Source organism: Chelon labrosus, assembly GCF_963514085.1.
Source record: "Chelon labrosus genome assembly, chromosome: 21".
Lineage (NCBI taxonomy): Eukaryota > Metazoa > Chordata > Actinopteri > Mugiliformes > Mugilidae > Chelon > Chelon labrosus.
In genome coordinates, this window is record NC_140354.1 from 18,119,543 (window position 1) to 18,240,972 (window position 121,430).

A 121,430-nucleotide genomic window follows, 5' to 3' on the forward strand; every position below is an offset into this window, starting at 1 on the left:
GCCCGTGTGCATGTGTCCATGCGCCAACAAAGCTGCATTCAAAGCATCTCTTATTCATGGCTGCATTACAGCATTCAAGCCCGGCTCTTTCTCTCTTGTCTATTTACAGCTCCCTCACTCTCCCTCTCAGTGCATGTGGGCATCTATTCACTTGACTGCCGCGTGAATCTGTCACGTCACGTCTCCTTCTTATGAAAACCGGCTAATTTTTATGCTCTGGCATTTCTGACACGGTAAATATGGAAAGTTGCCACAGAGTTTACACTCAAGCACTGCATCGAGTACTCCTAACATCACCGCAGAGCGCTCACATTACAGATTCATTCATCTTTAAGTGAAATCATTCAGGTGACATCAGTTATTTTCCTTTGTGACATATGTTTGCATATAATGTATGTATAAATGCAGTGAGAGCCAATGCAGTGTTCATTTTTAGGCCCACTAAGGTCTTGCCCAATGTTTTGATGACACCTAGATGAGTGGCTCCCTCTTCTGGTGAAGATTGGGGTACTGCAAGTACTTTTTATATACAAAATTAAGACAAAACGGTTCATAAAACAAGTCTGTTATCTTGCTTTTCCGTCAAATATGAAGTATTCCATGATCACATGAAATATTAATGGATAAATAAACACTCAAGAAGAATAACATCCCACAGTAACAGATTTATGGCCATCTGGAGGCAGGTTGTGGACCCGATATTTAAATAATGTGCCACGTTTTGAGCTTATATGACTAACTTGTTCACAGACGATGACAGTATCTAAATCATGCGACTCTTACAGGTGGTCCAGCGTCTAAATGCTTTGTTGCGTTCACAGCTAGCAGCTAATTGTGTCTTTTAGCTATGACGCTAGGCAGGTATTTCTAAACAGGTTTTTTTTATAGCCATTTATAGCCAAAAATTACACCATGAGAGCAGTGATAGTGAAGCAAATCCGTCATGTCGTTGGCCTAAAAACCAAAACAATGAGCTGAAAGATGCTAAAATGCTCCGTTTGGGCATAAGTGAAGTAAAGCTAGCCGATAGCTGACCAGACCCAACCAGAGGGCTCTTACGCATGTTCAAATCCCGACTTTGATAACACTGAAAATCGTGATTCTTCAAAAAACAAACCAAACAAACAGTCTATAAGAGTCGGTACAGTGAAATAAATGGCCATATGTAAACTCTGTAAACTAGTAACTACTCAAAAGTCTGCCAGCGTTAGCACAGTTGCTAGCATTAGCTGTCGCGCCTCCACAATGTCAATGTTTTTCCTCGTTCTAGTGTTTGTCTGGCCTAGAAACGGTAACACAGGACGTCATTTGACAAAGGTTATGAGCACAAGTGGTTCCTATCAGGCGTGGTCCATTATAACTTAATTTACAGTTCAGTTTTTATAACACAAGATGCAGTCTTAAAGTGGTTTACAAGAGAATCACATTCAGAGAGATAAATATATAAGATAAACCACCACACAGAGACACGTCAGCAGTTCCATTCAAGGCCGTAAAGGTACGTTCGCAACCCTTTACTGAAATTATGAAGTATTTCTTGTCTAATACGTGGTGGGTGTAAGTTTTACATCCTCAGTGTATGGAAGAAAAAAAAGTTGCCTCACCGTAAGAGAATAAAATACAGTCATCTGCCACTTTTCTGGAAAGATTTCATCACAAACTCGATTTTCCAGTAAGAGATGAATCACTTGATGGTTCAGAAATTTTTATTAAACTTTTTCTTTTATAAATTCATACAATAGATGATGCGATTTATTGCCACGTATGCTCACTCACACAAAGAATCTGTCTCGGCGTTTGCTGCAATAAACATAGTAAGAAACAAGAAATGATATACAATCTACAATGAATATGAGAAAAAAATGATTTTAAATCATAAAGAAAGTGCAGATGTGCTAAAGACGAGTCTGTGATTGTAGAAATGTTCAGTCTTAAAGGGGAACTACTGTTTTTTTTTTACAACCTGGTCCTTATTTCTGACATAAAATACGATCGTTTACTCACCCATATAACTTTTGTGTAATTTGTAGTCGTGCAGGAGATATTTAGATCTCCGTATATCCATATAGTGGGAGTGAATGGGGCACCGAAACTCAGCCTCTAAATAACGCATTATCTGCCGCGAAACTCGTTTGATAACAATATTTTGTTATCGTGCGCTAGTGCTATTCCCCGTTGAGTCCGGAGTTACCTGTTATCATCATCCGTTGTCTGTAGATTGACCTACAGACCCCGGATGATGTCATCTCTGACCTGGATGATGTCATCTCTGAGCGCCGCCCACACCTGCGACGTTCGGGTTGCTTACCTGTAATTTGCTACTGCTAGTTTTTTGCAACATGGCTGAATACTCTGAGGTTGTGGACGAACCATAGCAGTAGCAAATTACAGGTAAACAAGCCGACTGTCGTGGGTGCGTGCGGCGCTCACAGATGACATCATTCAGGTCAGAAGACATCATTCGGGGTCTGCAGGTCAATCTACAGACCCCATATGATGATAACAGGTAACTCCGGACTCAACGGGGAATAGCAGTAGTGTATCAAAACAAAAAATTGGTGAAATGAATGAGTTTCGCAGCAGATAATGTGTTATTTAGAGGCTATGTTTCGGTGCCCCAGTCACTCTCAGTATATGGATATACGCAGATCTAAATGTCTCCCGAAGGACTACAAATTACAAATTACAAAGAGTGTGTTTGTGTAACACATAGACAGACTTAAAGGTGGATAAGAGTCTAATTATGTCACATTTTTTGTTGTGTTTTTAATGAGATTTGTTGGTTAAATTTTACTTAAATTCCATCAGTGTGCAGTAATTAATTGGGGTTAAAACCAGAATCTATATTGACATTAAATGACAGTAAAAGTATTTATTTCTGCAAGTGTGCAACCTGAATCAAATCTTTTTTGAATATTGCATAAATTGTATTTAAACATGTCCACAGGGCCTTTCTTTTTGACAAAATGCCAAATAGCACGCAGGGCAGTGGGTTCATTTCCTGACTGCATCACCTGCATAAATACATCCCATTTCTACAGTTTCTCCTCAACATCACACCACCTTACACGTGTCTCCGCCGTAAAACGTGCCGGCGTCCGTCTGTCGCATGATGGCTCGGTTTCGCCGAGAACCAATAACGGCACAGAACCGCCGGGCCCGCGGACGCGCTCGGCGTGCTCCGCTTTACAGTTGGCTTGCTGCGTTTTACTGACAACGGCGAGCCCAATGGCAGCCGCGCGAGGTGCATTGTGGGCGAGTGTAGTCCGAGGGCGAGCGACGGCGAATTCCTGGCGATCGGCGGCGCGTCACTGACTTCACGACAACTCCCAGGATGCATTGCGGCGGTGGCGCTTGTGTGTATGCGCGAGAGAGAGAGAGCGAGAGAGAGAGAGAGAGGGGAAGATTTAGGAATTCGTCTGTAGACTTGAAGCTGCGCTGTTGTTAAAAAATAATGGTAAGTCTATAAAAAAAAATGCTTTTTCAAATTAATTATCTTCCAAACTACGAGTTAGCGAATATTACAAGATGGCGGTTGGCGGTTGGACGAAAACCGTTAGTAGCAGTGATTGCTAAGAAGAAGAAGAAGAAGAAGAAAAAAAAAAAAGGAACATTAGCTAACTTAAGCTAGCAAACAAGTTAGCTTGCTAATTATGGCAGTTTTAATTGACAAGACGACGGTTGGTTGTGAAACTGTGTCGCGGGCTGTGTTTTATAGGAGCCAGAGCACTTGTGCGCGAATATATTTGACGTTTGAGCGTTTAGCTAGCTAGCCCGTGTTCAACTTTGCTCCGTGGTGGTGGTGGTGGTGTGTATCCATGTATGCGTGTGTTCCGCCCCCCTTTTTTTTTGAGAGGAGGAGGAGGAGGAGGAAGAGGCTCCCCCCTTTACGGGAATCTCCAGTCTTGTGAGAGAGGAGGCAGCAGACTACAGGTCCTGGATAGTTTCACTGGCGGATCCTGCTCCTGCAGCCTGTTACCATATGAGCTGACAGTCCCGCATGCCTTTCTGTTTACATCAGTAGCTAGCTGTCCTGGTCACTGTTGTCGCTTCACCCCTACCTCCCCCCCTCTTCCTTTTCTCCTTTTTCTCTTTGTGCATGTGTGGATCCCTCCCTCTCAGCCCTCCCTTAAGGTTTTTGCAGATGTTGGTCACGGATTTAACAAGTGTTTGATAAGAGCTGAACTTGACGTGGCCTTTAGTTTGTTTATGTGTCTCCGGAGAAACATTTACTCAGACGAGGGACTAAAAAGGCATCGTAGCACAGATGTGTGAAATACATAACATGTGCATGACCTTAAACTAGTTAAAAAAAAACATTCTTAGCTTTATATTTAACATTTGCTTAAAATAACCGTGAGAGCTGTCGACTCAGCTGTGCTTTCACTTCAGAGGTATTGCGGTATTCTGTTGTGTTCCTGTTTTGGTTTTATTTTTTTTTCTTCAACATCCCCTTTTTTTTTTTCAACCCGGTTTTAGCAGCACTGCAAACTACGTCCAGTTACAACGTAAACTGAGCGTTAAAACGGTCACGGATGGGGATTTAGTGCAGCAGGACGAGAGCCAGTATCGATTTACAGTAACATACAACAAATAATAAACAAAGGTGGTGGAGGTGGTTAGCACTGATGCCTCACAGCGAGAAGGTCACCGGTTCGAATCCATGGGCCGGCTGGTCCTTCCTGTGTCTGCGTGGGTTCTCTCCAGGTACTCCAGCTTCCTCCCACCGTCCAAAGACATGCTCCTTAGGTTCATTGGTGATTCTAAACTGGCCGTAGGTGCGAGTGTGAGTGTGAATGGTTGTCTGTCTCTGTGTGTTATTCCTGGATTATGCTTCCGCGTAGTGATCACGCAATGGCCACGCAGTTGCTTGGACTGCGTGATGGTTCTGCGTGGGGTTTACGTGTCGAAATGCAATTCAATGCCACACCGGTAGAGGGCGCTATGTTTTTTTTGTGACCGACCGACCGAGACTCTTGTGACGTATCTCGCCTCGTACAGTTATTTACCTTCCGGCTTTTGTCGTAGTCACAGTGAACGATGGACACCGAGACAGAGAGACTGTTGTCCATTCTCAAAGACCAACCAAACTGAAGACTTTTTTAAAAATGGCGGCGTTTATGAGTGGAAACCGGAAAAGCGGTCTCCAGCGGATGTAGTTAGCGGACCAATCACAGCCAATGCCGCTGCGTTGCCGCTGCGTTACTGTTGCGTCGCTGCGTTACTGGGAGGTGCACGTCTGGCCCTTGCGTAGGACGTACGGGGGTCCGCAAGGACGTAATAGGTCCGTGCGCCCCCTCGCGCTGTGTCAACGCGGAAGCATAACTTGGGCTTTAGCCCTGCGATGGACTGGCTACCCCTGGACAGCTGGGATAGGCTCCAGCAGAACCCCCCGCGACCCTTAACAGGACTAACCGGGTATAGAAGATGAATGAATGAATAAACAAACCAGTCACGTCTTAGTTTCGAGCTTTTTATCTGACGTAGCTGTTGTTTTACTGCGACTGAGCCTTGACCTTTCCTGGCATCCGCTTCCAGTTAAGACGAGCGATTCAGGACTAGCAAGTATTTCCACTGGGCATTAATCTGATAATTGAATTCCTTCGGTCGGCAAAACGTCGTGAAAAAAAATCTCAAACGAACGTCTCGGGACACAATCGGGACACTAAAGTAATATTATTAACAGTTTTATCAACTCCACTTCCTGTACTTGTTTAGATATTAGACTTCTGCAAAGTCAGATCTGGTTGCAGCGCTACCTCTAAACTAAAAACCAAACCTTTACAGTTTTATAAGCTCTAATAAAACCCTCGTAATCATCACGTTCATGGATTAGTTTAATATTATCACCCACACACCACGCGACGTCTCCTGGATGAGACGGCACAGATTCACGTCTTGAGGATCGGATCAAGTGTTTGTGTAAGAAAAATGACGCCGTAACAAAACTTTACGGCTTTATTTTCTGGTTAGTTACTCAGAAAACTGACCGAGTGAACTTCCTGTTGTTGCTGAGTCTGTGCTTAGAAACTGTCCTTCCTTTACGAGGGTCTCCTCTGGTTGAGGGGGAAATCATATGTTCCTGAGGCTACTAAAGTAGGTCAAACATCTCAACAACTTTTCCATGATTCACTTCTTTTTTTCCTCACTGCGTAGCCCTCTTCGTCTTTTAGCGGCCGCACTGTAGCCGCTGGCAGTCGCCAACGTTTCTCGAGCCAAGCGTGGGCGTGTGTGTGTGTGTTTTCTTTCTTTCTCTCTCTCTCTGTCCCTGTGCAAACATAAATCCAACTTATGGCTAACGTTATGCGCTTATTCTGTTTCCAGTAAGACCCCTCTTCTTCTTGTCTCCTTTGTTTTTTTTTCTCCTCCTCCTCCTCCTCCAGGCCTAGCGGTGCGGCTAGCTGCTGGTGTTTTCTTGTGCGTACACGTGTGTGTTCTGGGTTATGAGCAGCGCTAAGACACCTCGCTACAGCACATACTCTGAAGGAGCAGCAGCAGCAGCAGCAGTAGCAGTAGCAGCACCCACCACCACCGCAGCGGCCATCCCGAGCAGCCCCTCCACCCCACCAGCGGACTCTGGCAGCGGGGTAAGAAGGGACGCTTTTCTACACGCTCTGTTATCTGTTGTTTATTCCCGCCGTGATAACTCGCTCTCTGTTTCCTTTCTCCGCCGAGCAGAGCAGCATGGAGGCGTCGTTTGCCCCGACTTTCTCGGCCGTGGCGGCTGGAGCTAAAGGTAACACGCAGTTGACTTATTTGTCGTGAGTTTTTTGCCCCTGAAACCTTTTCCCTCTGGGGCGTCCGTCTAAGTCGCATCTTATCTCATCTTCAGATTGTGTGTTTTCAGCCGAAGGAGCCAGCAACTACAAGCAGCACAGAAGAACTCCTTCCTCGTCAAGCACTCTAACCTACTCCCCCCGCGATGACGACGACGGCATGGTAAACACTCGCACGCGCTCAACTAACCTAATCATTCACGGGGTTAAATACACCTGGGGTGTGTTAACGTTCTGCCCACATCTGGACTGTACTTGTAACTTCTCTCTCCCTCCCGCTGCTTCCCGTCTTTTCTTTCAGCCTCCCATCGGCACCCCTCGGAGGTCTGACTCGGCCATCTCGGTCCGCTCCCTCCACTCCGAGTCCAACATGTCCCTGCGCTCCACTTTCTCCCTGCACGAAGAGGAGGAGGACACGGTACGGCCCCCACCCCCACCCCCACCCCCGACACTCGCACTGTGCCACATATAACAACGGAAGATGACGCATCATAAACACATTTACAGTATGATTTTTTGGTTAAAGCCGCAATCTAAATAAATTCACGACTGTGTCTGTGGGCAGGAGCCTCAAGTGTTTGCCGAGCAGCCTTCGGTGAAACTGTGCTGCCAGCTGTGTTGTAACGTTTTCAAGGACCCTGTCATCACCACATGTGGGGTGAGTTCAAAATACTTAAAATAACTGATGCAGATGTTTTCTGCTCATTTGTATATTTACGGGGGGCCAGGCTTTAGCAAATGTTTAATTCTGTTTAAAATAGTTTACTTGTTCTTCCTTCTTCCGCAGCACACCTTCTGCAGACGATGCGCCGTAACTTCAGGTGAGTTTTTACAAAGTTTGCAGATTCACGTGGTAAAGTTTTATCGTTTTAAACCTTCCCCCTGATGTTTGTGCTCCTTGCCAGACAAGTGCCCGGTGGATGCCGCCAAGCTAACGGTCGTGGTGAACAACATCGCGGTCGCCGAGCAGATCGGGGAGCTCTTCATCCACTGCAAATACGGCTGCAGGGCCACGGCCGGCAACGCGGGCGGCGCCGCGGCCGCCACGTCCACGGTGGCCGGCAAACCCGGGCCGTACGAGGTGGACCCCCTGGGCTGCCCGTTCACCATCAAGCTGTCCATGCGCAAGTAAGGGACGGAGGATTGTTAAAAAGACGACGTCGGGTTTATTTACGTCTTCCGCAAATCTTCACTCCGCTCTCTTCGTCCAAAACTCTCTGCAGAGAACACGAGGCCAGTTGTGACTACAGGCCGGTGCGGTGTCCCAACAACCCGTCCTGCCCCCCTCTGCTCACCATGAACCTGGAGGCTCACCTCAAAGAATGCGAGCACATCAAATGTCCACACTCCAAATATGGGTGAGTCTTCGTCCTCTTCTACCCAGCGTATAGTTCATTTTTGCCATCATCATTTATGTTTTCCGACTACTCCTCTTCCTCCCAACAGCTGTACATTCATAGGTAACCAGGACACGTATGAAACACACCTGGAGTTTTGTAAATTCGAGGGCCTCAAGGAGTTTCTGCAGCAGACTGACGACAGGTGAGCAAACTGACCTGAAGACTTTTTTTTTTTAGACCGAGATAATTCTTCCATTCTACGTGTACGTGACCTCTGACCTCTTGGGTCGCGTTTAGGTTCCACGAGATGCAGCTGACTCTGGCCCAGAAGGACCAAGACATCGCTTTCCTGCGCTCCATGTTGGGGAAACTCTCTGAGAAGTTGGATCAGCTGGAGAAAAACCTGGAGCTTAAATTCGGTAACAAAAAAAAGTTCTTAAATCAGTAGATGTTCTTTATTTATGAGTCATGTTTTTATGCATCATAATGTCTCTTTTTTTATGTTTTACAGTGTTTACTTTAGTTCACATTGCCCAGATATCAACAGAAAGTTCGACAAATCGCTGTTTCAGCTTCCTTACCGATGCTGAGCTGTGCATTTAGTGGTTAGTTGCCTGCAGGGACTCATTGGGTTCATTTACATTAAGCTTTATGCTTTGCTGTGAACCCAGAAGTGTATTTTTTAAAAAAAAACATGTTTACTGGATGTTAAATAAGAGGAAACGAGGAGTTGAGCAAAGAATGAATTAAAAACATGCGGACTGGAATGATGTTCAGCTGGTTGGCCGTGCAATCTTTTCAGTCTCCGGAGATCCAGAGTGATAAATCTCACTCGTTGAGTCCTTGTCAGTGGAGCCGTGATTAAAAATGAAAGAAACCAGTCGGCGTAGAGCTAGAAAGTAGGGATGCACCGGAAATCTTCAGCCGAAAGTGCATTTTCGGCCGAAAATTGCTGCGGTTGTTGTGGTGCATTCTATTTGTCTTGTAAGCGCGACTTGCAACTCGGGAGTGGCGTCACATCCGTGTCGGAAAACAAGTTACAGCGGGTTTTTGCGTTCTGTTTACGAGAGGTCGGAGAAAAGATGGACGCCTCCAGGAAAGTCGCTGTTGCGCTAGCTCTGAAAGAGTACAGCTACAATCAAAGTTTGTGGTTCATCAATGTGGTTCAATGTGCTTGGTTGCACTAGGCAGTTTGGACGGTTCGTAACGTTTATAGTGTTTATCTCGTTTACAGTGCAACCACGGCGGATTTCACATGTTCACTACATGTTACACAAACATATTTCACAGTTTGATATCTGAATATTCCGTTTTGGTTAACGTTAACGATGCCCCGCTTTCTGCTCAAGACTCGGCATTGTTGTCATAGCAACATGGAGCGTCTCTAGCCAATTTAAACTGCACAAGCTACAAAATAACTTATTAAGCGGTATTTAGCTGTAGCGACATGCCTATTAGGTAACCGTATACACTGCTATGTGTACGACTTCTACATTTGGTTACAACAAAGACAAAAGTGCTTAAAATAGTAGAAAACCACAATGTTTACTACGTGTGATGCTCGTGGTAGCCATCTTGGAAACTGAACTCGGGGTCCTCTGAGCCTCGACGAGTTGACGACCTGTATACACGACCTCGGGGGCGTTCTATTTGCAACTTCCGGTTCGTAACTCGGGAAAACGACTCGGAAAACGAGTTCGGTGGACAAATAGAACGCCCCATTGCTTGCACATGTTGTTTCGCCGATAAAAGTCCGAACACTTACGGCCGAAAACCGAAAATGCACTTTCGGCCGAACATTTATCGCCGAAACAGAGTGACCCGAAAGTGCATTTTTCGGGTTTCGGCCGTAAATTTTTGGTGCATCCCTACTAGAAAGAAAACCTTGTGAAGCCTTGTTGCGCCGTGTTGCATTGTGGGTAGAGAAGAATGCTCTGGAGCTTTTTCCGAATATTCTTTTGTCGCCGTCGTCGTCTCAAAGTCGTTTACTCGTGTGTTTTCAGACGTGTTGGACGAGAACCAGAGCAAACTCAGCGAAGACCTGATGGAGTTTCGCCGAGATGCCTCCATGCTCAACGTAAGTGTATGTGTGTGTGCACAGAAATTAAAACGCCAGAGTGAAATATTTAATGAATGAATGTGTTGATAAGCTCTGGCCGTGTCTCTCCAGGACGAACTGTCTCACATCAACGCCCGGCTCAACATGGGAATCCTGGGCTGTGAGTATCCGTCTTCCTGTCCGTCAGCTTTGATCCGCACACATTTCACAGCGGCGGAAAATGTTTGCAGAGAACTGGCACCTGTGAGGCTGCGAACGATTCAGCCATTGACTGTTCTCCTCATTTGAAATGCAAATCGCGTGTCTCGTCGCCTTCTCCTTTTTGTCCTCTCCCTAACTCGTCCTCCTCCACTGTCGCTCCATTTCCTTTATTAAGGAGAAATATTAATCTGTTTTTTTTTCTTTGCCTGTGCGTAGCGTACGACCCCCAGCAGATCTTCAAGTGTAAGGGCACGTTCGTGGGACACCAGGGTCCCGTCTGGTGTCTCTGCGTCTACTCCACGGGAGACCTGCTCTTCTCTGGGTCTTCTGATAAGACGATTAAGGTAAAAAAAACTACAAATACGCTCAAAGGAAATGACTTTATTAGGAGTTTTAGAAGGAGATGCAGGAAAGCATCAAATAAAATACAGAAAATTAAAAAAATGAAACATAAACCATCGACGTTTTTAACTTTTTGGAGGATTAATCACGCGTCTCCTTACGTTTCCTAAGGTGTGGGACACCTGCACCACCTACAAGTGTCAGAAAACCCTCGAGGGTCACGATGGCATCGTCCTGGCTCTCTGTATCCAGGGGTAAGAAACACATAGCTCATAACATTTTACGTCCCCCGGGGTACGACCAGCCTCCTCCCCCCCTAAAGCATCATGTGTATATATATATATATATATATATATGTTTTGTGTCTCCATAGAAACCGGCTATACAGCGGCTCGGCTGACTGCACCATCATCGTAAGTGACGTCTTCTACTCCTCCACGCTTCCCCTTTTGAGCGGCGCACTTGCACAATTTCCAGTCAACGTATTTTGCATATACTGTAGGAGGTGTGTGTGTGTGTGTCTTGTCTTGGGTGTGTGTGTGTGTTTGTTGCGTAGGTGTGGGACATCCAGACCCTGCAGAAAGTCAACACCATACGAGCCCACGACAACCCCGTGTGCACCCTGGTCTCCTCCCACAACATGCTGTTCAGCGGCTCCCTCAAGGCCATTAAGGTACGGTAGCGTCAGCCAGAACATTATGACCACTGACAGGAGAAAGTAAGCAACATTGAGCATCTTGTGACAAATCATTGTTCTTGGGAAACTTTTGGACCTGGCATTCATTCATGTGGACGTTACTTAGACATGTAGCACCCACCTAGACCGGACCAGACACCCCCACCCCATAGCAATGACACTCCTTGACGGTTTACCAGTTTAGAGACACCTAAAAAACACAAAGAACAGCACAAGGTGTTGACCTGGCCTTCAAATTCACTAGATCCCAAACTGATCAAGTATCTCCAGGATGCACACACACTTTCATCCTCTATCTAGTATGAAAATATATCGATGCATCTATCGTAAAGGTGTAATCACGGCCCGGTCTTTGTTTCAATGGTTTAAGTGAGTGAGAGACGGGAGGAGGAGGAGGAGGAGGAGGATGATTTAGTTGCTGCATGTGTGTGTGGATGATGTAAGGCCTCTTACTCAGGGACTTTCCTTTCTTACAGAACTCCACTCCCTACCTCCTCCTCCTCCTCCCCGTCTCCCAGCTTCGTCGTTATCAGGCAGCTTGCTGTTTTTACCACTTTATCTCCGTACAGTGGGTTTTACAATAGTTAATAAGTAGCTTCTTCTTATTGCAGATTGTCGTGTTGTAATTGTGACGACGTCTTGTAAAAGCGCCCAGTGTGTTAAAGGGCAGCGAAGAGCAAGTCGTTAGTGTTGCTTAAGTAAGAAATGTTGGTTTAATCCCCCCCCCCCCCCCCCCCCCCCACCACCAACAAAGTCAACAGTTGTTAAGTTTCCTTTTAATTAAACTCTTCTGTGTGTGTGTGTGTTTGTGTCTGTGCGTAGGTGTGGGACATTGTGGGTACGGAGCTGAAGCTGAAGAAGGAGCTGACTGGTCTGAATCACTGGGTCAGAGCTCTGGTGGCGTCGCAGAACTACCTGTACAGCGGCTCGTATCAGACCATCAAGGTACGTGTGGGGAGGGCGGGGGTTAGTACTGTTGAACGACTTCAGACTAGTCGACTATTCAGTACAACCTCTAGTAGGCTCCAAAACTAAGGTTAGATTAAACCAGGGGTTCAGATACAGCATTAGCTTCTGGCCGAGGACTCCCTTAGCGAACCCACAGACAACGCTACAAAAACATGTAAAGAAACATCAACTTTTATAATGTTTTTTCTTACTTTTATTCACTATTCAATAACATTTGTTTAGTATAATTGCCGCCTCATATTTTCTGGTTTCACGCTAGCTCGATGAGCAAAGCAGGTCTACAGGGAATCAGAAAGATGAGCATGGCAAATAACACATAGATATGATATATTATTAATGATTATATTTTATGCCAATGATTTAAAAATATTTAGATTACAAAATATAAAAAAAAAAATCTTATCTTCCCTCCAATTGTCTGAGGCCCCCCTAGTGGCCCCTAGTGCCCCCTGGTGGCCCCCCCACTTTGAAAACCACTGGATTAAACTATTTAATCGTCGTTTATCACATGATTTTAACGTAAATTATCTGTTTTACATAATATTTTTCAAGTTTATTTTACTCTAAACGTCTGAACTGCTCATAACTAAACTCACATTGACAGTAAATGCCAGTAACTTGACTTTAAAGCTTAGCTTGCCGTTCAAAAGACCATTTTTTAAATCTATTTCTTATTTGTTTCTTGTTCTTTTGTGATTTTTTTGTCAGTTAAGGGCAAATTTTTTACTGCACTTTAGGATCTGCTTGCTTTCCACAGGGTTACTATCGAGCAGAACGCTTCCTAAACCTCCATAACTACTTTTATTGACATGTTGACTCAGACTGTCCTATGTTAAACCATTCAGTAACATCATAATGAAACTTGTAAACATAACACTTAGGGGTTTAAATCCAAAAAACGCTAAAGAAAGACAGCTTGACTTGTAGAGTTTCTTGAAGACGTTTCATTCAAGTAGCTTCTTCAGTTCTAAAGGACTGGTGTTAGTTAGCCTCTGATGTTCCCCCCAGATGTTCCCACCAGTCCCGTTAGAACTGAAGAAGCTCCTCGTGTTAGTTCTGTAAAAGTCCAGTCCATTACATCCGAACATTTTCAGGCTCTAGTTTCGTCCCGAGGTGGCTCTGAACCGAAGACGCTCGTGTTTGGCCGGTGCTGCAGATCTATCTGCCAGCGACAGATTTGAGTGGGATTTGAAAGAGTGGTTAATTTCAGAGTCATAAGCCGGAGGATGATTTAAAACGTGTGTGTGTAGCTGCCCGTGCAAACCAAAAATACAGCTCAGGACAAAATGCTTCTCTTGAGTCGTCCTTCTTGGACAACGTGGAGCTAGATGAGGATCTGGTCTCAGATGTAATCTCCACGTGGGAGTGAGCGTTAGTTGGAGTACAGAAACCTCGGCGCTGCGTCGTGTGGAGTTAAAGCTGTTTGGGATTCATTGTGTCCAGTAATTAGATTCTGTCCTCTCTATATAAATAGGACGTTATGTCTCCTCTCGTTCACCGTTGAAGGTAGTCAGTGTGCAGCCCGCCTCTGTGTTTGTGTCCTGCTGTCCTGCTGCAGTACTCGGTCACTAATGACTACCTCAGGGAGCGGAGATAAAGAGAGGGGAGGACTGGTTTAGGGACCGGGGGGGGGACGTCTGTGGAAGGATGAAGAAGGAGAAACGGAGGACGAAAGCACAGATAAAGTAGACGCGGCTGCTTCTTCTTCTTTTTTTTTCTTTTTTTGTTTTTGAAGCAGAGCAGTTGGTCTCTAGCCGGAGCTCAACTGTTTGGAAAGTGTTTGCTGCAGAAATCGCTCTGACAAATGTGAGGATTATCCTTTTAAATATTCTGGCAGCTGCACAAGTTGGAGACGGAGTAGAAGCAAAGTCCCTGATTCAGTTTATTCATGCAAAACATTTACTTTTGTTTTGTTTTTCACTTTGGTACTAGCAGGTCTGCAACGACTCATAGATGTACCACTAGTACTCCACTAATAAAATAAACAGCTTCCTTTGATCACCTCAGTCAGAACAGATAACCTTTAACCTTTGATAATCAGTTCAGGAGGGAATTATTAGCTCCTAACAACCTTGTAAATACCTGATCTGATGGTTTATCTCCGGGTTGACATAAATCTTTCTGCGTGTGTTTACGGACAGAAACCAGGAAGTAGCGTCACGACCAGCAGTTCAGTTGAGGAATAAACGGACCGAACCGCTCTTTTGTTTTATTTGTTGTCCATGTAAAATGTAAACGTGGCCAGTTGTGAAGTCATTCACTAACCAGCCTCTCTTGTCTCTCCTCGTCCAGATCTGGGACATCCGCTCTCTGGAGTGCGTGCACGTCCTGCAGACCAGCGGCGGCAGCGTCTACTCCATCGCCGTCACCAACCACCACATTGTCTGTGGCACCTATGAAAACCTCATCCACGTAAGGAAGACACACACACAGGCTCTCTTGTGAAACTTATTGTCTTTAAGCTGTCTCCGTTCCTGCCTTGTGAGTAAAACTATGAGGACAATGATGATGACGGTGCGTGTGCTTCCTCTCTAGGTTTGGGACATCGAGACTAAAGAGCAGGTGCGGACCCTGACGGGTCACGTGGGGACGGTTTACGCTCTGGCCGTCATCTCCACTCCCGACCAGACCAAAGTGTTCAGCGCCTCCTACGACCGCTCCCTCAGGGTGAGAGGACGGACGCCGTGTCCTTTTCTGTATTCTGTGTGTGTGTTTGAACATCGTTGTGAGGACGCTTTCGGCCGACGGTCACGTTTCTTTACCGTTGAAGGGCTGATCGAAGGCTGAGACGCTGTAGCATCCAAACGATTGGATCAACGATTGATTATTTTAGGTCTGACATGAACCAAAACCACGTCCCTGTATCGTCAAATGTCTTCTTCCTCTTCAGTTTTAACGGTCGGCTAGCGTCCAGGCTGCCAAAAACTGAAGAAGACGACGAGGACTTTTGTTTATATAAGACTGGATTGGACTCGGATTGAGCGATACTTAAGATAAAATGATCAGCATCGGAATGAGGCTTAAAAACAAACTTGACTGGGACATCACAAAGATTAGAAACAGCTGCAAACATCTGTCTTAATGTAATAAAACCTGCCTAATTAACACGTTAGCTCCTTCTAGACAGAAGGCCAAAATAATTCCCCATAGATGTGTTGATCAGTTCCTGCTAATACGCTGATTAAGCTAATATATGTGTGTTTTGTGTGTTTTGTGTAGGTGTGGAGCATGGACAACATGATCTGTACTCAGACGCTGCTGAGACACCAGGGCAGCGTAACAGCACTCGCCGTCTCCAGGGGACGCCTCTTCTCCGGAGCTGTGGACAGCACCGTCAAGGTACGACAGATACGTAGATGTGTTCAATGCTGCTCTTTACATTTTATCTTTGTCGAGACGCCTTAACGTATTGTTTGAGTCCTCGTAGAGTAAGGCTCGGTTTGAGCAGCGAGCGGCAACATCGGCAGGATTTTTTGTCAACTTTTAATTTAGTCAAACTGCAACTAACAACATTGAGTTTTAGCAGATATTATAGAAAAAAAAATAGAAAATGTACTTTCTGAAACTGCAATAAACACGTTCAGAATCAGTATGAAGGATGAAAACATATTTTTGAGTGAGGTCAGCTCATTAACAGACTCTTAAAGCAAAATAACATTTAAAATCTTAAACGGTAAATTTAATTCTCAGGACTTGGAACAGTTTCCTCTATAACTTTATATTTGGACTCGTACACAAGGAGGATTCATTCCAGGAACGACATTCACGTACAGTTTTAGTTAAATGCTAATGTATTACACGCTCTGCTGTTCTCTGTTCAAGTATGTGTCAGTAAAAAAAAGTCAGAAGGAAATAACTTTACATAGCGCAAAACAGGAAGTGACCACAGCTCGTCGGAAAGCAGAACCTGACACCAGAGCAGCTAAACTACCAGGTGTGATTGTGTATCCAGAGCAGAGTTAATCTCCTCTAGACCTTCCTTATATGGTCGTATGATATCACACTGTTATATTTTCTTCCCCGTCTCCAGGTAGCTCTCAGTTTTTTCCACCACACGTGTGTTTGCACCCTTTCAAAGTAAAAGCACTTGTCGATCTTCCTTGTCCTGATCTCTGTGGTAACTTCCTCTCTCTCTCTCTCTCTCTCTCTCTCTCTCAGGTGTGGACCTGCTAAACAAACACTCCGACGTCACATCATCCCGTTAGCGTTTCCTCCTCCGCCCCCGTTCCTCTGATTGTGACTTACACACTCCTCAGTGGCCTCGTCACCGGTGCGTCACCAGGGGGCACGACTAGCCCACGCCGCCTCACGGTTGCACAACACTGGACTGACTGGACACTGCGCCCGTGTGACCGGAGCAGGAAGCAGGGAGGACAGGGAGGACCTGGTGGTTGCTGTTTAAGTTTTTTCTTCAGACTGTAGACGCTCCTGCCTGCTTCCTGCCGACACACCTGCCATTAAAGAACCGCACAGATGTTGCCTGACTAGGGCCGGGGGCCGACGGGACGGTGACGGGTGACGGTCACCGCCTCCGCCTCCACACCCTCGATGAAATCACCCGACACGACGTTCCACCGCGTTCAATGAACCTCGCCCTACCTTACTGCTCATATACGTCTAAAGGCTGGTTTCACAATCACGGGGGGGGGCGCCGCGACTTCAGCTAATGTCTCGATGCTAACGCTAGCGGCTAAAAAAACTTGCTGAACTTGTGAGCACGCGGTTACGACAGGAAGTCCTGTGTGCGCAAAATGCTCGGCATGAGCTGTAAGAACACCGTTGCTAGGCGACTGCTGCTGCCTAGAGGCTAACGGCTAACAGCTAATCAAGCTAGCAGCAGAGTTAACTGAAAGTGGGAATTTTTAAGGGATAATTTAAATGAATGAGACAGAAATTTTTGGATTTGATTTGGGTTTTAATTGATGTAGAGGAAAAAATGCCTCTGCATGCAACTGGATAGTCCCACAACCAATCAGAGCGAAGACTCACGCTTCTTGACAAATGCCTTAATTGCTTGTTCGGCGTCCGCTACAAACGCAGTAGCCGCAGTTGTCCGACGGCAGCCATTTTGTTTCAAACAAAATCAACTCCAGGGCGCTCAGGCGACGCGTATGACTTAGTCTCGGTTGCTCTTCTGTCTATTGGCGCGTTAAGCCCCGCCCACACATCCTGATTGGCTCAGCAGCGTCCGAAACAAAGCGGCGCCCCGCTAAGATTCCCCCGCGGAAAGTCAGCGAGCGAGGGAACTTCAAGCTAGCCATTTTCGAAAGCGTTGGCAGACCACTTCCACTCACATGGATGTTTCTTGTGAACACGGCGAACAGGAACCCGTGTACACAAGAACGCAGCGGTAAATGCTAGCACTAGCTAAAAAGTGGCTAATCCCGCTAGCTAGGCGGTCTAGACTCGTCTTGTGAAGCCAGCCTTTACAGAACTAACTTTTAATCAAGAGAATGACGGATCTATAGAGTTTTATATCAGTGCCATGATGGATTCTGTGCTCAGAGCCACTCAACGGTTGTATAATTGTGTAAAATAACAGACAGTGCCGAGACTGGACACATGTTCACGAGACGACTCACACTGGCCAGCACGGGGAAGAGGAAGAAGAAGAGGAGGAAGAGGAAGGCGGTGTGCGTGCATGCATGTGCCTGTTATCTTGTTTATGTGCGTTTCAACGAGTGCCATATGTGTGGATGAAAAGTAAGGAGCGGCCGTAATGATGTGTCTTTGTCTCCCCTCCTTCCTCGTCTCTGGCCGCCATGAACATAACCCCCAGATTAACACGAGGCCAAACAGCTGACTGTAATTAACCTTTTAAAACTCCCAGAGGGCAAACGCAGCGAAAGAGCCGCCGAGCAAACGTCCTGCTTTCCCTAAATCATGTTTCAGGACCCATATTGGGTTGAAAATATATATATATAAAATAAAAACACATATAGGCCTTTAGACTGATTAGATTTTTACGGGGAGTTTTTCTTTTCAGCACGGATCTGGCCGCTTACTTACTGTACAGCCTTGTTAAGAAAGGAAAGAGAGAACGGTGTCTTCACAGGTCACAGTTTCTTGAATACTTGTAATCATGTAAACTCGCGTTGATCATTGATCAATAAAAACTGTTGTACACTTTGAGAACGTTTGGACTGATGTGTTTGATCAAAGCTGAGACTGTTCTCGATGGAGGCTCCCTTATACATCCTCATATCATTGGGTCAAAGTTCCATAAGTCCTTTTGAGTCCCTGTAAGTTAAGAAGCTCGATACTGATCTCATGTTTATTTGATGAAAGTGTACTAGCTTAGCTTAGCTTAGCTTAGCTTAGCTTAGCACATTGGCTTAATAGTTAGCCCGTCGTTTCTATATAGTGGGAAGTATTGGTGGGACTCAAAGGTACAGGTTAATATTTTGGCTAATTTCAAAGTAAGATGGCACCACTCGCAAAGCTACTTCCACAAGCTAATTAGCTTAGACTTAGCATGAAAACTAAAAACGGTTAGCACACTGGTTTAATAGTTAGCCTGTCATTTCTCAAAAGCGGAAAGTATGGGTGTGACTCAAACGTACAGTTTAATATTTTGGCTAATTTCAAAGTAAGATTGCACCACTCGCAAAGCTACTTACACAAGCTAATTAGCTTAGCCTTAGCATGAAAACTAACTGGTTTAATAGTTAGCCTGTCATTTCTATATAATGGGAAGTATGGGTGTGACTCAAAGGTACAGGTTAATGTTTTGGCTAATTTCCAAGTAAGATGGCACCACTCGCAAAATTACTTCCACAAGCTAATTAGCTTAGCCTTAGCGTGAAACTAACAATGCTTAGCACACTGGCTTAATAGCCCGTCATTTCCCTGAAATGGGAATTTTGGCTAATTTCAAAGTAAGCTGGCACCACTCGCAAAGCTACTTCCACAAGCTAATTAGTCTGAGCAAAGAAACTAACAATGGTTCAACAGTTAGCCTGTCATGAGCTATCGTGTCTCCAAGAATCATAATTTCTTTTCACCGTTTGGCTTCATTTCAGTCGGACGAATGAGTGTGACTCAAAGCTCAAAGGCACAAGTAAACATTTTGGCTAATTCCAGAGGAAGATGACACCACGAGCAATGCTATTTCCAGGCGCTAATTACTTAGCTTAGCATGGATTTGTAAAGTCGGACGAATAGGTGTGACTCAAAGCCTAATTCCAGAGTAATATAACACTTGCAAAGATACTTCCAGGAGCTAATTAGCTTAGCATAAAAACAAAATCGGTAAAACTTAGCATTTTGTGAGGTATAAAATGTATCTAAAGACTAGTGTATTTTTTTCTTTTGACCTTATCACTAGGGGTGGGACTCGATAAAAAATAATTAGAAGCTTTGTAATTAATTAATCGCGATTAATCACATTTTAATCGCATAACAATGTTTGCCCCAAAAACCAACATTTTCTAATTTAAATGGATTTTTGTGGACGACTGAATCAAATAATAGACACAGACATGAATATTGTAAATTCAAGCTCTTTAAAAGTCTGGCAAAATGCGTTTAATTGCATTTAATTTAAAAACAGTGGAAAAAGAAAGAAAATATCCCCGGCCAAAACTGAACAGACCTAAAGTTAAAGTGCCATTTTAAGTACTGTAAGTACTTTTTCAGGACAGTATTGACTTTAAATGGTACGGAAAAAAATAAAAAGTTTGGGCTGCAGACATGTCTTGTCCGTCCTCGGACCAGGACTGCTAGTGCTAACAGCTCCGGCGGTTTCTGTGCTCACTGCAACGTGCTTTGCATTTAGATGGCACCGTAGGATCGAAGTGCTTAGGTGGTATGCAAACTCCTTTTTGTTTTTGTTTTTTTCTTTTTGCACAATTTCCACAAAACCCCGCTTTTATCAAGGCTTCCATCGGGTAGTTTTTTTTTTTTACATAAAATTTGCCTTCCATCAGTCCCATCAACATGCTTTCATCCGATTCCTCCATTTTGGTAGCCGTTAGCTGAGCTCTGATGTGTGCATCAGTGTAATCGGTGTACCAGGAAATCGTGCACTGACAAAAGTTCTACGTTATTTGGAATGCAACTGTGATTAAATGTGTTAATTTTTTTAACGCATTCATTTTTTTGTAATTAATTAATCATAATTAAGGCGTTCAAGCCCCACCCCTAGTTATAACTCAATTTTTGTATAATCAGAAGAAGGCACAGATAAACATTTTGGCTAATTAGCTTAGCCTTAGCATAACACTGAACCTGTGCCGAGGTTTTAATATCCAACTATCTAGTGGTTCCCCAAGAATCATAAGATCCATTGGAATAGAGTAGAATCAAAATACTGCAAAATGTTAAGTAGTGTTGTGTTTTTTTTTTCAAAGCAAGCAAAGCTAATTAGCATAGCTTAGCATAAAAACTGTAAATGGGTTAGTCTGTCATGTGGTATCAGTATCCAACTATTATATCTTGTGGGTTTAATCAGAAGAAAAAAATCAAGTGTAAAAACAATAGTTTGACTCTGAATGCTAAGCTAGCTGATACTAGCCTTACATTTAGCATAGAGACATGAGTGGTTCTCATATTCTTAAAACTGTTTTAGTGAAAAATATGGACTTGAAAGTGATTTAAAGGCCGACTACTTAAATGAATAATGCAGTTGTGTGCTGCCACCTGGGGGACGGCTGTGAAAGTGCATCTCTGACAACAACAAAACCAGGTTGAGGTGGTTAAATTTGTATAGAACATTTATTTATTCAGAGCAGATGGCCATAAGATGCAAACACACCACTGTCCAGTCACTACAACGCACGCGCACACACACTCGCACAGATTTTTTTTTTCATACAGTCAGTAGCATAGCGACACATAACACACACTTGGCCTCTCTCAAGCACTCGCATACCGTCACTGCAGAGCAGAGGAGACACCGGTCGGGCGTCTGTTCAGATAAGCACAGGCGGAAAATCAAATAAAAACAGCTTGGCTTCATCTTTTGTTAAGAAAGAAGAAATGAACAGTACTTTTGCTCCACAACATGTTTGATCACCTGTGTGTTTTTCTTTTTTTTCTTTTTTTCTTTTTTAAAACCATCTACCTTTTATCTTTATAGCCTGAACCCAAACACACTTGGAAATAATGACATGAGAGATGACCAAAATGAGACCCGAGGAAGGAGAAGGAAAAAAAGTTTAAATGTTGGAAAGTAACACCCAGTCAGGAGACATTACCAAACTTAATTTCTGCTTGAAGATTTCACAGAAATACCGACATTTTTTTCGTGCCAAATTTAACGAAATTAAAGTTTGTGGATGTACGGTTTAAGAAAAGAATTAAAATGTACACCTACACATTTATTACGCTTGTCGTAACAGCTGACACTGATTGGTGTGACGGCCATGTGTTTTGCGCACATTCTTCAGGATCCATAGACTTTCATTTATTACAGTAGTCCAGATATTTGAGTAACACTGAGGACATGTCACTTACTAATAGACAGAAGACTCTTACCACTCTCATGGCGGTTCACCAAACATAATCCAGGTCATATTCAAAGAAGATGAAACAAGGGACTTGTTGGGTTTTCTTGAAAACGATGTGCCGCTCATCCAAGTAGCTTCTGTGCTTGACGAAGCGTCTTCAAAAAAGCCCAACAAGTTTTGAACATAACATGATCTGGATGACTGAGAACCTTCACGGACATCAAACATGAAGCTACCTCCATTAGCTGGTTAGCATTAGCACGCCATATAGCTTGTTGCAAAATCTCCAAAAAAAAAAAACGAGAAACAAATAATCCTAGCTTTCTATCTTAGCTTAGCTAAGCATAAAAACTGAAAAGAGGAAACCACTAGTCTGTTTTTTTGCACGAATTAAACTAACAAGTCGTTAATTAGCTAGCTAGCCCTTCTTTACGCCAAGCTAAGGTAAAAGTCAAGCACGTAGGATTTATTCTATTCTCATTATATTGTCAGAAATGGAATATAACTTTCGCAATCATGTTTTCTGTAGTATATACTCACTTGGAAATGAGAGTTTTTGTTGTTTTTTTGACCGTAGAATAACTCGTTTACACCTACAGAAGGAAAGGATCCTCATTAATAATAGTGTGCATTGCTGCGTTGCCGCGTTTCCATGGAAACGACAAACCAAACATTGCCTCCGGAGTTTTTGCAGTTTTTATAGCTACCTATTGTGTGTAAGTTCTCCAACAAACCAGAAAGGAAAGGGTGCGGTGAGAGGTATTTAATCGGTTGCAATCTGCCGTCTCACCACTAGTGGTCACTAAATCCTACACTCAGGTCCTTTAAACTATTACCAGCTATGAGATATAGCTTCATATTTAGCGAACGAACATGGGAAGAATGCCATTGAGTGTTTTTTTTTTTGTTTTTTTTTAACCCAAAACTATTTCTCAAACCCTCGGACAAAACTGCGGAACCATGTGAAAGCATCGTGTGAACACATCAAGTAAGAAACCAATCCCCTTTATATTGTACATACCCATCTACTTGTATTGACGTTAGACCAAAACCACAAAGCAAGGCACATGTTTCAAAAATAAGAATAATAATAATAATAAAAAACAAAAATAAGTCAAATCAATACAAAAACAACAAGAATTGCTTGTATTATACACATCGCCACACTTGGACACATGTAGGCAGAGAAAACAATAAAAATAACAAAAATAAAAACACAACACTTCCTGGAAATATCCCAACATGGTATCCTACAATGATTCTTCAGCTTGGACCACTTAAGCATGATTCAACACTAGATCTTTGAAAAATAATTTCAGGATGACAAACACATCATAAATACACGTCTTCTTTTATTTTTTGCAAATATCCATATCTATATATATATATGTATATTTATATATATATATATAATCTTCATGTGATAATAATTTAAATACCACAACTATTCTCTGAATTTATTCATGTGAAAGGATTTGGCTGCTTTTGGGGAACGTGTGAAACCTTTGATTTGCATCATGGGTTGAGGCGCAAATTGTGAATATTGCACCAAATTTCTGGTCGGTTCAAACCTTCAGGCGCCGCAGATCTCTGCCGCCGCCGCTCGCTCGCTCCCTCCGTCCTAACCCCTTCCTTTTTTTTTTCTTTCTTTTTTTTCCATTACCACGTGGCACGGTGTCATAGCATCACACTGTAGTTACCATGGTGACGCCCATGAGGATGGTGATGATGATGTAGATTGTCATGGCAACAAGGGGTGGGTGGTTGGGAGAATGTGGGATGAGAGAGAGAGAGAGAGAGAGAGAAGGGGGGGGGTTATCTGTTCAAGCATCAGCTAGCGTCCTGTAATTCCCATTTTTATTGTAATTCTACAGGGTCGTGAATGTAGAGAAGCAGTTTCTAACGAATTGATGGGACAATCACTGCTGTTATCAAAGACACTGTTTCCTGTATTTACATCTGTTGTCTGGAGGCGGACTGCAGATTCACTTTTAGCACAGTAGCAACGTCAAGCCTTTTATTATGTTAACACAAAAATTGCAGCGACCTCCTTAGATTTATTTTAGTCCAACGCCTTGAATCAAAGTAGTTTGATCAACAGAAAAAAGAGCCTTGATATTGTGCAGGTCTCTGTTGTGCCTCCAGAACAGCTGTGACTCATCACAGATCGCTAAGGCCTTGATAGCTTAATCCTTAATTTATGCCAAATTTGATCGTCTTACATCGAGTCGATACAAACCGACATTAGCATTCATTTAAAGTCGCGATCTGGCCACCGGCTGAAAGGAATGCCAATATTATCCGACCTTTTAGCTCCGTTTTTGGCCTCCTCCTCGTCTTTAGCTGCTACATGCTACACTGTGGTACTAGCTAGCTAATGCTATTTGTGCACTGTTTGGTGTTAGAGAAGTAGTTGAGTAGTTGCAAATACAACTCACTATTTTTCTTACGTTAGCCTTCTTACACACCGATCAGGCATAAAATTATGACCACCTGCCTAATATTGTGTAGGTCTCCCTTGTGCCTCCCAAACTGACTCATCAGAGAATGGACATGGTCCTTCTGAGGGTGTCCTGTGGTGTCTGGCAACAGAATGTTTGTAATGGGGGGGTCTTTGAGGGGAGGGGCCTCTGTGGATCATCCCACAGATACTTGATCAGTTTGGGATCGAGTGAATTTGGAGGCCAGGTCAACCTTGTGCTGTTCTTCATGTTTTTTTTTAGTTGTTCCTAAACCGTTTTTGTGTGTGTTCCTGTGTCAGGCTGTCTGGTCTGGTCTAGGTGGGTGCTACATGCCTAAGTAACATCCACACGAATGAATGCCAGGTCCAAAAGTTTTCCAGCAGAACACTGAATTGTCACAAGATTGTCAACATTAACACCTTAACACCTAAGCCTCAAAATATCCACCTAGACTTATTTATTTTTAGACTTTTTTGCTTATTTTGACTGTTAAAAGATCAGAAAATGTCCTGTGAGTAAGCTATTTTGCCCCGATTATCCTAGAATACCAGGAACTTTAAATATCTGGCAGTTATTCACAATTTACTGCGTGTGATAAGAGTGTACTAACCTTCCAGGAGAGGCGTTAAGTGAAATTACCGTAACGACACCATACTGGGTTTCAGAAACCGTGCAAACCATGGCGTAGTTACGGTCATTAATCTAGAGTGCGCTTGCCCAAACGTGGCACATTCGGTTGTAAGGGGTTAAGCATGGCGGTGGCAGCATCATGCCTGGTTAGAGCAGAACGAATGCAGCTAAATATGGAGGAATATTTGGGTATTTTTTTTAAAGCAGCAGCCATCTTTTCTCTGTTGATCAGTGTAAAAAAAGACTTTGACTCAACGTTGAAAGACAGAAATGGATGTTATAGATTTCGGTGCTGCGTATTGGCAGATACCAAATGTTAAAGTACGGGAAAGGTGTTTGAAAATGAAACACGCTGGCTAAGTTGTTTTTGCAACACGCTTTGGGACTCCTTTCTCAAACTTTACCTTTGTCCACCGTCAACCTGCAGAAATGTCTCCCTCTGGTTTTAGTTCATATTGTGCAGGAGCCAATGCATGTGCATGTGTGTGTGCAAGTCGGCTGCAATGGGTCATTGTGCTTCTCCTGTGTGTGTGTGTTTGTTGTACAGCGTGATCATGGGACAGAGGTGCAGCCGGGACAGGGAACTGAACACATCTGTCACCGTCGCTTTCTTACTTTCTTACTTTCTTATTTTCTTTCTCGTTCTCACACACACCACAGGAGCTGAATAGTCTCGTTTTGGTCACAGATTAAAAAAAAAACAAAAACAAAAAAAGAATAAAAAATTAAAAATAATAAAAAAAAAGAATAAATTCCACCAAGTCATTTACATCGTCACAACACCAGAGGTCACCATTCCACACAGAACCAGGACGTCAAATCAAAAGAGCTAGAGATTCATATTCATCGGTATATTATATTTATATATATATTAGTGTGCTAATGCAGGACTTCTTCAATAGATATAAACTCTCCATGCGTAGAATGTACACATACCATACTATGATTCATTACACAGTTGGTGTTTTTCAATTGGTATTAGTTTTGTTTATCCCGTTCGCCTCCGGACTCCACGCGGAGCCCTTGGTTTGCAGTCTCCTCCGTTTTGTTGCTTTTCTTAATCTCTCATTTCAGTTTTTCTTTTTTATTCTTCTCTAATTTCTGTCGTTTTTGTTCCTTTTTTTTCTCCTCATCTCTCTTTATCCATTCTTCATTCTTGTTCTCAATCTCTCTCTCTCTCTCTCTCTCTCTCTCTCGGGCACATGTCTGTCCAGGCCTGCTGTGCTGCTCCATCATCAGTTTCATTATCGGCGACAGGAGATGAGAGGAGGAGGAAGAGGAGGAGGAGGAGAATAGAGTTCTTGTTTGTTTTTTTTTGCGACGGGAGCGACGGACGGATGGAGGAGAGTGAGGAAGGGATGAGCTCGGCAGACGGGTTGGGTAAAGGAGGAGGAGAAAGAGAGAGAGAGAGAGAGCTAGAGGTGTTTCTGGAGGCGTTGTTGCCGCCTGAGTCACTCTTGATGCAGCGTTGCCGCGGAGACCCGTTTCCGCGGCTTACTCCAACATGGCGTCCAGCTGGTCGGCCAGGTCATCGAACATGCTGCCGATGTCGTCGAGGATGCTAACCGTGGTCTTCTGCTCGGCCACAGAGCTGGAGGCGCAACAAACAGAAACACGAGCGTCAACACATTTTACGACATTTTTGTTTACGAAAAGTTAACTCGAAACACTAAAAACTAAATCGGCACCCGCGCTAGCTTTGTTAGCTTGCTAGCTCATAGCTAACGAAACCCACTCCTAACGTATGCCATCAAGGTCTCGCAATTTCCGCGAATTACTGCGGAAATCTGAAGAAAAATTTAAAACGTAAAGCTTTAGCCTTAGCAACAGTAACTAAGGGGGCAGGGCTTAGAAAAAGAAAGTAAATTAAGGCCACCTTTTATAGCAGTTTTATAACAATTTGACCTCAAGCGGGCCGGATCAGTAAAACAATAGCAGAATGAAATATAAATTCTAATAATATCGTATAAATATATATTTAAATATATTTAAAATATATATACAAAAAAAATGGAAACATTTTTGTTGGTCTACATAGACCAACAAAAATTTTTCCTTTTTTTTTTTTTTTTAGTGCAAAGAAAAACAAAATAAAAATTTATGTTTCAGCGCATTGTCATCATCTGCTGTTTAGTTCTTGTTGTTGTTATGTCCGCAAATTTTACTAAAACAGTGCGACCTCTAGTGGACAAAATAGGAATTGGTGTCAGAATGACACCTATTGTTCATGAAAATGTTTCCTGAATAAACAAATACCAGTGGATAAAATTTTTGTTTTATTTGTTTGATTGGGTTCTCTTTGTCTGCTGTTAGAACTCGTGTGAAAATCTTCCGATGTTTTGGGTTATTTTTACACAAAAAAATTTGGATTCAAATTCAAGTAAGTTTAGCTCCTGCTGAGGTCAGGACTGTGAGAGTTGTTGGTTCGGGAGCAGGTAGTTTTCGTATCAAGTGACAAAGTGTTTTAATAAGTCTCTTTTTTTCCGTTTTTAACCTAAAAGTTCTTGTGAAGTGGCTGGGGAGAGGGCTGTCTGGGTTTCCCTGCTGAAGCTGCTGCCCCCGCGACCCGGACCCGGATAAGCGGGAGAAGACGAGAAGAAGTTCTTGTCATTTGTGTCAGAAAATACACGAACTGACTTCCAACAATACGATAATTTAGTATTTGTAGCCGAATAAACTCGACAGTGAGTCGAATCTACAACACCTAACTCTGTAAAGTTTAGTGTTGTGTTTATTTACGGTTTGTGTGTTTGGTTCTTACTCTTCCTGTCTCAGTATCTTATCCTCCACGGCCTGCAGAGCAGCCGCCAGCGACGCGCTCGTCTCCTCCAGCTTCTGATGCACCAAAGAATCCACGCCAAAGTCCGGCGTCGTCGGTGCCGGCGCCGTGACGGCGCCCCCCGTCATCCCACTGTCCACTGACACCCCCCCAATGGAGGAGCGGGGGGGCTTGATTGGAGGTGGGGTCGGGCTGGGGGTGGCGGGCGTCTGCGGCGTGGTGGGCGTCTGCGGCGTGTGGGGGCTCTGCGGGGAAGGGCTCGTCGGCTTGGCGTTGGGCGGGCTGGGAGTGTTCGAGGGTGGGAACGAGGGGGGCGAGCTGGTCTGTCGGGCCACCGCGGGGTGCTGCTTGACCGGGGCGGGGGCCGGAGTCGGGGAGGGGGGGCTGGTCATAGAGTGGATGAGCTTAGACGGTTTGGGCGCCGTGGGCGGTGGCGCCGGTTTGGGTGACACCGGTGGAGGGATCTTCTTTCCTTCGACTATGGAGAGAAAACAGCAAAACATGGATTACTGACCGGTGTATAAAACAGAAACCACAACAAAGGTGCAGACTGCAGTACGTCTGACACTTTGAGGAGTTTGTTTCAGGGCTGAAATGTCCTGAAAATACAACTTATGATTTATTTTACTCACAGTAGAACAGAGGAGCAAAGTGCCTCATTATCTTTCTTTTTGAGAAGCACACCTTTAGAGACTCATTATGCTTTAAACGGTCACATTCATTCATTCACTTTCTGTAACCGCTTGTCCTCTGGAGGGTTGTAGGGGGTCTGGAGCCTATCCCAACTGTCATTGGGCGAGAGGCGGGGTACACCCTGGACAGGTCGCCAGTTTATCTCAGGTCTAACACACAGAGACAAACAACAATTCACACTCACACCTACGGCCAATTTAGAATCACCAATGAACCTAACCAGCATGTCTTTGGACGGTGGGAGGAAGCTGGAGTACCTGGAGAGAACCCAACGCGAGCTCCACACAGAAAGGCCCAGTTGGCCCACGGATTCAAACCCAGAACCTTCTTGCTGAGAGGCATCAGTGCTAACCACCACACCACTGTTAAAAGGTCACAACTCCCGTCAAACTGCGCTCCCTACAACCTCTCTCACTTTGAGTCGCCAGTGGCCAAAGCTCCGTGACAGAAACGTTGATCAAATTTGTTGGATCAGCTAGAATCATATGCCGTCAGTACCTGGACTTCCAGGTGTCCCGGGGCCTGGCAGAGGGACTCTCTTTTGGGAGACAGCTTGCGGTGGCGTCGGGGGGCCTCCTTGTCTCTTAATCTGTGCCACGATAGGTTTCGGGGAGACGGGAGGCTTCGGTTTCCTCACCGGACCGCCTTCATTTACCAAAGGAGCAGCTTGGTCCACGCTGCTCCTCCGAGGAGCGGCAGACATTTGCGATTGAGGTTGATGTTGGGGTTGAGGTTGAGGCTGAGGTTGTGGTTGCGGTTGTTCCGTTACTCCGGCCTCCGACACCGGGCGACGTTTCATGGTGGCCGTGCCATTCTGGTAGGGGACCGGCTGCGTGATGTTTGGCTGGCCGCCGCCGCCGCCGCCGCCGCCGCCGCCGCCGCCGCCGCCCACGGGCTCCCCGTTAGCGTTGGCCATATCCGCGAAGCCCTCGGGCTCTTTGTCGCGGCTCTTGGGCCGCCGCTTGACAGTGGACGACTCCTGGAGGGTGAAGTCCGAGCCGTTGGGGTGGGGCTTGGAGCTGCGGGGACGTCGCTTTAGGGTCCCCGTGGCTTCGGCCCTGGAGGCGTCCTCCTGGGCGTAGCCGGCGTCTCCCTGGGGGCCCTCGGCGTCGCCCTGCAGACAAACACAAAATACACACTAACGGAAAAATTCATACATTCGTGATAAGAGGTCACAGTCAAACATTGACAAAGCAAAATGGAGAACACAGATAAAGCAGAACACAGAAGCTTGACTATGGATCTGGAAGGCCACATTTAACTTTAGCACGGTACGATACATATATAATACATAGATAGACAGATAGATAGATAGACAGATATGTATAAAGATAGCTACCTGTCCTTCTCCTTCTCCTCGACCCTGGCGGCGGATGGTCATGCTTCCCTCCTCTGCAAACGGCAGGTTCTCTGTCGAGCTCCCGCTGCCCCCCGAGCTGGGGTGAGGAGAGGACGGAGGGTGCGGCGAGGAGGAGTTAACGGGGGGCGGGGAGGATGCGGGCTGGACGGAGGCGCAGGGGAAAGCCAAGGGAGTCGGCTGTTCCCGCATGGCGGCGGCCACCAGCTCTGTGACGGGGCCGCTGATGGTCCGCCGCCGGTTCACCACCTCGCCGTCCAGACCGATGGCGTCGCGCGTTTTCCCCACCTGGTGAACAAATGGTTGACGGCGTTTAGCTTAACTACCGCATGAGTAAAAGTATAAAAGTATAGAGAATCAGATGTACGTACCTGCAGGAAATTCTTTTGCAACGCCATGCCTTTGGGTCCGCCCCCTATAGAAGACATCTCTAACATGGCGGCGATGCTCCGCACGCTACCCACACTGTTCGTCTCCACGGTGGTCGCCTCCACGGACACCCCGAGGTCGCTGGCCCGGCGCTGCTGGTGGTAAGGCACGTCCAGCATCCCCCCCGTGGTGGTGTGTGTCTGCTGCTGCGCGCTGGCGTCCGTCAGGTTGGAGTTGGAGGTGGAGATGGCCGAGCTGGAGCGCTTGGGCGGCGGCGGCGGCGGGCCTTTCTTCTTCTGGCGCAGAGCAAAGGACAGCGTATGGTTGCGGTTCTTCTCCTGGTTGCGGACGGAATGGCTGCGGCTGACGCGGTGGGTCACCGTGGCGTATTTACCCCCTTCGCTGCGCGTGACGGCCGAGCCCTGACCTCCCGCTACCTCCGCTTCTCCTTCTCCTCCGCCCCCTCCTCCTCCGCCGCCGCCGCCACCTCCTCCTCCTCTTGCCCTCTCGTCACACTCACCATCTGAGACGGCGTATCGGTTGAGGCTGTGGGCTCGTTTCTTCTGGAGAGCGGAGGCATCGGTTCCTTCGTTCTCCGCCGGCTCAGCCTCCGGCGGGAGGCAGAGGAGTGGGACTTGAGGTTGTTGGTTCTCCCTAACCTCCACCGCCTGCATCTGTGGGGGTTGCTGAGGGTGAGCCTGGTGCTGGGGCGGGACTTGAGGCTGCTGCTGCTGCTGCTGCTGCTGCTGCTGCTGCTGCTGCTGGAGCGGACATGGAGCCCCCCGGTGGGTCGGCGACGGAGGCGGGTGTGATCTCGGCGACTGAGGCCGCTCCCCCTGGACGAACTGGGGCTTGGACTTGGACTGTGGCGAAGCGGAGCTCTGGACGGAGGAGGTGGAGGAGGACGATGAGGTCCTGGTCTTGGTGGGGGTGTGAGGGGGCGTGTAGGGCGGCGCAGGCTGGGAGTGGGAATGGGAGTGCCGGTGCTTTCCTTGTGAGGACACGCTTCCTCTGTGGGAGGACGTGCTTCCCTGGCTGCTCTGCTGCCTCATAGTCCGCGCCTCCTTCTTAGGCGGCCCGCCTCCACCACCTCCTCCTCCTCCACCTCCTCCTCCTGTCATGGCCTCATCATGGTCTTTGCTGAGGGTCCTTGTTCTCTGAGCTTTGACCTCCTGAACTGGCTGGGTCATGGCACTCTGCAGCTCGGTGCTCAACTCGCTGTCCTGAAAGGTCGTCATCTTTGGAGACATGACCTCTGAAAAGAGTCATCAAGAGAAATTATTAAAAGAATAACTACAACACTTGGTTCGCAGCAGATTAGTTTAACACGATCTCACCATCTGGGGGCGGGCTGTCCATGGACATGACTTCCTGCTGCTGTGTGATCGGCGGGGGCTTCTTTCTGAGGGAGCCCCGTCCGTCGGAGCCCCGCTGCATTTCAGCCAGCCGCTTCACCGCCAGCATCAGCTTCTTTTGGTGTCCTGCAACATGAACGGACAGACATCAGAAGTTTATTTTCTATTATTTATGTCAAAGATCTTCATAGAACGGCTGACGAAGAAATCTAGACGTGTGGCTACAGAAGCTAGCTAACCTGGAAACACTAGAGCTACACGAACAGACCCACTCCAGCTAACATGCTAGCATTTAGCATACATCATGACCACCTTCTCAATATTGTGTAGGACTCCCTTGTGCCTCCAAAACGGACTCATCTGAGAATGGACATGGGCCTTCTGAGGGTGTCCTGTGGTGTCTGGCAACACAATGTTGTTAGTAGGGGGCCTTTGGGTCCTATGGGTTGAGGGGAGGGTCCTCTGTGGATCATCCCACAGATACTTGATCAGTTTGGGATCTAGTGAATTTGGAGGCCAGGTCAACACCTTGTGATGTTCTTCATGTTTTTTTGAGTTGTTCCTAAAGTGTTTTTGTGGTTGCATCCTGCCATCAAGGAGTGTCATTGCTATGGGGTGGGGGTGCCTGGTCTGGTCTAGGTGGGTGCTACATGTCTAAGTAACATCCACATGAATGAATGCCAGGTTCAAATGTTTCCCAGCAGAACACTGAATGTGCACTTCTTACCCAGCTTGGTGATGCCAATTTCCTGCAGGTCCTCCCAGGTGATGTCTGTGATGAAGTCGATGTTCTCGTAGCCGTTCTGCACCAACACCTGGTGGTACTGGCTTAGACCAATAGCAGAGAGCCACTCTCCAAGATTGGCCTGCAGGAACATTAGAAACACAAGAAGCACCGGTCAGGGTAGATCACAGAGGCCAAAACTGAGGCTTGTAGTTTGTCTTAGCAGGTTCAGAATAGTCTCACCTGGCATGAAAAATCTAGCTTTAAACATGATGGCTATAAACCTGAAGCTGGACACAAAACTTTCACTCACAGGTTTCTGATCGGGCAGCCACTCCGTGACACTGAGTTTATTAATCTCCGACGTCATCTTCTTCCTGTGGCCTGGTTTTGTTATTCCAATAGCCGTCAGGTCCTACACACAAGCAAACGCACAAGTGAGATGTTCTGCAGTGGCATGTTTGGACATTTTCCTCCACAGAGTGCAATGAAATCTCCCCACGAGCCCGGCAGTGTCTGTGCGTGTGTGTGTTCCTCTCTGTCGCTCAGTCGCTCACACACACAAACACACACACATACATAGAAAGGAAATTTTGCAACCCAAGAGACAGCGTGACATCTGATGGAAAGATTCTGCCAAAAAAAGAAAGAAGCAGCTGAGGTGTCTCAAAATCATGAGAAAAGCAAGGGAAGCGAAAAAGGAAATGTCTGCGGTGAAAGGAAGCGCCTGCTCGAGTCATCCGCCGTAATCCAGCTCCTACTTTCATCATTTCTTATTTGTGACGGCGAAACGTGGTCCGTACTTTAACTGATAAACAAAAACAGTTTGTAATTGTGTTGGACAATTAGAAGAAGAACACTTCTACTGGACATACATGAACATTTACATCTCCCACACACACACGCACGCACTCTCTTAGTTTCATAACTCATTACTTTAAAGACAAATTCAGCTCAACAAACAGAAGAGGAGGCTTTTATTCGATATAATGAAATCCTTGTTGAGCCAACGCGGCTCTGATCGCTTCAGCATGCACACAGTGTCATTATATATGCAGAAATAATAATAATGCTATAAATTATTTGTAGGGTGCTGAGCGTGGAAGCGTCAGAACAGGCCACCGCATCAGGAGCAGGGGTGTAGTAGGTGAAGGGAGGGTCAAGGGATGGAGTGAATCTATTTATACGTCTACTCTAAGTCCGCTTTTGAATGTGCAGCTCAAAGTGGAATCTTATTTTTCATTCGTATTTTCAGCAAAATGATTGCACACAATTTCTATCTTTTGACTTTCTGTTTCAATGTAAAAAATACAGCACAGGATTTGGACATAACGATTCAACAATGTTCCCAAAATATTTAGTTTAAATAGTTAAAGAGTTCTGGGATGAATTAAAGTATGAATGGTTTAAATCAAATCATCAGCAGCTGAGATATCTGACTTTTAATCTGTAATCTGGCTCAATCTATTAAAAAAAAAGCTTGATGCAACTACATTTCCCATAATGCAACACAATAGCCTTCTTCCTTGCACCCTACCTGTCTGGCAAATGACAAGTTCTCCCAAAAATCTACAATACAAGGTTCCTGTGCTGTAGATTTCAGATTAAGTTTTAAATATAACGCTGATGATGTCTATTAAAGCTGCATTATATAACTTCTGCCCACTAGGGGGCGCTAAGGTCCACAGTGACACAACTACAGTCTGGTGAAGCCATATGATTCATTTCTCCTTATGATCAAAGCCACATGACTAATGTAACTCAGACATGTTCTGGCCTTGTGGCTCAGCACAGATTTACTGACAGATTGGCAAAAGTGGTTAAAGTGCAGCAATGGGCGTTCTTTGAAAATGTATAAGACTTATTATTAAATGAGTAACAAGTAATATGCTGGATATGTGTCTATACAGCGCCATTTGAAAGTATTTGCATCCCTCAGTCCTGAAAGTTGAACCCAATCAAACACATGAAACAGAAGTATTATACTTTTGTTATACATTCAGGAAATTGAGCCAATATTACTTATCAGTGAGGTCCAAAAAAAGAAGAGCACCTCCTTGCTTTGAAGTTAATGTTAAAACCAAATTAGAGTCAATCTCTAGAGTCAGTGTTTCCAATAAATGTATGAGACTCAGGTGTTGTTCAGTGCCTCGTATCGTTTAAAAAAAAAAATCAAGGATTTTTCTTCACGACACATGTCTGGAAGTATAAGATGATAGAAATGTAGAAATGTCTGACGGGTGCAATTACTTTGAAGCGGCACTGTCTATAAGATTTCAGATTTGAATTTCCAGAGAGTGGATATTTGAGTTTATTAGAGAACATTATGGGAATAACACTTGTTACTCCTAATGGTATTAGCTTGTTAGCATGGCTCAGACTAGAAAAGAGGGAGTAGCTAGTCACGGGAGTGTTTGCTTTTTAGTATTTACAGAAAAGCAAGTAATTTCCCAAAATATAACCAATTACTTCAAGAATATATTTATATATTATTTTGAAGCAAAACTGAAATTGTCCAAGTAAAATCATACAAATTGGAGTTAGGAAGGAATGCTTTGTTAACCTTGTGCGCTATAATAACTCTTTTCTTAAATTTTATTATTCATATTTTAGACAACGTCAAGGTGTGACAGTGCGTTGTGACATTTACTTTTCATTTTTTCTGGGGTCTGAGAGACAGGCAGGACAACACCAGGTCAAAGGTGTGAGGAGAAACAGGACAGGTGAGGAAGGGACGGGTTTAAGTGTGCTCGCTTGTGATCAGTTTTTTTTTTTTTTGACATACATGCATCTCGAAAACATCAAGGACAGCACAAAATAAAAGTCGTGCAGACTCGTTTCCATTGTGGTCCTTGGTGGTGAGCTGTCTGCAGTCGTGAGGAGGTCGGGGTTCAGTTGCCTTACCTCTGGGGTCATTCGGCTAATGGTGGGCAAGTCATACCCAGCGCCCAGGAAGTTTGGAGCGTAGACCTGCAGCTGAAAGTCGCTCAGCCATTGGACAACGGCCTCTGAGCTCTACGGGGAGAGAAGACAGGGGGCATGCGGTCACTGGCTCCGTGTCGGCTTCTTCAACGGCCACTTTTCCTCAGCAGGGCCAAGGAGGGCCAAACACGGGCCACAGTTAGCGTCTATAGTCTCTGTTATCAATGCATCTTTACAAATGTCAAAAACTAATTCTTATACATTAATGGATGTTTTTTTTAATAATATCTGATTGAAATAATCAATAATCAGCCCTGGTAAGCCCTCCATGGTCCTGCAGTGAAAACCAGGCTAAGATTAGGAAGGAGAGAGTCCCAGCTTGTAGTATCTCAAAGTAAGAGCTAAAGATTAGCAACAACGGTCTAATCTGCATTTGATACTTCACAGCTGTAGACAACATGAATCTACCTTGTTTATTTTTTATTTTATTTTTTTGCACTCTCTTCTTGAAGAGGAGAGGCCAGAAACTGCCGTAGGGGTGGAAGTGTGACTTTCACCACGGTTGATTCAAAAAGTTGAGTTTTCTAAGATAGCGCATTGCTAACTGTTCTTAACAGATTTTAGTTTGATTTAAATCTCTGAAGATGTGGATTAGTTTCCAAGAACATTGGTGAGTGTCACACTTGTGTCTCAGAGCTAGCGTGAGGATTGAATACATTTAAAACAAATCTGGGACTGGTGGCGGACATCAACTATACACATCCGTGGATTAATGGTAAAGTTAGCACAGGCGTCTGGAGCCAGTTCAACACCTGTTCTTACTTTTAAACGCATTCTGTATATAAATATACCATAGTATTACTAGATTAAAATAGGTTGCGCAAAATATAGTTGGTTTAGTTGTCATCAAACAAGCTTTTTACTTCTTACTAACAAAGCTAGCGTTAGCCTTCTAGAATATTCCCTGATTAGAGTGAGATAACGATCTATTGTTTAAAGAAATTATCTGACTCTCTACTTAAAATACCATTTAATAACTGTGTAAACTTTACATAGTTATACCTAAAGGCGCGACGCTAGAAAGCGACAAAAGAAAATGCAAATACAGATTTTTTTTTTTCTAAACAGACATTGGGACTTGCGTCGCAAATTTGTCAGTGAGAGTCAGATTTCACAAATATTATACAATAAGCCATTTTTAAATTTTTTTTTTTTACTATGCTAACATTAGCTTGACAAGCTAAATTGTTGCTGTGTTTACATGGACACTAGTACTCCACAACTTATATGCATAGTAGCCTAATTTGACCACATTAATAAGAAGAGACTGGTCCTATCAGGCGTATAAAGGTGTAAACCCTTTATAACCAGTTCAATGGAAAGATATTTGCTCCAAATATTTATGTAAAAGACTGATGCAGCTGTTTCTCTCTAGCTGGAATAAATCCTTTCTTTCTGAGCATGTTTGCCCAACGTTGAAAACGAGGGTCCATCTTGGTCATCATCATCTACTGAATCAATTCAATGTTGTCAATAAAGTTGTGGCAGATTTGATGCTCCATAGCAGGAAGAACACACTTTGCTAACGCCCAAAAAAAAGTTCTCCTCTGTTTGATATTTTGCAGTCGACAGTTAAGCTGGAATCTCTGATCAGAATGATTTAAATCAAGCTGAAGAATTATCGTCCGTTGTAAATATTTGCTACGGCTTGGAACTTACTTAACATATTCCCTCTTTAATGTTGTTTTAGCAATGAACAGCCAGTACGGCACAATCCAGCTCTGCTATAATTTGCTGCAATGTACAATACACTAAATTAAAATGCAGCAATATGCACCAGGACTGGAGATAACTGTGAAACCTCTGCATGACTTCTTCCCACACACTGCTTCTTTTTAAAACTCCCCACATCCCTTCTGTCCTCCTTGTCTCCTTTCTCAAGCCCTCCTCCTCTTCCACACTGTCCCTCACAGATGATCCCCTCTTTATTTCTTTCTTTCTCGTTATCCTGTCGCCGAGGGGGTAAAGTGTCAGGAGGCTGGAGGAATTCGGGGACTCTAGCCTCTAACAGATGGTCACTAGAACATGGCGGCACGCTCGTACAGTAACAGAGCAGACAAGTGATGCGCACGACCACCTGCTATTTAAAATATGCTACCTGCTTTATCAACTTTATCGCACAGCGAGACTTGAGCTTAAATGTATGCAAACACAGACACTCTACTGTAAGTGACAGCTTTTTAAACGAGCTCAGATTTCACACTTCTTTTTTTTTGTTTGTTTTTTTTTGGTGCTAAGCTAGTCCACCCACGCCGTGCACACTGCTGGGCATCTACCACCACCACCAGCAGCAGCAGCAGCAGGAGCACACACACTCCTCACATCTCAACTAAAATTATGCGTGCCTGAGGTGCTCTAGAAATATTTATTCCAGCAAAAAAACAGATAAAAAGAAAAAAGGAAAATACTGCAATGGAAGAAGAGAAGCAGCAACTAAAAGAGGTGAATAACGATGGATAGCAGGTAGAAGGACAGGATTTTCTCTCTTGCTCTCACACACACATGCACAAGATTCCTCCTCGGATTCGTACACACTCACCGTGTCGTGGCTGCATCCGAACACTCGCAGCACGGACGAGGCCAGCTGTGACAGAAACCGCTGGGACATCCTGGCGTTTTGTGTTTGTGTGACTGAGGCGACTGAGGAGCTACGTACTCATCATGTTGGATGCCGTGTGTGTGTGTATGTGTGTTTGGATGAATAATACTGGAGGGTTTGGGACTGTCCTACCTTCCCCTCAACTGGCCCCTCCCCCTTCCTGGTTGCCGTGGCGTCATAAGGCGGCGCTTCGTGGAGCGGGCAACCCGATTGGCTCGAAGTCCGAGAGGAGCTGGCAGAGCCTGTTGAGGGAAGTGTTGTTTGGTTTCGTTACAAGCTGTCGCCCCGTCTCTATGCACTTGCAGCGATCAACAGATGAGTTCGCTCAGCTCGCTATCTGACCTCCGTCCTCCTCCTCCTCCTCCTCCTCCTCCTTTCGACTCATTTCTGGTCCTTCACTGATTTAACCGGCAACCAATTGAATCCTTGCTTTCCGAAACCTTCCTATCCAATCACACCCTTCTACACTTCCTCCTACATCCCCTGCCTTGGCCATCTGTCTCTTCTGAACAAGCCAAGATCTGTTTGTGTGTAAAAGTGATTTCATGACATTTTTATTTTTTTTTTAAAAAGACCATCATGCTTTTCTAACTTCATAGCTCACTCATTTACAAAACCTGTTTGCTCTTCTTGTTCTCACTCATCACGACACGTACTGTTACCTGGAGGCTGGTCCACGGACTTTGACTGCTCCAGTAGATGCTCCTTGGCTTTGGCAGACTGGGACAAGACTGTGGCTAGAAGCTGCAAACACACACAGAGACACACACGTATTTATTTACAAGAATATGCATGAATTAAACGGATTAGCAGCAGCTTTCATTTTTCTGCATGAAATCAACATTAATTTGTTTCTCGGGACCACTTTGGGGGCAGTGGCGCAAGCTGAAAATACAACTTATTATCACATGTTGTGATGCTAATAGCATGTAAGGATAACTTAAACTGTTGAAGAGTGAATCAAAACAGTAACATTTTGCACTGGGAAACCAAAACAATGAGCTCAAAGATGCTAAAATGTTGCACAGAGCTGAGAGGAGATGCAGAATCACTGCAAATAACTGCTTTTACACTGTTCTTCACCGGATAATGATCGTTTAAAAATGTTGACTAGTGAATCATTAACTATTTCCTAGGTCCTTTAAAGCAGAGGATGTCTCATTAGGCTTGTGAGGTGCAACTCTAGTGACACCCATTTACTGTATGTAAAGTGGTGGCTCTGACTGCCGCCATCTTGGCTAATTCAAAAATTACAGCTAGCAACCTGGGAGAGCACCCACCTGTCACTCAAAGCAGCCATATGCATGCTATTTTAAGCATGATGCATGATTCAGTTGTGATAAATGAACCAGGCTGCAAACACGTTTAATCCTACTGTGGTATGGGCTCAATTTTTGAGACAGCCTCAAGTGGTCATTTGAGGAACTGCAGTTTTGGACACGTGTGCCCAGGTTTCTCGGATGTTGCCCTTTTCAGTAAAGGTATGAAAACTCCAAACTTTTGTGCTGCTTTAATTACAAATTAAGCAACAGGAAACAAATAAGTAATATTTAAGTTTTGCCAAATGAAATTATAGCATACCGGGATATTTTATGAAATGCTTGAAGCTGCTGAGACAACAAACTCAAATTCCTGGTCATCTATTCACAATAAATGAAATACAGTGGCCCTCGGGGAACAGTGACAACTCGGTAGTAGGTGCTTTTCTTGCCATCTACAAATCTGCAGCTTCATCATCTCACATAAGATTGATCGGGAGGGAAACAGTGTGATGTATGCAGACTGTTGCCGCATTAATCACATTTAAACCTCTATTCTGAATCTTCCATTGCAGCAATAAATATCTGACTGGCACCACTGAGGAGCTGAATGGCGAGGGATGCAGACAGAGCGGGGGCTTTTTAAGTCAGTCAGTCTGGGCTGCATAATTCTGCTGAGCGGATGTTTTGTTTAAAAGTGTCTCACTTGCAGTTTCCTAACAGGACACCTGCTGAAAATATGTGACACCGGAGAGAAGAATACATACCGCACAGAAAATTATGGAATAATTCTTATTGTGCGTGACGTGATGGGGTTTTATCTGGGATTTCTTTATTTTTTGATGCCACAATCAGAAGTTTTAGGTTGGGCTGTCAAAGTTAATAACGTGCTAACACAAATTCCTTTTAACCCTTTTCATTTTTTGTAATGCATGATTAACACCTACGGCTTAACTATAGTTTAATTGAGTCTATCGATGTAGCGTTGGACTAATCTCAAAAATCCAAACTGTGCAAAGTTAATACCAAAACATATTATAAAAAATATATAAATAATGTATAAAATATATAAAGAATGTATACAAAAGATAAGATTTTTCCCTACTCCCACGGTACTACGGTACCGCTTCACAGAGCGGTTGTCAGTGGCAACTCTCAATCATCATGACATCACATCCTGTTTTTATAGTGTCAAATAAATAACTTCAGAAAAATTGACACTTGAACATACACCAACATTATATTAAGAACCTAAAATGACAGAAACCATCCTTTAACAAATGTATTTTATGTATGTAGTGTTGCTGTGCCCGGATGCAGTATGACCTATACTGCATCCGGCCACAAGGGGGAAGCTCTACATACTTTGGCTTCACTTTTGAGTATCTGTCATGGCATCCACATGACGTCTGTGCCTCATACACGTGTTTCAGTGTTATTGCTTCAATCCGAAATATGCACAGGAGTTACATGTCAACAGGTCTTCAGAGGTCTGGGTAAGTTTCTAGTCCCGAAAAGTAACTTAAGTGTGAGTGTGTGTGTGTGTGTGTTTGTACCTTAACCCCCTCAGCCTGTGCATGGAGGATGTGTGCGGCACTGCCGGCGCTCTGTCCGCTGCCGGACGACCTCACGCTGGTCACGCTGCCAGAACTACCCAAGCTGCTGTGGTCTCCACCTGCAACACACACACCCACACACACGAGCATTCACACAGACACACAACAACCCAAACAGTATGTATAGAGTTTTTCCATACAAATGCACACATGCAACAAACAGATGGATGCATACAATCACCCACATCCACCCACACACACACACACACACACACACATTGAGTGGTTTAGCTGATATCCAAAGCAACGTGGTAAGAGGTGTGACTCTCCATTGAAATGCACTGGGCAGCGTGTGGTTGGATGGACAGGACGGACAGACAGGGTGACAGACGACTGGGTGACAAACAACAAAAGTGGAATAGACACGCTTTCTTGCTTTCACACACATCACACACCATCTTTTCACCCTCTTATTCTGTTTCACACACACACACAGACTGTAGACCGATGCAGATGGCTGCAGTCCTACACATAAGGCCTCTGAGTTCGGCTAAGCTTCAGATGGAGGGATAAGCAGGAAGGAGGGGGACTGTCAGGAGCAGATCAAAGAGTATCTGAGAGCCTTAGCTCAAACAAACGGAACGAGTGGATCCTTGCAAAACCATCGACACTTGCAAGAGGCAGTGTGGAGAAGACTTTTATCGAAAGGACGTCAGATACTATTTGAACCCTGGTCAGACTTGAAGGAGTCGAGGGGGGTGGGGTGTTGAGGGCTCAGCGCAGCGCGGCTTAGTTACCTGCCACGGGCTTGCGCAGTACCCAGATCTCTTCGTTGGAGCCTCCATGGGGCCCGCTGGACGGGTTGGGAGAACTGTGAGGACTTGCCTCTGAGCCGCGACAACCTTCAACACAGAACACCACCGTTAGCCGCTAACCGACCCTAAAGTGGCCTAGGGAGCTGCTGCTGATTCTCTAATCATTACATTTAAAACAATGTTTTTTTAGGGCCACGTGGGGGCAACAGAACAAAGCTAGAGTACGCATTTATTTGGATACACGTGCAACGTTAGCGTTATCTTTGGACGTCCAAAAGCTGCTCTTAATTTAGCGCTGCGAGAAAGATATTTGGCTCTTTAGCGGCTAAATGTTCCACCATGTTTCTCGCACTAGCAACCAAAACGATTAGCTAAAAAAGGCTAAAAAGCTGGTGATAACTGTAGGTTTACTATTAATCAACCGTTAAACATAATTATTTGAGATGTTGTTGATGTAAAATAAAAAGTGCAGCTTTAATGTCCAGCTAAAGACAAACTTGACTTTGAAGCCATGTTTTTTTTACAGTGCATTTAAAGTATTTAGAATGAGTCAATTGAAAACACTCCAACTAATAGATTTAAATTTATGTTAATGAGGCGTTTAAAAGAGGTTTGCATTAGTTTTACACTCAACTTGATTTAAAACAGTCTCAGCTGAACTACTGCAGTACTCTACGTGGTATTTGTTGCTTACAAATACACTAAACAAAGTAAAAATACTGACTGATGGTCTGCATTAACATTTCAGCCAGGGACTAAATAAAACTTGCGTATTAATGTTGATTTTTTTACACATTTAAGTTGAAAAATCATCGCTGTAACGGCTCTGAGTGGTCTCCCGTTTACGTGGTGGGTGGGAAATTTAAAAACGAAAATACTACAAAGTACAGGAAGCTAACGTTGGTCACTGAAAACCAGTTGCACTGTAATCTGTCTAATTTTCAATTTGATAGGTGGAAATAAAAGTAGAGGTGCAGATCGGGCTAATAGGAGAGAAGGGTTTAGGGTTTAGGCGCATTAAGGTGGTTTAAAAAGGAAATATAATTTTCAAACTTGAACTCTTTCATTCTCGCACACAGACACACACACACACACACACACACGCACAGAAAAAAAAATACAGCATAGATATATGAAAACATTTATATACCCATAGTACATAAATAAATCCATAACATGAATATCTGTGTATATACACATATATGCCATAATGTACATACACATACATATATAATGCATAAGCATAAGCACGTGATTATATATGTCGGGAGTGTTCGGAAAATGGGGGCTGCTGTAGTGCATTTGGAGAGTGTCATAAACCATTATAACCGTCCCGGTGAGGGTTTATCAATGGTTTATCCGTGTGACCAACAGTGCTCCAGAGAAACACACAACAGTACAATTAGCAGTATCAATTAGCTTTCACGTGAAGTCACAGCTCCTTCTTGTGGCCATTTTGCATCCCTCCAAAAGACTGAATGGTGTCGAATAATCTCTGAAATTTACCTTTTTTTTTAACCAATGTGACCAGGGCTCAGGGAAAATGCGCTGAGCTGACGTATTAATCTTGAAAAAGAGGCTTCATTCACAATTTTTTGGACTTAATGTGTCACGTAAAATTCATCTAAAGTGATTTTTTTTTCTAGTGGAGGTAACAAAATGGTTCCCAGTAGTGCCCAGAGGGTAGAGTTCACAGTCAGTGAATATATCTTACCTTGAAAACAACGTGGGTGACATTTTCCAACAATGCATCTGGGTCTCTTATGCAACGCCTGACATTTTACACTTTGCAATTTGCAAGTTTTTGCATGCGACGCATAATTTCAGAGTGTTTTTCCAAAATATGTTGAGAATCCAAGAGGATGAAACAAATACATTAACAGAACAGGCAGAAAATGTCACCCATTCATTAACGAGAAAGAAGCAACATCTCCCGACGACTGCCGTTAAAACAACAACTCAGATCTTTACAAAAAACAAATTCATGTTTTTTTCCCCCCAATATGATCATGGAAATTCCTCACCAGGCTCACTAGTGTCATTTCAAACTGTGTTTCAACCTTTACAAAGACGCTAAACACTCTCAGGTTTTACTTAACTATTCCCACGCATTACCATCACACACACACACATAGTAACATTTTTAAGAGATGGGTAAAAGTGGCGTTAAAATGATCAGACGTGACAATAAGACGAGGACAGAACGGAAAAACATGCGGTCTGGTCAGGAGAGAGTTGTGTGCGGGGTGTGTGTGTCGGTATGAGACACTAGCAGGGGTTGTTCTGGTGGGGCAGTTATGATATAGGGGGAAGTAGGAGAGAACGAAGGGGAAGGGACGAGAAGAGAACTGCAAAGGAAAAAAAAAGAAAAAACAAAGAACTGAACTGAAGCACAACTCAAATCAGGTGAACGGAGGTCTGTGGTAAAATGGTGAACTTCCTTTCCCTCTTTCTTCAAAAGATCAATTATTTCTGAAAAATGTGCATTAACTGTTTCGCTAAAATGCTAAAGCAATGGATGGTTTTGAGGTTGACTCTGGCTACACGGGACCTCAACTGAAAGGACCCCGGATGATGATAACAGGTAACTCCGGACTCAACGGGGAATAGCACTAGCGTACGAAAACGAAATATTGGTGAAATGAACGAGTTTCGCGGCAGATAATGCGTTATTTAGAGGCTGCGTTTCGGTGCCCCATTCACTCCCACTATATGGATATACGCAGATCTAAATATCTCCCGAAGGACTACAAATTACACATAAGTTATATGGGTGAGTAAACAATTGTATTTTATGCCAGAAATAAGGTCCAGGTGTAAAAAACATTAGTTCCACTTTAAACTACAAATTGCCATTAGCTGATTGCTTAAGCATATTGGAGTATTTTAAAGCAATCAGAATTTGGGCTGCTGCAATGACACACCAACGAAACCAATTACAACGATTGCGTTAATGCTGGGGATGGGTTCAAAACATTGATTGTCCAATTTGAATTGATCATTATTTAAAGGATCACAACAATTTTTAAACATATTCCATTTCCTTTATCCTTGTTGTCAGAATGGGGACTGAACTCACTATGCAATCTCGCAAACTCAGGCCCTGTTCAGACCGTGCATTAACGTCCAACCCGGGCAGTCCTATCGCGAGTGGCCAGCTTGGCATTAACAAATCTCAGTTTTGTGCTCTGTGCTGCAAATAAACACCATCACATAATTTGGCGCTGCATAATATTTTAACAGCTGCTGTGGATCACTACCTGTTGCTGTTTCAGAACCAAGAACAGGACTGTTTTATATATTGAACCCTGTCTTGATGTTAGTTAGACCTGCACAAAACCTCAAAGCTTCCATATGCACTATAATCTCTGGTATTAAAAGGAAAATAATGACATATCTGATATGATATACTGTTCACCTGTAGCTATTTTAGGGTGCAGTGACCTGGAAATATTTCTCTGCAATAAAGTTTGATCTCGCTTCATCTCTGTTCACATACGCCTACAGAGCGAGAAATATAAAGTAGCCAAAACACTTTGGACCTCTCTCCAAAAGAGCTGGCTCCCTCAATAATGAAGATGACAACAGCAACAACAGAAAAACAAAAGTTAGACAGCATGAGCAACACATAAAATTACATAAATAATGATTAAAAACTGAAAACTTCAATGGATGCTTTCTTTAAATAAAAAAAAAAGCAAATTTGAATATTACATGACCAATTAGAAATATTTTTTTAGAAACATTCTATAAAAACATATGTGGAAAGCATCCATTGAAGCTTTGATAATAAAGATAATAATAATAATAATTAATAAAGTAAAAGTGGGCGTGTACCTGGGGCAGTGGGTGTGTCTCCCTGTGGGGTTGTCACGGGCGACCTGTTATAGCCAAAGGAAGTGAAAAGTGGAAGCAGTGGCTGATGGGAATGTGGTGGAGGAGGAGGCGGTGGAGGCAGGATATGGATCTGATGGAACGTGGTGTCGTTGCCGTTGACTACCGCGTTGGCAGGCGCAACCGTCGCCGGGGCAACCAGCGGTATCTTTTGAAACTGTTGAGTGCAAATGACTGTGCTGGCCAAACCTAGATAACACCCACCGTGACACACACACAACACCAGCCAACAGTGAGACCACCGCCACGTAACAAACAAACGACAAAAAACAGAGAATTACATGTAAGAAAGAGGGGGAGGAAGGAAAAAAAAAAAAGAAAATTACAACAAAAACAAAGACTGAAGATACAAATCAAACCAAAGAAGAAGAAGAAGGACAGCCGATATACAAGATTAATGATGATGATGATGGAGAGAGGAAGATGACAAACAATGAAATGAAATGTGACTCGTGTGGAAAATGGGAAGTGGATGATTAACACCTTCATGCTCTTGACTTGCTTTAAATGAGTCTTGTCCTGTGTTGTGTTGCATGTCGTTAGCTATTAGCATACAACACAGGCAACAGTGATCTTCCTGCAGTATGTGGTTTTGTTGGTGCATATCAACTTTTATACAACATCCAGACTTTGGCCCATGAGCAGCTAGTGGAGACCATACACTGTAGAAACTGACATCGCGGCGCCATCTTGTGAGTTTGGAGTACTGTCCGAGAGTGGAGCCACGTTATCAGTGACCCACCCTTCCCTCTGCTGGAAATGGTGGATTAGAAACCGCACTTAAATATTTATTTTATTATTTTTTTTTAATGTCCCTCACATTCCTAGGGGTCTGCTTCATGGAGCGGTCATCAGCGGCAACTGTCAGTCATCACGATGTCACATCCTGTTTTTATACCGTCAAATAACCACCTCCAGACACATACACCAGCATTATATTAACTACCTAAAATGTCAGAAACCATCCTTTAGTGTTTTAGTTTTAGTCCCACCCACTAACAAGAAGTGGGTGGAGCTTATGACCTATACGGCAGCCAGCCACCAGGGGGAGCTCCACATGCTTTGGCTTTGAGGAGCTGTCATGGTGTCCGCTTTTTATACAGTCTAAGGTTGAGACGTATGCACACATGTTCATGTTCAATATTGTTTGCTAACGAATTAATTGTTTTTTTGTTTTGTCGCTCCATTGAGAACTGATTATTCACCGGCAAACTAAATCGTTTGGGTTCGCTTACTGTTGCGATGGACAGAAGAGTAAAAGCGATGTAGCCATACACACCTTCTGAGCATCGTAGAGTTGAATTAGTTTACAACAAAACAGCTCTGATTGGCTGTAGGTCTGTACAGGTCGATACACAACCCATAATGAAATCCAAATGGCTACGCCAAATTTAGCATTTAGTGGAAAAGGGAGCATATGAGGGGTAGATGGAGAAGGGACTCGCTGGGGAGGAAGGTTGGAAGAAAAGAATAATTAAAAATTAAGGAAGAACAGCTGAGTAAATGAAACTGCTTGCTAGAACAGCTGCTGTAGAACCCAAGTGTGTGTGCCAATGTGACCTAGCAGTGATTAGTGAGGCTGTCTAAGCCAAGTGGGAGTGCTCCAGCTGTTTTTTTTCACCTTTTACATCTGTTATATTCAGTACAACGTTGCTTACACCTGATACAAATATATATATAGATGCAGCCAGGATGGTATTGAACAATGGAGCAGGTTATGCGGTAAACGCACATAGTATGAACGAGAGTTGAACATTATGGCAATGGTGACCGAATGAAAGAGGTTTAGATAAATGGTTAGAAGACGAAAATGTGCGATGACAAACAATCACGGAGAGACGGTCGTACAGACGGAGACTAGTGGACATGCACTACACAGATGGACAAACAAAACTACGTGACCAATGGACGGACACTAATAGACAGTTAAAAACATCTGAGCCTCCTTGTGGGTGTGCAGTCACGCTTGGATGACAGGATGGATCTGAATGTGACCTAGGAGATGAACTCTCGTGTTGATAAAAGATGGAGGGAGGAGATTAAAGTAATTCAAGTTTACCTATTAAAGGAACGGTATGATATTTGGAAAATAAGAGGGTTAGATGGCGACCAGTACCGCTGTTATGTGTGCCCATCAAATATGGAAACAGTTAGCGTGGCTCCACAAGGTGATGATTCACACTTGCACTTTTTTACAGTTAAATAAACTAGATAACATGTTTTCTTTACTGAGCTTTAGAGGTATTACTAGGCAGATTTTAATGTGTTTTAACTAGGGGTGTAACAAATTACCGATATGAATCGGAAATCGGTTTTGATTTAAAAGATGTGAGTGCATCGATACACAAGCCCCTGGACCGATCTAAATGTACCACGAACCGGTCGATGGCCCGATTACAAAGTTATGAATCGGGTTATTACCGTAATTTCCAGACTATAAGCCGCACCAGCTAAATTTTGGAGAAAACTACAGATTGTTCCATATATAAGCCGCACCCGACTAAGCCGCACCCAAGCCGCTGGTGTTTTAATGTTTAATTACCGTAAGAGTTTCTTCTACCACGGAGGGGATCGTCGGGACAGAAATGACTGTTTGGAAACGCAAAGCGTCCCATTTATTTACATTTGAGAAACACAATAAATCTTTCAATCAATCGATCGATCGATCAAACTTTCACATCTTTGACATTACAAACAGCATTCGTGCAGTGCACAAATAATACAACGGTGCGCTCCTAGCGCACTTCCTGCAGTCATAGTACCGTAGTAGTGCAGTATAACAAAAAACAAAGCTTACAACGCTTGATGAGGCAATAACGTTAAATGGCTAAATTTAATTCGTTTTTAAAAGTGCTTGCCTGTAACACGGCAGCAAAAGTGCAGTAACCCGGCTGCTCAACTAAATAACAGCATCTTTTTCTAAAACAGCCAACACAGCAGTAAAGGTGCAGTAACACGGCCGTTTACTGTATCAAAATAACCAGCCTACTATACCAGAAAAGTCAGCCAGATCGATCGCCTTTAACTTAAAAGCAGCTCTCGTACTGCATTTGGACTCACTTGGTTTGTTTTGCTCTCGTTACCTGGCGCAAACTGTCTGTCTCGCTCCTGCGCTTCCATGATAGTGCGCCCCTGGTGACTGTTAGCTGTAAGAATCCATAATAAACCGCAGGGTCCAAAGCAAGTGACAAAAGTAGCGGCTTATAGTCCGGAATTTACGGTATATCAGCAATACAGCTGGAAGCCCCGCTTACTTATTCTCTTTCTCTCTCTCTTTCCCGCAAAAATCTCGCGAGACTCTATTAAACTTATCACTATGAAGGTAAACAATATCACATTTTTAGGATTGATTTAGGAACATTCATAATGTAAAATGTCTACTTTAAACAAGGAACTATATCGGATTACTCTCTAGGCAATTGAATCAGGTCAACTGGACTTGGTTTTTGTCTGTGTCTGCGGGCTAGTCAGACTTGCCTGCTAGTCTCGCGAACTGATGCCACTTGGATAAGGAGCGAAACGTCTTCACAGACAAAAACCAAGTCCAGTTGACCTGATTCAATTGCCTAGAGATGCCTTTGACCTGGACAAATGAGAATTTGCACAGACTCATCGGATTACATCATATTGCACTGAATCGTACCGAATCGTACCGAATCGGATCGGATCGGATCAAATCCTACCGAATCGAATCGAATCGGTTGTTTTTAAAATGTATCCTTCCTGAATCGTTTCGTACCCCATGTATCTAGATACGTATCGAATCGTCTTATATTGGAGAGATGCACACCCCTAGTTTTAACTGTTTCTTCCTTATTCCAGTCCTTGCGCTAGGTTAAGCTTACTGGCTAATGGCTGTAGCTTCATCTTTAGCGTTCAGAATTTAATTTAAGAATTTCCCAAAATTAACCTTACCTTAAATTTACCTTTATTTATGGTATGTGTGTCTTACAATGCTAAGAGGCTGCAATGAGAACAGCCTGTATTTAAACCAACGGAACTGAAGAACATGGATGTCAGGTTAATGCATTTTAAATTTACTTGTAAACAGTTTCCTTGTACGTATATATTACAATATGCCTGAAGGAAAATTTTTAAGTACTGGACTAAGTTATGCCATCGTTAGCTTGCTAAACTGTTAGCCTCTGCCTCTTGACAACAACAGTCACCTAAACAATGGCTGACGTTGCAACTTAAACGCCGGGTATTTTGAGTACCCGACCACAAGCTCAAAAGTTTCGTTTGAAGGCACCATAATATTCATTGTGCTAAGCTAAGCTAACCAGATGCTAATGGCACCATTCTACTGGCGGTGATAATCTCAACTAAATCTCGGCAATTAATGAATTCCAACCTTTTTTATCTAGCCGAATATTCATATAGCTTCAACAGCTAATGCTAAGCAGCAACAATGAGAACTTGAATGGCGTGAAATGGATGGTTCTGCTGTGTGTTCCCATTACGTAACAGTACTTTTTGTAAATCTGGAGGCAGTTTGTGTTACAACTAACTTGTTTTTATCCGACTTTCAGCCCTTTTGTTTCAGACCATACTCTAACAGTTTCAGACGTGTGTGCCTTTTAACCAGTTCTTGGACATCTACTTCTTCTTCTTCTTCTTCTTCCTCTGGTTCTTCTATATTTCCTCAAGTTCTTCTTCTGTGTTCGGCCCAAATATGTGTAATATATTCCCAAACATGCTTTCACGTACACACATACAGACATAGGAGGAGGCAAACATACCTGTGCGCTTGCTGATGACCTCCACCAGGGTGGACGGAAAGTAGCCCACCCGGTCATTCCCTGTTCGGTTGTCATGGATACAGCCTTTCCAGCGTCCATCAGGGTGTTGCTCCAGAACCTGTCAGGTAGAAATTCATACAATGATATTAGGGTTGGCAAACTTAAAAATAAAGAGTTATTATTAGCTTTTATTAGATAGATACAAGAGCATAAATAGAATAAGTGTATAGAGACAGTATGTTGTGCAAGTAGTGCAACAGTGTGTAGTGCTAATCATGCAAAATGGTAATATGATGAGTATGAAGTGGTATTAGTTTTATTTATTAGCAATTATTAGCTTTACAAAGTGAAAAATAATTTTCTGTCAAACTAATGAAATGCGAAAAAACTGCACTTGGCGTCGTCTCTAATCCCCGAGTCATTCAGTCAGCGGCCAAATTGTTCATTCAGGCCCAGAGGAAGAGAGCTGAGGCACAGTAATAAGTGCCCAAAGGCTGCATAAAACGCTCATAAATATTAATGAATGGTGGGCAGACTGCAGTGTGTCAAGTGAATACATGTTTCTGTCAAGCATTAATTTTCGTAGTAAACAAGGAATGCTGAAATCACTCGCATATTCATAAACTACCGGCTACAACAAACAGGACGTTTTTGGGGGGGTTGTGTTAAATAAACCCAGTAGATTTTATGTGAATAATTCTTCTAAATACTTAAAGACGACAACAACCTGCTACCTGGGATATTGGGGGATGACAATGTACAATGTACTGGGCAAAACAAAATTCATACGGAAGCTCCCCCTAGGGGCTGGAGGAAGGACTTGCAGGAAGATGGGCTTCTTGAAGGGCTGCAGTTATTACTATGAATTAATTATTTCGATATTTTTTTTCTTTAAAATGACTCAAGCGATTAAGCAGTTGCTAAAATTGCTCCTGATTCATCAGCTCATTACTAGAAAGCAGGCAATTCCTCTCTGAAGTTATTTCTGGTTGCCTGAAGACGTGAAACAATTTGGTATTGCACAAGAAAAGAGACACTTATAACTTAGAAATGAAGTCTGAGTCCGTCTGTAATGACGTGTTATGTGTTACGTAACATAAAGAGTGGCCATTGTGTGTGTGTTACCGTAATGACATCTCCTGCTTTGATGTTGAGGCTGGTCAGATCGTAGTTGTTGCAGTAATCCTTCAAAGCCCGAACCTGGAGAGCTGCTGACGCATCTGAGAGGTAGAAACAAACTGTTTTTATTCACGTCATATTATGAAAAATAGTTCCTGTTCCTGTTTCCATGGCTTTACATGAAAGGATTAATCTTAGCTTAGCACAATAACTACAATGCCATCACCACTGGACGTAACCAGACTTGCTGGTTTTCCTCCCAAATCAAGTCTTTGTGCTAAGCTAACGCTAACAAAACACTAACTGTAGCTGCACATTTGCTTTGAAGACACACGAGTGGTCTCAGTCTTCTAAAGTCTCTGTTGCTGTCCTTTTGTTTCGTTTTGCAGCATTTTGTCAAACTGAAGAATCCATCCATCCATCCATCCATCCATCCATCCATCCATCGGTTCGTCCATCCACCCATCTATTCATGTTTCCGTCCGTCCATGCATACTGTACATAAATACATCCGTCCACCCATCCCACTATCCATCCATCAGTCCATCTGTCGATCCATCCATCCATCAGTCTGTCTATCCATCCATCCATCTGTCCCCACGTTTGTGCATCCATCCATCCGTCTGTCTGTCCATCTATCATCCATCAATCTGTCCATCCATCCATCCACCTATTCATCAATCTGTCCATCCATCAATCTGTCCATCCATCCATCCACCAGTCCATCCCATTCTCCATCCATCTATCCATCCGTCCCATCCATCCATCCATCCATCCATCCATCTACCTATTCATCCATCCACCCATCCATCAATCTGTCCATCCATCCGTCCACCACTCCATCCCATTATCCATCCATCTATCCATTCGTTCATCCCAATATCCATCATCAATCCATCCATCCATCCATCCATCCATCCATCGGTTCATCCATCGGTTCATCCATCATCCATCCACCCGTCCGTCCATCCGTCCGTCTATCCATCCATCCATTCATCCATTCATCCATCCATCCATCCATCGGTTCATCCATCGGTTCATCCATCCATCCATCCATCCATCCATCCATCCATCCTACCCCTCAACAGTTGTTTGATTTCTCTGCTGGCTTGCGTTGCTGTGAACTGGTAGACGATGTCCAGAGCAGTCTGACTGTAGGTGTTTCTCACGGCGGCATTGATTCCACTCTATAAAACAGAAAGGAAGATGGTTTAGACTTTTAATTAGTTTATTTTGTTAATTATTTTATTGCAGACATGAGGAGAGACATCAGAACATGTCAACAGATTATACACTGTTGGTACCATTTATCAGTTTAGAATAAAAAGAAAATTATGCTGCTTATGGTTCAGTTTACAGTATGTAAAACAATCCAGTCACTCATCAGTGAAAGTGTCTGAATGCTGTTAAAACACTTCAGGGATGCGATCATTTACCATCTTGACGTCAACAGAAAATAAACCTCATTCCCCGCGGCTCTGCTGCTAATTACAAGCGCTTCTTTTTTATCAGCCGAGACAGTGCTGAGCAATATCACGTTTAAATCAAATGTAGGCCAAGTGAACAAAGACGAATTCAGTCCAAAGATGCTTCAGGGTCGAAGTCTTCCGCCGGAGGGGGATCTAAAAGAGCAAGAGTCGTTTTTTTCTGGTGCTGGGACAGTCATTAAAACATATTGCCTCTTTTGTTTTCATGAACCTTATGGCATTTTGATGTCACCAGCACAAAGGGGTCATTTTGCATCATCTGTCTCCTGCTGTTTAGCACTGCTTTTCATAACTGTGTTTCCATTTTATCACATGGGGATGAAGGGATTTTCCAGATTTGGGATACATAAACAGACAAAAGGCCTCAGAAAACACCCCCTCCTGCCCCGCTACATGTAGTGCTTCCCAGAAAGGCATCCTAAGAATATTTTCATAGTGGGGAAATTTGTGCCAAACAAATAAGCTGCAACTCTGGGCTTCACACGTCACACCTCACCACATCCATGTTTACACACTGTTTAGTTTTCGTGCCTCTTCGTCCAAAATGTTTAAAAACATCTGCGTATTCTCACACAAGTCTTGTTGCGTTGACTGGAAACACTTCTGAACAGATGGACTCTAATTCGGCCTCGACATTAACTTGTAATCCTAGATGAGCGCTTTCTTTTACGCCTCACAGATATGTCATATTGGCTCATTTTCCTGACACAAACAAATACACAAGTATAATATTTCTGTTCATTTTTGCAGAAAGGAAAGTAAACTATGCTTCTGCTAATTGAGCTTCAAAAAAATGCTGCATTTTTTTTTTTTTTTTTTTTAACTCAGCTACACTATCCTAGCTGTGGTGTACTATTAAATGCTATGGTGCTGAGTTGCCGCCTGTTTTTGTACAGTCTATACATATCTGCAGCTCACAGTATGTAGCACATGAGGTGTCTGTTCTCAGCATATGTATTCAGGTCAAGAGTATAGATTTCATTACTTTCTACTGTGTTCTTATTAGTGACGTCAACAGAGACTAGTCAGGTATCGACTTGACTTTCATCACACAAGAGTCGACTTTGAAAAACGTGAACTCGTTCACCTCTGTACTTAAAGCTGGCCACTCTCAAGCCGGTCACTCGGGACACATGGTCTGAACAGGGTCTTATTGACCTGGCTTCCAAAGTAATTTTGATGCCACAATATCGTGCTACTACGTACGCCACTGAAGTCAAGATTTAAGGTGAGCACGGAGTGTCTGTGAAGGTTCTCAGTCATCCAGGTCATGGCATATCCAAAAAAGGTTCAAAAAAGGCAACTGGACTTGTAGAGTTTGTTGAGAAGACGTTTCACTTCCCACTGGTGGGAAGTTTGAGGTTTAAATAGGAGTTCCTACTTAAACCTCAAACTTCCCACCAGTCCTCGAGAACTGAAGGAGCTACTCGGATGAGTGGTGAAACGTCTTCTCAAAAAACTCAACAAGTCCAGTTGCCTTTTTTTAACCTTTTTTGGTGAGCACAGAGAGTATTTCCTCCTCAGCATGGATGTGAGAGGGACTTTAAATAAGATTTGTCCTACCTTTACCTATGATGGATCAAAATAGTGATTAATCTCTCCATATTTTGTTTTCTACACTGCTCCCCAGATTTGGTTTAGACCAGGGGTGTCAAACATAAGGGTCACAGGCCAAAACCGGCCCACCAGAGGATCTAATCTGGCCTAATCTTGCAAAGTGCAAAATACGGAAATTACAAAGAAGATTACTGGTATTTAGGAAGGTTCATGAAGTATATGGAATGTCCTATGTTCAACATGGTTCCTGAACGCACCAACGGTATGGACAGGTGTCAGTCTATTTGATTAGCCAGTTAGTGATGTTCAAGTTAACTTACCGGGTAACCAGGTGGGAGGGACCGAGAGGAAAGAGACAGAGCGAGAAAGAAAGTCACCGCTAAAACTTAGTTTAATAAGCTATATTTATTTAAGTTTAAGATTTGGTTACATGTCTGCCTTAGTGTACTTGTTTGCTGGAGAGACTGGACGCTCAGTGGGAGCCTTTTTCCGTCGGGTTGTATGTGGTCCCTGAACTAAAATGAGTTTGACAACCCGGTGGGATCCTCTCAAGGCTCCTGTCCTCTTAAAGTGAATTTCCGTGGGTTAAGGTGATTTAAACGGAGGAAAGACATATTATCATGGTTAACTTGTCAGATCCAAACATACTAACACGACACATATCCACATGTGAGTTTTTTAAGCCTGGGTTTTTAGGTTTTATTTATTTTTGGGGCATCTTTTAGAAGTAAATTGCCTTAGCTGTAAGAACTTTGTGTTTCCAGTGGATTCCCTGGATGTAAAGGGGTAACACTCAAATAATCTGATGCCGAATAAAACGCCTGCTATTGTGTTTTCATAATAGCGAGGACAACAACATGAGCTCAGTCATGCAGGACGGTTTTCATCAAACTTCCACTTACGTCCAGCAGGAGTCTCACTGCCTCGGTTTTTCCACAGAGGGCAGCTTCGTGCAGGGCAGTGCCGGCTTTGGTCTGCCTGTTGATGTCGATGCCGGCCTGGATCAACAGCCTGACGGGAGACCGGGGCAAATAGAGAGAGAGAGAGAGAGAGAAAGAGAGATGGAAAATGAGCAAAGGAAGGAAGTGGGAAGTGAGATCAAAACGGCAAGGAGTGAGTGAGTGAGTGAGAGAGAGAAAAGAAAATATTGAGAGTGTGAAGAAATGGAAGTACGAACAGGGGGAGAGGATGAGGACGTTGAGAGAGGTGTCAAGAGAAACACAGATGCAGCCACATAGTGACACAGGAAAAAGAGAGATGTAGAAATGAACGGAATAAAAGAAAACACAAAGCAATCGAGTATATTTACTTGATTTAATGCAGCGGTTTAACACTTTGATTTAAAGGGATTCGGCTCAATCTATTAGAGAGTTGCTGGTTTATACATTTCACACGCAGCTCATAAAATATGATCCATCATCGCACATTAAAGTATCCACTTACGTTTTATTTATAACACACATGTAAGCACTGCTCCGTCACTGTCAGAGAGCTGCTGGCATGGCCGAAGAAGGATTTGTCACCGGTTAAAGAGGCCCACACTTATTCGACGCATTAATCTGTTGATGGCGAAGCATTTCTTACCGGGATTTGTTGGCGATAAAGTAGAAAATATCACCAGTTTTACCCGTAAACCGACAGGGTTGGAGGAAAAATTCATTTAATTTTCCTTTTACTTTGTGTTTGTGTGTTTCTTCAGCAGACGGCTGGCCGTGGCTAATGAGCCTCATTTATCAGTGCCCCTTCAAGAGAGCTCAGCTCTATCAACTATGACAAGCTTTATTCTCCCGCTTTGTTTTGATCTCCGCTATCTCTTTGCATTTTTTATTTTTATTTTTTTTATCCCTTTCTCTCCTCTTATCTGTCCTCAGTCGCCGTCCTCTCTCATCTCTCACTGCTGCATCCACCGGCCGGGCAAACATCTGCACCAACACATCCGCGCACATCCCCACTGAGTTACTGAGTTACTTCAAAACTGGTTGAGAACCAGAATAAAAAACAGATTCTGTGTGGTGGGTGTTTATTTGTCGTGGCGCACCGCTCTGCCGGGATGAAAGCTAACACCACCACGGCAATGGCGTGCCGGGGTTTTGCAAAAAAATACAAACAGAAATCAGACGTAGCTCCCCGCTGAGATAACCTCGTAATGACTTGACATTTAGTGTGACAGAGTGGAGCGCCACGCGGAGCTCCAGTCGCATCAGCAGTTTACAAAATGTATTTAGGATTACGAGGCCGACGCGCACGTTCGTTATGATACTCTGCTTCCAGTGTATTTGGATCATATTGGTTCCCCATTGTGTTGCACATCTGTTTTATCAGCAGTCTCAGGAGGACGTTTAAACCCAGAGATTCATTAGACACAGTGTATGTGTGTGAGACGAACGCCTGGTACCTGATGATGTCTATGTGTCCGTTCTTGGCAGCCAGGTGGAGCGGAGACGTCCCATTAGGGTCGGTCGTGTCTCCTTTTTTGGGCTCCAGCAGAGCAGCGCACATGTTGCTAGACAGCAATAACTGGACCACCTGCGCACGTGTGCACAAAGCAACACATTTTAGTACTGATGTGGATTCGTCTCTGGCTCCGGCTGTTGTTGAAGGATGAGTAAAATCACAGGTTCTTACCCCGACTCTGCCGAACTCACAGGCCAGGTCCAGAGGCGTTTTCCCAGCGTTATCCACGATGCACGGGTTGGACTGGTGCTGCAGCAGCATCTCAGACTAGGAAAAATAAAAATAAAAACACACACACGTCTATATTTTGGTAGGTACAAGACTATTAAATATAGATATTTTTATAGGAAACAGAAAGTTGAAGTGAAACTGCCGCTTGATGATTTAAAGTGAATAACTAAAAATACAGCAACAGATGCTTTGTAAGCTCCAGTTTGTGTCCTTTGTTGCAGATGACTACAATGGTTTTTGAAAAACAATTTAATTTGATGCTTTATGTGATATTTACCTTTGTTTTTACTGGCATTCAACAAACACCATTTCCCATAAGCCCTAGATGCTGGAGTTCACCAGGGGTTGTGGCTATAGCTAGCTGTCTGTTTCTTAAATCAAATGCCGTAGTGTTTGGTGGTTTGAGCTTTGACATAAATCACAAGAGGATATGCTTCGGTTTGTCACAGAGGAAAAAAATGCTAAAGCAGCTTAGCATTTTTGATTGAGCTACTGAAGTTGGAGAAACCGGAAAAATGTAGTTGTGTTGGCACACTATTTATGTAGCCTATGTAGCCCAATATTAGAAAGTCAGCCAGGTCATATGCTGGCTTTAAATTAAACTTGTCAGTTTGTGGTTAAAGCATAGAAAGTTGTGGACACAAAACGTTTTACACTTTTGGCAACCTTTGGCATGTAGAAGCCACCAAGCTAACAGTTCACTGACCTAACGCGTTCAGCACAGCTAAATAAAACCTATATTAATTCACCATCCACCTCCATCATTCATAGAAACAGCAATACTCATGAACTTGGACCTCACCAAGTTTGTGAATAGCACGGCAGCTAGCTTGTTTAGCTTGTTGTTAGCAAATTCACTTCACCTGTAGCTAACAGTTTAGCGAGCTAACAACTCTCCTCAAACCATCCACCTCAGTCATTTATAGAAACGTCAACAAAAACATGAAAAAACTCATGAACTTGAGCCTTCCCAAAACTGTCCACTTTTAAGCTAGTTTAGCTTGTGAGCTGTTAGCAAATTCTCTTCGTCTGTAGCTGGATTGAACATTGTGGATGATAAGTTTGTAACTTTTACAAAATAAAAGAGGTAAAGTGATTTTTCAATTGTAGAAACAGAAGCTCATCCTTTTAGGAAAAAGAGAGATTTGATTGAGTTACTTAAGCTAGCGGAACAGAGGCTAGTAGTTAGAAAGCTAGCTTTTTCTCCTAAGACATAGTCCTTTGCTGGCTTCAAGTAAAACTCATGAGGCTGTGGTTATAAAATGTTAACTCGTGTACACAATATGTTTGGATTTCAAGGCAACATCAGCTGAAAGTTGTGAGCACACCTTCGCTAGGTGACTTCTGGCGTCAGGAAGCCACAAAGCTAACAGTTTAGCGGGCGAACAACTCTCCTCAAACCATCCACCTCAGTCATTTATGGAAACGTCAACAAAAACGTGAAAAATTCATGAACTTGAGCCTCACCAAAACTGTCCACTTTTAAGGTTGTTAATACCACAAGAGCTAGCTTAGCCTGAGAGCGCTTCATCTGTAGCTAGATTGAACACAGTGGATGATAAGTTTATAATTTATAGTTTCAATGTAGAAACAGAAATTCATCCCTGCAGACTGACCTCAGATGAGTGCTGTGGCTCAAGTAGAACTAAAAGAAGAGATTTGATTGAGCTACTGAAGCTAGCAAAACGGAGGCTAGTAGGAGCCATTTTTTTTCCCTAAGACATAGTCGTACGCTTGCTTCAAATGAAGCTTCTCCTGTCGGCTGATGTAAGACAAGCACTGTGGCATCAAGTGAAAGAAGAAGTGCTGTTAAAAGTCAAAAGACCTGTCAGGATTAATTTTCTTCACCCTAGGAACGAGTTCATTGTGCTTTCATCGCCGTGATGCACCTTAAAAATGGAACGAATTAGGAGAATACACCAAATTAGTTTCCCTTTAGAGTCCCATGCCTCAAATGAAAATACCATCTCACCATCCTTGTCTTTAAGGAAAACGTCTTTCAAAATATTCTTAGTTGCGCCCCTTCTTCCCAACAGCAGATGTTAAATGATTCAGTTTTTAATATGCCGTCAGTTTTTGTAATTTTTTATTTATTTGTCCACGCACACCAGGAGCAGCTGCAGATTAAAGCTCCAGCCCCGATTTGTTACCCTGTATAAATCATGGATATTTAATCAAGCCGAAGCCGTGGGTTTTTCAGCTGCGGAGCCTGTGAATGCTCCACTCTGTTGTCCTCTAGGGTATGTACGCTGCCGTACTGTGTCTGCTATATTTCATTGTTGCTTCTCTGGCAAGCCTGCAGCAGCACTGCAGTGTATCCCACTGATTTTTATTCCTAATTGGAAGAGAAAAATGGAAAAATGGATTTTTTTTTTTTAGCTCACATCTTTCCTAAACATCTTTTTCTTTGTTTACAGTTGTGCAGTAGGCAGTGGCCGCAGTTATGTAGAACTAGCTAACTACGTTGTCATGTTAAACAGCAACAGAGGAATGCGACAAATTTAGATTTTGTCCATGTAAATAAATAAAAGCCTGGACACACCAAACCAAAATCAAAGAACTTGTTTAACGCACCACAAAGACTAGATTCAATGGCTAGCTAGCTAGCACATACAATCTGTGCATGGTTGAAAGGAAGTACCTCTTCATACCAGCAGGTGGCAGTAGTCTGAATTTGTCATTCAAAGGGGGAAACTGGAAAATACACTATTAGCTGGAAGGGTAGGAAGCTAAGAGGAGCTATAAACCATTAGCCTGGAAGCCAGACAGACTTCTCCTCCTACATATGTTGTTGTGGGGGAAAGTTGGTTTGAAAACACTCCATTTGGAGTTGATTATACTAAAGCAAAGATCAATCAAAAACAGGCCAAATGGCCGCCCGCCAGGTCGGTGTGTCACGCTTGTAACACCTCTGAAAGTTCAGCGACTGTGTTAAAGCTGCAATACCTGGTGTTTTGACCACTAGGGGGCGGTGGAAACACGCTACAAACTGACATGTATTGACATGAATCTGCTTGGCATGTCGTTTGTCCTAGGGATGTCTTCTTCTTTATTGTTTTTTGGCGGCTTTGACACTAGTCAACGAAGAGGAACGAGACGCTACAGGAACGTGGTTTCAGTTCATGGCAGACCTAAAATAAATAACTACAAAACTTTGTATAGTTTAGTTTTGTTTTAACACTTAGAGTAGGGCGAGTGTAAGGATTAAAGCTGCAGACCAGAAAAACCAAAATCAAGGCTGTTAAAATGATTTATAGAGCTGAGAACTGCAGAGTGACTAATGTTTGTGGGTTTGTCACTATGACTGACACTTGTCCTTTGACTGCTATAATAGTAAAGCCTTAACGCTGCACGGTTATAAACTCTTTCAGTTTCTGCTGTTACAGAGCTTTTGCCATGACTAACATACATTACAGGGTGTTCAGCTTCATGTATATTATTTGAGGACTTGTCGTCACCCACCACGTCATAGTGTCCGTGCTGTGCCGACAGGTGGAGAGGAATTTGTCCTTCGTCTGACTGGCCGTTGACGGACGAACCCGACTTCAGCAGCATCTTCATCGGCTCGGCCTTCCCCTGCCAGGCTGCGTAGTGCAGCGGCCGCATACCTGCACATGCACGCATCCATCACGTCAAACACTGAGATGTGTCATGGGTATTTTCTTTCTATTTAAAACAAAAACAATAACTCACCCTTCTGGTCTCTGATGTCGACGGCGGCCTGAGACTCCAGCAGCAGAGTGATGAGCTCCAGGTTCCCGTTAAGGGCCGCATGATGGAGCGGAGAAAACCTGTAATACAACACACACACACGCACATATCAGGGTTTTTATGCTTTATGAAATGTAGCTTTGCTGTTTCTGGGATTTCATTTTATTTTTTTAAGCCACCGGACCACACACTGTGCTAAACACACACATAAACACTCACACAGGTCAGCGATAATGGTAAAGCATAGCATGACAAATAGATTTAATAGCAGAGGATTAGGGACCAAACATCTGATGTGTATCTAATGCAGAGCTGCTGAGTGGAGAGGAAAAAGAGAGATGAGACGGTTGGAGATAAATGCACAAGAGGAAAGGTATTATATTATGTAAAGGATCATCATCATCATCTATCTGCCCTGACATGATGTGAGTCCATGCTCCTCTGTTTGATTGGTTGAAACAGACTCACCGTTACTAAAATAAATCATGAACGTCTTATAGGAAAAGTACACCAATCTGGGAATACATTATGACCACCTTCCAAATATTGTGCAGGTCTCCCTTGTGCCTCCAAAACAGTTCATCCCTGGTCTCTGTGGATCATCTCACAAATACTTGATCAGTTTGGGATCTAGTGAATTTGGAGGCCAGGTCAACACCTTGTGCTGTTCTTAATGTTTTTTTTAGTTGTTCCTAAAGCGTTTTTGTGTTTGCATTCTGCTGGGGATAGCTGCTGCCATCAAGGAAGTGTCATTGCTATGGGGTGGGGGTGCCTGGTCTGGTCTAGGTGGGTGCTACATGTCTAAGTAACATCCACACCAATGAATGCCAGGTCCAAAAGTTTCCCAGCAGAACATTAAATTGTCACAAGATGGTCAATGTTATTCACTTCTCCTGTCAGTGGTTTTAATTTTATGGCTGATTGGTGTAGACTGCTTGATGACAGAAAACACCCTGTTATTTATTTATTTATTTTCCCCTTCCTGATACGTGCAGCTAATTTGGCTCCTTGGGGGATGTAAACTAGAAAATACGATATTGATTTCACAGGTGCACTTTGCGGCCTTGTGCGGAGCATAACTCAACCTTTCTAATGATGATGTATTGCAGCTTGTCCCGAGCTGGGATCAAGGAAACTCCAGGTGCAAGGGGGAGTCGAAAAAGAAATGAGGATGCGTATAATGTGAAGGTTGCTGCCAGAGAGAATTATGACGCGGGTTTGCATTTTATCTTATTACGATGCAGAATAGAGAATAAGGTAAAACAAAAGCTGTAGTCGAAGTCGCAGCCCGGCGATCTCCATTTGGGTTTTTATTCTGTTTTAACCGAAACAGAGAAGAAAAAATCAGCTCTGCGCCCAATTTGACAGCCCCACAACCACTCAGAGCAACGATGCTTCTCAACAAATGTTGTCCGACGCTCCAAAATGATGTGATTGGCCCAAAAAGAAATTGTTCCACCAACGAAGTGACTAGAGAACAACTTTCCATCATAAAAGATTTGATTTGTGGTTGCAGGAGGTTCGTCTGGGGTCCAAGCTATGAACTACTGCCTTTAAGACAGAAGTCAGGGAACGAAATTCTCTAATACTAAGAAAGAAAAAACGTATTAAAGTTGCATTAAATGAACTTTTGGCGTCACGGCTGAACGTCACCACTGAACCTTCCAGCAGCCTGACTGAACAAAAACAATCTTGTCAAAATCTCAGCATTGACTCCATCTTCTTCTTCGCCTCTCTTCTCCTCTCGGGGTTAAACCAGGATACAGTTACACAACGCTGCAATCGGCTGAGTAAAAGCGTTGTGTGTGTGTGTGTGCAGGACCGTGCAGTGTGCCAGTGAGATGCATGTATTGGGGGAAGGGGAGGGGAAACCCTTGCTTTTGCCAAGTAGTAAAACCTGACATACAATATTTATACGCTCCCTCTCCTTCTTCTTCTTCTCCTCTCGCACTAATCCATCTCTCTCTCTCTCTCTCGCTCTCTTCTTCGCCTCCTCAGCGAGCTGACAATCACACCACCTCCCTCCACAGCTCCATCCTCCTCCTCGCCTCTCATCTATTCTTCTATTCTCCTCTATAAATCTGTCGCTGCGTTCCAATTTTGTGCATCCTGTTCTTGAAACGGATCCACACAGCAGCTCTGGAGGTAGCGAAGCCTTCACAGATCTCATAGAGGTGATAATAACACTTGGCATAACACCATATTATTTTATTCAGGAATAAATCTGAATCTGAATAAATTTCAATAGACGCTGAATCACTGAACAAAAGAAAATCGATTGTCTTAACTGGCACTTAGCCTTTCTCGATAAATCGATAAATATTACTGCACTCTCGCGAGACTGGCTTCGCACAACAAAGCTTGTGAGACCAAGGAGACTAGTCCACATGTGAGGGAGATCAAAAATAAGACGGCGGCTACAACTCTGGAAGCACTGTCAGACTTAGGTATGGTATGACGACAGAGAAAACCAAACACAAACAATAGTTTTGAAACTGAAATATCTCTAAATTAACATATATCAAATCAAATCGTACCATGTTATGTTGTGTTCTGTCACATCACACTGCATGTTGTCGTGTTGTACTGTATTGTGTCGTGTCACATCGTATCGGATTATATCGTTTCGTGTAGTGTTATGCCGTACCCTCCTGAGTTGTTTGATGTGCCATTTTATCGTGTCCTTTTGCATTGTGTTGTTTGTTATTGTATCTTGTTGTGATGCGTTTGTGTTGTGTCCAGTCATATAGTGTTGTGTTGTATCATGTTGTATCGTGTTGTATCATGTTGTATCGTGTTGTATCATGTTTGTCGTATTGTATCGTGTCGTGTAGTCGTATCGTATCCTATCCTATCGTACCGTATCATCCCGTGTTGTTTCGTATCATATCGTATCTTGTCGTGACGCGTTACTGTATGTTGTGTCCGTTCATATAGTGGTGCGTGGTATCATGTCATATTGCATCGTGTTGTATCATGTTGTATCATATTGTATCGCATCATGGATCATGCTGTATTGTGTTGTATCAACCATGTCGTATCCTCCCGTTCTGTATCGTATCGTATCGTATCGTATCGAGTGGTATTGTATCAAACCGTGTCATATCCTCCTGTGATGTATCGTATCGTATCGTATCGTATGGAACCATGTCATATCCTCCTGTGCTGTATTGTATTGTATCGTATCGTATCGTATCGTGTGGTATTGTATCGAACCGTGTCATATCCTCCTGTGCTGTATCGTATCGTATCGTATTGTTTTGTATCGTATCGTCTCGTGTCGTGTTGTATGTAACCATGTCGTATCCTCCTGTGTTGTATCGTATCATATCGTATCATAGCGTATCTTCTTTCAAACTCGTCATTTTCTGGTTACCAGCTTGGATGTTGTTTCCCACTGCAAGATAAATTCTGGAAATGGTAAAATGGTAATATCTACCTAATACCTTTGCTTTATCCCTACTGCTTACCTCTAATGAGTTAGACTATTGGCTGACTAATAAAATAAAACACGGCCCAAGCCACGTGAAAACCCACTCACCAATGGATCCTGGATCAGGCTTGCTCGACCTCTCCAGTATTTTTATTTATTTATTTATTTTTTGAGCACATAAGCTAATCTCAAGCTTCCCGCTGGTCTTTTTCACCTGAGTCAAACACACACACAGAGACTGCGCACACACACAAACACACACGGTTTGACCTATTTTCAGTAAAGAGAGACTTCATATGCCTCAAGGCTTTTCCAAAAAGCACACCGCTCCACCGACAATCGCACGCTGGACCGAGAGGGGAAGGATGAAAGGAAGGACGACAGCGTGTCTTATCACTCCTCTCTGCCATCTGCTGCTGTGCAGTTTAGACAAGACAAGACAATACACATGTAAACCCTGTGTGCTCTTGACACATTCGTATGCATGAGAGTGTGTGATTGCCGGCTCCTGGCTCGTATATCACGCTGTCTTGTTGTCGTCCCTGTTGTTTGCTAATCAGCGTCGATCTGAAAACGGGTGTGTCGTCCAGTTTGTTGTTCGCACATGTCGACAATAGTCCCCGATCATCCGAGAGTCTGTCGTGTTAGCGGTTGTTAAATTATCTATTATCTATTTTGGAACACTATTCTTTCACGCCAACCTTGTGGTTATCGTGTCACATTTTTAAGCAATGTGTTAAGATGATTCATATCTCGACAGTTAAATCCAAAACCAGCCGTAGGTGGTTGAGATTCTGTAGAAGTTCTTCTGCTTTCTGAGTGGAAACAGTAGCTGAGTTATAATTAAAAGAAAAAGTCCCAGTGGGCTGGTGCCATTTATTATTGAGCACTGAGGCAGACTTAGCTGACAGGTGAGCATTTTTTAGACGAGCATCCCCTCCTGAAAGTGGTACAGTCCAACACTGTCCTGACTTGGAAACAGAATACACCGATCAACCACATCAATAAAACCACTGACAGCAGCAGTGACTAACATTGACCATCTTATGACAAGTCAACGTTCTGCCGGGAAACTTTTGGACCTGGCATTCATTGGTGTGGATGTTACTTAGACATGTAGCACCCACCTAGACCAGACCAGGCACCCCCACCCCATAGCAATGACACTCCTTGATGGCAGCAGCCATCCCCAGCAGGATGAAGCCTGACACAGACACACACAAAAACACTTTAGGAACAACTAAAAAAAAACATGAAGAACAGCACAAGGTGTTGACCTGGCCTCCAAATTCACGAGATCCCAAACTGATCAAGTATCTGTGGGATGATCCACAGAGACCCCTCCCCTTTAAAGGCCCCCCCACTAACAACATCCTGTTACCAGACACCATAGGACACCCTCAGAAGGCCCATGTCCATTCTCTGATGAACTGTTTTGGAGGCACAAGGGAGACCTAAACAATATTAGGAAGGTGGTCATAATGTTATGCCAGATTGGTGTACTTTTCCTATAAGACGTTCATGATTCATTTTTAGTAACGGTGAGTCTGTTTCAACCAATCAAACGACCCTCCAGATGACAAGTGGTAACAGAAAACAAATGAGTGAGTCCACGCTTGACCTTTAACCTGCCGATATTAAAATAAATATCACTTTTTCGCTTCAAGCTTCTCTCAAATATTCTGCTTGTCACCTTCCTCTGAGCATATTTTACCTCCATGCCTGCACAAACGCACTCGCACATACGCTACAGTGCATACTATATTATATAATTGCTATGTACTCAATAGGGATCTCCTCATCGAGGCTTATAAATAGGAACGTTCATGCTCTAAGTGCCTTGTTGTTGTCACACTGCCGGTCTCCTGTGAAATACACTGCTGTGTATCATAACGTCTATATGTGACAAGCCTTCTATCTTTGGGTTCATTTCTCTCTCTACACTTTGCTGCTTTCTAATTATCTTAATGACAGAATACTACTGACCGCCATTTGCTGGATCCCCTGCTGTTTTTAATCACGGCGCAACACCGGCGGATTGACACCAGTTAGGAAATGCTATTTTGTACAAACACATGAGAAAACTCCAGACGACGAAGAGTGAGTTCATTAAGAGTCTGAGAGCGGCTGCCAAGAAGAGTAAATGAATCTGTAGACTCATTAAATGCATGTAAAACAGAAACGATATTCAGGACTAGACAAACATACCGGCCACGTTAGCGGGCTACGCTAGGCGGAGGAATTAGGGAGCAGAGAGGCAATAACAGTAAACACGCTAATTGGATTACACTGTTCAGTTTCACTTTAGAGTGGAAACGCCGCGCTACGAGGATTACGTTTGATCTTCATCTTTGCCGAGGCCACTTTATTCGGCTCAGTTTGCTCAGTCTTTTAGCTCGGTCTGAATTATCCTCACCAGGGCTGGAGCTGGCGTGACTCACACTTGGAGGAATTTGCATTTCTTTCTAATCTGCGCTTGTTTTCCTGCTGTGCTGTGCAAACAATCATGCATCATGGATGAACTGATGGACCAAGAGCATATGGAGCAGATTCAGAAGTCCTTGGTGTGTGGATGTGGCGTCCATCTGAACCGAAGCTGCTTGGTTTTTACTGAAAATCACGTGTGAATGCAGTGCAGCTGGATGTTCATATTGAGGAATACACCTGCTTTGATGGCTTGGATCAAGGCAGTATTACGTTCCCACCATGAAACCAACGGCTCCAGAGTTTGTTGGACTGGACTGAAGTTTGTTACATACTCTGCGACATAAGTGTGAGAAATGTGTTCTTGCTCTTGGGGCGGCGAGAACAAGAAAAAAGTTCGTTTTGGCCAGGTTATTTATACTTCACGAGAAACTCAAGTGCCGAACTCCGGGGAAGTCCTCATAGGGCCCGCCCACTGCAGTACACGTCACACCCGCTAAGCATTATGGGAGATGCGGGGAGACGGACGACGACAGGCCCTTTTCTAATTATTTTCAGCATGCACCCATACGCAGTATGCCGTATCTCTACCCAGGAGAGATTAGCGGTCACACTGTGAATATTAGCATCTGGTAGCTCACAGATTGGCCACTAGCATTTCCTCTTTTCCACATTAACCACGCCCACTTCCAATTTTTGACCAGTCACAGAATAGTTGCTGGACTTGACACAAGAAAAAAGTTCTGCCTGGTTGATGTGTCAAGAACAAGCTGCGAGAACTCCTAAACGAGGGCTGCGAGAACAAAATGACGCCATTTTGTTCTCGCAGCCCGAGGAGCAAGAACAAACTTCTTGGTTCTCGCAGGGTATGTAGCAGCCTTTAGACCACGTCGTCCTAAAAGCCCAGATGCAGTTGATGTGGTGTTGAAGTGTTCACACCTGCCTCAACAAACCAAACCAAATCTAACTCAATACCGTCCAATTGCTGCAGGTGTGAAAGTTCCCTTAGGTTCTTTAAAGATCCCAACATTTATTGTGTTAAAACCTCAAAAGTATCAAACCCCACGAGTCCACAGGTTGACTGCTTTGGTCTGGAATCAGTAGATGAGTTTGCAAACTATCTATGGAGACAGAAGTAAAGGTACCACGATAACATGGCTCTAATGTGGGGCTAGGAGAAGGGTGGTACTGGGAGAAAATGTTAAAAAGGGAGAAGAGAGAGAATGGCTGGGTGAGGGTGGAGAGACTGGAGGTGGGAAAAAGAGGAGGAGGAAACTGGGAGAGAGGTGAAGTGCATGGGAGGAGAACTCACCCGTCTGTATCCTGGAAGTTGACGTTCACTTTCTTCGCGGAGCCGAGGAGCTCTGAAACACAGACAACACACAGCTGTTTAGGTTCACAACGTTATTTATTCCAAATGTCATTTCATTCCTCGTGCGCTTCCTCTGAAATGTCATTCATCGTGAGTCACGCTACGTCGTCACATTTCCTCGGCCGCTATTTAAACGAAAGAATGTCGCTTTACTCGAGCCCAGGCCCCCGTGGTGATAATATGAGTCTGACACACCGAAGATTTACGTCATCTGGAGAATGCTTGGTGCTAAGCGAGGTCGCACAGGGAGTGAAGTAATATTGAAGGCACTCATATTCAAAAACTATCAAATTACAGAGAGATTTGTCGAGCAAACACACAAAAATAACAGAGACTCTGCAACAATCAGCAACACAGACTAGAATCTACTATGTTTTGTAGTTATTTATTGTACCTCTACCATGTCCCTGTAGCCTCAAAACTTCTTCTTCTTCTTCTGTTTTCATGGTTTTAAGAGGAAGAAGAAGAAGGGTAGCACAGTGGTGTGGTGGTTAGCATTGATGCCTTGAACCATTTGGAGTACAGGCATGGCTTTAGCCTCTTTTAAAAGACGAATTTGTCTCTCCAACAATCAGAATCTGTCAAAAGGAGTTTGAATACGCTGCAAAAGAAGGATTTTAAATGCGCCTAATCTTTTTTTTCAATAATATTTGCCGTCAAAATAACCGTGGCTTGGTGGTGTGGACTGGAAAGCAAAATGGAGACCACAGCTTGAAGTCCCATTTCAAATTTGACAATAGCGCTACAGAAAATAAGCATTTCACACAGGATAGCAGGATGCGTGCCGAGAATGTGCCAAAGACGTGGTGAACAGGCGTCTACTGGGTCAAGTGAGGTGTCAAGATAACTGAAGTTAAGATTGAGAATATGTGGAAAATATGCGCTTCTAACGGAAATTCTGAGCGCTCGCTGCAGCGGACATCTTTATAGATGAAATGCTTGGCGTGGATATTTATTTTACTGGAGGACATTTACTGGACTCATAGCAACATAACACGACCATTTATCTGCTCTTAGAATACCGTGAAGCTCAATGGATGAGTCGTACACATTTTGTTTACTGCATCCGGAAACGGTGTGCATCATTCTCAGGAAGCCAAGCTTTTCAACGATGTATAACACGCTATGGCACATAGACAGAAGGCCACGGCATTGGGTCAGAAGAAGAGAAAAGCTTCCCGGAGACAGCGGTAAGGTGAAAAATATTCCAGAGAGGGTTAGGGAGTTTATAGCGTTGGATGACCAGAACATATCTGGAGTAGAGAACACAGGTTTACGCTGTCTGTCAGAGCTTCTGGAGCCAAGGTACGAGGCACCTTCTCAACACTACATTAACTCTGACAGAACTATTTATTGGAATTTATGCAAGTAAGATAAGGAAAAAGATTTTATGAATCTCCAGGAGGAGGACATTTAGTTTATTTGAGATTGGATCGGGACTCGGATCGGCTGATACCAAATATTGAAGAGATCAAAACAACTCGATCGGGACTTCCCCAAGTAACCACAAAAATGTTTCTGTTATTCGTCCTATGGCCTATTTATTTACGGACTCAAATTAATATGAGCATGCGTCTCTATGACAAAGCACGGCCTCCAAAAATGAAAACACAGCTCAATCAACAGCTCTCTCAGTTATTTTAAACAAATGCTGAACACCAGAACAAAGATCAGATTTAGTGCAGGACTGCTATATTTCCACTAGTGTACCTAATGAACTGGCAAGTGAGTGCATATTTGACACGCAGACATTTGAAATAAAGGCTACACAACTGCACACGAGTGTGTACCGGCACGCTAAATCTACTAGCCTAGCATTGTGCTACTTTCGCCCTCATTATTTTTCATTTTCTGCCCTTTGTTTTTCTCCTGTTAGCTGATGGTGCAGAACTGAGCCTCTGCACAGATGAGCCGACACTTTCCCTTTTTTGCCGTTTGCCGTTTCCCTGTCTCACACACACACAGAAACGCACACACACAGACGCACACATTGCCCCTCTAGGGTGCAGGAAACAGGACAGTCCCTCTATTGTCGAGGCGACAGCTCCCAGCGCCACTGGGAGAGGAACATTGATTTCCTAAGAGGCTATTTCTGGCGGCTAAATGCAGGGATCTCACTCAAACACTCTCACACACACAACATGAACACACATATAGGATTTATGTTTCTAAGTGTGCAACGGAAGCTGATGTACGTCCTCTGATATGCGAAGATGATGGTGAAATCAAAGGGGGAAAGGTTCAAAGACCTTTTCTTTCCCCTGATAAGCTCCACACAACGACCGGCTTCTTCTCCTTCCAAAAAAGAACAAAACACATGCCTACACTCCGGTCTTTGTTTACAGTCTCCTCCATCTGTTCACCAGCCACCAGCCATGATCCTTTGACCCCATAACATCATGGCTACCAGCCATCAACCGTGACCCCTGTCGCAATGAAGCACTGTTATGTGACGGGAAAATGGACACACCCGACGAAACAGGGCGGAAAAAAAAAATCCTGTTTATGTCATAATGTCTCTGAGACAGACCTTTGTGACCTTGCATACGGTTTTCTTGGTGTTCGGCGGATGCCCTTTGCCTAAAGCTGCCTCTTCTGTCATTTCTGATATCCTAAATATCCCAAACTGGGCAACTTTTAAGGCAACCTTTCTGCAATGTAACATGTTGCTTTTAGATTACATTTTGGCAACGACAACCACATATTTTGCAGATTCTGTGCATCTGATTATCACGAGTAAACTCCATCGTGCATACCGTTTTCTTTCTGTTCAGTGGATGCACTTTGACTAAAGTTGCCTCTTCCATTGTTACGTGGTATCTTCCAGTGATTTGTCAGCAACTTTCAAGGGGACTTTTTGCAGATCTAACATTTTGTTTAAAAAACTTGTTTGCAGATTAATTTTATCAAGTGAAATCACGTCTGTTGTGAAGAAATTAAAGAAATTCTGTCAGCTTTACCAAGTTAAGTGATTAAGCTAACATTAGCTCTTAAGTAGCCAAGGCTACTAGAGTGAACAAGCAGGTTTGTTTTCTTAGTTAGCTTGTTAGCTTAACTAAATGCTAACATTAAACTGAATTATTATAATCAAGAGAAGACAGTACATTTAGCTAAAGTTGCAAATCAAATGAAGAGAATGGCAAAGTCACAACTGTTAGTATAAACTCTTAGCAGCCATGACTAGCTAATTATGGATGCTAGAAAGGTTAGAAAGGTTTAGCTACCACAAAGTAGGGAAACACTTGTTGACTGTGCATAAAAATGGGCAGAAACTCCCCCGATGTCACCGAGACTCCACCCAACTCCTAGCTAATTCAAAAATGGGCCAAGGAAATCGAGCGTGAGTTTGGGGCATCTGCATTAGCTTTATTTTTCCGTCTCTTGGAAATGCTACATGGTGGGTATGCTAGCCGATAATTTTTAAAATAACATCAAGACTGAAACTTGGGACCACTTTTAGTAACAGGTGTTTGTCATCAATATATACACTCAATACAGAATTTGTTGAACAGAACGTGTAACACCCAAAAAACAGTTAAGGATGTGTTCTCACAGCAGTAAGCTAGCTAGCTGGATATGCTAACATTTGACGCTCATGTTAAAGTTGTCTTTTTGGGTTTTAAAAGGGTTTAAAAACACGCTACCTAACTCTAAATGGTTTCATACTTTCAGACTAATTTTTAGGGCCACCCTCAAGTGGCCGTTTGAGGAACTGCAGTTTTGGCACATTTAAATTTTTCAGCCACTTGGAAGAACGAGACAAAAATTGTGCTAGACATGAACGTTTAAAATGATATCGAGACTTAAACAGGTGGGCGTCATCAATACATACATGTGAACACAGAATTTAATGTAGTAATGGATGTACTCTAGTTGCACTAAGCTAGTTAGCTGGACATGCTAAGATTTGATGCTCATATTAAAGCTGATAAAAAAACGTTGTTCTTTTGGGGTTTAGAAAGGTTTAAAAACACACTAATGAAATCTGAATGATTGTTTCACCTCTGCTTCATATATTGACAAAGTGTGAACTGCTAGCCGTGCCTCAAGATGGCTGCTAAGCTAAAAGGTTTGTCTCACACTCTTATTTTTGGTCGAGAAAACGTGCCAAATGTGCCTTTATATCTTGTTTTAGTGATGCTACCTTCATTGAACTCAACTGGCCTTTCTGTCTGGTGTGCAGTGATGTTTTTACCGTTGAGCATCAGCCCTGGATGTCGAGTGTAGACAGAGCTTTGATGTTCGTGACTGCTGAAAACAAGGTCATTGTAGCTGTGATGAAAATCCATCATATCGGGGAATTAATGCACACCCAGAATAGGATGTTTAAAGAAAAACAAATGGAGTCTAAACTCATAACAGTTAGTAATAACACATGACTGGCCATTAATATTTCAGACTACATAAGTAGGACAACCTGTGATGCAACTTCTGCTGCATGCAGTGTTACAGTGGATGAGTAGAAGTGGTTCAAACCAGCGTAACGATGAGGTCTGAACAGTTTGTTCATTATTTGTTGATCATTTAGAGATCTCAAAGTACACAGCTCAAATGTGGTGATGGATACTTCACGTCAATGTGGTTGTGATTGCCTCACTGTTGTGTGTGTGCTTGCTGCTCAGAGATATTGGGCAGTAGACAGTCATAACAAACAGTGAAACCATGGTTATGGAGAAACAGTCCAACACCCACAGAGGTTCAGTCATAATGGATACAAACACAGTTCACACACAGTGAGCGCATATGAATATTCATGCGTTCGTGAGTTCAGCCGTTCAGAGTTCAGACTTGAAGTTCAGATTTGTTGAATGTAATTAATTAAGATGTTTTTATTATATTCTGTCATTCATTAGCGTAGAGTGAGTGATTCTAATAATACGGCCCTGACATGGATCTTGCAGTTGACTGTATTGTGTTATTTACTTTTAACAGCAAGTGGCGCTAGCGTCTTGAACGCTGATCTCCATAAAACAAGATTAATCAAAGAAGTATTTTGCAATAGGTGACCCAAAAAGGCACCCCCCCACACACAAAAAAAGCAAAGATAAACAAAAAATGAATAGCTCTACAATTGTTTTTTTCCCCCCCACCATGCTAACAAAACATATTAAAATGCCACAATTGTCAGTTCTGTTCCCACCAAGTACAACACTGTTATATTCCAGAGTATCCAGGTGTTAACAAGTCCAATTTCTTATATACATAACAAGTCTGAAATATATTTTTTCCCCTTTACCCCTCCTTGGCCCCATTTCTTCAGTTTCTGATGTTTGGGTTCGGGCTTTTCATGAAAATGATCGTATTTACGCCATCGATGGCGTCAATGAGTCGTTGCAGCCCTGGTTGTCATGTCGTCATCCACTTAATAAATGAATAGTTGAAACAAACAGTTCATTATTCATTCTAGACGATCACGTTCAGAAGAGATGAAGGTGGAAAACAAGGAGAGACTTTATGAATTCCGTTGTTTTGTTTACTTTCGTCACTTCCAGTGCTATTTTTTGTCTGCTAGTTCGCTAAGATAATCAGCTAACCGGAGAGATTTCTCACCAACTCATTCCACCGCCTAAGGATCCAACTCGCTCAAACTGTGTGAGACACCATTGGACACACCACTGGACACCACTGGACACCAATCAACACCAAACCTAGGTCATAGATCCTCACCAACGACCCAACACGCCAACAGGTCTAGTCTGAGAATAAACTTCCTCAAAACTGATTGAAGTGAGCAAACTGAGAAATAATCTGTTAAATTAAAAAAAAATGTCGAACCCATTGGCCTTTTGGAAAGTCTGCATGCGGCGTACCGCCTTCGGTAATGAGATAAAGTCACGGTCGGCTCACTCTGCTCTGCTTCTAATGTCCTGCCGCCGTATCGATCGCTCCCTGTTAACGTGCCGATGTAAAAGGCTAAAGGTCGGGGAGCGCTGAAAGGGATTATGGGTTTTTTAATTGTACTCTCTATGCATGAGCGCACGCACGTCAGGAAAAGGTTAGATATATCCACATGCCAAATACTAAACGCAGCCGGTGAAGGTGAAAGAAGACACTGTGAGGTTCGTAAGGGGGATTATTCTCAGTCTGCTGACTCTTATGTTTTCTTGCCTGTAGCAAAAAACGGGCTGATTTCATCCTCATGGGAGACAAAAAAGGGAACAGTGTCACTGCTTTTCTTAACGTTCTCTTATATAACATCTATCCTGAGGAGTCTCGTGTTAAGAGTACTTTTAATTTAAGGAAAGGCATATTCCTCTCTGTTTGCTTTAGCTCCCTGTCTTTCTCCTGCCTCTCCATATTTCTTTTCCCTTCCTCTCTCTCTCTCTCTCTCTCTCTCTCGTTCTGTTCCTGGCAGTGAGGGTGGAAAACTCTGGAGTGCTCTCTCTCAAAAGCAGACCTGTTGTCTTGGCGCTCATCGATCTGTCCCCATTTTGAACCTTTTCGGATTATTTCCTTCACCTGTGCATGCCTCAGTCTTTCAGTCTTTCGTTTTCTCCTCTCAAGCTGCCATTCCCTGCAAATGAGATAAGGTGAGAGCTCACGCAAACATATTTCCTCTTTCTGTTCCTGGATTTTGGCGTGAAAATTGCACTGGCAGGCGTGGGCGAGGAGTCGGCCTTTGTCTTTTTTTATTCTTCTTATAACGCAGAACAAAATCAAGAAGCTTGTAAAACTACAGTCTTGTACTTTCACTCTTGTACTTTCACTCTTGTAACTGGTTTAAATGTTAAAAACAAAGAAATGCCCCCATCTCCAAGATATTGCATAGTCAGGTGAACATACACTGATCAGCCACAACATTAAAACCACTGACAGGAGAAGTAAATCACATTGACCATCTTGCGACAATTCAATGTTCTGCTGGGAAGCTTTTAGACCTGGCATTCATTGGTGTGGATGCTATTTAGACATGTAGCACCCACCTAGACCAGACCAGGCACCCCCACCCCATAGCAATGACCCTCCTTGATGGGAGCAGCCACCCCCAAGCAGGATGTAGCCACAAAAACATGAAGAACGGCACAAGGTGTTGACCTGGCCTCCAAATTCACCATATCCAAAACTGATCAAGCATCTGTGGGATGATCCACAGAGAGAGGCCCCTCCCCTCAACCCATAGGACCCAAATGTCCCCCACTAACAACATTCTGTTGCCAGACACCACAGGACACCCTCAGAAGGCCCATGTCCATTCTCTGATGAGTCACAACTGTTTTGGAGACAACAAGGGAGACCTACACATTATTAGGAAGGTGGTCATAATGTTATGGCTGATCAGTGTATAAAAAAAGTTGTGAGGTTTATTTGCAGCTACTCAACTGCTTGTCCAACACCAAACTGTGCACAAGTAGCATTAGCTAGCTAGCAACACGGTGTAGCATTTAGCATCTTAAGAGGAGGAGGAGGAGGAGACCAAAAACAGAGCTAAAAGGCCAAATATTATTGGTCTTTTATTCAGCGAGCAGCTAGATACACAAGTTTAAATGGATGCTAATGTCGGTTTGTATCGACGAGATGTAAGACGATCAAGTTTGCCATAAACTAAAGACGCTATCAAGGCCTCAACGTGCTAAAACCCGTCTATATTAAAAAAAATAACGGTACTTTAAGGTACAGACCTCTACAATATGTACACGTTATAGGATATAGAAGGTCGTCACTGCCTTTCATGCCTCCGTGTGTGTGTGTGTGTGTGTGGGTGGGACGCTTTCTTAGCTTAGCGCTCCGCGGCCTCCCCTCTTCATTTCTCTGTCATCATAAAAGGACATGGCCGCCCCCGTGTCATCAAATAAGGACAAGCGCTTTGTGAGAGGCATCATATAAGGGCCGAGTGGGTAAGAGCGGGCGCTCGGCCAACACCGTCCCCGGCCTGCCAGATGCACACACACACACACGGTGAATCAGCCCACACACACACACACACAAAGTGCTGTATCATGGACAAGCAGCTATGCATCCAGAGCAAACACACATTATTTGCAATTTGTGAACGAGTACACAACTCAATATAAATAATCCACGTTAATAATGTACAGCGTAAATGAGATTTGGTTATTTTTAAATCCAATTCATCCAAAATCTTTCTTTCGTTCTGTCGTCCTAAAATAAAACAAAAAAACAAAAACAGAGTCGATATTAGACTTAATATGTCAAATGCGCTTTTGGATTTTCCGACAGCGAAACAGGAAGTAGCCGACATCTGGATCTCACGGCGCTCTCACAGGCGTAGATCATTACGTAGTAGAAGTTTTTGGATGTTTGTAGCGGAAAATAAACCTGGTGCTTCTTCATATTCAGAAGACAAACACTCAGAGATAAATTCAGACGACATACCTCGTGTCACAGAGTCTAAAATTACACCTGAATATTGTTCCAAAGTCCAACTTCTTCTTCTTCTTTAACTCTTTTCACTTTCTTTTTCAGTAAATTAAAGGACTAAAGGTACATTTACTTGTTTAACATACTTTGAGTCTACTTTAAACACCAAAAGACGTACGCAGGCTGCGTCAGTATGGCAGCTCCAGGAGCTGTTTGACCCTCGTTGACCCTCTTTATCAACATTTCCTGGTCGAAGCATCATGAGTAGCACACACACACACCATCTGCTCACAGTTTACACACATCACCGCACACTCTATTAAGCCCTGGCACAACTACAGTCACGCAATTTGCGCTCGCTCACACCTTCCGTTGCACAAATGACCACAAACCCAACACGTTAGCCCGAAGGTGTGTCAAGCTTGCTAACGTCGCCTTTTCAACTTTTCATAAAACGTGCTCCGAACGAGTTCAAAACGCGTGTCCGGCCACTCCTGGAACTCGGTGTTCAGCCAAAGAGCTGGTCCAGGGATGGCGTAGCGGCGGGAATAGGAGGCAAATCTGGTGCCGGTTCAACATCTGTTGCTGTTTCCATCCTAGTAACCAATACTTGGATGGAAACAGGTCATACCGGCCAGCACGGAGGGATGACTGGGACTGACTGACCCAAAATTTCTGACGGGATCTATTTTGAATGTTGGATTTTTTTTCTACCCTGATAATAAACTTGGTGTTGTCATGTTTGTCTCATCTGTTTCAGATTTACTGTGTCTCCTCCTGATGCTAACAAAGCTCTGTTACTAAGAATAATAAAGAGTTTCATAATAAAAGCACTGGACCAGCTTTTATTATGAAGGTTTCACATCGAATGAGAGGGAGTTTAAAAGCTCCGGTGGTGTCATACTTTAAAAAGATGGAACATACCACTGACCTGAGCCAGGACATACACGCTCACACGCCATTTCATTAGGTACACTAGTGAAAAGTAATGCATTCAACAGTCCTGCACTAAATCGCAGCTTTACGAAGGTCGTGATATTCAGCATTGGTTTAAAATACTAGACAGAGCTGTTTGTTCAACTGTGGCTTGCAGAACTATTGAGTTTCTATTATTTTGTCATCCAATTTAGTCAGTGGGGTGGCCTAAATAATGGAAACACTAACCTACATGTTAAATGAAATGATGACACACTTGATTTATCGCCTTTCTGACGCTGCTTCGACATGAACTGAACATTTACAACAGTCGTGAAGCTCAGATTTAGTGCAGGACCGTTCACCAGTGTGCCTAATGTTTTGGCCAACAGGTGTAGTCTCCATCTGCAAGATATAAAGACACAAACTGCAACTGGTCCCAGGGCAGTTGTCGTGTATTTCAAAACCAACAGTTTCCTCGTTATTAAGTCTAGCTTGCACGGGGCGCGACCACGTGACATCCAGAGAGTGCTGCCCGTTCTCCTCCTCGTGAATAAACACCTGTCTGTGGGCAAAAAAACACACGCACATGCTCGGACGCCGTACGCTGCACACTTCACTGTTTTGTTTCCTGCCGCAGCCGAACTCTGGGAAAATACTGATTTCACGACGCTGTTGCTGCTGCAGCCGCTCAGCCTGCAGCCTGTCTCTGTTCTCTCTCCACACACACACACACATACACACAAAGCCACGGAGCACAGGGTTGCATGGAGGCGGTTGCTAGGTAACAAGCATCCTCTGGCTCTTCCTACACACGGAGTACACACACACACACACACACACACACACACAAAACACAACAAGGAGTCAGAATCACGCGCACCCACACGGACACACGGAGAGAAAGACATCCACATCGGCGTAATGAGAGCGCTGACAAGTGACAGCGTGACGTCCTTATTTTCACATGAACTGTCCAGAACGACATCTGCTTCCTCCGCAGAGACTCCGGGGCGAACAAATGTTGGGAGACGCCTCTCCCGACGCCCGGAATCCGCGTCAAGTTCACCTGTTCGCCGCAAATGGTTAACTCGTTCGCAAAAGTGTCTCATCGTTCTGCGTAATATCTAAACGAAGCAACAGTGACATTCAATTCCCGGAGGAGACGCGTTTGATTTCTGAAAGATTTGCTGAAATTTTTCTGAAACTGCACCGCTGCGCCGCTGAAGTGAAGGTGAATTGTGAACAGCTTGTCACATAATACAGTGAGAAGTCTGTCCCTTAATGAGCAGGAAACGCTGAACTCCTACCGAGTTACCGAAAACAGCTGAACAGCAATGTATGCGCTGCTGAAGGAAGAAAAAAATAAACGAAATATAATCGGCCACCGGCAAGAGCTGGGAGCTGAAGGGCATTCCCAAAAGAAAAACACATTTGAGACTAAAGAGAAACGAAGCGAGCTTAAATGTTTTGCCTGAAAAGCATGAAAGCTGAATAAAGCAGGAGAAGTTAAAGGACTGAATAAATAAATATACTGTACACGAAACACCTCCAATTGCCGCAAGTTTGCTGCCGTGTCTCTCCGGGCTCATACGATAAACTGCATCGATGCCTTTGAAGGAAGAAGAAGAAGAAGAAGCGTGAAGGTTTTGAAGCTCAGTATGGCGGCTCAGGCGGTCGCCATGATGGTAGCGCTGGATGCCAAATAACTAGCTAATTAAAACAGAAATTGTTCAAAGCGGTGGAGCGCGGGTGTTTCAAAGCTGACATCTAACAACTCAGTGCTCGTAAACACCTTTGAAAACAGACACTTTCTCCGTGTAAATAAAATAAAAACCCCATTTTCCACATTGAATTGAGCACTTGTACTTGATGCTAGTGGCATAAGCTAATCCATTTAAAAGTGATCTTAAACAACAGCCAATAAATATCTGATCATTATTCTGGAAAGTAAAATCAATGACATTATTATTAACCAAATTAGAACTAAATTAACTTTAAGATTATAAATTATCACCGTGTCGTCTTTACGAGCTCTCTCTCTTGCTCCCTGATTGACCCCAGACCTCCTCTGTCACCCTGAGTGCCGCCGTGGGACAGTGTTATTGATTGACAGCTGCATTATGGGAAAGTGACAGTCAATAATTGCATGCTGTCAGACTGGACATCGCAACCATAGGCTGTAAAAGAAATGGATGCCATGACAGCCCCTTTAAAGTGAAGCCAAAGCAAGTAGAGCCCCCTGGTGGCTGGCTGCGGTATAGGTCATAAGCTCCACCCCCCTCCATGTTAGTGGGCGGGGCTTGGGCTGAAATAAAACACTAAATTACACGTTAAATAAGTTATTTTTTCCTAATCCATAATGGTATTTGTTGTCCAAAGTTGCAAGATGGCGGCGCCCGTATCCCTGAAATTCTAGCCTCACTTTGCCCAACGGGAGGAAGCGGAGACGTATCATCCATAAACACAAAGACTGAGTCGCGCATGCATGTAACGGTCAGCAAGGAAACACAACATCGTGATGTAGGATGCACAAAGCGGGTACCCAACAATGAGTACCGTTCAGAGGAAGTGAGAGGTGCAGCCAGCTGAATTAATTTACTATAAATACACACATGATATCCTCGCCAACAACTCTCCACGCACAAGCAGCTCTGTGCGTTTCCTCACACACGTGTGATCCCGACACATCTGTTTCTGAGGCCTCAGCCAGGGGAGGGAGGATGAGAGTGGAAGATAAAACACAGGATGGAGGAACAGGGAGGGAGGTGGGGGGGAGGGCGTGTTTGTTTGACTCCCAGATGAAGCCGACGGACCGGCCGATCTTTCTGATTCTATTACATGATCAATTACTCCTGCTTCCTTCTCTCTTCTTCTGCAGCTCCGGCTTTTCATTACCCTATTTTCTCTGCGATTTGAAAACTCCATCCTCTCCTCCTACCATACAATCCTTCCTCCCACCCGTTTTCTCTCACCTTGTCCCTCCCCTGCTATCCTCCCTGTTTACTGCTGAATCTCAAACACGTTTCTCTATCTTCTCCTTCCCTTACTTCTACTTTTTGTTGACTTATTGCTAAAAGTAAATTCGCAGAATTGTCCAAACAATTGTTGGAATGCTCTGGGACGCTGGCTGTATCTCTGCATGCAATGCAGTTGGATTGTCCTATAACCAATCAGAGCTATTTTGTTGTAAACAAACATTATTTGATTGGTCCGGCAGAGCTTTGACTCCAGAACAATGCAAACAACAAACATTTTGTGGTCAGGGGAAGTCGGGACGGCTTCCAGCCTACTGCCAGCCTACTGCCAACCTCAAGGGCTGATTAATGAAGCCAACGTCAATTTGCCAAAAACTGCAGTTCCTTGAATGTCCACTTGGAGGCTGGCTCCAAAGGTGAGTCAATCCTCCATAGACCTCCATGTTAAAAAGTCCAACTTTGACAAGGGTTTTCATCTCTATAGCTAAATTCTCCAAGCAAGATAACTGCACGGGGTAAATGTTTTTCATAAGTCAACCATTTAAATTATAGCATGGCTTAAATGTATGCACTATTAAAGGGGAACTACCGTTTTTTAAAACCTGGACCTTATTTCTGGCATAAAATACGATTGTTTACTCACCCATATAACTCTGGTGTCATTTGAATATATTTAGATCCAGCAGAGCGCCGCGTATATCCATATAGTAGGAGTGACTGGGGCACCGAAACGCAGCCTCTAAATAACACATTATCTGATGCAAAACTCGTTCATTTTACCAATATTTTGTTATGATACGCTAGTGCTATTCCCCGTTGAGTCTGGAGTTACCTGTTATCTATTCGTGGACGTGCAGCGGTATTGTTGCCTCCGCATCCTCCTTTCAACTAGCTCCTCATCCGTATACTCTGGCTCAAAACGGTAAGGACGTCCATCATAAACAAAGTCGTCGTCCACAACCTCAGAATTTGAAAAATATTCAGCCATGTTGCAAAAAACTAGCAGTAGCAAATTACAGGTAAACAAGCCGACCGTACTAGCGTATCATAACAAAATATTGGTGAAATGAACGAGTTTCGCGGCAGATAATGCGTTATTTAGAGGCTAGGTTTCGGTGCCCCAGTCACTCCCACTATATGGATATACGCGGTTGTCCGCTGATCTAAATATCTTCCAAACGACTCCAAATGACACCAAAGTTAGATGGGTGAGTAAACGATCGTATTTTATGCCAGAAATAAGGTCCAGGTTGTAAAAAAACGGTAGTTCCCCTTTAAGGGTGTGGCTGTCACAGGTTGCTAGCTGTCTGCGCAGCATCAGAAGCTCCACTAATGCTCCGCCTCCTTTGAATAATTTGAGATTTAGGACGAGTTAAGCACAGCCAAGATGGCGACGGCCTTAGACACCACACTGAGCTTCAAACCCGCATTTCAGGAATCCCATGGGTTGACATTTACCCTCTGGTGTTTATGACCGAATACAGACAAACAGATCAAACAGCTTGCTGGTTCACCGTGTCACTCCGGTCATATACACTTGGAATAAGAAGTTCTTACATCCTTGTGTGTGTGTGTTTGGCAAAGGGCTGAGGACAGGATGATGAGTTAGTGATTAGTTCTGAGCCGCCGATCCATATTTGCACAGCTGCACGCACACAAACACTCACAGTCATGCATGTGATTTCAAAGCAAGCAAACAGGAAGAGGAGTGATTCAATTAGGGAAGAGAGATGCTTAGAATGGATGCAAGACAGGGATGGATAAGAGGAGAAAGCAAAGACAGAAGGTGGGACAGGAAGCACGGACACAGGAAGACATTACGAGACATAAAACGATCAATACACGCTGTAATACGCCGCATTACTGCCATGTGGTTTAACAATAATACAAATTTACACCAACGCTACTCCTAATGCATCGTGACAGTTTGACGTATGGCAACTTCCATCGCAATTTATTGGTGTCTTTTGCCATTCGTCTGTTGGCAAATAGCTTAAATTGCGTAATTGAATGGTGCAGACTCAGCTGTGGAAAGATAAATGCGCATGTGCCCTGTGGGGTATTCACAACCGTGTAGCAATCTTTGGTAAGGTTCAAGATCAGATCGTTAAAAAATGGTGGAGGTGTATGGTAGGTTAATAAATTATAATTTAGTTGTGAGGAGTTATCTTTGTAGTTTTATAATACAGTATGTGTGAGGAAAATGCTGATATTCCCAATGGCTTCATCCTTTTATTATCACTAGAATTCCAACATTATCCAGCCATCAACTTGCTAAACTGTTAGCCTCGGTGTCTTGATTTTACATGCCTCACAAGCTAGCATTACAGCCATAGCTACATTCTAATAACACTAAAGATGTCTTCACAGCCTTGATATATTTGTGTGATTTCAACTGTTTATGTTATGCCTCCTCTAGCACTGTGTCAAGTGTATGTTAGCGGCAGCTGGCTATAGCAACGAGCAACTTTTCATTTAAAGGCAGCAAAATAATTGAAAAACTGTTGTAAAATTAGCTAGTTAGCATATCTGATAAGCATATTTTTCTGTAAGGTCAAAACTGACAAATAAATACAGTTTTCTTTCTCATTTGTTTTCCACCCCTTTGCATGTCAGACAAAAAACTACTACAAAACAGTGTTTTAAGACAGCTAACAACGAGCTAACAATAGCTTATTTAGCTAGCTAGCTGTTGCAATCTGCCAGGTACGGTTGTCGTCTATTGTCTGGCTAAAAATATCTAAAGTGTTCAGTGAGGTTTGAGTTGTGACGTGTTTATTGACGTCTCAACTCACCTTTACATATCCTACATTAAGTTACCGAGCCATTAGCCTGCTAAAATGTTAGCTTCTAGGCAGTAACAGTTGCCTAGCAAACCAGCAAATGAGCTTACAATAGCCTATATAGCTAGCTAGCTAGCTGTTGCAATCTGACAGCTATATCTGACACCAAGTTCAGCCACATTAATAGCCACAAATTAGCCAAGTCTGTTATTTGGAAATTTGTTTTTTATTTTCTGTTTTGCAAGCAATATGTAACTAATCTTGAAATTTATAGGACAAGCTAACCGGAAAAGCGTGTAGTGGTTTCAGTGTGCGAGTGCTCGACTGTACATCGTAGGCTTTTTACTGTGGGACAGTGGGTTTGTTTCCATTATAACCTGCTATTTATACCCCCAGTGAAACTCTAACCCCTGCTTTGACCACACACACTCGAACACACTCGGCTTACCACGGGAGGCTGTTTCCATAGCTACGGGAGTGCTCCTCAATTGAACTCCTGCTGGAACGGGACGGGGGAGAAGAGCTCTTTATTATCTAACCAACATTATCTCTTAGTCGGGCCGTCCCCGCTGAAACTTTACCAATCAGAGTGGGAACGACTTGGGTCCCTATCTGCGAGACACGGAATTAAACGGGGCGATGGAGATAAGCTGAGCTGAACACAGAGCTCGGAGGTCAAACATGGCATCTCGCTGACCTTGACGTGTTATTACCAAACTGAATGTGAGCAAAGAAGGGGGGGAGGAAAGTGGTGTTGAGTTCCCCCCCTGCACTCCTTAAGTGAGCTCGGGACTGGAACAGAAATCAAAATAATGTCTGGGAACAACATGTGTTATTAATATTGGCCAATTAGCCAACAAGCAACTGTGTTTCTTCTGTCAGTGCAACAGAAATAATCAGTCTGATGAGACGCCTTCGTGGCGGCAGAGGTTTCACGCAGACAAGGAAATCAGAGACATGTTTTTTCAAACACGATTTCTATTAGTAGAACTGAGCATCAAGCGGATCTAAAGTGCTCAAGGCTCCGTCTGTTTATGACTTGCATTCCAGTTCTTTGTCATGTTTTTCTACAGCTTAACTCAAGAGAAGAAACACAGAAACAGCGGCCGCAAGCAAAGCTGGAAAACTGACACTAACTTTAAATGATGCCTGGTTTACCGAAAATAAATAAATAAACGACATTAAAAAAAAAAAAAAGATGAAATGTGTGTTTAATGTATTGATTATCCTTCCTCATTAGACCTTGGATTGGAGGCGTTGCAACTGCCACAGTCAGAGGTGCACTGGGACCGTATAGTTACCTAGCAACAGCTTCCTCACCCGCTATCAAGGTTATCTCCCCGATGGCTAACACGTTTGTCATGCACGCGCGCATACATCTGAATGCCACGCACATGCTTGAAAACAAGCTAGTGCTTCTTGTTGAAATTCCACACAGAATTTTTTTCCCCTATATATATTTCTGCCGCTGCTTTTCGATGGTTTATATGATATGGAGCAACAATGTTTGATTTGCTCAAGAAAAATCAGGTTTCATCCACTTTGTAGCATCAATGTGCTACGAACATTTCACGACTCGGTAACAGATTTGCGTGTGTAGAGGCGGTACATTTGGCCTGTGAGTAGCAATAGGGGAAAGTGAATTTGTATGTAAACATAAGAGCTCTGATAAACCATTTGCCTAGTAAATCCTTAACACTTCATATTAAGCGCTAATTAGCAAACATTAGCATGCTAACACCCAGGACTAGGATGATGAACATCGGAAACACATTAGCGTGCTATAATTGTAATTGTAAGCAAATTCGCTTGATAACGTTAGCATGCTTTAAGAAGTGCTAGCATGGTTGCAAACTCAGAAAGCACAATGTAGATTTGTGATTAACTCAGAACTAAGGCCAGCATGTTGTGATTTAAAAGGATTTAATGATAGTAGGTTCTGAATTCAGAGAGAGATAAACACACCATTGCTAGCTAGCTATCAGCTGATACATTAGCTGCAAACATAACGAAGATGTGAAGACAACTCCAGTGTAATTAGAATCATGTCATGCTAAGCTAGCTATCCAACACTAGCTTCTGCTTAGTTTCAACATCCTAGTCCAAAAGGTTGTAAACAATTTTCAAGGCAAAAATGTGATTAAAGCACAATTAGCAAAGGCGGTATATGCCTGTCAAGTGCTAGCTAGCTATACAGCCAAAATACCGTATGTTAGCAGTTAATACACCGGATTCTAGGTATAGAAACACAAACATAACAAAGCGGTGAAGACACCTTTAGACTTATATAATAATAATACCGTATCTGGCTATACAATGCTAACCTTCACATTACCAGCAAAAAATGCTACAACTCAGCCAAGCACAGCGGCTACATTATTAAGTCGTTGAAGCACTGCCGATCATCCATTTACAAGTGAACTGGTGAAACAAACACATTTGATTGGTTGATTGGTTGATTGGTTGATGTGTCCCTGTGTTATTGGACCGTCACAAAAATTTGAGACCATTCTACCAACAACTGGCAAATAGCATCAAGACGTAGCTCGTCAATTTGAAGCCTGTTGCTATATCTTCGCTAATGTGAACACGTCGTAAATTCAACATCAACATATTACTTTAACTATGTAAACCCTCCCCTGTAGCACTTCGACACTAGACTATATAAGTAAAACTTGACATAAATACAGTAAAAAGAAAAAAGCTAATTGCCAGTCTGCAAAAAAATTTCAAGAAATAGCCTAAAACCAAAGTTGTAGTTACTCATTTACTGCACAGCATGTGTGTGTAAACAGGAAGTTAATCACGTGAGGTGGCCTTCAGTGTGAAACTCCTAAAACCCTTTGAGAAAAGAAAAATTATAGACTGTTGACAACATGGTAAACGCTTTTAATGACGCCCCTCGCACACACACATACAAACATATCCTCCCAACACTCTTCAGTCTGATTGTCATTTTACATCTTCGCTCGTTTGCCCGGAGAAACGCTAAATACCGACACGGGCTTCACTTCCAATCCTTGTATACTTAACACGGCGAGACATGCAGACGGCATGACGGCACCCACACAGACAGGCGAGCGCACTCCCAGGCAAAGAGAGACATCCAGAGGACCATAACTCTCCCGGGGGACAGTCGCACAGCTCAGTGATCAATAAAGACCATGTGTCTGCTGTCCCTCTGTCTCTCTCTCTGTCTCGGTCGCTGTTTTTGCTGCTTTCCTGCACTCACTGCTCTTTTAGTAACTCTCAGTCATCCATTGCTTTGTTTATCTTCTCCTACCCACAGCCATATTTATATGTTTTCCTCTACAGGGATAGTCGCCAGTATGAGTCTTCTTTCTCCCACTTTACATCTGTTTTACCTCTGATTATAGTTTAATGAACCGTGGCCACTTTTCTGCTTCCCGATGTGACCTTCGCATCGAGACTTCTTCACATCTAATAAGGCACAAAACGGTCCACTTAACGATTTAGCATGTACTCTACCATTAACTCCACCTTTGTCGTAGAAGATGGGATAAAACACAGTCCACTGGATGATACTTGAAATGTATCTGGGCAAATTTACACCAGCTTCCAACTTTTTTTTTTTTAGCTACGGTAATAAGCCGTCTGCGTTTCTAACCCAAAATCATCATAACTTTGTGTGAGACAGTCAAATAATTGACAGTAAATCTGGGCCAGTGTGTGCTAAACCACCCAGAATAGGATTGCTGATCCTGCACTACTCCGCGATTCATTCACGACGATGAGAAAGGAAGATTTTCTGCCAAGACAGCACTCCTGTTCTCAGCTTATAATGGACACGGGACCAAATTTTATTGTCTAATATCTCATCTGGGTTCAGGAACAAAATCCTCTAAACCAAGTTAATGCTGCACTACAACAGAAAAAAGTAGATGACAGATCAAATATGAAATCTTTAATCTTTTAGTTTCCCTCTGAAAGCAACACTTTGATGTCTTAAATACTAATTGTTCAAATTCCAAGAACTCGGCTGTGCTTTTTTTTTTGTTTTTTTTTTCCATTGCCGCAGGGGGTTAAAAAAAAAAAACATGTGATTTTTCTCTTTTATCTGTAACTGTCTGTGTTGTTTAATGTCACCCACGTATTATACAGCAACAGTCGTCGTGGTCTGAACAAAACTGAACAAGGGGTCAACTGCTGCCTGCAGTGCAATAGTTAAAACAGAGCGCGTAACACTTGCAGGGATATGCCCCAATATGGACAACGGCACACAAACGGCTGTTAAACTGTGTAGTAAGTGAATGTTAAAGGTCAGAGATTAAATTTGTACTATAACCAAAAATATCCATATTAACATTTATACTATAATAAAAAAGCCACGCACAGTATATAAAGACAAATCCTCTGTAATGTCACATACTTACTCCTTCACTTATTTATTAGGACTATGTATAACAGCAATAAAGTTTAACTCGTTCATTTCTCCTGAAGGGAAGTTTTGAAGCTCAACGTGGCCGTCTATGGCCGCCGCCATCTTGGAAGCGCCTGACTCCGGCCTAACTCCCAGCTTGTTCAAAAAAGAGGAAAGAGGTGAAGAAGAGACTGGTGGATGACTCTAGTTTAACATCTAGCTAGAGATGACCCCCACCTGTCACTCAAGTCAGCCCAAAATGACGCATAACTTTAAGCCCGTAAAGAATAAGAAGTGAGTTATTTAAATATTCAGCCCTATACAGTTGTCAAGACATTAGCTATAGATATATATTTTTTATACCAGGCGGTAAACATGTTTATTTTTGCCGTAAACTGTGACATTTTAACATAGAGGTCTATGAGGACTGACTCGCTTTTGGAGTCAGCCTCTAGTGGCCATTCCTGGAACTGCATTTATTTATATTTTCTATTTTTTGAGCACTTCCGAGTTTCATTTTTCTGCTCCGGAGGTTTTTAATTGTTTATTGCAGACAACATTAAGATGTCCCAGTGAAGATAGATAAAAATATATATATTAAAAATTACATCCGCAATATTGATTAGCTTAGCAAACAAAGCAGCCCTGGATGGAGATCCCTAATTCAGTTAGCAAGCAGCAATTTTTGTATTCACTTTTGGTAATATTTGAAAGGATTCTTTTTTTTTTGGCACTTACTTTTTCAAACTATTATCAAAAGAATAACAAAAGGTTAGTCTAAAAAGATGTATACCTATCTGTGGTCTGTGTGGAAATGGACTGGTGAGAGGTTACCAAATCTGAATTTGGCAAAATGATCCTCAGTTTGTAAGGTGTCATGCATCAGTGCTAGATCATGAGGCCGAACACAGCGTGAATAATCATCATTTGCAACAGATTTCTAGACGATCCTTTGCAGTGAAGTCATGCTGATTGGATAATCATGACACAAGAAGGATCTCTTTAGCACAGGCGAGCAAAGGAGCTGCCTGTAAGTCCCTTAAAGCCGCCCTTAAAAACAAGGACATGATGAGAAGTGAAGACACTCTTGCTAACCACCCACATGTGGACGTCACTCAAGTCCATTCACACTTGACTTTTTTTTTTTTAAATGACGGCCAAACACAGACACACAATCACATCTAAGGGTGTTAATAGTGCAGCTAATCCGCAATCTATCGACTTGAGAGGATCTCATTATTGTCAGATTAAGCAGCTCCGGCGCAGTGTAGCCTCCATCAGGACTAAACACTGGGAAAGTAAAGCCCTAAAATCCCACGGAAACATCCGCAAGTTAGAGGCCGAGGCGCAGACGATGAATAAGACGAGAGAACGAGACGTTTTTTAAGAGAGGACAGATTAACAGGTTTTCTGGGACTGATGTCAGAACAACAACATCCAGCCTGGCTGTATTGATGCCTGTTTAATTCAGCTGATTCATTTTGTAAATTACACTGCGTGTGTTATAAAGTAAATACTCTTGTGGCTTTAATTAGATTATTTTTTTAAGGCTTCTGTGTGAATTGCGCTGCTTTTGTAGTGCGTATTTGTTTTGTTGAGTGCTACAATTTACTCGGTGGCCTCTCTTCCAGCACAGACCTTAGGGCAACAGTGTGATTACCACACCGAACAGAAAATGGCCTCATCACACACACACACACACACACACACACACACACACACACACACACACACACACACATACACACAGCAAAAATGAGGCCAACCCACCATCAGACCACAGTTTCCACTCTGTTCACCCAAAAGCCACAGAAGGGCTGTCATTTCCAGGCTAATTTCCACCGTGATAACACACTAAACGGACCAGCCAGTCAGTCTCATCTGAAGAGCAGACGTGCACAAACAAAGTTATATGTTGCGTTCAACAAACAATCAAGAGAGAGAGAGACACACACACAGCGAAAACACTCCACTGTCAACACCTGCAGGACACTTTTCGTCACAGGGTGTTGTTGTGTCTCCCTTCTGGCTTCCTTCACGACAGCAGCCACATGTTTGTCACTGTGGAGCAAAAAGGGGAAGGCGGAGGGAGTACATACGCTAGTAGACAGAAACTGTTGAGTTGATCAAATATACATCGTAGGAGGAAGAGAAGATGGAAGAAGGAAAACAAGACTAATCAACAAGTCACTGCAAGACATCAAGTTTTGAAGCTCAAAGTGGTGTCTCTGGCCGCCTCCATCTTGGAAGCGCCTGAATCCCCTTCAAAAAAGGGGAAAGAGGTGGGGCATGAGTGAACATCTAGCTAGAGATGGCAGCAACCTTTCACTCAAGTCAGCCCAGAATGATATCCACTGGTTGCACATGTTATATTCAAGTTGGTTTGGTTTAGAAGAGGTGGGAGGCAGAGTTTAACACCTTTAGCCTAAGCTAGGTTAGCTTAATTTTGCCCTTTTTCTCTGTATTGCTAAAACAACGACCTACCCTTGACTTTCATTAATTTACTCAGCCACAACATCTCCTTATTAGGGGTTGTACAGACTAGTCGGCTAGTTTGTTTTGTCGACTTTGCTGCTGTGCCGTTGCTAGTCGCTGATCACGTGACAATAACAACGCGGATGCCTCCGAGTAGACAGGGGAGGAGCCCGGTGGGTCAGTGCAGCAAAGTAGCAACAGTTTGTGTGGAAGTGTGTGGAAATAACTTAAACAACTCAAACAAACTCAAACAAAGACCTCATTGTACCAGATAAACCACATAGATCACTTCCCTCTTTAATTGAAGACTTACTTGTGGTTGTTAGAGTGTCAAAAAGCAGAATGGGAGGTAGAGCCTTCAGCTATCAGGCCAATCTCCTGTGGAACCAGCTCCCAGTTTGGGCAGGGGAGGCGGACACCCTCTCTACCTTCAAGGTTAGGCTTAAGACTTTCCATCTTGACATAGCCTATAGTTAGGGCTGGGTCAGGTGACACTGAAACATCCCTTAGTTATGCTGCTATAGGCCTAGGCTGCTGGGGGATGATGCATTGAGCACCTGTCTGTTACTACTCATGCATTTTTGTGCTACTACTGCATAGCATGTCAACAGCTGTGTGTCCCTCTGTCAATCTCCTCCATGGGGGTTTCAGACCGGGTTTTGTAAAGCGTCTTGAGACAATTTGTATTGTTATTGACACTATATAACTAAAATGTACATACTTCAATAAAGATGAAGCCCAGTTCTGAGCAGCTACACTATCCCATCTTCCAACACTTTGTGGATTACTAATAAATGCTATTGACGGTGCTGAGTTGCTGCCTGTTTTTATACAGGCTATGCATATCTGCAGCACACAGTATGTAGCACATGAGCTGTCTGTTCTCAGCATGTGTATTCAGGTCAAGAATATAGATTTCATTGATGCAAAGCATTACTTTCTACTGTGTTTTTATTAGCGACGTCATCAGAGACTAGTCGGTGTCAACTGGACTTTCATCACATAACAGTCGACTTTAAGAAATCTGAAGTCTTGCTACCTCTAGTCCTTATAAGGCAAATCTGCAACAAACAACCAATCATTGCTGACGTTTGCCTGTTGAGGACAGTGGAAAAAAAAAAGAAGTTAAAAATACGAACAAGAAAATGTCAATGACAGAATAAAATAGTGGTGAAATAAGGAGGAAAAGAAAGAAGCTGGAGGAGAAGGAGGAGGAAGAAAAACACTGGCGGCCGTGTTGAGTGGAGTGAAACTGAGAGGGGAAAAGAGCGGTAGGTGACAAATTCATCACAAGCGTGGCAGCGATCAAGGCCAGAGGAATAAGCCAACATTGCGTTAGAAGAAAAGAAAAAAAACCTAACCCAGAGCTGCAGGGTTTATCACCACAACAAACATCATCACCACCTCTCGTTTCTACATTCTCCATTTCTCTGCACGCTCAGTTATTCGTCACCTGTCAACATCTCTTCCATCTTTCTTTCTCTCTCTCTCTCTCTCTCTCTCTCTCTCTTTCTTCCTCCCTGACCCTCTTTTATACCCCAACAGCGTGGGCTCGGTCGGTTGTGGAACACCGTGATTGGTCGCCACATTTAGATCGTGAGGGGAGGAACGAGAGGGGGAGGTGAAACGGAGAAATTCAGAGAGACAAAGATGGAGATAAAAGCAGGTTAGCCTTAGTAAAGTGAAACAAGGTGTGTGTGTGGTGAGCCTCGTAATGCAGCGGGATATAAAACAGAGAAAGAGAGAGGAGCTGCTATGTCCCAGTTTTATTTTGACCTCTATCTGTCCGCCCGTCCGTCCCGTCGTCTCCCTGATGGCACCACACACACATTATGAGAAGCTCCAGAAGGCCCCGCTGAAGCCTGGGATCGTCAGTGAGCTGTTTCCCAAGCAGCCTCCCTGGGCATGACTCACAAAGTACACGCCTCTCATCTCACCCTCTTCTCCTCTTTCTAATCCCCCCCCCCACTTCCACCCTTCTTTCATTATTGTCTTCCTCCTCTGGCTGCCATCCTCTCATTCCACTCCTGGTTGGGCTAGTAAACGACCATTTGCTTTCCTCTCTCTCTCTCTCTCTCTCTCTCTCTCTCTCGCTCTCTCTCTCAGCTGCTTCTTCTTCTTCTTCCACTCTCCTCTCCATCATCCTCTTTACTCCCTTTCCGAGCAGAGCTGTGTTATCTCCTGCTTTCAGGCTGGAAATCGACGCTGGAAAACAGCCAGGACGAGGGTGAAACCGCCCCACTACCGCCACTTCCACATTCACACACACACACACACACACACACCCATGCAGCTAATTCAATCCAAACACAACAAGCAAACGCACACATGTGACCGACTTGTTAGCTGCTGCTGCTACACGCTTTGTCTCTTTGTGCTCGTACGTATTTTTGTGTTTTGCCCTCAGTTAGCAAACTAATTAAGCTGATATCAGCCACACGATTTGACTTGATGTCATTTGGGTCATCGTATATTCCTAAAATGAAAAAAGGCTGAAAACAATTGCAAATGGACGCTTCTCCACTTCCTTCCATTGGTCAAACTAACGCCAGTATCCCAGGGATACAGGCAGCGCCACCTTGGGAGTTTGGAGCCAGAGTCTGAGCCAGACTGTTTGAGAGCGGAGCCACGTTAACGTCAAAAACGTCAAATGACGCCAAAATCTGTCCGTCCTCCACTGGCGCGTCGCTACTTCCATCCACCCGCCAACCATCCCTGAAGTCTTTATCATAGGACTCCTTCCATCCACCTGCCAACTTCTTCTTCTTCTTCTCCTCCACCACCACCAGGGTCTAAACTCCAAGGGATCTTGTCCATATCGTCTAAGATTCAGTCCTCCGTCTAAGACACCGCCACTCTCGGACTCGAACATCCAAACCGTTACCTTGCACGTTCAGGGTTCCTCAACGAACGTTTGCTCTTCACCTACTTGAGCTTGATGGTTTAAACCAGGAGTGTCAAACTCATTTTAGTTCGGGGGCCACATACAGCCCAGTTTGATCTCAATAACCTATAAGTAACGACAACTGTAGATTTATTTCCAATTGTTTTAGTGAAAAGTAGAACAAGTGAATTAGGAGAATGTTTACATTTAATAAACTTAAAAAAAAGGAATTTTCTTCAGAAAAATAAGTGTAATTTGGGCACATTGCTGTCAGCTGTTTAGTTCTGGGTCTGTGTTGTGTTCTGTCCACTTCTCTTACTAAAACAGTGGACAAATTAGGGATAGCAGTTATTTTCATTGAAAGATTGCAGACAAAATAATTCTGCCGGCCAGATTTGACCTTCTGGCGGGCCGTTTTTGGCCCGCGGGACGCATGTTTGACACCTGTGGTTTAAATGTCTTCAAAAAACCAGTTCAGCTTTGTTTTTTTTGGACGTGGACGTTTCTCGAGAACCTTTAAAGCCACTCCTGCAATGAAATGCGGCCTGCAGCTCTTCATCTAACAGCTCACTGCGGCCGCTACGTCGTAACTGATCCGCCGTAGGAGACCACTGTCATTGTTGGTGAACTGTAAATGCTAAGCTAGCTGCATTCTCTGCGACTCCTTCGTAATAAATCTCAGCTCGTGTTTTTGCCCGTCAAATGCTTTTAATGTGAAGCTGCAGCAGCTGAAGGAAACACGCGGTTTGCTCTTATGACGTCACGATGCAAGCTTTCAGCTGAGCCGTGAGCCGAGCTACACCAGTCAGTGCAAACGGGAAAATGTAATCATTCACTGTATAAAATACACACAGAGCCTCTCCACCATGTGACACTCTGACATCCCAGAACGTCGAATTCAGCAGAGAGGGAGTCCCAATATAACTCATAAACCAGGCTGACTGCACTGATTCAACACCTCTCTCTCTCTCTCTCTCTCTCTCTCTCTCTCTCTCTCTCTCTCTCTCTCAGTTCGGGTGTGTTTGTGCCGCTTGCGTATCTCTGATTATTGTGGAGATCAATTACCCAGCAGTAAATTACCCCGCCGCAGTACTCAAATAATTATCAAAGACACCAACGACAGCAGAGCGTGCCTCTCCTTCTGTGTTCCGCGTGCAGCAGCAGCAGCAGCCTGTGTATTTGCATATTGATTCCTGAAGCATCTAATTAATCAAATGTTTTATCGGCACATCTTGATATTTGAGCAGGTAGTTAAACTTTAATCAAGTCAATAAAGTGTGAGCGGAAAATTGGGATTGATTTAAGAAGGGAGCCGTTGGGTCTAGGGTCCGTAAGTTTGGAACTCTTATAGAGATGTATAGATAGATGTTTAAATTTCTTTAAATTAGTTTTTTACGGATTTAATTTACTGTCTTATCTTTGGGCATTCAAAGATAGAGAGGAGGGACAGCTAACCCGAATGAACCTAAAGTTTTCCAGGAAAAAAAAAGGTAGTTTACGATCAAATTGTCAATTGGCAACTTCAGAATCAGAATCAGAGAATACATTACGGATCCTTAAAGGAAACTGTTTCGTTGCAGTTGCTCCCACAAAGTGACTAAGTAAATGCCAAAGTCAGCGAATCAAATAAAACACAAAATAAATGCTACTGGTAAAGTGTTGAACTTATTGCACCATAAGTACTAAAAAACTAAAATATTGCACACACAGATTTGCTGAAAACTAAAACCCTCTATATCTGTGAAAACCAAATGGAGTATTTACGTGAAAATTGTCTGCGACACAAAGAATTTCCTGTTGTGTGCTTCACTGGCAACTCCGGTCAATGTTGGGGCCTGATTCTCCCGACATATGGAATTCATAAGAGTAAAAAAAAAATGAAAAAATAAAATAAAGGCTTCAGTAATGGTTGTTATATTTTACAATAATACATATTGGGGGAGGGGGTAGTGGTTAGAGAAACAACTTTGGGATTGTAAGGTCATAGGTTTACATCCGGCCCCCCTTTCACCTCATGGCCATGGCTGAAGTGCCTTGAGCTGCAGAGTGAGGCAGGGTGATCCAAGATTAAAAATAGGACAAAAAAACTAAGAAATGCCAGGAAACACCAGGATGCATGAACAAGACGAACTGACTAAAAGAGAAAGAGGCGGGACTTAAACGCAAAGAGGAAATCAATTACAAAAAAACAAAACAGGAAATACAAGGAAATCGAACTAGATAACTTAAAGTACCGAAACAAGATATTATGATGGATGGGGGGGGGGGGGGTCCTGATTGGTATCTGGGCCAATTCAGGCATTTTTAAAATGATCGGATCAGATCGGACTTCAGCCAAGCCAGATGTTTTGTATGTTTTGTATATTTATTTTAGGTCTGCCATGAACCAAAACCACGTCATCGTAGCATCAAAACATCTCCTTTCTCTTCTGTTTTTGTGGTGGTAGGCTAGGGTCAAAGCTGCCAAAAATCACAGAAGAGGAAGAGGAACTAAAATCACCTGTCTAAACATGTCTGCAGTGTAGAACAACTTTAATCCGGAAAGAAATGAAGTCAGCCAAACAGTAAATTTGTAAATTGCGCAGTAAGGATGTTTGACGAGGTGGTAGTAGGTGATCGTCATTCAGTACTACCAACTTGGTCCAACGCCAACAAAGCAAACTAATCACAACACCGAGTACGTGGAATCCACTAAGACAAAGGCTTCAACGAAAACGACAACAACAAACACTGAAAGTTTAAAAGAAGAGAAAAGTTTCCTGGAGACAATGTCAAGGAGAAAAATATTCCAGAGAGGGTTAGGGAGTTTATGGCAGCGTTGGATCACCAGAATATTTTTGGAGCCGAGGTACGAGCTACCCTCTCCACACTACATTAACTTAGACAGAAATATTTATTGGACTTAAAGGGGAACTACTGTTTTTTACAACCTGGACCTTATTTTGTAATGGACCTGTAATTTGCAGTCGTTCGAGAGATATTTAGATCTGCGTATGTACATGTAGTGGGAGTGACTGGGGCACCGAAACGCAGCCTCTAAATAACGCATTATCTGCCCCAAAATGGTCAGCTTGTTTACCTGTAATTTGCTACTGCTGTGGTTCGTCCACAACCTCAGAATCGGAAAAATATTCAGCCATGTTGCAAAAAACCAGCAGAAGCAAATTACAGGTAAACAAGCCGACTGCCGTGGGTGTGCGTGACACTCAGAGGTGACATCATCCAGGTCAGAAGACATCATCTGGGGTCTGTAGGTCAATCTACAGACCCTGAATGATGATAACAGGTAACTCTGGACTCAACTGGGAACAGCACTAGCGTATCATAACAAACTATTGGTGAAATGAACAAGTTTCACAGCAGATAATGCGTTATTTAGAGGATGCGTTTCGGTGCCCCATTCACTCCCACTATATGGATACACCCAGATCTAAATATCTCCCGACTGACTACAAATTACACAAAAGTTATATGGGTGAGTAAACGATCATATTTTATGCTAGAAATAAGGTCCAGGTTGTAAAAAACAGTAGTTCCCCTTTAAGACAGTCACATGGCGCACATGTGTTAATACTAGTAAGATGAGAGAAGCCTTTATGAAAATCCAGGGAAGGATATTTTGTTTATTTAAGATCGGATCGGATTTTTGCAAGGAAGCTATTAATGTGTCTTTTTCTTCAAAAAGCTCACTTTGTGGAGACAGGTGGTGGATTATGTAACAGAAATACAAGACATCAAGGAACAATATTTTACCTGGATATTCTAATATAAATCTAGTCTACTTGTCTAAAAATACTCTGATGTTAAAACACGCAGGAAATACGGGAGGGTGAATTTTGGGAGAGAGTTAAGAGAAATCCTATAGGGGATCTTTGATGTGCAATATGGTGCATCCTCCTCAGAGTGTAAATGTCAGGTTTCTAGCAGAGAACGCCCAGGGAGAAAGTCTAACCCTGTCTACGTGTGTGTGTGTGTGTGTGTGTGTGTGTGTGTGTGTGTGTGTGTGTGTGTGTGTGTGTGTGTGTGTGTGTCGGTTCTGGAATGGATCTATTCCAGTTGACTACTGGTACACACAAGGCTATTTCTGTCTGCCTGCTGGGAAACAGGGACACAAATGGATAGATTGAAGACTGAGGGAGGGAAGGAGTGATAGAGGAAGACATGGGTGCACAAAAAAATGTTGGTAGTGGATGAGAATAAAGGAGAAAAAATGCAAATGGTTCTGCTCGGTAGTTTTTATCGAAGTTGCTACACGTTGCACTGAAGCGTCAATACGTCATCCTCGCGAGCGTTTCGATTTTTTAATGACGATAAAGTAACGAGGGGCGACACTGAGAGGACGTTCTGATTGATGCTGACATTTTAAACAGCTGGACAAAGAACAACCCTGACAGAGCTGGGACCCTCTGATATGATGTCTGAGCTTAAAAATAACAGAGGCTGCCCTAAAAGGCCCAACTGGGCCAGAGTCTGACAGCGAAAATGAGGTTAGAAAGGAGGAGTCTGCAAAGGAGGGGGGGGGGGGGGGGGTGAGAAACAGAAAGCAGGAAGATGTTACAGTAATGCTTTACAGAGGCTGTACATAACACTTGCATACAGGCGCATGATGATTAATGTCAGGATGCCTACATTCCTTAATTAGCACTAAATACAAACTTAATACAAAGTCTGGATTTCTTTTTTTTTATCACAGCTACACTGCTGCCACTCAAACAGCTCCTGCATCTCTTTTACATTATTTTTTATCGACACTAGCTTTGTTGTACGACTGCAGCGTAGCATATTGTATCACATCTTAGGATAGAGTAGCACATCACAGTTTTATGTGTATTGTAAATACTGCATGGTACTGTACTGTATACTAGGTATTGTAACATATGGTATGGTACAGTATTATACTATATCGTATCTTAGAATAGTGTGGCATATTATATTGTTTCGCAATGGTATCATACTGCATAATATTTTATGGTATTGTAACATACAGTATCTTAGCAGTGGAGCATATCGTATTGCATCATACCGTATAGAATTTTATTCTATTGTGTCATTTCATTTTATATTGCATTATATTTTATGTGTTATATCTCAGCATAGTGGAGCATATTGTATCGTATCGTATCATAATGTATCGCATCGCACATCGTATCACATCGCATCTCATCCCTTTGCATCTCAGCATATCGTATTGTATCTCAGCGTATCGTATCATATGGTATGTCATCATATCTCATTGTATCGTATCGTATCTCAACATATCATATCGTATGGTATTGTATCGCATCTCAGCGTATTGTATGTCAACATATTGTATCATATTGTATCTCAACATATCGTATCGTGTATCGTATCTCAACATTTTGTATCGTATCTCATCGTATTGCATCTCATCTCATTGTGTCGTATCGCATCACATCGCATCTCAGCATATCGTATCGTATGTCATCGTATCTCATCGTATTGCATCTCAACATATCGTATCGTATAGCATCATATTTCGTATCGCATCTCATCACCTCGGATCATATCGCATCGTGTCATATCTTAGCATAATGTAGCATACTGTATTCTATCATACTGCATCGTATCGCATCGTATCGTATCATAGCGTAAACTATCGTATCGTATCGTATCGTATCATGTCATATCTTAGCATAATGTAGCATATTGTATTCTATCATACCGCATCGTATCGTATCGTATCGTAGTGTAAAGTATCGTATCATATAGTATCGTAATGTATCCTTTTGTAACGTACCCTATTGTGTTGTAGCATATTGTACTGCATAATACTGCATTGAAAAATATCTTGTATGATAAAGAAAAAATAACTAAAATCCTAAAATGTGAAGGAATTACTGCTGTGGAATTTAGTTCATGTTGACTCTATCAAGATATGACAAGCAATAAGACGTCTCTGAGTGAAATAACACAACACCGACCAATAAAAACGAGAGAGAGAGAGAGAGAAAGCAGAACGGTCGAGAGCTTTATCTTATTTTCATGACAAAAACCTTGAACTCCCGATCTCTCTCTCTAGCACACACGCTCAGACACACAAACAAACGCACACACACATCCATTACAGAGCAAGGGGATAGATTTACAATCACAGGAAGCCAATCCCACAGACACAGAACCACCAACCCTCCCTGGTCTGAACCTGATCCAACACACAGAAGCCGAGGCCTGCATAATACTTCACTGTCTCTCTACCACCTCATTACTCATAGGCCACTATTGCACTTATTGCAGAAATGTATGTCTCTAGATTGACATACAGGTAGTTTAAACATATTATTTTGTACAGCTTTTCCGCACAAACCAAAAACTAATGGTTGAATATTAACAATTATTTTTGAAATTTCTGGGCCGATACCTGTCACATGTGCAGCTGGATCCTGCCAAAACACACTGCACTTGTTTTCTTTTACCTGACATGTAGACAAAGCCTCCCTCTGGACAATTAACTTTCACAGTCGCACTTGAAAAAAAGAATCTCTCCAAAAACATTTATCTAAGAATGCACGATAGGAGGTTTTATTCTCAGAGTCTAGATGTGTAGGAGGGCAGGGGAAGGGGATGCGATAGGCTGTGAGAATACTGTATATAGAGTCCACTGGGGTGTGTAATGAACTGAAATCATGCACAGTCAGCAGCAGCCCCTTAATTTACTACTATAGATTAACCCTCAGAGAGAGTTACACATCAAGTGAGACAGTTAAAGTGGGAAAAAAAAACAGGAACAAGCCGAGGTTGGTGTTTCACCTTCAAAGAGATAAGACAGAAAGCTGTTACTGACTAGTGCTTTTGTATTTTTTTTGCAGTACCGCCTGCTAAATCAGGATGCTGGCACACTGAATAATGAAATTTGGGAGCATTCAGAAAGGTAAACGACCTTTTAAGGCAATAAAATAGTAAATTAGCTTCAATTAATTGGTGTATATTCAGTATTTTGATGTTAACACTGTATCACATTACTATTATTATGAAAAATAAATACAGACCGAGTCATTTCGAACTAATACCCTAGCACAGTTTTCTCCGCACTTGAGTTTCGCACTTGCGACTTTAAGCTATTGTTTTGGTTGACTCTCACAGCTCTCATGTAGTTTTTCCCCAATGCAGGCTGCTGTTTTCCATTTTTAAAAATCTATTTCTTCTATTTTTTAATCACAAAGTTAGTGGCTAGCTTCTGAACGTAGCATTCGACAGCTAAAGAACCACATTTTCCCATTTGGAGATGGTGGAAACCAAAAACAGAGCAAAAAGAGACAGAATACCGTATTTTACGTATTTTCATGACGTTGTTAGAAAACTTTAACAACGTTGCTCTGGATGTACTGGATGTTACATAACTTAGTTAGCAAAAAAATGCATATAATAAAATTGACATCTCCATAAAAGATGCTAATATGTCAAAAAAAATACGGCAGTTTTTTTTTATTTCAAAAAAACTAATATGACGCGGGTGCAAATGAAAACACGTAATTATAATATCAAAATCAAGCAGCAGAAGGACATAATTCTGCAATATAATTTATAATTATACTAAATAAATAAACGACTCTTGACCGGCGATCAGATATCTCACAAAAAATTTTAAACATCTGGCTGTAATTTTCTCCACTATATAAATGTTTCTTTTTTTTTTACTCAGTTGCACTATTCATATATATTTCCCTTGCTGTTAAAAGCAGGACTTTCAGCAGATACCATAAATCCTTATCTCTGTCCATAATCAGTTCTTCAGGCAATATACCCAGTTTGCGATTGCGTGTAGCAGAGTATTTTCTTATCTTGCAATTTTGTTGTGTCACGCTTACAATGACAATAAAGACATTTCTCATTTCTAATCCAAAGCTTAGGCTCTAACATAAAACTAAAATCAGTAATCCTTTTAATTTCACTTTTCACACATAACCAATAGTCCACAATCTTAGGACAGCCCCAAAAACGTATGGGGGTGAAGTCTCCCACTCACCCCAAAGTACGATGCATATAATCTTGATGTGTTACTATATTTTGAGGAGCATTTAACGCTTTTAAAGTACTTCCCAGTCAGACTCCTGCCGCACTGGACTGTCGGTCATGCCCTATTTTAAAAAAGTCTCCTCCTGCTCCTCATCTTTTCTGGAAATGTTCTCTGACTTCCATATCACTTCCTTTAGCTTTATACTTCTAAGTTGCCACGGCTTTCGCTTTATGAGATTTGCTGTGACTGTACGAGTGACACAGTTGGACACTTGCCACTTGCTTTCTCCACTGAAGGCAACGGAGCAACCATGGCAACCACATGGCAACCCCCACCCCACAAAAAAAAGAAATCTCCACTGAGGGAAACTTTAAAACTTTAAAATTCCCAATGTACATGATACTTGTTAGCGATACATGCTACATCTACCTGCATCTTTAAGGCACAACGGATGAACAGCAGCGGTCGGTGGGGTAAAGTCTGGCAGGCTTGGAGGACACGGTGGCAGCATTGTCCCAGCCTTGCCTCCATTCAGCAGCCACACTGTTGGCAGCACAACACCTAAAACTCCCAGGGTGAGCCTGAACATGACTACGAGGGTCTCGTCTGTCACCTACGTCTTAAGCGATGTAAAAAGAAGGCCGTTTCACTTGAGCGGCGCAGAGACCTTGGCGAAGACCGGGCTGTGAGCTCGCACACATTTTAAATGAGGCAAGAAAGGGCTTATTTATGTATTTCAAACAATTTGTAATCGGCGTGAAAAGGGACAGGTTTTTAAGAGTCTTGAATGTGAAAATGAAAGAGTGACTTCCTCATTTGAATTTTCCAGAGTGCTGAATGTTAACGAAGCAGCCTTTTAAAAACTGATATATCCTGAGTTTAAAGAGCACACTGAGATCTTTGAAACCAGGCACCCAACTGCTCTCTCTCTCTCTCTCTCTCTCTCTCTCTCTTTCTTTCTGCAAATTGTCAACCTATTAAATGTCCCTTTGTATCGCGCCCATTCACACGCACTCACCAGCGGAAAGCTCCGGACTGATTCACCGACTGGGGAGAAAGTGTCTGCCAGCGTGATCGTCATAACGGAGCTGTCCCGATTTTTTTTTGTTGTTGTTTTTTTTCCCCCCGAGTGCACCGGCGTGATTTTTACTAGTTTAGAAATAAGATGAGCTGCATGTGTGCGTGGGAGTGTGCGTGAAAGAGAGAAATAAAGAGAGACTGTGGGGACTAGAGCGGTGCATGTGTGCGGTAGAGTTACACCGAGAACAATAGTCTTATTGTACCTGTGTCTGCAGCCACTGTCTGTCTTGGGTCCATGTATCCTGCTCAGTGCTACTGAGCCGCTCTGCCCGATTCATCTTTATTTTAACGTTTGTGACGAGTTGTTTTCTTCTGCGAGAGTGAATTTGAGAGATTCTGCACATACATGAGGCGTAAGCAGACTTCAGAATTGCAGATTTGCCCCAGTGTAAGGACAAGTTGACCGGATGCCAAACTCGCCCTAGGTACGGATTTGCATTTGTTGCGTTCCACCTTCATGAAATTGGAAGTCTTATGAAGAGCTCAGTCACAGATGTAGTGGGGGATGAGGACGGGGGGGCTGGTTGATTTCAGGTGGAATTCAACTGTTAATATACACCGATCAGGCGCAACATTATGACCACCTTCCTGGTATTGTGCAGATCTCCCTTGTGCCTCCAAAACAGTTGTGACTCATCAGAGAATGGACATGGGTCTTCTGAGGGTGTCCTGTGGTGTCTGGCAACAGGATGTTGTTAGTGGGGGGGCCTTTGAGGGGAGGGGCCTCTGTGAATCATCCCACAGATACTTGATCAGTTTGGGATCTTGTGAGTTTGGAGGCCAGGTCAACACCTTGTGCTGTTCGTCATGTTTTTTTGAGTTGTTCCTAAAGCGTTTTTGTGGTTACATCCTGCTGCCATCAAGGAGTGTCATTGCTGTGGGGTGGGGGTGCCTGGTCTGGTCTAGGTGGGTGCTACATGTCTAAGTAACATCCACACCAATGAATACCAGGTCCAAAAGTTTCCCAGCAGAACACTGAATTGTCACAAGACGATCAATGTTAGTCACTTCTCTCTAGACCCATCGTTTCACAAACTGAATTCTTGACTGATGGGTAATGTAGTGATTCTCCACTGACTCATTAACACCATGGAGGCGAAGAGGTCAAAGACATCGGGCGCCTGGTTTAGAGATAAAGGCGTGCTGCTGACATCTGTTTATAATGATGATAATATCGTGCATGTGATAATGAAACAGGATGGATAGTATAACTATGTTAGCTTGTTGCTATAGCTCGCTGTACTCTAACATAGGGTGACAGTTGGTGTTGATAGTATAATGATAGTCCTGTTACAACCCAACACATGATTCATTTTTCAACCTATGACAAGTTCAAGTACAAATTCATGAAGCTAACTTTGAAGACTTAGTATCAACCTTTAGCATAGGAGGTTGTATTGTTCCTATTGTACATATCTTCCACGTTATGCCAACACAAACGCGTGAACTATAACTATGAAATCTATAAAATGGATGGTTCCTTTGTCCAAGCAAACCGAGCTAAATGAAACAAAGCCCCAATCTACAACTACAACCACACCGCATTGAACCCTGTCTGTGCCACCATCCCCCCCTACGTTGGCACTCAACCATACTAGCTAGCACGCTGGAGGGGGGCCCAGGGTGAGGGGGTGTTTGGGCGACGGCGAAAAGAAAGAAAGAAACGCAAAAAGAGATGATACAGACAAAGATAAAAGTCTCGAGATCAAGAGTGATTAGGGAGAAGCGTGTGAAAGGGAATTTCTCCACCCTCCCGAAGGATTCGAAGGGGGAGATTTGGTTGAATGAGAGATGAGAGGAGGTTGGTGGTGGTGGTGGTGGTGGTGGTGGTGGGTGGGGGTCGGGTAAGGAGAAGGGAGGGGGGAAAAAGAGGGGGCGACGGGAGAAACATTGGGATGAGATTGAAACTGGAAGAGGCAAACAAGCAGAGGGAAGGACGAGGGAGGTATAGGGAGGGATGCACCGATGAAAAGGATGAATGGAGGGAGGGATGGAGGGAGGGGGAGAAAGATGAGATGGGACAGCGGATAGAGAATGGCGGGAAGGCGAAGAAGCGAGCTGAGCGAAAATGATTAAGAGAACGAGAAGAAAGAGGGACTGGAAGGAGTGATGAGGATGATAATTATTAGAGATGATTGTTACTGGAGGCGGAGGCGGAAAAAAGGAGGAAAGTGAATGTTAAAAAAAAATAAATAATAAGTATAATAGCCAGTGGGCCAGTAGGTCTGATGTGCTAATCCGTATTGTCAGATTAAATTGTAATCCCATGCTAACACACACACACACACATAGTTAGTGCAGGACTGAAGTGTCTTGTCTGGACGCTGCAGTGTTGAGTTGGAATAGCCGTCCGCGGTCCAGAAATTTCCTGGCCGCCGCTGCATTTTTGTTGCCATGGTGATTGCTTTGGGGAACAGTGTGAGAGAAAGAGCGAGAGAAAGGATAGTGAAAGAAGATAAGGTCGAATGAAAGGAGGGATGGGGTAACCGATACCAGAACCAGGGCACGACCACGGCGGGTTTGGCTCCAGCTCTAATCACACACACGCACACGCACACACACACACACACACACACATATATATGTCTATGTGTACAGTATGCTGCGCACACATACACACCAACTCAACACAGAGCCAAACCACATGTTCTGCATGTGTTCGGCAGCTGCCTACAACCCACCTTGAGCCAGAACATACAAACAACGGTGCTCATTGGCTCAGGGACGCCACTACGTCTCCTCCGTCGGCCGACAAGCTGCAAAACAACCGTCCGATTGGCTCAGAGCGACACACACACCTACTGCAGCGGGGGGATCAAAGGAGACGACTTAACTCAACACGGATGTTGGTGTGACGCCATATATACGTGCACAGTGGCGCTCAGATCTGCTCACGTTTCTAAATGCCGCTCAAATAATCATTATTGCCGTCTTTGTTTCTTTGAATTGTGTTCTATGATTACTTTGCAGTAAATGTTGATGGACCCCTGAAGGCTTCAGGGGACTTTAATACAGACGCACAACTATTACAACACAGACATAAACAAACTCCAAAGACACATATAAGCACCCTAAAGGCACCAAACACTCAAACTGTAGCAGCAGCTCTGTGAGGCTTTACCTACACACAGGACAGCGCTTTGTGCTAAGTGCTAACATGCTAGCCTGTTCACTTCATGTAAAATGTGTTAGCATGCTAACACTTTTGAATTGGCCAAGGTAATCCAATATTTTTAGTACTGAATAGGTTTCAAGGGACCTTCATCCAGATGCACAACTAAAACACAACACAAAACCTTAAGCCAACACAAACATGACTGCAAAGATTCATAAAAATGACTACAAATAGTCATACACTCCAAAAAACAAAACAAAAAAACAAAAGCATAGATAAGTGACACAAAACAGATAGCTTCATAGAAAAGAGGGCTTTGTTTTGCTACTCAAACTGTAGCTTCTCTGTGAGGCTTTACCTCCTCATAGGACTTGCTAAATGCTAACATGCTAACGTATTGATGTTCACTTCATGTAATGTGTACCACATTCTTCATTTCAGTTAAATATGTTAGCATGCTAACAATTTCGAAATCGCCACTGAAACAAAGGTAATCCAGTTATTTTTAGTACTAAACAGGCTTCCAGTGACCGTCATCCAGATGCAAATGATCTACTTCAATGCAAAAATTTACAACAAAGATACATAAAGTTATTGCATTAAATTAAATAGACATAAACTAGCTCCAAAGATATTCAAAAGTATCCTTAAGAGAAAAATCACAAAACCAGCTACATACTGTAGAAAAAAGTGCTCTGCCACCTAACAATCTGACCTGATGATGGCGCTACATGACATCAAACCATCCCCAAACACATTAATATTAATTATCAGCAAGTCACAAATGGGTGTACCAAATTTCATGCCAGTCCGTCCAGCATTTGTTGAGATATTTGCTTAAAACGGAAAATAATAAACTATGGTCAAGGAGGATTTACCTTCTGGGTGCCATGCATGATTATGTTAAATCCCTCCATTGTAAATCCATCCAATAGTTTCTTTAGGTATTTAAGTCTGGAACAAAAGTGTTGGACCAACCAATAATCATATGCCGGCCCTTAAGCCATTTTTCTGAGGCAGGAAACAAAAGACAAATTTTGTCCATGTATCTGGCTCATCTGGATTAAACGTGTACTATTTTAGATTGCAGTCTAAGACTCCCCCCATCCACATTAAGTACTTCAACTGAAATATAGTTAAAAAGAAGAAGAAGAAGAAGAAGAAGAGAGGAGGCAGCTGCTGCTTTGCTGGAATCTTCCAGAATCTCCTTCTTTTCAGTTGTCATCCCAGGCCGTCCAGATCCAGATCCAGATCCAGGCCCAGTTCGACATGACTAATCGCCCTCATCGGCTCCCTGACAGCGACTCACTGCCAGCCAGACTGATTCATTGGGCAAGAAGAAACGAATGGGATGGTGGTGGTGGAGGAGGAGGAGGAGGAGGAGGGTGAAATGTGGTGGAGGCAGCAGCAAAAAGGAAACAGAAAGAGATAGAGAGAAAGGAGAGAAAAAAAGATGGAGGCAGGCGGTGCAAAACCCTCCGGGAGTTTATGGTCTGTGCAGCAATGCTAACGAATTCAAACATAGATAGATAGATAGATAGATAGATAGATAGATAGATAAACAGATTGATGGATGAATGCATGAATAGATTTCTATGACACCAAGCAGAAATAGAAATAATGCTAGCATATTAACGGAGCTAGCTCTTCTTGCGGTCCTAAGTTAATTACTTTCCGTCTTAGTTGAACTTGGTACCCGTCCACTTTGCTTCGCTAAAGTTTTTATTTGACAGCCATCGCTATGATTCAGTTTCATTAACGTTCCCGTTGCTAGTCTCTTCCTGCTTGCGTGGCCCACAGAGAACGGCTAGAAAATTAAATGGCTGCAGTGCTAGAAATCAATCCCAAGAACTTGATGAGGTTGGAATAAGTACAGAGTGATTAATTACTGTGTGTGTGTTTGGATTTGTGTTACGCAGAGTATCCGTTCCCTTTATGTACTGGATGTGCTTTGGTTTGTGTCAATGGTTTCTGTGCATATCTACTATATGTTCAAGCTGTTTGTGTGCAGCTGATCACATGTCTCAGCATGAGGTCTGTGGGGACGAACAGAGACGTTTCAGTGTAAAGAGACAAGGCCGTGACACTCAAACAAACTTTCCATTCTCTCTCCCTGCCGTTTTATCTTCCTTCGTGTCAGCTTGCCTCTTCTTTTTCTTTCTCTCTTCCCGCTGTTTTCCTTTCATTAGAGAGGAAGGGAGGCTTCGCAGTCGCTAAATATACTCAGTTTTCCCAGCTGCTCGGAGAACTGAGTTCAGATGATTTGAAAGTCTTCCAGTCACAAGTTCACTGATCATCTCCGACCATCCGTCTATGCGCCTATTTTAGACGGAGTTCAGGCTTCCTGGAAAATAAATTTGACCCAGATATCTGACTCCAAATCAGCGGGAGAGGCTTCCTCACAGCCAAAGAGACTACACAAGAAACGCCTGAAATATTTATGAGTTAAGTGAAGGGGGGGAGGCCAGCATCCCCAGCTTCATGTCCCTCATTTGACTTCAGCGGATGCTCTCGCACCTTCTAACGCCTGATAACAAGAACGTAACACAACTACAAAGTCCTACCAGGGACATGGTGGATGTAAACATATACTGTAGGTGTGTAAATAATGTCAATTTCAGCTTTAAACATCAAAGTCACATTCATGTATTTTTAGAAAAAGTAGAAAAGTGACATATGGGTGCAGTAACATCCTACATTTTGTCAGATTAGCTTTTTATTTACCAGTCAATCTATGGTTCAGCCCTCACCTATGGTCAATTGGTAGTGACAGAAAGCATGAGATTATGGATGGAAGTGGTCCCAATGAGTTTCCCAAAAAGCGTCTCTGGGCTTAGTCTTAGAGATAAGATGGGATGTTGGGACATTCGTAGGGAGCTTGGAGTACAGTCAATGATCTCAAGATGCTAGTCGAGGTTAGGCATCTGGTGAGGATGCCACCTAGACACCTTATCTTGGCGGTATTCAAGGCATATCCAGCTGGAAAGAGACTCCGGGGTTTAGATCCAGAATTTGCAGAAGGAATTATATATCCCATCTGGAATATAAAGGCAACTCGGGATCACCTGGAAGGGAACTGGAAAGCTAGGGACTGGGAAGTCTGGAATAACCTGCTCAGCCTGTAGCCACCGTGTCCCAGCTTCAGATAAGTGGACGGCAATGGAAGTGGTAACGAAACAAAACTGCATTTAGTACAAACTGTAAATGTATTAAAGTATTAGAGGTCAGGTACATTACGTGGAATCTTCTTTAAATCTGCAGATGTGTGGGCAGCAATCCAGCACCAACCATCTGCTCAACCGCTGCAACACATGTACATGTACAGCTATGTATGGACACACACACACACACAAATGCTAGGTCAATTCAACATCTGCCCTGCTGGCCAGCCCCTTCTGGTCTCTGATAGCGGCCCTCTGTATGAAGATGCGCACACACATGGATTCAAACAAGCGATCAAGCAGATTTTCTTTTTTTTTTTTTTGCTGCAGCAGATGGGGATGTTAAAGAATAAGGTGGCGCTAATGCACAGATACTCTCTTATAGCCAGAGACAACACAGCCTTTCTATAAGATAATAATGTCACAAGTTAAAACAGCCTGAACACAATATTTAGCAGTTAAACAGTCTGGAGTTAAACAGTTAAACAGATTTTATCTCTGCTTTGAATAACCATTTGTATCTTAAGACACACAAAGCATGACAAGTGACAAGTCTATTCTCTGTGCATGTTTCAAGGATCCATGTCGCACTTCCATTGAGCTCCAGTAGGAACCGGGATTGGCTTCTGACAAAGTTGAGATCTCACAAACTAATGTTCAAATGCATATATTTGCCCAAATACAAAAGAAAATCTGTACACGATCTCTGATGTCGTTACTACAAGCTCCCAAGTTCCATCTGAAAGACACCATGTTCTTAATTAGCTAGTTAAATTAGCGAGCTAGCTAAAACCGACTTCAGCCAGCAAAAATTATAAATGGCAAAAAGTTCTCAAAAAGTAAAAATAAGAAATCTGATGAATTTGCCAACGTTATTGTAGACCGCTTATGTGCTACATTTAGTTACTTGGTCACTAGCTTGCTTAATATTTAGCCCTATTAGCTTCTAGACGGCAACAATTCCCTAGCAGCGGTGTTTTCAGGACTCACAGTTGACGTTACGACTTTAACTGAAAGCATTTTGTGTACACAACTTTCTATTTCATAACCAAAACCTCACAAGTTTCATTTGAAGGCACCATCATTTTCATTAGCAAGCTAAATTAGCAAGCTAGCTAAGACTGGACTTCAACTAGCAAAACTTATGAAAAAAGTAAACAAAAGAATGATTTTCATAAATTTGCCAAAGTTATTGTAGATTGCTTATGTGCTACAATTAGTTGCGCTCAGAAGTTTCGTTTGACGGCACCATCATCTTCATTAGCAAGCTAAATTAGCAAGCTAGCTAAGACTGGACTTCCACTGGCAAAACTTATCAAAAAAGGAAACAAAATTAAGATTTTCAAAAATTTGCCAAAGTTATTGTAGACTGCTTATGTGCTACACTTAGTTGCCCGTTTGTTTATTGCTAGCTAAATTAGCAAGCAAGCTAAACTTCAGCTAGCAAAACTTATAAATGTGAAACTGTCAAAAAGTGTAAACAAATAAAAATTTTGATAAATTTGACAATGTTATGTGCTACATTTAGTTGCCTTTAGCAAGCTAAATTAGCAAGCTAGCTAAAACTGACTTCAGCGAGCAAAAATTATACATGGGAAGTTGTCAAAAAGCAGATAAATAGAAAGATGCAAGAGACGGAAGTGCATTTAGTTTAGTTCAGACTGCAGAAAATGTGACTACTTAAAAAACAAATCTCTAACGTACAGTCTATCATGAATCGTCCTCAACAACTCCAAACATTCTCACACATTTCAAAGTCCTGAGGGTGTGTCAGCGAAACGACACATTTTCCCCAGGCCCTGATCCCACAGCCGAACTGTGTCACAGCCCTGTTTTTAGTGGCCTAGCAAGAGAGAGCTCCAGCATTCATTCAGAAAGTCCCTTGGCGACGCTAAATGTACTCACTGTGGGTGTAGGGTGGAACATTTCTAAGAGGTTCTCATGCAGAGTACAGTAGAACCTTGTCCGGGCCGCGTTACGTTCAGTCGTTAAAGAAAAAAAAACGGATAATTTCCTGCTTTTATTAGCTAAATTTTAAGGACACACTCTGTGTAATAAATTCAGGGCGTGAGTGGAAAAATCCTGGAGGAGACACCTTTTGAAAGCCTGCAGCTACTATATTGGTTACATAACAAATCTCAAATGGCAAATCTGTCTTTCTTTTTCTATTTTCTCTCTTGTCCCTTTGAGAACCAGAGCTCTCATAGCTCTTAATGCATAATTATATATATATATATATATCTGAGTGTTATCTGTAACAACTTTTGGACAACAACACGCCCCGATGTAAATTCCTACAGTCTGTACCTCCCTGTGCCAGTCGTGTGATGAAGCCAGTACAGTGGGTGGTTTAATGCCACCTCTATAATCGGTGCTGATGGAGCAAGAGGGGTCCTGAGCCGCTGCCCCTCTCATTTAGTGGGTGGTCTTCATATCCAGACTAAAGCACTAAAGTCCCCTTCCCCTCTCATCCGGCTAATTGGCACCATAGTAAGAACAGAACAGAACAGAATAGAATAGAACAGAACAGAAGAGAATAGAGTAGAATAGAATGTCTTCCTGTATTAACCTTTACTTCCTTTTGTTTATTTTTTTTGCCCTTTCCTTTCCATCTCATCCCATTCTTGTCTTGTATTGTCCTTCATTTCCTCTCTGCTTTCACTTTCCTTTCCCTTCATTCTCACCGACTACCTTTTTTTGTCACCTCCCCCCTTTTCTTTCTCTTCCCGTCTTCCCTTTCAACTCACTTAACTTCCTTTCACGTCTCCCTTTACTTCCTTTCTTTTTTCTTCATTTCCCATCCTGTCCCTTTTGTCTTTCTTTCTGTTTCTTCTTCTTCTTCTTCTTACTTTCCTTTAATTTCGTTTTCTGTCGTTTCAGTGCCTTTCCTTATCTTTCTTTTCCTATATTTCATTTATTTAACTTCTGATTCTTCCTGTCTTCTCATGTTCTCTTTCCTTTCTATGCATTGCCTTCTGCATCTTCCCTTCCCTTCCCTTTCCTTTGCGGTCTTTCTTTTCTGTTTCTTCTTCTTCTTCTTCTTACTTTCCTTTAATTTCGTTTCGTTTCCTGTCAATTCAGTGCCTTTCCTTATCTTTCTTTTCCTATATTTCATTTATTTTACTTCTGATTCTTCCTTTCTTCTCATGTTCTCTTTCCTTTCTATTCATTGCCTTCTGTGTCTTCCCTTCCCTTTCCTTTCATTTCCTTTGCGGTCTTTCTTTTCCTTTTCTTTCTCTTTTCTTTAACTGCCTCTTTTTGTCTTTGTTTTCCAGTCCCGTTTTGTCCTAGCTCTCATTAATCACCTTGTATTTTATCAGTCCGTTTTCTTTCTCTCCTCCTCTATCCTTTCAGCTCACTTCCTGTACTGCACTCTTTCTTTCTTTCTCTCTCTCTTTCTGTCTTTCTTTCGCCCCCTCTCCGTCCTCTCCTCTCCTCCCTGAACCTGCCGCTGACCCATTAAACTATGTGGATGTTATTTTTGGTGCGGCGTTTTCGTGCAGATGAGTAACCGTGTCTGCATGAGAAAAGGGCCTCCGCTCAGCTATCCCTCCGCCTCATCACCTTGGTCTCTCTCTTTCATCACTCCTCCTCCATCTGTCCCACCCGCTCATCAAAACACATCTTACCCTCCTCTTCTGACAACAGGATATCTGTGTTTTTTTCCCCCCTCTCCTCTAACTCCCCTCGCCATTCCTTGTTTTCCTTAAGGCAAAAATATCCATCTACCTCTCTCTCTCTCTCTCTCTCTCTCACTCTTCCCATCTGTTCTGTAATTCAATCATGGAGGCAGTCAGCAGCAGCAGCAGCAGCAGCAGCAGCAGCAGCAGCACCGGCAGCAGGAGAAGAAATGAGTGATGATGTCTTGGAAGAAAATGCAGGAAACACAGCCAGCCAATCTTCCACTCTCACGGCGCATTATCATCTCCAATATGCTGGGCTTCAGTTTTTTAAGATAAAACTTGCGATCGGCAACAATGATCTGGGCGGTAGTTCAACAGTATTCACATCTTTCTGCAGCTGGTGATGCGGTAACGTGCTTAAAGTGAAGTAGATGCACTTGAACTGACGGACATGTTGGAGGTAACTTATCTAGGGGTTGTGAGTTGGAATGAAGGAATGAAAAGACTCATCCTCTTGATTCAGGAGGTGCCAGCTCTGTCTGGAGCTCTTCCTAGCTGCATGCTACCTCTTCCAGTTCGTCTATTTGAACGATGAATTCCGACTACTGCCACCTGCTGGTAGGAAGAGTATTATCCCTCTGATGCAGGTGCACAAAGTAACCGCTAGTTAGCTATAGGTTGTACACATGTTTTTTTTTTATCATGTTACACCTCAGATGTGAAAATTTTTACAAAAGCAATCACTTGTCATGTCCTATGGTAGATTTTAATCTCATACAACCAGAGCTTCTGCTGGGAAACTTTTGGACCCGGCATTCATTCATGTGGATGTTACTTAGACATGTAGCACCCACCTAGACCAGACCAGGCACCCCCACCCCATAGCAATGACACTTCTTGATAGCAGCAGCCATCCCCAGCAGGATGCAACCACACACAAAAAAAAAAAAACACAAAAAAACCTTGAAGAACAGGACAAGGTGTTGAACTGGCCTCCAAATTCACTAGATGGCAAACTGATCAAGCATCCACAGAGGCCCCTCCCCTCAAAGGCCTCCCTACTAAGAACATCCTGATGTCAGACACCACAGGACACCCTCAGAAGGCCCATGTCCATTCTCCGATGAGTTACAACTGTTGTGGAGGCAACAAGGGAGACCTACACAATATTAGGAAGGTGGTCATAATGTTATGCTTCATCAGTGTATAGCATTTCTAATGCAATACCACCAACACCGACAGCGCCAACGTAAAACCTTCACTTTTGATGCTTAGAGGACATTTTTTTGACAATACTTTCATAATTTTACTCGAGCAAGTGGAGCACTCATTACGAGGATTTGTCACTTGTTTAACTTCTTCGGTGCCTTATAATCGAATCTAGCGCATGCTACATGCTAGCAGGGTCATCTAGTACCGCGTTATATCTCCTCAGAGCTGAGGATAAAATGAAATTGATGTAATTTATGGTTAAGAGGATGGTTTATCATTCCAGTAAGTCTCATAGGTGGTTTATACTCCGTAACTGACGTGCACCTCTCCAGAAAATGTAACTACACGCCGTGGCAATGCAGACCGCAAGAGCTGTTATTGGTCCACTTGGTAGTAGCGTGTTTCCACTTCAGTATTTCTGGCTGCTTCTTCATCTCCGCAATTTTCGAATTGATTGTTTTGGATAAATAAAGATGGAACACATCGAGGAAAGGTTAACTGAGGAGGTTCGGAGATACAAGCATTTGTACGACTCGTCTTCGGCGAAATTTCGATGAAAGTTTCAGTCGCCACTGTTGAAAGTGAAGCAGGAAGTAGAAACGCAGAGTTTGGGTGGCGTTGTAGCCAGACTGACGAGCACACAAGTATAAATGGCTTGCATCGGCGTAGGCTACGTACGTAGGTTATGCCATCTGTGTTCCGCAGTTCTTTAAATGAGCCTTAAGGAAAGGCCTCCATTTAAGCAGATGCAATACGCAACAGTAGCGCTGCACATATTATCTATTACACTAGGAATTGCCCCAAAAAAAAGACAACAACTCTCTCCAAACCACGTTGCTCTAACTGAAGCTTATAGCCGCAGACAGAGCTCGGTTAACCAGTATGAAGTCTCGGGCTGACAGTGAACGAAGCTTCCTCTCTGCCTGCTCCTTTGTAAATGTGCACTGGTGTGGACGCAATCATCTGCTCTACTCGCGCTGCCAGCCTCGCACGTCAACACAGAAAAGACGGGGTAGGTGGGGGAGGAAGAGAGCGAAGGAAGGAAGGGGGAGACAGGCGGTCGGTATCCAGAAAGGTCCGTGAGCGTTAGCGTCTCTCCTGGCCGCAAAGAAAGGGAAGGAAAGGAGACAGTAGATAGCGACGGACGTAGGCGGTAAACACACAAACACACACACACACGCATCAATACTGATTACACCACACCGCCTTGACACACAAACACCCAAACAGCCCATTAACAAACACAGACCTGGGGTCACACTCAAGGTCTGCCGGGCTATGACCTCGTCCGGTGGCATGTGCGAGGAGGCAAGTGACAGCAAACTGATGATGGCTCTCCAGATGGTGCCAGATGTGCGCGCTAGAGTGGTGCAGGTAAAAGTGTGTGTATGTGTGTGTGTTTGTCTGTAGACTGTATGTCTGGCCGGAGTGGGAGTAAATGAGTTGCAGCAGTGCAGAGCCTTGGCCAGACCCATTACACACAAACACAAACCCTTACCTTTTACCACCACGCGCAAAAACACACACAGTTACAACCGCATTCATTATACATACACACACACACACACAGCTGTCCTGAGAGCTTTGTGTTTAATGCTAGACGACAAACAGGTCCGTGTTAACATCAGCCTAGCGTTAGACTCCCCTGCTGTTTCTCTGGGACTCTCAGCTCTGCTCTGTCATTACCCCCGTACTGCTTCTGCCCTGTTTATTTGCTGTTTTTCTACAAGTCTTCAGTGTTTCTGCAGACACTTTTGCAGAAACACTCCCCCACGTTTTAAAACACACTTTTATTTCGCCTTGCACGTCCTCGAATTAAATTTCACGAGCCGTATTAAACAGTTGCTGCTGTGGTAGCATCGGCTGCCGGCCACGCAAATAATAAACTCCAGCGTGAATAATAGAAAAGCAGAGAGACGGACGGTGATGAGTTCAAGTTATAATCTGTGTTATAGAAGATCGTAGGTTTGGGATAATAAAAAGCCAGAGTCAGAGAGTGATGTGATGACGACACATTGCTGTTAATCCAACTTTTAGAAAGTCTGTAAGCGAAATCCAAACCTTTGCATGTGTTCCTGATGATGAATGAATCACAGTAACCTGAATTAATATGACTCTATTTTCTTATTTTGATAGGCGACAAATGCTGCAAAGAGTCAAAAATATACTTATTTATAATATATTTCTTTATATTGTTGCAGAAATTATATATTTTTTTGTCTATTTAAACACAAATATTAACTTGAAAACTGGAAATATTTAAAATAAAGTTTATTGAGGACATTTCAGATATCTATGATTTGTGTTTCGGACAAATCAAGGAAGTCTAAAAACGTTTGGGGCCACTACTTTAATCTTTACAAATCCATTTTTATTTCATAATTAATCTACTCTGGAGCCATAGTTCTCCACTGGGATGCAGCGGAGTGGAAGTATAAGATGGAAACACTCAAGAAAAAATGATTAAAGAAGCAGTTTCTAAGATATGTATTCAAATAAATGTCTGTTGCGTGACTATCTATCACTGGAGAAGGTAAAACGATGGGGACCGAGCCTATTTATTATATTATATTTTCATTATTACAAATTAAGTGTCTGTGGTAACACTCATAGAAAAGAAATCTGCGTTGATTAATGTAATCGTTAAAAGTAAATTAATCAGTGAAATTGAAATTTCCTACAGCTGCAGCTTCTCATTAAACAAATTTAACTGGCAAAACACGACTTCTATCCTAAAATAGTCTCAGCAAACACAACGATTGGTTTGTCAACGAGTTATAATTCATCAAAAATTGCGCTACAAAATGAGGCGACAATCAAAATGTTTCAGGGTGCAATGAAGCAAGAAAGAGAAGCTGCAGTGAGCTGACTACCTGGTTTGCCTCCAGAATTGACACCTTTGTTGGGCTCCTGACTGGTCTAGCAACCACCAACCAGAGAGCTCCTACCCCTTGTCGAGTCCTGACTTCCTGCATTACCGTTGCTAGCTTAGACAAATAATAGCAATGTGGGGTCCATTCACAAACATTAAAAACTTGTAATATTAGAGTCTAGAAGCAACGACAGCAACCATGCTAACGTTGCCAGACATTTCAAAAATGCTAGTTTTCCACCAGTCTTCACTTTTTACGTGGGGTTATTTGCACCCACGCGTTTTTGAAGAATTACAATTCCAACTTTCAACGATGACTAAGGCCTCGTTCAGACCTCGTATTACCACATTTGGTTGTGTCCGAGACACATTCGACCTCATTCCGTTGCTAGTGTGAAAACACAATGCGAACTGGGTCACATCAAAGATTGCCTACTCAGCAGGGAGGAACTTGTGTTGGCGAAATATTGCCTTAGTCATTCATAAAAATAAAAAAAACACACGACCGCTATTATAAATGATCGCCCGAAAAATAAAAGCCCCATAACGTCTGTTCAATAGGCAGCTGGAGACCCATGTGGAGACGCATTTTAATGCCAGGTGTGAACACAGGCACTAAAACGTTGCCTCTTGCGATCGGATTCCCCAGGCCCAATGTTGATGCAAGTTGTCCAGGCTTTGCTATTTTTTGTCCAACCTAGCAACAGTGACGTAGGACGTTGGCACTTAGGGAAAGATGGGAGCCCTCTGGTTGGTTGCCAGCAGACCAATCAGAAGGCCAACAAGTGGTCACTTCTCGCAAAAATCAACCAGGAATTAAGTTGAAACAGTTGATTCAACACACCTTCATTATAGAGTTTTACAGAGTATCTACAACCTTTAGAGTTCCTTCTTTCAACCGCAACAGACTTAGATACTCCTTCATACATCAATCAATCCTTTTGTTAAACCAGCAACATTAAGACCTAGTGCAATAGCTATACATGGATGTAATGTCTTCAAGTGTTGAAAGCTTTGGATGCATTGAATGTAACCCCTTTGTAATAAGCTTATATGTATGCTTTGTCTTCTGGCATGCTTTTTACTGTCATTTGTGGCTATGTCTCATGTTTGTCTGCTGATACTGTCATGTGTGGCTAAGTCTCATGTTTGTCCGTTGATGCTTTATGTCCTACATGTATGTCCACGTGTCGGTCTAGTGATGCTATATGTCCTACATGTATGTATTGTTTATGCCCTCTTATCCTTAAATGAGCTGCCCAGGGATGCAAAAAGAATTTCAGCACAAACTGACAAATAAAGTTGTATCGTATCGTAACCTCTGTTTATCCTGAATGGTGATTTAGCATTGAAAGCATATTAAAGACAATGCAACACTTAAAATGTATAGATTATCACAAACATGGGACGCCTATATGCTAATAAGCAGCATGCTCTTCCTGAAAAAGGCTTCCACTTACTTTGACCTCTACGCTCTGCAATCCACCGAGAATCAGCTCTGAGATAACATGTGTGTAATATTAGTTGGAGGTCTGACCTGTCCTCCCAAGTTCAAGCGCTAAACAGAATTCAGAGAGGAGCTTCCAGCTAGCTTAACTGGAGCCCGAAGGTTGCTCTTGTTGCTCCGCGTTTGGGCTCTACCCGTCTGTGCTTGTGCCGGACCCTTCCAACTCTTTTAAAGCCAAGGGATGCCTTGCACTTTGATCTAAAGGGGTTTCCCTGCAGACTAATTCCTGCACGCTGCTTTGAAGCCATATGCCTCGCTCGGGTCCCGCGGAGCGAGCTTTGCCATCTGTGGCACGGGGCCGCTTACGAGTTATTAGTGAAATTTAATAAGCAGCAATTTCACCCCCCCAAAAAAACCTTCTTCTTCTTCTTATATAGTCGGGAAAGGTAAAATAAATCCACAGGAGAAAGACAAAGTGACCACTATCCAAGTTGAAATTAACCTTTAATTGCTAAATGCAGAGTCTTGCAGGAGTCTAATTACCCTGAATAATTGGCGGTGGGTGTGCAGGGCCCTCAATTTAAATCATAAACGGGTTAGAATAATAATAAAACAGACCCTTGTTTGTCTTTGACACTTGCTTGTCTTGTTCAAACAAGGCCCACCTGCTGTTTGGAGGCTTTCCAGTGGGAGTTAAGTGACTTTAGCGACGTGATAGTGACACAAAGATGATTTTTTTTTTAACTAGGCCCCCGTAGAGTAACTGTTTCTTGATCTTCTCTCTTTAATGCCCACACATTAGAGTGGGCAGTGGACCCAGTGCAACAGAAAATAACCAACTAGAAGACAAACAGCCCTGCAGCCGGGTATGGAATCGAACACGGATGCTCTTCTCTGTTTATTCCGGTATTTGCATCCCTTTGAGAGCGCAGGGTCACCCAGAACCCTCTCTCTCTCTGCTGCAGTGCACTGGGACATGGTGTGGTGGTCTCAAGACGGGCTGTCAGTCTCCAATCACACCGCTAATCTTCTCTGATGCGCCCTGATGCATGCAGCCCCTCCCCTCTCACTCCCCACACTCATACATGTACACACAGTCTCCATCAATGAGACATTATAGTAGCAAACGGCCAGCTGTAGTATGCATAGACTAGAATAGAGTAGAATAGACTAGAATAGATTAATATAGGGGGTCTTACTTGCTTTCCCTGGCCGGGGCCTTTGCAGCAGCTTCTGCACCGTGAGCAGGTCCTCGGTCTTGACCGCCTGCAGCAGTTCCTGGTCCTTCCCCATCTTCCGCTCTGAGCCGCTCTACTCCCGCAGCATCCTTCGCCACAGCGGCGCGTCAGGCCAGCCTCTCCGCTCCGGAGAGGAGGGTGCGTCTGCGTACGAACAGCCTCCCTTCCTCCACGCTAGGGTCCCTGACTAGGATGAGCCCCCCGCCCCCGTCGCCCCCCTAGAGCTCTGGCACATACGATGATGATGGTGGTGGTGATGGAGGTGAGAGAGGAGGAAGGGAGGGATAGACTGGATGGTAGTGGGGATGCTCTCGGGTTCTCCCTCCCCCCGGTTAGGTGCAGCTGTGTGCTGGGCCGCTCCAGATTCTAAGGTCCCGGTTGCGGCGCGCTGGAGGAGACACGGTGGAGACGGACGGCTTCCACGGTTTGATCGGTGTCCCCTGCAGAAACTAAACCGCGGCTCCGGTCCTCGCCGAAGGAAGGAACAGAGACTCAGACACTGCGCGTAAAAGGATTGTGCGTTAAAAAGTGCGGTTGCGCACGGTGCCCGTCTCTCCCGAGGTCGTGTCGCTCTCTGCGTCGTAAACACAATCCAGTGGTGCAGCCATCGCTCCGCGTGCGCTCGGGCTCTGTATTTGGTAATGATTTTCTCCGCGTGTGTGTGAGTGTGAGTGTGAGTGGGAGGGGGGTGTGGGAGGGTAGTGGGGGGAGCGGCACGTACACGCGCCCGCAGCCGGCGCGCTCTACAGCTGGCCCAGCTCGCTCCGATAAACGGCTCTGTAGCTGCAGCTTGGGGGCGGACCGGGAGCGAGGTGCTCTCCTCCTCCTCCTCCTCCTGCTTTCCTGCATCTCCCTCTATCCCTCTCTCTTTCTGGTTTCTGAGGAGCTGCAGAGATTTATTCACAGAGAAGAAAATAAAAATAAAAACAAAGATACACCTCCTTCTACCAAGAGCCTCCTGAGCAGGGGTGAAGATAAATATTCTAGTTCCCTGGACAGTTCATGACCCCCCCACCCCCCGACCCCATCATTTTCCTAAAGCAGGTATGAGCTCCTCCTGAATCAAATTATGCACTCACTCGCCAGTTCATTAGGTACAGTAGTGGAAATAGAAAATATATATAAAAATATTCAAAGTATATATAAAAAAAATATTCAGAGTATATATAAAAATATTCAGAGTATATATAAAACGTATTCAGAGTGTATATATATGAAAATAGTCAGAGTATATATGAAAATATTCAAAATATATATATACAAAAATATTCAGAGTATATATAAAAATAGTCAGAGTATATATAAAAATATTCAAGGTATATATAAAAAAATATTCAGAGTATATATAAAAATAGTCAGCGTATATATAAAAATATTCAAGGTATATATAAAAAATATTCAGAGTATATATAAAAATAGTCAGAGTATATATAAAAATATTCAAGGTATATATATATATATATATAAAATATTCAGAGTATATATAAAAATATTCAAAGTATATATAAAATAGTTAGAGTATAAATAAAAATATTCAAAGTATACATAAAACGTTTTCAGAGTATATATAAAAAATATTCAGAGTATATATAGAAATATTCAAAGTATATATAGAAATATTCAAAGTATATATAGAAATATATACAAAAAATATGTATAAAATATACAAGTATTGTATATATAAGACATACAAGGATACAATAATGCAATGAATCAATGAGTCAACTGGAAGGTGAGTGTATTGTCATGTACCGACAGGTGTTCTTAATATTTTGACGACTCCATTTTTAGTCAGTGGGTTGAACAAAAGAAACATTTTAGTGTTTAATGAGTAGATACGAGGAGCTCATCCTACGTGAACAATGATTCACGTTTACAGGTGGTTTTACTGGACTCATTTGTGCGGAGGGCTCATTAACCCCACACTCTGGTCCTTTAAAATCTATTTTAGGTGACATGTCAAAATCAATATTTGGAAAATTTATTGTTTAGTCTCTCGGCTGCATATAAAACCTGCCTCGACTGCACATGCATGTGACGGCCATGAGAACACATATGAGGGAATCTGACCCTGACTCCTAACTGTAATATCTAACGTGTTTTATTTCTCCTCCTCCACTTTTTTTTTTAACTTCTCCTCTCCATTGTATGAATGTGTGTGTGGGCAGTGTGCAGTGCTTGGATGCTGCTCTCCGCCTCCTCCACATATCCAGCGAGTTATGTAAGAACACTGAAGAGTAGCCCATATGGTACCGGGAGAGTATTTATAAAATCTGTCTCTGTTGCAGAAGCAGCTCTCTATCCCGGGGCAGTATTAACACTGATGGTTGATATATAAATGTTTTACTTTCAGAGCGTTTACTTGCACCTCTGAGCTTCTTTCCTCTGGTATTTTTAGAGCTGAACAGGAGCTTTGAGACAAGATTCAATATGTGTCCAGGGGAGGAAGCTGTAGATTCATGAGCCACCAAGGCGCATGTACTATACTCAGAGATAGCCCTGCTCTTCTTCTTCTTCTTCTTCTTCATGTTTTTGTGTTAACACTTGTGTATTAGTGATGGAGGGGAGAGAAATTTATTACCAGGATTTTCTGGTAACCTTGCAAGTTTGTGCATGCACACACACAGGTCTGGAAGATGCAGCAGGTTGAAGAAGAAGAAGTGAAACAAACACTTCACTCACCGAGTTACTCATCCCATCCTGACTGCATGTTTCTAAGTAATGAAGGTTTAGAATAGCTACGTGTACACACTCAAACAATGTTTATTTAAAGCTTGAAAGCTGCTCAGTTTCACAATAGCTCAAACGGGAGAGCATTGTGTCAGGCTTCCACACAAACACACTGCCCTCAAGTGGCCGACCACAAAGCATACACCTCCAGAAATGTCTAGATTTTTAACCAGCTCATTTTTGTTAAAATTAAATAGTCACGGGGAGTATGTGCACTGACATAACAACATTTGTTATTTTTTACCCCTTTTAAATATTAATTAGCGGTTAACACATGCATATAAATGTTGGATGTGCACAAATTATATCTGACAACATAACAAAAGAAGAATAAATTGTTTAATAACACGTTTTTGTTGTTGTTGTTGTTGCTTTCCAATATTTTGAAAATGATTTTTAACTGTG

The 121,430-nt window shown here is 43.1% G+C and overlaps 2 protein-coding genes across 3 annotated transcripts; one reads left to right on the forward strand and one right to left on the reverse strand.

Annotated features, from left to right (window-relative positions):
- The first annotated feature begins 3,362 nt into the window (after nucleotides 1–3,362).
- On the forward strand, nucleotides 3,363–18,513 carry traf7 (TNF receptor-associated factor 7). Of its 2 annotated transcripts, none has more exons than XM_084571174.1 (22): nucleotides 3,363–3,457; nucleotides 6,384–6,587; nucleotides 6,679–6,736; nucleotides 6,833–6,939; nucleotides 7,078–7,194; nucleotides 7,342–7,434; nucleotides 7,564–7,597; nucleotides 7,682–7,904; nucleotides 8,000–8,134; nucleotides 8,223–8,318; nucleotides 8,414–8,535; nucleotides 10,120–10,193; nucleotides 10,287–10,335; nucleotides 10,593–10,720; nucleotides 10,890–10,972; nucleotides 11,092–11,131; nucleotides 11,275–11,391; nucleotides 12,238–12,360; nucleotides 14,677–14,796; nucleotides 14,920–15,051; nucleotides 15,604–15,723; nucleotides 16,543–18,513. In XM_084571174.1, exons 2-22 carry the CDS (start codon nucleotides 6,444–6,446, stop codon nucleotides 16,555–16,557), a joined length of 2,130 nt encoding a protein of 709 aa, XP_084427300.1. In that variant the 5' UTR covers nucleotides 3,363–3,457; nucleotides 6,384–6,443; the 3' UTR covers nucleotides 16,558–18,513. The 2 variants fall into 2 exon arrangements, with proteins under 2 accessions (XP_084427300.1, XP_084427301.1); XM_084571175.1 differs by having other exon boundaries at nucleotides 6,848–6,939.
- A 2,242-nt stretch (nucleotides 18,514–20,755) lies between these two features.
- caskin1 (CASK interacting protein 1) lies at nucleotides 20,756–118,350 on the reverse strand (the record flags this gene model as incomplete). Its single annotated transcript, XM_084571253.1, has 24 exons — nucleotides 20,756–26,516; nucleotides 27,687–28,182; nucleotides 28,896–29,535; nucleotides 29,737–30,042; nucleotides 30,126–31,378; nucleotides 31,461–31,604; nucleotides 32,206–32,344; nucleotides 32,516–32,617; nucleotides 35,107–35,217; nucleotides 37,916–38,025; nucleotides 38,446–38,527; nucleotides 40,599–40,717; nucleotides 41,396–41,500; nucleotides 45,251–45,496; nucleotides 50,050–50,167; nucleotides 51,175–51,269; nucleotides 52,247–52,355; nucleotides 55,115–55,223; nucleotides 56,608–56,738; nucleotides 56,838–56,933; nucleotides 60,360–60,505; nucleotides 60,591–60,688; nucleotides 67,778–67,829; nucleotides 118,257–118,350. The coding sequence occupies 24 exons, from the start codon at nucleotides 118,348–118,350 to the stop codon at nucleotides 26,420–26,422; spliced, it is 4,998 nt and encodes a 1,665-aa protein (XP_084427379.1). The 3' UTR covers nucleotides 20,756–26,419.
- Nucleotides 118,351–121,430: the final 3,080 nt, after the last annotated feature.

Excerpts from the sequence above, each read along its gene's own strand:
- traf7 (XM_084571174.1), top strand. The coding sequence starts at position 6,444 with ATGAGCAGCGCTAAGACACCTCGCTACAGCACATACTCTGAAGGAGCA. Across the intron at positions 7,435-7,563 it reads CTGTCATCACCACATGTGGG|CACACCTTCTGCAGACGATG; the intron begins GTGAGTTCAAAA and ends CTTCTTCCGCAG. Across the intron at positions 8,536-10,119 it reads AAACCTGGAGCTTAAATTCG|ACGTGTTGGACGAGAACCAG; the intron begins GTAACAAAAAAA and ends GTGTGTTTTCAG.